The 100,948-nt window shown below is 32.2% G+C and overlaps 2 protein-coding genes and 1 long non-coding RNA gene across 4 annotated transcripts; all 3 read right to left on the bottom strand.

Annotated features, from left to right (window-relative positions):
• Positions 1 to 7,221: 7,221 nt before the first annotated feature.
• LOC124543301 lies at positions 7,222 to 40,850 on the bottom strand. The gene is made up of 8 exons (XM_047121482.1): positions 40,746 to 40,850; positions 39,508 to 39,633; positions 32,149 to 32,472; positions 30,454 to 30,573; positions 15,143 to 15,337; positions 13,002 to 13,145; positions 10,882 to 11,010; positions 7,222 to 7,413 (listed from the first exon to the last, which is right to left on the bottom strand). The coding sequence occupies exons 1-8, from the start codon at positions 40,821 to 40,823 to the stop codon at positions 7,261 to 7,263; spliced, it is 1,269 nt and encodes a 422-aa protein (XP_046977438.1). The 5' UTR covers positions 40,824 to 40,850; the 3' UTR covers positions 7,222 to 7,260.
• An 8,372-nt stretch (positions 40,851 to 49,222) lies between these two features.
• Positions 49,223 to 57,919, bottom strand: LOC124543302. Its single transcript, XR_006967442.1, has 4 exons — positions 57,792 to 57,919; positions 56,799 to 56,885; positions 53,096 to 53,216; positions 49,223 to 49,389 (listed from the first exon to the last, which is right to left on the bottom strand). It is a non-coding gene; the product is annotated as an uncharacterized LOC124543302 (long non-coding RNA).
• A 6,406-nt stretch (positions 57,920 to 64,325) lies between these two features.
• Positions 64,326 to 94,732, bottom strand: LOC124543073 (probable cytochrome P450 305a1). Of its 2 annotated transcripts, none has more exons than XM_047121105.1 (8): positions 94,535 to 94,732; positions 85,413 to 85,667; positions 84,222 to 84,440; positions 75,361 to 75,542; positions 74,330 to 74,426; positions 69,162 to 69,339; positions 65,588 to 65,847; positions 64,326 to 64,522 (listed from the first exon to the last, which is right to left on the bottom strand). In XM_047121105.1, the coding sequence occupies exons 1-8, from the start codon at positions 94,620 to 94,622 to the stop codon at positions 64,344 to 64,346; spliced, it is 1,458 nt and encodes a 485-aa protein (XP_046977061.1). In that variant the 5' UTR covers positions 94,623 to 94,732; the 3' UTR covers positions 64,326 to 64,343. The 2 variants fall into 2 exon arrangements, with proteins under 2 accessions (XP_046977061.1, XP_046977062.1); XM_047121106.1 differs by lacking the exon at positions 94,535 to 94,732 and adding an exon at positions 93,672 to 93,819.
• Positions 94,733 to 100,948: the final 6,216 nt, after the last annotated feature.

The following is a 100,948-nucleotide window of genomic DNA, read 5'->3' as shown; positions in this document are numbered from 1 at the left end:
TTTCGTTAGTCTTTGATTTGAAAATTTGATGTTAATTATATAAATATCACGGAATATTGAAGGGAATAGATAGTCTTAACAATTTCATTTAAAAGAAGTTACTGTTCATAAGATGTGTCCCACTGCTAAACAAGGCTGATCACCTCAAAATGATGAAGGTTTAAGGCTTAACATCCAACGGTACTCTACCTAGGATCAGTTGGTACATCTGGCAGAATTTCATCCATATAGCCTACATCGTGTTTATACAATCTTTTCCGATACCGGAAAACTGTTAATATAAAGTTTTATTTATATAATATGGATGGGTAAACACTTTTTTATGGAATAGCTTGGCGGACGAGCATATGGGCCACCTGATGGTAAGTGGCCCCTATCACCCAGAGACAATGGCGCTGTAAGAAACTATTTCTTACATCGTCAATGCGCCACCAACCTTGGGAACTAAGTCGCTATGTCCCTTGTGCCTGTAGTCACACTGGCTCACTAACCCTTCAAACCGGAACAAGACAATACTGTTGTTTAGTGGTAGAATATCTGATGAGTGGGTGTTACCTACCCAGGCGGGCTTGCACAAAACCCTACCACCAAGTTAAAAACCTTATGGTAAATGGTCATCAACTTTATAGAAGTTAGTCCTGTACGTAATATTACCTATTATTTATATATAATCACATGCAACCTTTATGTTATGTGCCTGTATCTACATTGGGTTACTCATCCTTCAAACCAGAATACAACGATAATCATTATTGTTATTTGGCACAACCAATATATGAGTTGATGCTATCTGCATGGGTTTGCACAAAGCCCTGCCACTAAGTAAACTTGCATTAGGGATTTAATTAGCAGCACCAACAAAATAAAAGTCAATTCTGGTTCTGTTTGATTGAGTGACCCAGTTTAATTACGTAGCAGTTCCTCGTGTATAGTAACAGTTTAAGTTAAATGCGAAAGTATGTCTAAGTTTTTGATATAAGCAAAATTTCTATACAAGAAAAAACATGCCGCAATGACGTATGTGTTCCAAAACGACTTCAACTTTATTAAGTTGTATACTATTTGGGCATACATAAAAAGGACTAAACTTGCCCATGGACAAACATCAGAAACAATAACTCTTCACATTAACAGTTTCTTCAATGTTCAATGACGGATTCAAATGGGCTTATCAGCTCACCAGAATCCCCCAACCATAATGTCTTTGTTACCATCTGAAGCCTTATTATCGCTTTAATTCCGCCTTGATCAACATTCGGGAGCCCCTCGAAGTAATGACGTCACGCTGGCCAACAACACTGATTCGTAGCCATTTTTACAATCCTAAAGGCCATAAGAGATAATATCAATCAAACTATTTTATTTATGTTCTGTTATAGCTTGAATTTACAAAAATTGTGTACAAAAATTCTGCCGATGTGATGAATGATAAAAAATACACGAAGATTAATAAACGCCTTCATAACATTAGGGTTCCGTACCAAAAAAACGGGACTCTATTACTAAGACTCCGTCTGTCTACTACTATACTACCGAGTAATGTGTGGGTGAAAGCTGAAAACAGAATACAAAATGTAAGGGGACCCATTCAACAAACGTATTTTTTTTTATGTTGATACAGAACCCCTCGTACTCGAGTCCGACTCGCACTTGACCGGCTGTATTAATGACTTAATGTAGGATATCCATATTATTTACAATAAACTTTTTATCACTGATAACAATGTAAGTCGGAATATTCAGCACGAAATGCAATAAAGCATCCCAAAGAAATGTTGAATATTACGGTTCCCATTAAGTTATTTAAATGAAGATTTTATCGTGGATGTATTTGAAATATTTATATTTGTCGCTAGAATTAATTTTTCATACAGTGGAAATTTAATAATCGAGTATTCATACGTAGTCTATGTCTTGATATAGCTTTAATTACACACTTACAAATACTTGTTTCGACCTACATTTCTAAAAATACTTTCGTAGCTATAGGTTACGTGCACGCTATTAAAATTCAATTTCTGATTATATAACATTATACACGCAAACTACTCAATATACATTGCGCGGTTATATACTCAAGCTGTGTACAGTCAAACCCAAAAACTAAATAGCAATCAATACATACAACAACAATAACAACAGCCTGTAAATTCCCACTGCTGAGCTAAAGGCCTCCTCTCCCTTTGAGGAGAAGGTTTGGAACATATTCCACCACGCTGTTCCAATGCGGGTTCCAATGGTGGAATACACATGTGGCAGAATTTCTAAGAAATTTGTCACATGCAGGTTTCCTCACGACACATTGAAATAAAACTAGTTTTAACGGATTTTAATCGCATACATTAATTATTCATACGTCACCGCTGAGCACGAGATGAATTATAAAGACAAATTGAGCACATGAATCAGCGGTGCTTGCCTGGGTTTGAACCCGCAATTATAGGTTAAGATGCACACGTTCTAACCACTGGGCCATCTCGACTTCAATCAATACATACCAGATACCAATGAAACCAAAACAATAATATTTTGTTTCGCCGTTTTCCCTCACGAAGGATAATTGGGTCTGAGCTAGTGTAATTACTGGCAAAAGTATAACAACAAAGGAACTTAGATCCCAAGCATATTATCAATAATGGATTAGGTTAACATTGAATGAATATAAATTATAAACATGTTTTAAGTCCTTCTGAAAATCTATCCCTTCTCAAAGTAGACGAAAGACTTGAACATCACATAGTATATAGTAAGCATATTTATGCGCGTCAACGCAGATGCGATTTTGTTTCCCTCGCTCTCAAATCCCATGGGACTGCAACTCTGATGCTGCTTCGTGTTAAGGTTCCGTCAAAGCCAATCAAAGTCAAAGTCAAATTGGTAACAACCCAGTCATAATGAATTGTGGCGTCAATCAGCAATGTTCAATGATTTAGTCTATAACAACAGCAATTCGTTTGTATTGAATCGAGGTTTGGATGGAGACTGAGCCGGTGTAACCACAGGCACAAGGATAATAATATAGCATCCATCCCCAAGGCTGACTGTCTATTGACAGGATTGACAAGTTGTCAATCTAGGGATGGTAATATTTCTTAAGACACCAATATCAATGGACGACGGATAATAATAGTATGTACGTTTTCAGCGCAGAAAAGTATACATTAGTAAATATTAGAGGCTGCGACAGAAATTTTTTCGTCAGAATAACCCAACATTTTACATCACTTACCTCAGCTTAAAATATGGTTTCAAGGATCTATGTCATTAGAATCTGCTTACTTATACCCTTACTACTAAATAAACAAGGTAACAAATTGTTTTAAATAAATACACGAAATACTATTCATGTCTTGACAATCACAATAAAATAGAAACATTTTGCTAAACACCTTTTTCAATCTGACTGTACTGACTTTTACACTTACCTATATTTTTTTTATATTTGTATAATTTCATTTCAAACCACAACTTTATAAAAAAATATTAACACTCCTGAGAAATTAGAATTTTTTACCGGCATTATAATTTAAATTTTCAGTATCAACAATCCAATTTATATCATGAAGTCAATGTACGGTCCAAAACTAAACACTCACACTGACGGACGATATAAGGTCCCAAATACATGATAATGATCAAGATCGTAACTTAGAAGTAACGAAAGAAGAATATTCAACTCAATGGTACTAAATGCACCAAACATACTCGGTAGCCAATGTGTGATGCAGTTGTGGCACCCATTTTATTTTTTCACTGAGAGATACAATTACCTAACAAAAAAAAACAGGCATACGAACATTCTATTCTTGATTGTTTTATGTTTATTAATACGTGTACATTTATTACTAAACCTCATAAATTTTCCCTATTGAGGAATATAATCTTGTACAATCAATCGTCAAAGATTCATTGACTCTGCTATTACAATTTATATTAATTTCAAGGTCAGAGGTCCACTACTAGCACAGAGTTGCTAATATAAAAATCTATATTCAGTTATAGTGCGAACAAATTGGGTACATGAGTTTCTTGGGTGTAAATAAATAATTACTATTATTTTTATTATTTTCTAGAGGTTTCCGCATAACAGTCGCTCTCGCTTCGCTTGGTCGTGCAAGTATGTTCGTTGCTTTCTTTCTTCCAATTAGTGCCCTCTAGATGCGGGTGCTATTTAATTGTGAATAGAAGGGCTCATATCCGCTCCTCTAATGAAGTGCCCACTTAGAAGTTTTTAAGGGAATTCAGGGAAGCATAGACTTGCGGCTTTATCGAATAATTAGAATGACTACTCTGTAAGATATATCTTAAACACGAGACAGCTCAAGACATAATAGTTTTTGTCAAAAAATGTGTAATGTCAAAAATATTCGCAAGACTGTTCGAATTGTCAATTTCCTAATATTTAGAAGACATCATTATTTTGAAATTGTTGCCATTGCAAAAAACCACATTCTCAACTGAAGAGGCTGCGGTGTCATTTTCACATATTTCGAGTCTCGATGGAGCTTCTTTCCTCACGGAACAAGAGTGTTCTGTCTGATATTTTCGTAAAGATTTACTACCTGTCTTATTACGTACTTAACTAGATATTAAAAGTTTATTAATTACATGTTACCTGCAAATACCATTTACTTACTAATTTGAGATACCTGATTTATTAATATCGAAAATTTGCTTTGAGTTTAAATCCAAAATATCAACCCTTAATTAGATGAGTAGACATCTGAGTTGTAAGGAATTAATATAAACTAAAAAAAAAATGTCTTGAGTCTACGTCAACTCGTAGTTGAATCAGATTTTCAGATGTCTTAATTCCACACATGCGTAGAAGTACCATCTTAAGGTAGGGAGACGAATTACGTGACCGCTTAAAGTGCCAGATTCACAGAAACATCCTAAGTATAATAATTGTCATTCATAAGAATTACTTTATAACGCTTGAAGTTTGATCACAAATTCTATTAAAAGTTTTGTTTTAAACAGTGTAATTCATTTCAGGTACATCGTGAGAACTGTCACAAATATTTTATGCTGTGCAACATCAAATTTCGATTCGATTTTTGAAATCGTGATACTTAAAATATGGCACATAAAGATAGACACATTTGTACTTTTAGCGAGTAACCCTAGCCTTCCAATACGGTGTTATATCATAGGATGTCATAATTAATTATATCAAATTATAACATAAAACGATTATAATTGAAGCTGTTTATTTTACATGAATATGTACTTATGAAATTATCATTTTAATTAGTTGTTTAATAATCTGATGAACTTTAAATAATATTTTTTTATGTGTCATATTTTTTAAGACTGGCAAAAACAAATATATTTAATTTTTGATAAAGAATGACCTAATGTTGTCTTAAATTTTTGCGATTATTACACATTCAAATAAAACTAGTTTTAACGGATTTTAATCGCATACATTAATTATTTTTAACATCCCGACGTTTAGAGCACTTTACAGCGTTCTTGGTCACGGGTAGACATATACGCGAACTAGTCTTATTTCAAAGAATGACCTGTCACGAAAAAATATTTGGACGATTGCGTGGTATTGACAATTAAATATTTTTTGGAGAATTATTATCAGACTTTATTATGTCATCCTGATCAAATGAAATTACCTACCCGAGTAGGCATCGTTGCCTGCGTGGCAAATAATTTAGCATCTATTTTTTTTTTTTAAATAACATAGCGACCACTCTGTGGATGCTTTCGCTGGCGGTTTTTCCGAACCGATACGACTTGGGAACCATCAAGCTTCACCTTTCTTTAAAGTCTGGCAACGCAAGCCACCAATATTGCAGATGTACATTGGCGGTGGCAATCACTTTCTTTAATATAAAAAAAATCTTATACCAAAAACATATACCTAAAGAATTTACTTACTTGTCTTCATAATTTTTGGAACAAAAAGCATGGAACAAAATGCACACATATTCGTAAACACGCATCTGTAGTACCGTTTAGTATCTCCCACATAAGTAGCGTAACAGCAATCGGTACAATCTGCCTCCATGAATTTAACGTGAAGTAAATTTGTATTTAACAATCAGAAACGTTCAATAATCCTTCAATCTAATTTTCATACTAAGTATGAAAAATCTACATTAGAAAAATAATCTGTAATATATTTAATAAGAATAAATTTGATAGCAATACACGAACAAAATTTCAATTGTGAAGTCGCAGCGGATTTCAACGTCGAGCACGAACGCTCTTGCAGTTAACAAAGAGCTCATGCGGCACTGGTAGTAAATCAAAGGAATGCTGTCTTCCTCGATGTCCGCAACGCGTCACAGCCGCGTATTTCGCTTATAAAAATATTATTATTTACTTGTATAAGCTTAAGAAAACTTTGTTCAAAGGTACAAAGAGTGAAATTGGAAAAAGGGCTGTTTTATGATGTGGCAAACAATTGCAGTATTATTTCTGGTGGTATTATTGTAACTGTTTTGCCATTTTCATCTAAAATACTGACAATTTTAAATTAATTCAATATTTACATTTCAGAGTAAATAAATAATTTAAATATCGACGTTCACCTGCCGTCCGATTTTGTAAGAATTCACTTCGAATATCACATATAAAATGCAGACTGAAATTTATACGCCTTTTTGTAACGTGTATCCTAACAATATTATATATAGTAAATGTTGCGTATTAGAAACTAATATTTCACCCTCGTATTCTGTAGTGAGATACGAGTTTCTTATTATAGAATAATTCAACTGTTTTTAATGAGAACGCAAATAACAAAAAACACGTGTTGTCTTATAACGTACCGAGGAGCAGTAAACGATAAATTATTTAGCTTTTGTAATTTCAGTAGTTCGGTATGGCCGAAATAATATTACCGTTTTATAATAATGCTCCAATCTCTCTATCTTTTGTTAGAATGCCACGCTATCGTCCAATTGTTTTCTAATGACAGCTCAATCATATTTAAAATAAGAAATAGTGTTACATGCCAGTATTAAATGCTATGCCATATAAAATAATATTAATTACAGTTTTACCAATGATTGATCAATTAATTACAATAATAATTGTGCTATATTCATAATATGGCATAATAATGTGATATAAATTATTATATAGAATCATATGTCATGACACCGTATTGAAGGCTAAGGTTATTCTCGTAACACTTTGCTTATATTGAATCAACAACTACATTTATATAAACTGGGTGAAAATGAGAATGAAAACAAAATAGTTATATTTTATTTAAACATAAATTCGACATATCTAATTCATATTCATCGCAGATACATCTATGACACTCGACGCTTTTTTAGGCTTCGAGGAATCTTCGTAAATATTTGTAAGCGATGATTCTGCACTAGGCAGACTTGATCTGCTCCTGAATATAAGTGGAAGGTGGTTGCATTCATATTTATCCTGAAATTGTAAAAATATTCCAAATATAATTCCATACAAATATAATATTACAGTTTTTCATTTGAGCGGTATTCAAACAAGCATAGATCAAAAACTTATAGAAAGCTTACTGGACAAGTATTATGTGTACGGCGATAAAGATTGTCGGGCTAAATCATTATTTATCAGGAAGAAAAAATTGATCGGAGGAATCAAGGATCGTTCAACGGGCGTTTCTTTTTAATTTACAGACTAAAAACTTTAATTGTATAGAACTAAGACGGAACAAAAAGACAGCAATTATTGTTGCAAGTTGTGCGGGCAACTTCGTGTGCGTTTAAATTTAACAAAAATTAAACGCTAAAACTCCTTACTACATCAGCTACCAGTGAAACTTCCGTCAAAATAGTAATTGTTCCAGTAATTATCCAAAACAAACATACAAAAATAAAAAAAGTAATTTTACTTTATCTTCCGTGTAATACATACACATGCATTTTGTATAAAAAAGATATTTTAATATTAGAATCAGACACTCCAATTTTAGTATATGTAATAAATATAAATAAAATAAAAATAATTTTGCAACATGATTATAAAAAACGTTAAGCTGACGAGCCAACTAGCATTTAGTATGGAATACAGGCAACGCGGAGGCATTAAATAAGACGATTTAGCTCCCATAAGAACTTAAACGCTGTTACCTTAATACTGATAATGGCTCACTCGACTCGACAATACAATGTATTGCTTGGTTTTAAAATATTTCATAGCCCAGTTGTCATGACAACGGGGTTTCATATTAAATTATGCCATGAAATAATAATGCTATACATATGTGCGCGTGAAAAGTTCTACTTCTTTATTTCCTTTATTCTTCTTCATATTATTTATTATGTTACATGCATGTAAAAAAATATGTGTTATATTTTAATAAAGGTAATTTCTTCTCTTTCATCACTACTATAACTTTAATTTCATAATTAAATTTTTAATATAATTAGAATTATAAAATAAGATAATGTGTGATTTTGAATGAGTCGACTCCCAATTGGTAGTTAAACGAACAATATCATCATGTAGTTTACAGGTCACCCTGTGCGCGCAGCAGAAATAAAACACCTTCACCATTTTCTCACAACTCTCCAAAACAAGAACAACTTCTTGAATAATGTTACGAACATAATTAACTCAAGTATGTATAAACACTAAAGATCCGTCCCGTTATACCTTTTTTTTGGTATATGTTGGCGGACGATCATATGGCCACCTGATTGTAGGTGGTCACCATTACCCATAGACAATGACGCTGTAAGAAATATCAACTATTCCTTAAATAGTCAATGCGCTAACCTTGGGAACTAATATATTATGTCTCTTGTGCCTGTACTTATTACACTGGCTCACTCACCCTTCAAACCGGAACACAACAATACTAAGTACCGTTGTTTGGCGGTAGAATAACTGATGAGTGGGTTGTATCTACCCAGATGGGCTTACACAAAGCCCTACCAGCTAAAATAACACAGCGTATACGCTAATAAATAATTCTTCTAAAATATTTGTCATAAACTTAAATCATAGCCCCAATCACCTTGTTAATTTGTCATATATGTTTTTCAGATAATTACTAATATTTTTATTACCCTCCATTTATTTAGTAAAAGTTATGCTTGGAGTAGTACTTGAATACCCTTACAAGTCGTGATGGAAGAGTACCCTTAAGCTATGTTATATTTTTAATTACTGTATGATATTCTACATAAGAATACAAAACGCTATAGAATTTGACATAACAATCAGTCAATTATAAATCTGACAAAAATATTATAAAAAAAATAATTTGTAATAAAATTTTCTTTCAAAAATATCCTTTGTTTTTATAAAAGCTCCAAGAGATTTCTCTTACAGCGCATTTCATCTACCTACGATACCAAGACCAAGTTAATTATGAGGGCGGAAAGAAACGTCAAAAATTTAATAACAAGCTATACTGTTAACGTTGCTACTTATAATCTCTGGAATAAACTAAAAATTCCGCCAACATTCCACGTATTCGATATTTAAAAAAATGTAATTAATTTTTCATGAAACAGATAAAAAATGTTATAGTCTATACAAATTAATACAACAACAAAAATATATTTAGAACGAACGAATATTGATTTTAAAAATAAGTATCTCGCTGTTAAATATTTGTTATCGTCAATTTATAAATTATTATATGACATGTGCCCTGTTGATCAATTTTGAGGCTATATAGCTCAATAGCTAGTGCAGAATTATATTCGCAAACACTAAGTGATATATAGAATCTTCTATCAATTCCTTATAATTGCCGGGTATGACTAATATACAAACATTGACAAAAAGTGATTTCTTATAACATCAATGCAACTGACCCTGATACCTAAGATGATACGACCCTTATATACAGTGATACATCAACCTTTTAAACTGAAAACCAGCAATACTAAATGTTTCTGTTTGAGGGTAGAATATAATTATAATGATTGGGCTTGCACATACCAATAAAATGAAATCGAGCATATGTAAGCATTTGTTTACCGACCCGCCTATTGCTCTCTCATATCTAACCACTAAACCCGTAAATGAAAGCAAAGCCGAAGTAATAAATACTTCTCAGTCCATGAAGTGAAATAATACCAACCAATGATATTGTATTTCAATAAACGAATGAAGCCACAAAAAGCATTGATTAGAAAAACTGCATAAAAATAAACCATTATTCATTTCTCGCAATTTAATCCAAATGCGAGTAGAAATATCTAAAGGCATCATCTAACCAGTTATTAAATAATCCCCCTAAAGTCGAATCGATAGCTTTTTCATTTTCAGACAACTTGTGCCATCACAGGTTGTGCAATAGTTGAGCATAACACGCAGTTCTTTCATTTGCATTTACTAATGTATTGCTCGGCTATCATCTGTTACTCTGTGTGGTACTAATGAGGAAATACCCTAATGATTTGGATAGTGGCAGGAATCTATTGTCAAGTAATTTGTGTACCGGTCTCTAGTCTTAATCTTATAGAAATAGATACGTTTTCAATTAAAATTTTGTACATCTTTACTTATAACGTTACGTTAGGTTTTTTGTAATTAACTAAGCTGTGTTCTCCGTGATTAACTAAAGGCCGGCCTTATACCTAAAGCTAGAGGCTTAAAATGTATATAATAAAATAAATTTAAAAATATTGAGGCATTATTTAGTAGATTATTGTACCTAATATTGAGGTGATATGGCTTTATATGGATAAAGTTGCTAGGACTAAGCTATCTAAGTTACACTTTAATTGATGTTGTCTGACTTACAGAAATAGTTTTAATTTAAAAAAGAAATAAATTGAGATGCATATCTAAATTTATTTGTTCATATAAAATTAGATGTGCGTCTAAATTTATTTGTTTATTTCTTAGGTATATACTTTATATCTGTGCAAGTTTAACTTGCACATAAATACTCACATCTAAAATCATACAATCGTGTCGACATTGTCTGCTTTGTGTAATCTCATCGAAATTCCTTCTCTTCTTACGATCATCTAAATCGGGAGGTCCATACTTAAAGTTACTTTTAAAAACTCCTACTATATTCTGTAAAAAAAAATGTTTACATCACTTTTTTTTAAATCTATATTATTGTTATAAATGTCATAACCAAACTCTCTTATAACCAAACCGTTGAATTGAATATAATGAAAATTGGTATGAAGCAAACTTGAACTCCAAGAAGGCTATAGGCTACTTTTTTTCTGAGACATGACAACCAACATCCTAAAACGCGAGTGAAGCCGAGGGCGACTACTAATATTATATGTATAAAGCTCGGGCCACTTAATGCAAGTCGGTAAAATAAGATTTCATATCAAAAGAAAATAAGTATTTTTTCGGCTACGAATGCTGAAATTCTTGGAATTCTCTGCTTCAATAATCACTCTATTTATTCATGACTGCCATTTAAATCAGTTGCATAGTTTCAAACACATATCGTGAGCGACTTTGTTTTATACTGTACAAATATAATTTAAAAAATCCTAATAGGTGTGTTCTTGTTGACATCAATAAATTCCTCGATTCAGTAACTTACACTCGTTAACAGAGATGTATAGTACGACACAACTTAGATGTAGCATCGGCAAAATTCGTTAAACCGATCACATCCGAATCAAGTACGCTATCCCAAATTATCAATATTTATTTCTTATGTGAATATGATCTTTACACAAACACAACAACTTGTAATATCGTATGACCTAACATATTCGTCAATTTGACACGTCGATTTACATGCACTTGCTTTCTCGGGTTAAACTGACGCGAGAATCTATAGCGACGAATAGCGCGATAGGGAGCTATTTCTATTGGACGTGTAAATCAGCGGTAATCGATTTTATTAACGTTGTCGATGCTACATCTAAGTTGTGTCGTACTATACCTGCCTATACAGACATCTACTTTAGAGTGTCTCCTACATAGTATTCCGCCAATGTGGCTGAAATTCGGTCGGCAATAATTTCGTTATCTAAGTGGTGACCGATATGCTAATTGCCTTAACATGAGAGCAAATGGGAATCCTAACTAATATAATACATGTGAAAGTGTGTTTGTTTATTGTATTATTTGAATCTTTCTCGTCTTAAATATTAGACTTATTATCTTGCAATTTTCGCAATGTCTTTAAGAGTACAAAAGAGGTATAGGGTACGCAACATGTGTCATCTCTTTCTCACATATGGGTGAAGCCGCGGGTGGAAAAGATACGAAATAATAACTTTGTAACCGTATTTAAAAAATCATGCCTGATCAATGGGATCTCATTTAAATATTTATTTTATTCTGTTTTTTAGTATTGGTTTTTGCAGCGACAACAGGTACATATGTCTATGTATGTCTTCTGCGAGTATTTCAAGTGTCTATGACGGTTTATGAGACACATTAATAGGTACTCAATAGTATTATGGTACTTGTTTAATGGAATATCGAGATATTCAAACAGAATTTAGCTTCAATGAAAATTAGAACTGATACATCTAGCATGATAACCTTGAAATACGTTTATAGTAACGCTGCAGTAATTTCATTTAATACCGAATGAAAGGACGCAAAGTTGGAATATACCTTCAGTATTAATTAATGTATCGTTATTAAATATATTGACTTGGTAGGACTTTCTGAAGGCATTTCCGTGTTCTCTCCTCAAGGGAAAAGGAGATTTTAGCCCAGCAATGGGAAATTTACAGGCTGTTATAGTACGACACAAATTAGATGTATCATCGGTAAAATTCGTAAAACCGATCACAACCGAATTAAGTAAGATATCCCAAATTGTCGATATTAATTACTTATGTGAATATGATCTTTACGCAATCGTAATAACATGTAACATCGTATTACCTAATAGATCCATCAATTTGACACGTCGACTTACATGCACTTGCTTTCTCGGGTTGAAATACCGCGAGAATCTATAGCGACGAATAGCGCGACAGGGAACTGTTTCTATTGGTTATATGCTACATCTAAGTTGCGTCGAACTATACTATTATACTTTATAGTAAGAGATTAAAATGTATCCGTAAACTTACATTTTGCAAGATATACTTAGCTATCACTTTTGCTTGAATAATGACAACTGTAATGAGAGTTAGGAACATCCATAAAAACGCTACAATCTTTTGCGATGCGTCCTTTAACTTATTCATGTCCTTCAGTTTATTGAAAACAGCTGTCTGTAAACAAATGGTTTCATAAACGTTAAAAAATCAAACAAACAAATTTGCAAATTATGATTTACATGACAAATCTGTTCGAAGGACTAGTGTATCGAATTATTAAATTATGAAAACAGTTATATTTTTGATAAATTGTCACGAATGGTTATTTTATATAAGGATTATTTTGATTTCGTATCTCATTATTGGGCTCATGATATTTTAGGCTCTTCACTCATTATTTGGTTCCACAAAAACAATAACAGAAAAATTGTGGTACCTATTATGTGAGTGCTTTAAAGTTAGCGCGGTAATAATAACATTGACAATTTGACACACTCGTCCTCATAATAACTAACTTATAAGGCTGCAAATTTTGTTCCGAGGTTCCATTTAAGCCCCGATTCAGGCCACAAAAAAGGTTTTACTGTCAAAAAGTTCTCCAAAGCAGCCCCAAGTTTGGAATTTAGCAGTGTTACTGTCGCGTTTCATGAAAAACATAATGGAGTCTGAAACCGCTCTGTCGTATAGATTGCCATCTAATTATATAATTAAAATTAACGAATGGAGCGCGCACGTGTTTTTGAGCACACAGTCGAGAACTGTATCATCAATTATGCAGTTGGTTAACCTCCGTTTGGAGTTGCTGCCGTGACCGAAATCGTTCTAGGAATATCAATATCAGGTTTAAGGATATTTTAGATGCAGTAGTTGGCACCGCATTGACCGCGTAAGAAATGGCTTACAGTGTACGTGTCTGAGAGCTGGCAACTATTTAACACCAAGAGTTCCTTTATGGCATAAAATGTTTTAGTGATATAAACATAATAAAGTAAACGATAAAGCTATAAAATTCTAGGATAAAACTCAAATTAGTAGATGTGGGAATAATAAAATAAAACTAGTAGCTGGTAAAAATACAGAATCAAACTTATTTGTAATCTTTTTTAAACACTCATATATTCAATATTTTAAAAGGAACCTCTTAGAGTTCATTTAGTAATAAGAAGTAATAAACACATCACTTAATTAAAAAAAAGTACTTCAACGACATTCAGTTGTGAAATAAAATATAAAAGTAGCTTATTATGCAAGCTAACGCAACCTGAGTTTTCAGTACTCGTATGAAGGCTCCATTCAAACTGTATACAAAACAGTTTCCTACTTTAATTTCCTGTATCAAACTCCTCAGCGTCTATGATGCCCTAGTACTAGTCGGTAGCGCGTATAAAAATACTTCACAAAGAGAGAAAAATATTTACTATCTTACTTGGTCATTATAAGATATATTCACAATAAAATTAAAAATATTAAAAAAATAAATAAACATAATACGAAATTGTTTCATGTGTATATTTCCTTACGTTATTTGTTTTAAGTAATTAAAAGAAAGCCAGTCAAAGAAATTGCGGTAATGAAAGTTCGTAGTTCGCAGTGTAGTTTTATCTTTTTGAATTTTACAAATAAAATTAACCATTGTTTGTAAAATATGAGAACAAAGTTGAATAGCATCATGAAATTATGTTAATTTAGTACACAAATAATTGTATGAATATAACAATAACTAAAGGATTATAGTGTCTGGTTGGTTTTAAAGTGTACCCTGCCTGGATAGTTTTACACACACGTCATATTCAACTGCCTAATATCAGTTATTTCTATTGGAGCATCTAACTTTGGACGGTGAGTGGGCGAGTGTAATTTAACTTGACCAGTATTTCAGAAATTAGAAGTTTATATTTAAATTTTCAATTAAACTCCTATATTATGTTCCGGATTATGTATCCAGAAAAAAATAGGAATATGTTAAGAAATATAATCTGCACTATAAAATAAAAGTAATATTTAAATAAAATATTTGTGATTCTATCTACTTCGACTTTTAAAAACAGTTCGACATTCATCAACTACGAATTCCACTCGTTTACCAAAAAAATTCACACTCCCAGAACTTGGTTCTAGATTTTTCCTGTCTTGGACTTATAGACCAAAAATTATAGACTCGTAAGACTCACCCATATAACAATTGGCAACATCACCCAAATACACTTCCAAAATTGCGTAGGCTTAAAACCAAGCCAGAAGTGTATATCGGTCGAGTATCTTTGAACTCCGTACAGCCACATCACAATAGCCACCTTCATACCACCCAAGTAAAGACTGCATGTGTTCAGCCCGTACATAATGCCCATGATTTTCTGTGTCGTCAACTGCAACGAAAAAATGAACTAAATAAATCATGTCTGTAATCTAATCATCAAATATTTTAATACTTAATTATATGTGTTGTGTATTTGTCGTTAATTAACGGTTTGAAAATTTCCTATAGCTAAGCAAAAGATTTCTTTAGTGAACGAAAAATATTTAGAGCTCATAACTCCATGCTTTATACATAGTTAGATGGTAGATACAGACATCCTGAAATTTCGTCAAACACATACATCATGTTTTTCCATTCTTGCCAAGCACAAAATAAGTTCTCACAACATTTTGAAACCCAACTTTCAAAGTCAAAAATTGTAAAAGCGAGGTGATAAGGTTTTTAATCTATTTTGCAAATATTATTATCACAATTTCATGACACTCTTACATTTCACGATCATATTCGGTGAAGAATTTCGAGTTTCTTCTCAAATAATAGCTCTACAGGCCTCAATAAATCTGTTTTCACTCTTTTTTTTTTATTTTCTTTTGTATAACATGAGCAGTATTTTCCATTGATATCTTATTAATACAATGTTTATTTGCTTCTGTATTTTATTTTGCTCTATTCAATATTATAATGAAAGCATATGTTTTCATTCATAAGCTCGCTTGCTTGAATAGGTCATTAATTCGAAACGATAAATAAAAAGATGCATTCGTTTAATTATAAATAACATTACCATAAATTTATCTCTTCGACCAATTAGTGCATCAGGCAAACGAAAAAATATATTCGCCAGAGGAGTCAATTAACGCTGGCATAGTTTTGCATCGACGAAAATTATGAAAGCGTCTTCTAGTTACAAGGCGAAATTGTGACATAAAATAATTAAGTCAATTAACTGGTGGATTAATTAAATTATTCCACATCAACGCATATTTAAAATTATTGAAGAATATCTCAGGATAAAGTTCGGGTAAAACCACACATCCAATTAATTTGGTAATTCATTTTTACGAATATCTTGAAATAAAAGTACCCGTAATATTCACTTATAAAACTTCAATATGTGTTAATATACTTTTTAGTCCATTTTTATGGCAATAGATGAGTTTATTACAAGAATAGAATAGAACATAATAACTAAATCTATAACAATTACTTGTCAAAAAAAATTATCATTATAATCTACAAAACAATAGTATCGTGGTAAACAAAAAATAAACATATTGCAAAAATAATAGAATATATTTGCGTAATATAAATTTCAAAATACCAAATTATAAAACCAAATATTATAGAGGGTATAAAAATTCTAAAATAGTCCTATCCACATTGATATTAATTGCGAAATATTTATCCAATCACGGAGCAATGAGAAAATTGATCAGCGGCAATATTTCACAGACATAGTCCCGGAAGTGACAGGAATTTTTTGGGAAGAATTATGTCTATTCGCTTGACGAAGAACGCTCCGACGTGATTTTTCCACGAAGACTTTTTATGGATCTGAGAATATCACAGAATACTTACTACTAGTCTCTATCCGGAAACATGTATGTTTTCTCGGTACTCTTCGAGCATTACGTGTAATCCGCCCACTTTCGCTCTAAGTAAAATATAACATAAGAATAATCAAGTTCATTTTGCAGGAATTAACTCCTACATCTTAAAGATAAACTTTTCTTGAGCCATAATTCCTACGACCTTGAGGCGGATGTTTATATAATAAAGAATATGTTTTTACAAACCTTTAAACGTGTAGGTTGTGAAATTTCATAAACATTTTCCTTTTTCTTTAGACATTTTTCGCCCTAGAGTATTTCATGTTTTTATTTTTATTTTGTAAGTAATAATTTTCTGAGATGCCGATGCAGCCTTATAATCTGACTGGTGGGTAGCAAACAACATTAAAGTACTGCGCCTCGTAATAATCTAATACAAGTTTTTATAGTATCTGGCTTCAGAACTATCACGCTATCGCTTTTGCATCTGGTTACAAATTCTACTTAAAAGTAATGCATTTATCAGTGTAAGGTTATAATGATATGTGTCACGTGTATGCAAGAGACGAGATAGGGTATTAAATAGTAAGAAAACCAAGTAAATTTCATTATCCTATCATGTATGACTACATCACGCGTTTTTGTCGTATATATGTGTCGCCGTAAAATTATAAATACCGTCAGATTATAATCTATCTCGCGAGATAAGAAACTACATATAACATACTGCTTAAAATTTAATGCATTATTATTTGTTAGTTTGTATGTAGTATATTGAAGTATATTTTATTTGAATTATAAAATGGAAATTGGTCCTTTACTTTGGTTTCTTATACAAAGCCTAAATAAGAATATGTATTTACATACACTATAAGCGGTTCATTAATTTAACCACAAAAAAGTTATACTTAGTATTATTGTGTTCCGGTTTAGGTATTCATCCAAAAATAAAAAAAAAGTTATTACTTATCTGTATTATAAATGTGAAAGTAGCTCTGTCTGTGTGTCGCTCTTTCACGATCGAACCGCTGAACGGAATTTGATGAATTTTGATGTGAAGCAAACTTGAACCCCCAGGAAAGGACATAGGCCACTTGTTTTGCCTGACACATGATAACCAAGCTCGTAAACGCGAGCGAAGCCGCGTGCGACTACTAGAAATTAATAATCTGACGTTTGGAACAAATCATTGAATTCCTCAAACGTTTTCTACCATCTGTATAATATTTTTGTAACATTATGTGACCCGAGCGCAATTGAACATAAGCTGAAAATAGGAGCGCGGCGAGTGTGTGGCTCATACTTCAGACACGCTTGGATGGATGGCTTGTGGTATTTAGCCTGCTTGAAATATACGAATTCATTTATCATAAAATTGTTTTATACGCGGACAATTTCACGTTTGTTCATCTAAAGTGAATTGTTTGGGATGTAATGACTTCCAATTGCGTGTACAAATATATACTTGATTATTTTAAAATAAAAAGACTGCAATAATTGTGATTATTAATTATCAATACTAATAACTCTGTATGTTTGTCTCTCTGTCATGACCACACCACAGAATCGAATTTGATAAAATTTGGTACGAAGCAAGCCTGAACTTCAAGGTACAGGCTAATAGTTTTGTTATGCCTTAGACCTACCGATAAACCCAAAAAACAGGAACGAAGCCGCAGGCGAATGCTAGTTAGCTAGTAAACTATTTAATTTGAAAGGATAGTGTTACAGTGAGTGTCGTAAGATTACCATTGAATAGGTTTTTTTAATGTTTAATGTTTGTGTAACGTATAATAAAAAAAATAATGTATATGTATATTTTAGGTTTCTATACTTTTCTTCCACGTAAACAACTATGCCATATTTCCGTGCTGGAGTTTTCGTTAGAAAGGAATACAAATTCGTCCCTCCATGTATTAATGTACGGTATGTGTTAAAATAGATCTAATCGCAATCTAAGCGACATATCTTATTGCAGTTGATTGCTAGTTAGAGAATGAGTTATTAATATCCTTACAGATAAAAGTGCGGACGCAGGTATTGAAATAAAAATGAGCCTTATAAAAAGAAAAAGTACTCTTGACTGGGAACGGTAAAGTTTAGCAATTAACGAGATAAAACTCCCGACATCAAACATTGTATTGCATCGCGAAAACATTATTTCATTTTACTTTAAAACTGTTGACATAATATTGTAGAAACGATTGTTAATAAAATTTCAGAACAGAACAGTGTGATTTTCGGTAAGCTGACCAAAACCGAGGAACGCGATGCTTACTTCGGATAATCCGCGATAGCTGATTCATTCACTTCATTCACTCATTCAATGAATTCTTTAATGAAAAAAATGTAAAAACGAAATCGGTATTGATATAAAACAAATATTTTATGTCATTATTTGGTTCTTATGTATTTAATTACGGGTTCACTGTCTGTCTGTCTGGCTATCGCACTTTCACGACCAAACTGCTGAACCGAATTTTAATGAAATTTGGTAAGAGGCAAACTTGACCAACAATAAAAGGACATGGGCTATTTTTTGCACCCTAAAACGCAGTATTTTAGACTGGAAATTTAGAGTTTGAAGAAATTTCTTTCATTCTACGCAGAATTCCAATAATTGCAGAGTATGTACATTACAAATATGACATGCTTAAATAGCGAAGAAGTAAAAGAATTTTGATGAAATTTGGTACGAACAAATGATACATCATTGATTAATGTAGCATTGAAATCCTAAGGAAAAACAAAGACCCATCTAAACACGCTAGCGGAAAGCGTATAACATAGGAGTTCTTGATATTTATCATAAAAACTTAACTTCAATAATTTACCCTCGATTATATTTTTCGACGAAATTGCAATTTATGTGACCTCGGTTCTCATTCTGGAAATTCTGATCTCAACAATGAGCCCCGTGACCAACCGCATAAAAGACCGGAGAGAGTCGATAACGATGAATAGGGAGATTAATCTCAAACCAGGTCGGAATTAGCAGACGCCTTCAAAGTTACTGAAAAGACGATACCGATTCATTTACGTTAAATTGAAAAGTTAATAATGATCAGGAACCGGGCACCGTATGAACTTACTGCACAACAAAAAAATCACGTTAAAACTATTGACTTAATAGAAATCGCCATTGAAGGATTTACGACATGAATAGGATTATGGACTATCTGATTAAAAAGAAAGACTTGCTCTAAATAAATGCGTGCACGAAAAGCGATGGACGATTAAAAGATTAACAAACAATGTTTAGTACAGTACAGTACAGAAACAGCTTGTAAATTTTTCACTAAGGCTAGCGACTCCTCTACTTTTAAGGAGAAGGTTTGTAGCATATTCCACTACGCTGCTCCAATGCATGTTGTTAGATACATATGTGGTAGAATGGTGTTGAAATTAGACACATAAATATTTCTAAGCGATGTTTTTCTTGTGTTTCACTGCCGAGCTAAAAATAAATTGTAAACACAGATTAAGCACATTAAAATTCAGCGGTTCTTGCCTGGGTTTGAACCTGCAATCTATCCCATCTCGGCTCACTCATGTTCACAGTGTTGCATGTTTATTTTAATTGAAAACTTCAGCCAGCTTTGGATAAAACTGAACGCGTCTTACGCCTCCGTATTTCGCCGTTTTCCTTTCAAAAGTATTATTTACACAATTCTTAGAAAAACATCCCATTTTCCATTTTTCCGTCAAAACTCTAAGTATGTTATAAGTTTAACAAATCGAAACATATTCCTAATTTTCACGACTCATTACACAAGAGTATTAAATATCGCCAGCATTACTAATTGTGTGATATACTAACCAAAACTTAATTTAAAGGTTGTTCTAACCTTTGATGTATAAATATATTGGCACTCCTTACATTGCCAACGCATTACCAACCTTGGGACCAAGGATGACATTATACTTGCCTGTAGCTAAATTGACTCAGTCAACCTATAAACCGTATCCGGTGTGTTGGTTATCCAATTAATACATTAATGTTCAGGGTTACAGGATATCTTTGGTTTATAATTACAAATAAATACAATTTGTGTTCATAATTAGATTTTATGCGTGGTTATAAAGGGAACCATAGTGCAAAAATCAATGTTTTTGCTCTGATGGGCCGATATACTTGCGATCAAAATTTGTAGAATAATTCATCCCATTGATTAAAATTGATTAAATATATGACAGCATTCGATGTATGAATGTATTTTCTTCATAGCCATGCATGTAAAAAGTTTTAAGTTAACAAACTTCAAAGGATAGCATCAAGACGAAATTATAATCTAAAAATCTTATCTGTTTTCAACCTTGGACTATACAATCAATATAAATTAATCTCCTTAGCAAAAATTTACTGAATAAGTTCGTTACTTAAATCAGTGTTATTAGAAAAATTAAAAACATAATCCAAATTTTCCTAATCTATACCATTGAATAATCTTGACGAAGACTGTACACTGTTATGAACTGCGTTAAAATAACCAACGATCACGTCAGTACATAAAATAATAAATCATTAAAATCAGACCTTGAAAACTCAAATACAAATACTGTAAAACGTTTGCCGAAATCACGGAGCATTACGTAATAAAATCAACTAACAGACAATGAAAACGAGCCGTACCTGACGAAATTGGCTTAAATTCTGCAACCCCAATACGCTGATAGTAGGAAAGGTAAATACAATTTAAGTCGAGTCGCGCAAACCAACACCACTCGAACCTTTGTTCGAGTTCAATGTGCATAACCAAGTAACCTGTGAACCGTTAATGCGTCTCGCCTTTGATATGCGGCCCGTTTTAAGCCAGCGCATATAATTAATTGAGTTCCAAAATTATAATGAGAAACTATTAAAATATCATCCGTACGCTTCGTACAAGGTTCGTTTCAAGGCCACAGATTACATTTTGCGGTATTATTATATTCAAAATTTCATGCTTTGTGTTTAAATGATGTAAATTTATAATTAATAAAATATTTTGTGAACTAAAGTTAAACGGGCTTAAATAATAGTTGTATTCGCGTTGCACACTATTCAACCAAACTTCTAAAACATATTTACATAATGCTTTAGTGTATTCGGTTAATCGTACGTTTGTATTATGTAGAGTTAATAAACAAGCTTAAGAGTTGAAGCATTTTCTATGTTTAAGTAGATTTTATTTTATTTATTTATTTTTTTTATAAAAATAATGTTCCTAATTTTATCGTGATCTAAGGTTAAGTAAATACACATTACTTGCAGGTATTTACCGAGCACGGATACTTCGGTAAGTACCCTCCTGCCACGAGTGTGGTGCGCCAGTGGACACGGAGTACCACACCCTGTACGAGTGTGCTGCGTGGCCTAGAGGCCCATCCTTGCAGCGACTATTGGCGGAGACCTCTCGCTGCCGAGTGTTATTAACGCCATGCTCGGTAGCGAGATATGCTGGTCAGAGATGCGCTAACCGCGGAGCGGAAGAGGAAGAAGAATGCCGCCGCGAACTCGCTCCGCAGAAGACAACCGGGGAGTAGAAAAAAGTGCTACGCGCACTCTTCTACCCCCACCTCAATAGGCGCCCCAGGGACCAGAGGGGACTCTGTACCCTGGGAATCCCCCTTAGGTGTTGGAGACCCGTAATGCATGCGTAAGCGATCCCGTAGCGACCGCCGATAGACGGAGAGGGTACCGCTGGTTTTTTAGTGGTAAACCCGGCATGCTTGGGCGCTCGGCTTCCAGGGCTTCAGGTAGTCCATACTTTCCATCACGTAGGGGATGCGCGTAAAACGTTTTTCAAGCGACATAAAAAAGAGATACACATTTCTTAAAAAATACACATTGATAGGGTGTTACTACGTATTTTACTTCCACGATTATATGCACTTATGAAAATAACCAACCAAAACCAATTTTTTTTTTATTCAAAAGCGCATGAAGTCACATGCATATAGTTATTCTATAAATACAACAGCAAAAGCATCAAAAAGAGAAGTACAAAAAGAACGATAAAGCACATAAAAACTTAATAGTGCTTGCCGAGATTAAAAAAGAAACTACGACTACCAAAAAACAGACTACTGAACTACTGAGGCGATACGCCATTTTAATTATCATCATAAATAAAACGAAGCACTTGTTTACATTGAACAAATATCAAAATCCGAATAAATATAACGTAACGTTATATCGATACAATAAAGTGTACTCCGAATATTCGCAGCGTTATTTAAACAACGTTTGCACGATTCATCGCTGAGCGTAACATTGAACTTAGCGAGCTGTATTTCGTAGTAAAATTGAATAATATTGCTAGCCTTGACTGATTATTGCGTAAATATATTTACAGTATTCCAATAATTACAAACGTAAAATTTATATTTACAATCGACGAATTGAAATGCATATACATTCCGAGTGTTTGTTTATCAATATTAAATTAAAGATTTATATGTTTTAATTAACTACATTTACTTGTGAATTATTTATGAAACATATATACAATAAATTATATATGTCTATCTGTTTATGTAACTAGCGAACCGCCCCGGCTTCGCACGGGTGCAGTACTGATATACTAACAATCATAACTAAAACTAATATACTACAGAATTTGTTTATTTACGACATCACATTACAAACTTCTAAAACTATAAGTGTTTCTTTTCTATATTATAAATGTATTATATAAAAAAAACTTTTCTCTCGAATCATTCTATCTATCTAAAAAAACGCATCAAAATCCGTTGAGTAGTTTTAAAGATTTAAGCATACATTGGAATATAAGGACAGAGAAAGCGACTTTTTTTATGGAATAGGTTGGTGGACTTACACATGGGCCATCTGATGGTAAGTTGTCACCATCACCCATAGGCAATGACGCTGTAAGAAATATTAACTATTCCTTACTATTCATTCCTTAGTTACACTGGCTCACTCACCCTTCAAACCGGAATACAACAATACTATGTACTGTTGTTTAGCGGTAGAATATCTGATGACTGGGTGGTACCTACCCAGGCGGGCTTGAACAAAGCCCTACCACCAAGTATATGTTTTATACTATGTCGTCATATCACTTCATAATGATATCACTTTTTGACACGTCACGAACAAATTCTACATCGAGTTTCGATTTCGTACAAAGAAACGCGCCAAGGATACGTTGTCTCTGGATTCCTGGGGACATATGCTTTTGTATAACGGTAAAAGATTTTAAGAGCTGAGATAGCCCAGTGGTTAGAACGCGTGCATCTTAACCGATGATTGTGGTTTCAAACCCAGGAAAGCACTACTATATATATGTGCTTAATTTGTGTTATAATTCATCTCGAGCTCGGCGGTGAAGGAAAACATCGTGAGGAAACCTGCATGTGTCTAATTTCATCGAAATTGTGCATTCCACCAACCCGCATTGGAACAGCATGGTGGAATATGTTCTAAACCCTCTCCTTAATGGAAGTGGAGGCCTTTATCCCTGCAGTAGGAAATTTACAGGCTGTTACTTTTTAAAAGATTTGACATACCGCTACCGTCTCGCAAAGGGCGGCTTTTGAGGCAAAAGCCGTGTCGAAAAATGTTGTATTCGAAAAACGATGGAATTATCGCATATTTATATAAAAGCAGATTACTGTACAGTTATTATATTTAAGCTCATTTTCGTTTAAAATATAAAATCCAATTCCAATATTTTAACCGATTATAGAGTTATTAATTCCTTTTGAAGTGAAGACTTACTTCACTGTACAGTATAAAACAAAGTCGGTTCCCGCTATCTGTCTGTCCTTGCGTAGGCTGAGATTTTTAAAAGAACGCAAGGAGTATATTTTTAGGAGATATCTCTTGTAGTTTTAGAGGTTTCTAATGTTATCTCGCTTACAAACACATATTTTTTTCGCTTACATTGCATATTCTGGCCGAACTCAATGAAATAGAACAAAATAATGTATAACAGTATTGTACACCTCAAAAATGTCCATAATTTTTTTTCGACCGGCATGCCTATCTCTTAGGGATAATCCAGATTAACCATTTTTTATTCCATACTTTTATGAGAAACTAGAGACCCGCCCGGCTTCGCCCGATTACAATGCATCAGCATTTCATGCATTGACCACAATATTGTAAGACATTCTTCAGTGTATTTAGTATCAACTAATCTAAGTCAATATTGTGCATGTATTATACATAAATTCCTCTTGAATCAATCTACCTATTAAAAAATCGCTAAAAATCCGTTGCGTAATTTTAAAGAAGCATACGTAAGGACAGACAGCGGTAAGTGACTTTGTTTTATAGTGTGTAATGATAATGACTGAATAACGAAGTGATTTTAATCAATAAATCATTAATCCTCATCCGACTAAGTACCTTAAATACATTGTACAATGCATTTAATACAGACCAAAATGCCTTTACAGCGCGTAATTTAAATGAATATTTTCGAAAATATTACAGATTTACTGGTGGTAGGGCTTTGTGCAAGCCCGTCTGGGTAGGTACCACCCACTCATCAGTTATTCTACCGCCAAATAACAGTACTTAGTATTGTTGTGTTCCGGTTTGAAGGGTGAGTAAGCCAGTGTAACTACAGGCACAAGGGACATAACACCTTAGTTCCCAAGGTTGGTGGCACATTGACGATGTAAGGAATAGTTAATATTTCTTACAGCGTCATTGTCTATGGGTGATGGTGCCCACTTACCATCAGCCAATCTGCTCGTCCGTCAACCTATACCATAAAAAAAAAACATTTAAAATGCTGGAACTTAGCGGTTTGTATTGTCTAATGACAATAAAAAAAAAACATGTAATAAAATTAGTAGTGTTTGTTTGTAATATTAAAATAGCCTTTTTTTCTCAATTCATATGTATATGTATACATGATACAAATACCAAAATAGCGTTCTTTACTATTTTTGTCTGTCTGTCTGTTTATTTGTTCCAGTTAATCTCTGGAACTGTTGGACCGAATTTGACGGGACTTTCACTGACAGATAACTGATATAATAAGGAGTAACATAGGCTACAATAATATTTTTTTTATTTTTGTTAAATTCAAACGCGTACGAGGTCGCGGGCACGACTAGTTCTATATAAAGTCATTCAGTATTAAATTAATTATCAGCATTGCACGAGGGCGAAGTCAAGGTCGCTACTAATAAATTGATTAATACTTATTTTCCCGATAAACGATTAGATTGAAAAATTCCGGTGCACTTCCATCTCCGTTGCGAAACGGTAGTCAATTTAAATTTATTTCAACACGATTCAAAAGTGTTTTTATAAGCTGACTTGAATTAAAGAATGTTTTAATTTTGATATTGCACGGATATCAATGAGATAACGACTTATCACGACGCTACATGAGATATTCTTATTTTATTATTTTATGCTATTGGTTGGTGGACGAACATATGGGCCACCCGATGGTAAGTGATTATCAGCGCCTATGTCTATAGGCTCTGATAATATAATGGCGCTGTGAGAAACATTAACCATTTCTTTCAACGACAATGCGCCACCAACCTTGGGAACTAAGATGGTACCTTTTTCCCTTATGCCTGTAGTTCTCATTCACCCTTCAAACCGGAATACAACAATACTACTACTGTTGTTTAGCGGTAGAATGTCTGACGCGTCGGTTATACCTACCCAGACTAGCTTGCACAAAGCCCTACCACCAGAAGCTTAGCAAAAGTATTAATAAAATATAATTTGTCTTTGTCGTTCTAATAAATAGTACTAATACATATTCTATAATTTATCTTTAAAGAAGATTATATTCGCAACAAAACGACCTTAGGGTAAAAAAATCCCAAAGAAAACAAAACACATACGAAAGCTATGACATATGTAAACATGTGTCCCGATGAATATGTTAGTAGCCTACGTTTTATATTCAAGGTAGCGTTGCTCTTCATGTGGGATTCGATCTTAGCTTACGTTCCCGGCCGATGAATTTTTCGAGAGAACGCTGAATTGTTTATCACCAACTTGAGTTGTTCGAAGGTAAAGTATTCCAAGTAATTTGCTATCGGCGCTGTTGGATTCTCGGCGAGTTCATTTTTTAATGTTATGTCGTGTTTATATAACGTCCTAATAATTATGTGTTCCTATAATTTAGCTACCTTTTAAAGTATATTTAAGATGTATGACACTTATAACAATGAATGCAATGTCTAACTTGTTTTGGTCATTGATCTCTGCATTGATGGTTTGAAGTAATTATGGTCGAATGAAAATCTAACCATATCACATAGCCAATGTATAATAAATATTAATAATTCTTCGAATAGTCTGCCGACTTAGGAAACTGAGATATCGCGTTCCCCATGCCATTAGTATGTAACTCATCATGGCTCATTCGCCCTTCAAAGTAGCAAACAACAATGCTAAGTATTACTTTTTGACGGTAGTATGTACAATAATTTGGATGTATCTACCCCGCTATGGCTATGCTCCAAGTCTACCACCACACCAATTATAGACATCTTGTTGAAATTTTACGCAATCGTTTTTTAACTTAGATTTGTATTTTTTGAACTATACATATGTATATAAGACACTCTTAGTACAAGGCTTGAATAACGTTCCAATAAAATTGACTAATTGAGTCAGATGGCAGAAAAGAAAAATCCTTGAATTACGCGTATAAAATTTTCTCACTACTTGAGACTAGCATTTTCCGAACGAAAACTATTTATTCCCTCAAGGAAGATCATTTACGACCTTCAGTGGCAGGTGGGCTACCTCGACTTTATACTTATTTAAAACTACGAAACTTTTTCAATTTATTATTCGAGATGTAGTTTTAGTAGCTGAAGGATTTCCGGCTCCGATTTTAATTGACTCGTTGTACTTTCGAATTATCCATTACGCAGTATAGGCAACAAAAATCAAAATCAAAATCAACTTTATTCAAGTAGGCTTTTACAAGCACTTTTGAATCGTCATTTTACAATTAAGTGAAGCTACCACCGGTTCGGAAAGTACATTCTACCGAGAAGAACCGGCAAGAAACTCAGTAGTTACTCTTTTCCAACATTATTAAGTCATGTTAGTTAATACAATTATTTAAATTACTATATCCTGCTTGGAAGTCATCAGGTATTAACTCCACGTTTTTTTATCATCTATAAAATATTTTATCGAATAATATATAACAACTGCGTAGAAGTCAAAATTAAGAAATTCATTTATAATAATTGTAATTAAATTACTGCAGACATACATATATTGTATGTTGTTATCGTGTTCTAGAGTGGAGACCGCGTCTCGGCAAATGTAACGGACGTCTTCAGGCACGGTGGAGTGACGATTTACGCAAGACAAGCACGAGCTGGATGTAAATAGCCGAAGAAAGACCAAAGTGGCGTGCATTTGGAGAAGCCTATCTGATGATATATCTCCTATTTTAAAGAGAATGATCTTCATTCGTGGCAGAATAAACATATTTAAGTTAGATAAGGATAAAGACATGTACTGCTTAGAGGCCCCGACACTGTTAATCCAGCCCTGTTGCGCTGGGACGATAAGGTTATTTTATAACTATCTCTCTGTATAATTCGGTCAGCTCACACTTTAATTACAAGCGATTTGATACGTTTAAATACTCATAACATTATAATAAAATGAAACACTAAATCGAATTCGAATAAAATGTTATTAGGTATTTATTACGCTGAATGCCATTACATGTCGGACGAACTTTGGATGCTGTAATCGATATTATTGTTTTGAAAATGTATTCGATGTGGATAAAATGCGAACAATTTCATCAGTACCGTACACACACACACACACAACATTCTTGCTTCAAAACCAACAGATATAACCCGGATAATGTAAGTTGTGAATACATTTAAAAATCGAATAAATTTTAAAAACTTATATATCTTCTAGTATGCTTTTAGAAGCACTTGTTCATTTCACAGAATTAAATTAAATGTAACATTTACATTGAAAATTGAATAAAGTATTTTATATATGTAGTTTTATACGAATATATCACGTAGTAGCAGGGCTTTTTTCCCATATTTATAGGTATCAATAAAGTAAACAGTAACAAAGCAGTAATATGTTTCGTTAGAACTGTGAGCGAACCAGTGTAACTAGAGCCACAAGGGACGTTGCATCTTAGTCACAAAGTTCGATGACGCATCGAAGTTGTAAGAAAAGGTTATTCTTACGGCGCAATAGTCTATATACTAGTCCATCTATCGATAGTATTAAAATAGCAGAACTATTGTTAATAACAACAACAACAGCATGTAAATTTCCCACAGCTCCTCCTCTCCCTTTGAGGAGAAGGTTTGGAACATATTCCACCATGCTGTTCTCATGCGGGAATAGACAAGTGCAGATTACCTCATGATTTTTTCCTTCACCGCCAAGCACGAGATGAATAATAAACACAAATTAAGCCATGGATATTCAATGGTGCTTGACAGGGTTTGATCACGCAATCATCGGTTAAGATGCACGCGTTCTAACCACTGGACATTCGGCCACTGAATTGTAAATACATCGCTTGAAATGCGACTTAAAGCGCTTTTCAATGAACAGTATATATTTTGTAAAGCGTGATGCACGCTCATGCAAGTGTCAGTCAAGTCCATCGGTTGTAAATTATAAATGATTGCTAGACTTGTATCGACATTAGACACTCGTTTCAAATGAATGTCAGCAAGCTATACTTTACTTTTAATTTTTCATTCAAAATATAATACATTAATAAATTAATAATTGTATATACTGATTTTGAACTTAGAACGCGTGAAATGTTAACTAATAATTAGTTTATAATATCATTAGATATTTCTAAAATCTCTCAGCGAAATTAACAGCAGTATCAATTGATATCACAATAACTTGCTGATATCTAAAAAAATGCAAAAGTATACATGTATTTAACAAATTGCCAAAAGATCTGGAGCGATTAAACGGCATTTCTTATTTAGTAGAATATTATGGACCATCAATGATGTGTACTATATATAACATCAACTTAATTACCAACCCAAAATACAATTATCAACCATTTATATTTATGAAATTTGTTACATTACTAATAATAGAGTTCCAGAATGATTGCGTAAGAATTCTAAAAAAACAACTCGCAATATTTACGTCACGGTGACGTAGTTTCGACGTTATTCATCGAAAGTTATTTCTAAATAAAGTAGTGGGTTTAATTAACTGCACCCAATGAAGCTCTTGTTGCTTCATTTCAGCTTCGCCGACATTTCCGTCGCTCAAAATCAATATTACTTTAAGCTTAGTATTTAAATCAACTCGCTGTATTTGTTTATTTAAAACATAATTTTTCAATTATAAATAATTATAGTACGACACCACTTAGATGTAGCATCCGGCAAATTCAATAAAGCCGATTATAAATAATAGCACTCTATCGCGCCAATCGGCGCTATTCGTCGCTATAAATTCTCGCATCAGTTCAACCCGAGAAAGCGAGTGCATGTAAATCAACGTGTCAAATTGACGAATATATTAGGTCTTATGATATTACAAGCTATTACGTTTACGTAAAGATCATACTCACCTAAGAAATGAATATTAATAATTTGGGATAGCGTACTTAATTCGGATGTGATCGGTTTTACGAATTTTGCCGATGCTACATCTAAGTTATATCTTATAAATGTATACAATATCTTTACTTACGAGGGTCACAGCGATTGATAGATTGAAACCCAAAAAACATAACAAGCCGACTATGTAAATATTCTTCACCGCACGGTACTCGCTGTGCAAGAGCCTCGCAATAACTGTTGTGAACATTGCCTGTAAATAAAGGAAATCATATATGTACATATATATTTAAATACGTTATAGCATAACATATAAGTGAACATAGTAAGAACCAAAAAGTAATAAAAATGAAAAAATAGTCAACCTTTTCAGTATCAGTCAAATTAAAACCCAAAACGGCTGAATTGAACTTAATTAATATTGAGAATTTGTTTTAAATTTATGACTATATTTTGCGGAGATACACTGGGTATTATAAGTCTCAATTTTATTATATTAAAACAACTTAAGCCTTAATTTTTAAAATGATTAGATTCAATCTAAGTCTACGTAATAATTAATATAATTTAATCAGGTAACAAAATTTTCATCCCTTCCCAAACTATTAAAATAATACTTTACAATCCGATAACATATTTTATAATTAAAAATATATATATCTATAAATTTCAGAACCAATTAAAAATAATAAATGATTAAAAATATAAGTTTTGTAGAATTAATCCATGATCGTATAGTCCACCAGGATGGAAAGTATTTCGTCACAGTAGCATGCGCAAGCGATCCCGTGGCGTCCGCCGAAAGACGGAGGGGGTACCGCTGGTTTTTTAGTGGGTAAACCCGGTGTGCTTGGGCGCACTCGGCGTCCAGGGCTCCGGAGAGTCCCTCCCCCCCCACTTTCCATCACGTGGAAAAAAGCGAGTTCCAGCGATAAGCGAAAAGTTCCAGCGAGAAAAAATAAAAAAAGAGGATGGAAAATATTTGGATGGAAGCACAACTGTCATTTAAATTCAAATGAAACCTCGTCGAAATTTAAAAAATATACTGTGTGTGTTAATTTTAACATAGAACCTATAATATAGTTTAACATTTCCTTCGTGAATTCGTTTAAAAAAACATTGTATGGTGTATATGACGAAAGTCGATATTGACCGATAACTGACATTATTATTTTGAAGTTGAATTTTATTATATTGAATTTAATTTAATGACGGAGTTCTAAAAAAGTAAGTAAAAATCGTAAATCTTCTCTCGTTGGAAAACTATTTGGAATTATATCCCGCACGCTTCTCTGCTGTTGGCGGATGTTATAGAACTTATTCCGTAACATCTAGTTACACGATGTATTCCTTCGCCGTCAAAGTTACCAATTGTTACCAAAACTTATATAATTTCGAAACGTAATAAATTCCTGCGAAGATTTTTTTTTCAACAGCTAAAGTAGCAATTAATTTTCTGAGCAGCTTTAGGGTGAGTCTATCATACTAGCTCGAAATACTTTTTTAAATTTACTTGAGCAAAAAGTATGTATTTTTTTGCCACATAAAATTTAATGATATTTTAGTCCATTATTTTTAATGACTTGTATCAGGATAGCATCAAAAAAAATTATTCAAAAATATCGTTATCTATATCAAAAAATATTTTAAATTTGAAAAAGTTCCAAAATATAAAAAAATACGTAATAAAAGGATCATAATCGTTTCATTACACAATACACGTTTCACAAAAAAAAAAAGTTTCCCAAGATGGCGACTTACATCGAATAGTAATAAACGAACAGAATTTACAATTTAAAATTCGAACAGTATTTATCATGCAACTTACCAAACAAGCAACTAATGCAGCAGTCAGATACGAATATATATAAAGCACAAATATTTTATGAGCGTCCATGAATTCCGTACTCAGCGGCAATATTGCAAATAGTAGATAGTGAGGGGACTCGGTTATTTTCACATCGACGCAATTCGTTAGCATCAAATAAAGCACTCGAATTATTAGAGATCGAGCGAATGAAGTTACTATGAAGACGACCGCGAATATGAGTACGGCGTTGTCAACCATCGTGTATGGGGACATCATCCCAAAATCATAGACGCCTATTAATCCAACACCAAAAGGATCCGTCACCAGGTTGAAAGCGTTGTGCTGAAACAAGACATAATGAAATAAATTAATATAATAAAAATACATGTATAGTTACATATTATGAGCACATTTATCGAAAAAAAACCGGGCCTGTGCGAATCGGAATCGCGAACTGAGGGTTCCGTACCACGTATATTAAAAATGCGTATATTAAAATTAAAAGAAAAATTGAAGTTTTGATAGATAGATAGACAGACAGACGTACAACGAAGTGATAAGGGTTATTTTTTCCTTTCGAGGCACCTACCCTAAGTAACAAAAGAAACAAATTCTAGTAACCGTAAATAATAATTGATTAACTATTACATACATAGTTCTAAACAATATTTTAAAGTTTTTAACACACCGTACTGGCGTGCAAAATTTTGTTATTTTTCTTTCCTTCAAATATGTTTAATTTTCGCGTTTTCAAGCGGCTTTTTTATTTTCGTGCTTATGATTTTAGCTCGTTTAATTTAGTTAAAAGCTCAGCTTATAGAAGCGCTCTCGTATTGAACGCTTATTCAACGTAATACCATACTATAATAAATTAGTACGAATAGCGTATCAACTTTTCCGTTGCGATTCAAAATACCCACAAAATATTCTCAAAGCCCTATGTAAATATAGGCATAAAATAAAATGTCAATTACACTCAATAGGCCTTCTTAATATAAGGCTTGACTTAAAAAATAAATCATTACAGATGCTCACATGACTACCAACCGACAAAGTTTGAACGAGTAAATACTAAAAATCTAAACATGACAGTCCCGGCAGGGTAAACCGAGCTATCGTACCGCAAACGACAACATCGAGAGGACACCCACACTCTCGATGCTCAGTGAAGCGGCCGAACGTACGCAATTTTAGCATCTATTTTTACGATGGAAATACGCTCAAACAGATTGCCGTACAGTACGACACAACTTAGATGTAGCTTCGACATAATTTGTAAAACCGATCACATCCGTATTAAGTACGCTATCCCAAATTATCAATATTTATTTCTTATATGAATATGATCTTTACAAAAATGTAATAACTTGTAATATTATACGACCTAATATATTCGTCAATTTGACACGTTGATTTACATGATGCTTTCTCGGATTGCACTGACGCGAGAATCTATAGCGACGCATGGCGTCGAAAGGCGCGATAGTGAGTTATTTCTATAAGTTGCATAAATCGGTAGTAATCGGTTTTATTTAATTTATCTATGCTACATCTAAGTTGTGTCGTACTATACACTTATTACATTAAATAACCTTCTATTGCTATAATACAACTAGACTAGCAGTTCAAGCGTAATCTATCTATCCCGTTGATGTGAATAACTCATCAATCAAGAAGCACTTTCGATATTTCTAAAAATATATCTAAAACTATTTTCCTTGGTTCGAGTATTAAATACGTATAAGGAAACTGCGACGTACCACGTCGAGTTATAAATATACTCTAAAGCGAGCGAGGTGACAAATGCTTTTTCAATTAATCATACTTGTATTCGAACTAACATTGGCTCCCAAGATCAATATTGGTTCAACAGTCAACTCCTCTAATACGTATATAATGAGAATTTAACAGCGTTATAGAGGAACAGTTTAAGCTATTTTTTGTTGTAATAAAAATCTACACAGATCTACGACTAAAAATCCAAATATAGAAGAAGAAGAGAAGAGAAATAGGTAATATCTCCTGAGTGACTGATTCATCATCGCCGAGCGTCAAATATTAAAGTTAGGGTCATTAAATTTAGTGAGGAAGATGGTTTTATTGTGTATACATCCACTAAGGAAGGAATTTTGGAAATTTTGTTCCAAAGGGGGTGAAATAAGGGTTGTATGATTGTATGGGAATCCGTTACTTTTTTGGGTAAGAAACATGAAATTTTATTTTTGGGATATTGGTTAAAAATGAGTAGATACGTATTTAAGCTTTTCTAGTTAGTCTGCCCTTAAGGTAGTGAAAAAAAACATATGTGGTCACAAAGGGATCTTAAGCTAACGTAAATATATTCAACTTCCACGCGGGCAATGACGCGGACCACAGGTAGCAAATTATAAATGAATAAATTGGTAGATGGCATATTTTGTTGGAAATATTAAATGCCTATTTTTTGAGGTAAACAGATGCGCAAAATGATATTCGTTTATGAATATCAGCACTTTCCAATATATAAAACTCTTTTAGCCGCCAATCATAGAATCACATTACTGTTACACTAGCATCTTAATCATTATTAAACTGGATACAGCAATGTTAAATAAGAGATAAGTGCGATAAAGTTCCAAGACGAGTCTCGACCAACCCAACTACCGGTGTACGAAAAATACTTTATATTAACGTCTTTAAAATCGATGAATATGGAGACAGCATGCGAAAATTGACGCTTTAGATTACGTAAAAATGGTTTCCAACGTGTACGTGTAAAGGGCAAGAGTATTGGAAAATTTTCAAACCTTAATCTCCACCCGATAGTGCACTCTCGGTGTTTGCTCTAGTGAAAGCTTTGAGAAGCAAAATGTTGGTCAAATATTTTGTGAATATCGTCTCAAGTGCATCGTCATTTATAAAGTACACAAACTACCAAGAAGAGACTTTGTCTTCAAGATAACTTCTTAATCCTCCAATTAAACATCGACGTCAATTCGCCTTTAGCTACTTGGCTTACTTGAGCTATTGATAATATAACGAGGTGAAAATTAAAATATATGCATATAATACTAATACGCTGAACTCCATTTGATGACATTAGTATATAGCAACTTTGATCCATCAAAGGTGATACATACAGATTAAAAAAATTGAGCAAAGCAGCAGACGACAACTAGTACATTATAGTGTACCGAGAAGACCTGGTCAAAAAGGTACGACTTCTAACCGTAATCATTGTTTTTGGTGTTATACCCAGTATGTATCCGACTTCGTCATGGTAGCATGCGTAAGCGACCCCGTGGCGTCCTGCCGAAAGACGGAGAGGGTACCGCTGGCTTTTTAGTGGGTAAAACCGGTGTGCTTGTTCGCACTCGGCGTCTAGGGCTCCGTGGAGTACCATCAAACTCCATCACGTGGGAGAAGCGCGTAATGCGTTTTTCCAGCGAGAAAAAAAAAGAAGTATGTACATCACCGACATCCTATCAGAATCTTCTTAAGCAATAGACTTTTTGGTAACATGAGTTGCCTAACTACCTGACATAATTTTCACTCCAATCTTTAATTTAAAATTTGAAAAACACTGTAACAATATTCTTTTAACCATGATCAAAATTATAATCACTAATTTCCATTTTTCTAATATAATAACTGGCAGATTTCAATACATACATTCATCCCAAATTACATCCTTTCAGATAAGTTCAAAAGCTGGTAAATATCAATACAAACCCATCCTGAATTTCAGAGAACTTCATACAGACGTATCTTCAAAAGCAGAAGACAAAACGCTGATACCTAAATATTATCATTTATATATTAGTTTTGAAATGTAAGTCTTAATACCAAAATGCCATCCTTGTAAAGCCAGAAATGCGAGTGCAATTCTATTTACATTCATTTTCAGTGCAATATTCAAATTGAATTCACATTAAAGGATCAAATGTAGAATACGATGAAGCTTCGATCTCGCCCACGCGATTTATTTCTAAGAGCACATCTAGTTTATAGTGAAGTTTAGGAAATCCTTTTTAATTAATTAGAAGCGAAATGCTTCACAGCAACGAGACTTCATTCAATTAACGGATCTTCAAACCACACTACAGTTATTAAAGGGACTTTATAAACAAGACCGTCGTTACCATTTAGTATTTCGAAGACCATTTCGACATACAAATGTACAAGAAATTATAAAGTTTTCACTAAATATTATAACCTATTCATAAATATTATTTTGACTTATATTAAATTATATTGTATAAAGAGACATACAAATGAGGCATTAGATGGAAGATCGCCTTCGTACAAAGACGTTTACAGAACCCAGATGGAAATGAAAACCACTAACACACTATCAATTGGCATTCGTGGGAGCTTTTTGTTAGTGAAATATTTTATTCGTGGAATTGTCCACTAAGGCAAAAGCACAAGACATCCTAGTTATACATATGTGCACTGTGCGGATTGTTTGCTAATCCTATTTTCTCATTTACACAAAAAACATGGTAATATAAGTTTAATGTTTAAACAAAGACTCAAAACTTTAAACAATGAATAAGTAAAATAAGTTATAACTACACTGCAAATGATCACTGAATTTGTTATCGAATATTTTGTACAAACTTCACAGACGATATTTAAGCCATTGATTTTTTTATTGTCATTTTTACAAGAGCAATATATAAATACATTTTGAACATATCTTGTTCCAATACTTCGTGGAAATAATCCATTGAATATGGAAACGTTGCGTGAGTTCGTTTTTGGGCGACCAAAGTTGAGAGAAAGGTACCTACTTTAAATTATATGTCAGCTTAAATCAAAAATATTGATCTCTTAGTGTTCAAAGATCCAGTAAGGAAATCATCAAGGAGTAAAATATTTAAGTTGTGTGCTAGTATATCAAGTTATACTGTATTGTGGATTGCATATTTTGGAAATGTGTTCTACAATGCTCACAATATAATTTGATATCTTAAATATTTCCAGTGTGGAGCTAACTCAGTTTAATTAAATCAATATTTCAATACTTAAGATCAACTTAGGGTATGTTTGCTGTACAAATACAATCATAAAAAGACATATGTACGCTATAAATTATTTTTTTAAATAATGAAATTTAAAACAATTAGACACTAGCTTATACGATTTGTAGATGTCAATTGAAATTCCTCCTTGACACTTTCATTTCACAACTTCAATTCTTATGAATTGAAGTGTGTGACACATTTGGTTCCAAGCACCATCATACTCTAAAGTATCCTGAACATTACAGGGCAATGTAATTGGGCAAAAACAGCATCGTAGGTACACAACAGGATATAGCCGATGTTTGACAAAATCTACTTGAAACTGCTCTGATTGCAGAGACTCGATTTTCTTTCTTTACATCTTGTCAAAACCGTTGGACTCCATCATCTTTGGACTCATCGATTTCATATCCCTGTTTTTTGATCCAACAACTCTTCAAGACAAAGATAGTTATCGTCAGCAATATAGTTTATAAGCTTTCTGAGACATGGAACAGTAAACTACCACAAAGGAGGAGAATCTTCAGGATAGTCCTTATGAGTTAGCCACCATACAAACAGTGTCAAAAAGGCGGTGATAATAATACAAATGACTATTATACAAAACTAGATTCCAAGTACAAAAGACAAAGGACCTGCGCTTTGATCTTTAAAATTCTCCAGACTACAGTATCCATTCCATTATCGTTATTATGATGTTGCATCACTTCTTTGGGATTATTAATGTCAATGTTACCGCACATTGTAGATTTGATATTGGACAACACATTTCATACGTACAACAATTATAATGTAATGGACAATACGAACCGAGCATTACTTTTTGATTAAAAAAAAAATGTCATGTATTTTGTAAAAAGCTTGTAATAGCACTTATTTTTGTCATTCTTAATAAACTTGTTATTGAAACTCGACCATCATATTACGAAAATAATATAAAATTATAAAGCTACATATACTGTATAAGACTTTCTAAATAAATAATTTTATCGAAATAAATTTCTTAAAGTGTATACAAAATAATATTTACATAAATATTTCTATTGCATATTGCACCTTTACGACGCCGACGCTTTTCGTTAGAATCAATTTTCTAAATCATTTGACTTACTATGGATGAGAATATTTATTTATACTATATACGGTAAATATATATTTACTATCAATATATCTCTGTCTGTAGTTAGCAGATTAACCGATACACACTGGTAAGTATACTACGAAAACCGTGGTACTTTTAATAAGGGTCCTTACACCCAGTTACAACGAAGTCACTTTTGCTATAATTGAAATAACAGGCATAATAAAATAAATTAATTAAATGTGACAACAATAATTAAATTATAAAAAGTAAATTTTTTATTATTATTTATGGTATAGGTTGTCGGATGAGCACACGGGCCACCTAATGGTAAGTGGTCACCATTACCCATAGACAATGACGCTGTAATAAATATTAACTATTCCTCAAATCGTCAATGTACCACCAACCTTGGGAACTAAGATGTTATGTCCCTTGTGCCTGTAGTTACACTGGCTCACTCACCCTTCAAACCGGAACACAACATAACTGAGTACTGTTGTTTGGCGGTAGAATAACTGATGAGTGGGTGGTACCTACCCAGACGGGCTTGCACAAAGCCCTACCACCAAGTATATATACCTTGTGAATCAAGACGTAACTAAAAATAAGCTTAAACAAAACCGTGTATAAGAGAAAGAGAAAAGAGGAGGAAAGTTCGCTTGCAGGAGAAATAATGGGTCTTGCTTACGAAACCATTCCTACCAATGCAGTCTAATTTAAGCCACGTATTAAGACTTACAGGAAATAAGAAAAGTGTGTTATCAGACATTACAAATAATTGTTACATTTAACAATTGGCCACTTGGATGACACCACTATCTAGACGTATTTTAATTCGTGATGTCGTTTCCTGTCATTAGTTTAATGTGGCATTTATGTATTCAATCAGGTTTTTCCAAATATTTCTATTATAATCGGATAACTATATTTAAAATGAACGCAACAGATAATTTGCAAAACTGGGTATCAAACTGCTTTCTATTGAAGGTATCTTTATCTTTACATTGTCATATAAAACAAAGTCCCTTACCGCTGTCTGTCCCTATGTATGCTTAGACCTTAAGTATTACGCAAACGGATTTTGATGCGTTTTTATTTTAATAGATAGAAAGATTCAAGAGGAAGGTTTTTGTATATAATACATGGACAGTTAAATAAAACACTGATAAATTTAGAAGTTTCTAATCTGACGTTGTAAATAAACAAATTCTGTAGTATATTTAGTATCAGCATTGTACCCTATCGTAGGGCTGAACGCTAGTAAAAAAAAATAAACATACTTACACGAAATACATCTTGTATATCCATTAAATCATAGAAAGCCTTAGACGTGTACTGCGTCGAAAATAATAAAAAAACTAATATGAAAGCTGTAGAACACGTTCCCCACAGGAAGGAGAATTTAAAAATCTGAAATAGAAATATATTACACAAACATCTTGTTTACTTTGTTGACAGTGAACGAATATACAGTTCAGTCGTATACAAATTCAATAAGAACTTTTGATAGGGAATCGATCCTATAAATAGATTAAATAATAATTGATTTCATTGATAATAAACTCGCTGCAATAACTTATTTCTTTGTGAAGCTTCACTTACAATATAAATATGAAATGAAAATCATTTTCATATTTATATTCAGAAACCTTGAACATTTACTGTCACAAAATTTAACGTTCAATATGTTTTTAATTCATAGTTATACTTATTTATACTTTAATCTATATTAATGTTATAAATGTGAAAGTAACTCTGTTTGTCTGTCACTCTTCCACGACCAAACCGCTGAACCGATTTTGATGAAATTTGTTATGAAGCAAACTCCAAGAAAGGTCATTCGCTTAGCGAAGAGTGGGCGACTAGTAGTTTATTATAATTCTTGGGAAAGGTCTGTAGTGACGGATGTTGCCGATGTAATTAAAGGTTCATGGAACAAAATGTATATATATGGTAGGTAGGTATTGAAATGGTCAGGTCGATGGGCAAATAAAAGTACAACTATAAGTTTATAATTTTTTTATAAGAGTTAAGCTTTCTTTCCCAGTTCTTGAAAGTTCTAGAGCAATTTTAAACAGTACTAAATTATAACTATAAATATTAACTCTTTAAAATTATAGATATATTGTGTACTTTGTAATAGTGCTACAAATATATAAGTACCGTTAAATAATTTTCAATTCACTATACATTACAATATCAGTATCGAAAATATTTATATTACTAATAATAAAATAAAGAAACGCGACTTTATATTTATGGAACATATCATTACATAGTATAAAACAAAGTCTCTCTTTATCTCCCTGTATCCATTTGTATGCTTAGATCATTAAAAATACACACCGGATTTTGATGCGGTTTTTTTAATAGATAGAGTGATTCAAGAAGGAGTTTTTATAAATAGCACATGGACAAATTCGAAAAGAAACACTAATTATTTTCGCAGTTTCTACTGTGATGTCATATAATTTTACCCGTGCGAAGCCGGGGCGGCTCTCTAGTATATTAATAGAACTAACCATTAGCAGTGCATTGTCGGTGACCGTCGCGATGAAAAAGTTACCAATCCAAACGATAGCGATCACGAAGAGACGCATCGACAAGCTGTTCTTATCGATGTTTGAAAATAACTTCCTGAAAATATTTATTGAATTTTATTCACACAAAAGAGAGCTGAGATGACCCAGTGGTTAGAACGCGTGCACCTTAACCGATGATTTCGGGTTCAATCCCAGGCAGGCACTACTATATATATGTACTTAATTTGTGTTTATAATTCATCTCGTGCTCAGCGGTGAAGGAAAACATCGTGAGGAAACCTGCAGGGGTATAATTTCATAGAAATTCTGCCACATGTGTATTCCACCGCATAGGAGCAGCGTGGTGGAATATGTTCCAAAACCTCTCTTTGATCGAAGAGGAGCCCTTAGCCCAGCAGTGAGATATTTACAGGCTGTTATTTAACTTTACTTTGCTTTATTCACACAAAAATCTATTTCAATAAACATTTATGCCAAATACTTCTTACAAATAGTAAATACATATTGCTGATGTAATAATATTTAACTTTTCCTGTTGGTAGGGCTTTGGATAAACCCGTCTGAATGAACCACCCACACATTATATATTCTAACGCCAAACAGCGTCACCTAGTATTGTTGAATTCCAGTTTGAAGAGTGAGTGAGCCAGTATAACAAGAGCCTCAAGGGACATAACATATTGTTATGTAAACACGGTACAAAAATATCATTTTTTACAATTTTTATGACTGTCTGATTGTCTGATTCTTCCGGCTAATCTCTGGAACGGCTGGACCGACCTTGACGGAACTGTCACTGGCAAATAGTTTATATAATATACAGTAATTTAGGCTACTTTTAAAAAAAAATATGTTCAAAAAATATTTATAATAAAGTAAAAAAATCGAACTGGTCCGAAGCTTCAGTATTGTGGTGAACTATCCCTTATGTATTTGTTCATATAATTCAAATGAAGAACCGAATGTGAAACCGCAAATGAATCATACAAATACAAAAAAATCAATACATCGATATCATAAATATGAGTAATACACGAAATATTACAAAAACGTAGCGTCAAAGTTCTTTTCATCCAGTAGGTACACGATGCGCCTGTTGAATTTTATTGAATAGCATCTCAATATCAATATTGGCGCTTAAAATAAGCTCTGGGTTGACGTCAAAGCGACGATTATGGCGAAAACAGGAAGATAGTAATATTTTTTAAAGATCTATTTAGATGAAACACGCGCCGCTGTGAAGACGCCAACATAACACAAACCTTGGCCGAGTACAAGAATGGTATATATCGCCGTAGATAATTTTCTCGACTAAATGAGTATATGTTTCTAATATAATATAGTTTTATATTGAATAAAGATTTTTTTAGCTTAGTCTTGGGTGTAAAGTCGAGAGTTTCGTCACCAAGATCTATTTTCGGGTGCTCAGTATGAGCGATAATCTGCTTTACTGATTAAGAACGACGTACTGCGTCGCAACGTTTTGATTTTCAGATTCAAAAGGTACTAAGAGTTAAAGACTTGAAAAAGGAGTGAATTTGAAAGCTGACGAAGGTTTTCTTACTCTGAATTTGTCACGAATACGGCTATGGTGATATGTTTATTCGTTGATAATATTAGGATCAATTTTACATGAAAAAAAAATTAACGTCATGTAAAACTCAAAGATTCATCTGATGAAAAGCATCTACGCTCATATCTCTCTATCACACCAAGGAGTTTGCAAATAGCTCTTTTCTTGAGGGAGCCAAACCGCCATATATATCTAAGTAGTAGTCTAAGTATAGTCGATTACATTATCCACACCGCCTCAATCAAACTTAATGAGAAGTGGCTAGGCTTTAGATAACAATAGGCGCTAAAATACTAATGACAATAGATCTATATATGTATATTAAGTTCAGTGTAACAAAGGAACATAACTACGTGCGATGATAATATTTGTAACATCACATCAGAGAAGAATCGAACACCACAGTGTAAAAAAACACTCATATCATAATTATTATTTGTGTCATCTTTATAGTCTGGGACCAGTTATGTTATCGTTTATTTAGTCTTATTGGGAAGCTGGCTTCTTAGGCTGGTTTAAGATCACTGTATCGAATCGTCATTATAAGGTTGTAGCCCAGAATTTCTTTGAGAGTTACTGTTTTTCTTCTATGTTAGTCCTCACTAGATACACCCTTTACTCTTTTAGTCTGATAATCCGATGACTGTTAATTCCACACGACCGAAAACACTAAATACTCAGAACAGAGGAGCTTACTTGCTTTAAACGTGCTGGGGAGTTTTTTCTGAAAAAAACCTTTTTACCTAAGCCAAAAACCTTTCCCACATCATTTTGATTCACAGACGTAATCAACGTTCTACAGTATTTCAATAATGATAAAGCTTATTATTTTAAAGACAATAGCGTTATAAAATACCATTATAGAAAACTGTAATATGATATGGATCGTGTCTTGTTTCATCAATTTCTTAGTAATGTAGTTTGATTTAAATATCGAATATCAAAATTCAGTTGAAGCGGATTGTAGTGCTTGCAGCGCTTTTATATTTAGTTTTATACAGAATACTTTATAATATAATACTTTAACAATGTGGAGAAAATTTAAACATATAAATAAGCGGATGAGGGCTTTTATTTTGTATTTATAGTCCCAGTATGAGCTGTGATTAAATATTATATTTAGCCGACATGATCGAGGTGATTATTTCCAAAAATAATCTAAACGATTTTTTTTAAATAAATAAAAATGCACACGATATAAGTGTGCGCTAAGCGTAGAGGAGGCTAAGCTCACATGAAACGTTAATTTCACCTATGAAATCTACATATATCGAAGGTATCACTGATAAAACATCAAACAATCAAATTGTTCGAATCGATGTATATGTGAAATTTAATAGAAAAATGTGTGAAAACTTTTCTTCAAATATACTCAACTAATGTTGATGGTTGTGCAGAAGATTTCAAACCAAGGCTGGGAATTTCCACCAATGGGTGCTGAAGGGTTACCGAAAACACATAAACCGAAGCTTGACATCGGCGACGAATTCAGCAACAACGTTCGTATCAAGCAACGTAAAAAAGAAATCTGCACCCAGAATCAAGACACAAAAACGGACTCCTAATCCTTACCAATTTGCGAACCAGAAGTGCCACACTTGTTGGTAGCTCAAGAAGCGAGACAGTGAGGACCAATATAAAAAAAAGATAAGATCTTGACGTTCCTTTAAGCTGCATTACAAATACTGCTAAATACTTTAAAAGAAAAAAACAAATCTAATAAATATCCTACTCAATTATACATGGAGTGCCTTATCAACTTCTATCGTAAAAAAAAAAACTAAACAGAAAACAACACAACATAGTGTATCTAATTTAAAAAGCTATGTGAAGTGTGGACGAGTAATAATCGGATTAGCAATTTGACCGTGAATCGAAATTTCCTCTTAGTTCGTCGTAGTAAATTCTCTTTAGACGCAAATACGATAGAGTTAAAATCCAGGGAATAGCAGACGTAGCTAAATACATAAACAGATATATCACAATAAGTGCATTAACCTTCACGTCACGGCTGCTATCGGCTTCCAAATGTACAACGACTAATAAATACCATCTAGATAATAGTGTTGGTGTTTGAGCCAACGCAACCAACATTGGCTTGAATTTGCCAAAGTCTATATCAACTCAAGGCATCGAGTGTATGCAATATGAAGACCATGGAAGAATAGTATATTTTTTAAATAAATTCAAATCAAAATATACTTTATTCAAGTAGGCTTTTACAAGCACGTAATACAATGAAACGTCCTTTAACAATTATATTAAGTGAAGCTACCACCGGTTCAGAAAGTAGACTCTACCGGTTAAGAAGGTAGATTCTACTCTTGTTAAATCAACATTTAACAAAACAGTCATGTTCGTTAATTACAATTATATATGCATGTAATACATCCGTCCTGGAAGTCAAGTCCGTATAATCTTGTATTTAATACTATGCCTATTTGTATAAACAATTGGTCACACGTAAACAATATTTAGCTTATTAACAGTTTTTATTTAATTATTTCGGAAATGGCTAAGGTAGCATAAAACTTTTACAAGAAACAATTTCATAGAATAAGTGACGTATGTTCATCACCGCGGCCAATAGACTCTATAAGAAAAAAACAACCTTAACATCGCCAATGCCTCGCCAACCTTGGGTATTATAATATAGAGTCCCTTATGCGTGTAGAATAACTCATTCACCGAAAAAAAAACCCGAAATTGAATAAGACTAAGTATAGTAATTTGGCAGTAGAATATGTGCGGCGAGCTGTTACCTTTTTCTTGCTGGAAAAACTCTTTACGCGCTTCACCCAAGTGATAAAAATTGGGGGGGTGTGACTACCCGGTTTCCTGGACGCCGAGTGCGCCCAGGTCACCCACTAAAACATCAGCTGTACCCTCCCCGTCTTTCGGCGGGCGCCACGGGATCGCTTGCGCATGCTACCGTGACGCCCTGACGGTCGGCCTACATGCAGGCCTTCAACACCTTCCAATTTTAAAATATCAAATAAAGAAAATATAAAACGATATCGTAATAAAGAAAAAAAAAACTTACATATAATTTAGATGCGCGGATGTTATTTTGATGTCCACCATAACATTTTCACGGCAGTGCAGTAACACGTCTTGGGAGGACATACAGGTGACGTTCGTCTGGATTTTCTGACACCTCGACCACGTCGGAGTCCTATTCATACTGACCAAAAAAAATCTTAAGGAATCCGCTAAATCAGTTGCGTGCTGTAACAAAATTAGTAATATCAATAACTGTTACGATACGTACAAAAATTCGTATAAAGTTATTTTTAAGAATGAGTATTCTCTTTCATATTTCTTTTGTCTATTGAATTATAGCAAAACCTGATCGAAGATCGCTTAAGATCATTGTAGATACGAACACTAAGAAGTATATATAATTTTATGGTGTTAATCTACGTAATGCCGATTCCGATCATTGACGGTATATTTTTTATACCTTTAATTTCACTGTATTCTTTTAATGTATAAAAAATCAACATACAATACAATAGAAGCCTTTGGCTTGGACGACTACATATTAAATATTATATATATATATATATATATATATATATATATATATATATAATAAAATTAGAGTGTCTGCTTGTAATATTAAAATAACCGCTATCAATATGTATTTATACACGGTACGTATACCAAAATGTCATTTTTTTAACTGTTGACTGTCTGTCTTCTTGGTCCGGCTAATCTCTGGAACGGCTGGACCTATTTGGACAGGACTTTCAATGGCAGATAGCTGATATAATAAGAAGTAACTAAGGCTACAACAATAACATTAGTTAGCTAGTTGGTAAAAAACTTTCGAGTGTATAATATCTATAATGAAAAACGATCTAGTCAACACAAATGAGCATTCGAATTCGCAAATAGACTTAATTTCCTATCCATTTATGCCAGAATGTACCACATTAATGAGAAATGCTCTTATCACAGTTTCCATTGAACACACTGCCTTTAATTTATCTCGTTCCGTAAAACCTTTATATGAACAACGAACTATATAACTGACCGTGAACGCTGCTCGTGTAAAACATACAGTTACACGTGAAATATTTTGAAGGTTAGCATTAGTAGTGTAACCATACTTAATGACTTTAATGGGACGGTTTGATTTCATATTATGATTCATTTTGAAAGATTTTTGTTGAATTATTTCCTTACATTATCGTTACGTAGTATAAAACAAAATCGCTTATCGCTGTCTCTCTGTTTATGCTTAGATTTTTGGAAATGACACAACTGATATTGATAAGGTTTTTTAAATAGATAGAGTGATTCAGGATTTCACATATCAGGAGTTCATATGTATATGTCGGAGATGTCAATAATACGGAAGGTGATTTGACGAGTCGCAAGCGTTATCAGTTTTGCGTAACGCTTCGACGAGGTCTAGATGGGTCGGTGTGAGTCGGCGACACACCACTTCAGTGCCAGCCACCGTACAGACAACTCGTCTAGAAACTGTCTTACGACTCGTCGTTATAATTGGGATTTAAAAGAGTTTAAAAGATTACGGAACTTTTATTAATTAACAGTTCCCGCATATAACAACCGTCCACACATAGTATCTGATGGTGAGAACAACCATGATCTTCAAAAAATTCCGTGATAGATATATATCTATCTCTTAGAGATAACCCACAATAACTATTTTTTAATATATACCTTGTACCAGAAATAATAGCTTATTTTCGAAGTGATTTCAAGAAATACGCCATCAGTCCTTATCAATAATGTACATTGTGTGTTTCATTTTTATTTTATTTTTTATTTTATGGAATAGGTTGGCGGACGAGCATATGGGCCACCTGCTGGTAAGTGGTCACCATCACCCATAGACAATGACGCTGCAAGAAATATTAACTATTCCTTACATCGTCAATGCGCCACCGACCTTGGGAACTAAGATGCTACGTCCCTTGTGCCTGTAGTAGTGTAACTACAGGCTCACTGACCCTTCAAACCGGAACACAATAATACCGCGTACTGTTGTTTAGCGGTAGAATATCTGATGAGTGGGTGGTACCTACCCAGGCGGGTTTGCACAAAGCCCTACCAACAAGTAGATCAAATAAAAATTAATATTTTGGAAGATATGACAGATTTTAAATGTATCCTTATTTACATTGTATATAATGACATTATGTAGTATATTTTATGATTATTGCACGTGCTAAACTAGTGCAGTCGCTAAATAATATATAAACAAATATAGAAATAGTATTTATGATATTTAGTAAGAAAATCCGTTTATCATAATAGTGTTAACGGCAACCTTGCTCGAGCCAGACCGCACGACCGAGGCAATTTAAGCGACCGTAACAACCCAATGATGTTTATTAAATATATCTGCGAATCGAAAGCGCGAAGCAACGTTAAGGGACTACATAAAGGCATTTTCGGATAGAGATTTCGAATGAATTCGTCAGTGCACGCCTGTCCATTACGATTGTATAGAGTCCGTGTGACCTTCAAATCAAACCGCCAATTCTTACGGAATTCAACGAATCGATTGTGCCAATGTGAAAAATTCAAAAGAATAGAATTCGATTTTCAAAAAAAAAACGTACTGGAAAATATGAACTAAAAGCCTTTGAATAAAAAACCCGTAGAATTCAAAACAATATTCGATATGAAAATAAAAAAAATGCAGCCGCAGTTTTTTTTCCGTTTTCCAATTAAATGCTATTTCTATTTTACTAGAAATATATTTCATGAGACGTAACTTTTTTTTACTACAACGGCGGTTGTTGTCAACTTGATGTTTATAAAACATTTGTCAATTTTTAAAATTACACTTCGGAATGCCTCTGTTTTAATTGAGCAATGTTTTAAAGTGATATAACAGATCGACAATAACGTATAGTACGACACAACTTAGATGTAGCATCGGCAAAATTCGTAAAACCGATCACATCCGAATTCAGAGCGCTATCCCAAATTACCAATATTAATTTATTATGTGAATATAAGCTTTACACATACGTAATAACTTGTAATGTCATATGGCCTAATATATTCGTCGATTTAACACGTCGATTTACATGCACTCACTTTCTGGGGTTGAACTGACGCGAGAATCTTTAGCACTATTAGGCTATTTCGATTGGTCGTATAATCGGTTTTATTGAATTTGCCGATGCTAAATCTAAGTTGTGTCGTACTATACATTGTTCTACTTCTCGTAGTGTCACTGTCAATTAGTTTACAAAATATATATTGTATGTGACGATCAAATTTGCTTCTCACAGAAAAACTTCACTGAACTTTGTATCAAGCAAGTTAGAACGCTCGAGAACTTTCTTCAACGACAATTACAAATTTCTTGTCGACATAATTAGACATAATTAGTTCGAATAATATAATAAAATTTCATCATTAATATTAAACACGCTGTATAAAAATATTACTTTTAATTAGTATTCATAAGGAAGCTTGATGATATGAAAAATTTACGGTTTTTCAATATGATAAATGAAATAAATGATACTTCAATAATGTTCAAAATATCTTCAAATAAAAATTAATATTTTTATTAAATTAATTTTACTTCAGATAATAAAATTAAATAATTTTTAAATTCAGTTAAATATTAAATATCCGACATTCCATATAAATTTTTATAGCGAAAAACTCTTATTTTAATATATTTAAAATGTAACATATATTTTAAACTGTTAGTTTACTATACTGGAATTCCAAAGACGGGTTCAATAATATAACAATATAATTTTAGCAAAACAAAACACCTTTATAAGTTCGAATATTTAAATTGGTAAATTGTATGACATCTGTCAAATTAAATATAGATAATTAAAAATACAAATTAGAAAAAAGATTTACTCACCAATAAAGTCCAAAACGCTGTCTGCAAGAGTATTCCAAACGACACGCCTTTCATTAGTGGATTTAAATTTTTATTCGTATCCAACCTCCTTGTGTATTGTTTTATGAAAAAATCCATAAACATGTAGCTAACTCCTATAAATATTGCATATATAATATATTCGAACAAGTGAACTGAAAAAAAAATTATAATTTAGTTTTATAAAATTTTATATAAAAATAATTTAGGTCTATTTATAACTAGCTGTGTCCCGCGACCTTGTACGCGTTTGAATTTAATAAAAAAAAATTACAGCCTAAGTCACTCCTCATTATATCATGTTATCTGCCAAATGCCAGTGAATGTCCCGTCAAAATCGGTCCAGCCGTTCCAGAGATTAGCCAGAACAAACAGACAGACAGACAAAAATTGTAAAAAAAAATATTTTGGTATATGTACCGTGTATACATACATATGCATTGAGTAAAAATGGGCTATTTTAATATTACAAAGAAACACTCCAATTTTATCATATGCATATATCTCAATTATGGTTTAATTAGTTTTTACTGTTTTTAAAAATGTTGCATTACTGTCATACCAACTGTATTTTCCATATCAATAAATACAATAGAATTTGCAAAACCAATAAAATCAATATTCATAAGCTCAGATATTCGAGAAATCCGTAGGAAGCCTCTTATTTTCTATTGAATAAACTGAAGATAAAATATTAAGAAAAGCTTCGTATAAGAAAATATAATAAGCCCTGTTCAAAACATGATGTCTTTCTTTAAATTCAAAATGAAAAACGCAAGAAAATACTTCAGACATAACTAGAGAAAGAAGTATATCTTTGTGACAGTTTAAAACAAGAATTACGTTTAAACTGACAATGGAGAATATTCAAAACATTAACCAAATATTTGAGGACATCATGCATATCATATTATATTAATTTAATAATTGTATTAACTTAAAAATTAACTAACATGACTGTATTTTTTTAAATGTTGAAAAAGAGTAACTACTGAGTTTCTTGCCGGTTCTTCTCGGTAGAATCTACTTTCCAAACCGGTGGTAGCTTTACTTAATTGTTAAATGACGATTCAAAAGTGCTTGTAAAAGCCCACTTGAATAAAGTATACTTTGATTTTGATTATCAAAATGTCTAACTGCTATATAGTCATGTACTGCACATACGACCTTATACAATATAGACCTATAGATGACTTTGCCCATAGACAATAAAAATAACAATCTGAAACCACTACTTTCATCAGCCAACAGTTATGTAATCATTAATGCATAAAATAATTATTAAATTTTTTTATAAAAAAGCGAATTGACTCATGAGATTTCTGAAAGTACATAATTTATTTATTTATTTATTTATTTAATAAGTACACTAACAATATACATATTAATTGATGGCTTACACAACATCCAAAAAAAGAAAAACAACTTCTGATATGTACATCGATTACAAGTGTACACATATCATCACCACCAATGAATAAAAGCTTTTAAAGAATTAGGCATTGATATTATTTAAGCATACATCGTCAATGCACTTCGAACCTTTGGTATCTAAATACATCCTTTATGTCGGTAATTTACTAATCACCCTTCAAACTAGAACACAACAATACCGAATATTTATGTTTAACGGTAGATGTAATGAGTGACTAATCAGCAATCTTTAATAAAGCTAAAACTCCATTGTATTGCGATTAATATTGTATGCGCGCTCGGGCTCAAGAGACAGCAATAGCTGAATGTAATCGACTTCGAAGTATATATCGCCCAGACTTGTCTACCTTAGAAGTAACGAAACCTCAAAGAAGAAACAAAAGCGATAGAGATAGAAAATGGGTTCTAAGCAAAGTCGTAGCTGAAGTCCAAGAAAATAAGAGGTCACCTAAAAAATAAGAAAGAAATACGCTTACAAAAATAAATGAGATCCCACCAAAAACTTTAAATGTAAAAAAATGCCAAGTCTCTCGATGCAGTCTTTCCATCGTAAACATTTTGAGCTTTGTCCAAAGCCTTATCACCATAAATGTAATTGTTTGATTAGCTGAGGGTAGTACCGTATCAGTCTAATACAAATATAATACTAATCCTATTTTCTTATGGCATTTTTAATGAGCATAAAGTAAAATTATTGCAAAAGACTTATCTTTATTATTTATTCTCGGTATTTTACTTGTTCAATAGAATATAAAAGTATGGAAGCCAGCGTTTCAATCTCGAGATTTAATATTATCATCAATAAATTCATTAGTTTTAAAATGTCTTCTTTGAGCACAAATTGTTTTTTTTATTTACCATTAAACAAGGTTAAACGGATCCTTTCATAAAAGCGTCCATAAAAGAATTACCGACTTTATGGAGTCGAGTCACAGCGGTAACAAGTTTATGTTTGTTCCAAGCGCCCAGTGTGTGTCAATGTTTTCAGTGAAATCTTTGTTATTTCTCTATTCGCATACACAATGACACACACAATAAACAATGAAACTTGAAATATCCCTAGATGGAATACAAAATACGTGAAAATTATTTGCAATACTATAAAGTATTGGCAAATCTTTAAATTCTGTTCCAAAATTGTAGATGTTTTCGGATTGTTCCTAATTAATATTCCAATCGCTTAAAAAAGAAACATATTTACTTTAAATTTATGAATTAATTTTGAATTGATTAAGTTTGAAAGTGACACCGATAGCCGAGAAGTTATGTTATGAAAATAAAGAAAATATATGGAAGGCGGCTATTATGGTATGGAAATGTAATGCGGAGGAATGAGGAACATATTTTGAGGAAGGCCTTGATCATGGATGTGGATGAATATAGAGATAGGGGACGACCAAAAACAGTGAATGGATTATGTGAAAGACGATATGGTTAGAAAGAATGTTACTTGTGATATGACGTCTGAAAGAGAAGTATGGAAGGAGAAGACATGCTGCGCCGACCCCAAATAAAATTGGAATAAGGGCAGGATGATGATGATTTAATTTAAATTGAAATATATAGTACTACATATTAGTAGCTAGTAGTTTTATTTTGAAAATCTATAAGTAAATGCTTATTTTATTGCACATATGGCTATTGTTTCTATATTGAACAAAAAGCATTTCAATTCGAATTTTTTTACTTTTAAAATTAAAGTAAAGCAGTTCACTCAATAGTTGATTCTATAATGCAAGAACACTTTCAGAACAACGTTTCGTAATGACATTTATAAATAAATACAATGAGTATCGAGCCTAGAAATCAATCCTTGCGTAATAAATACATACATTTTACTGTACGACTGAAGAGTATTATTCTCGTCTAAAAAAGACAGTTACATTTTTTGTGAACTACATATGTATATGTATATCAACAAATCTTACATACAAAGTTTGGCATGTCTGTAGGTATTAGTTTAAAGTTTAGACAAAGTTATCTGAGACAGTACTTTCTTATCAAATTGTTCATAATGAATTATCATAAAAAAAGAAACAAACAAAAGTCGGAAATCAATCTGATTACATATTTTTATATAAATACAGAATAACAAACTCAAAATCTCGCTAACTCTATTTTACAATATTTGAATGAGAAAAAATATGATAAGGTCCTTAAAATTAAATTATCATAAAAATTCATCTCGTTGCAAAAATTCTATTGTTTTTATCATTTGTGGCAGCTAACTGCACTAGCTCACTCACCCTTCAAACCGGAACTACCAGAAACGAAATAACAAAAAAGTATTGTTGTTTGGCAACAGAACATCTGATGACTAGTGGGTTGAATAAAGTCCTACTAAGTGAATGATGAAAATCTGCCTCATGTGTGATCAAACATTCTAGTCACTTCTACTAAAAAATACTTCTAGAGTATTATTATTACCATGGACAGCAAGGACTTTAGAAAACATGTCGAAACTGAAACTCGTCGTTGAGAACGCATGCGCAACGTATATAAACTTCTTAATGCTCTGCCATCTGAAGTGACTTCGTACATAGAAATCCTGAAAACACAAAAAAAATCAACTTATAATCTATATTAATAAGGTCTCATATCGATCGAAACCTATCCCCAAAAATTATATAATTTGGTATCGATATTTTGTAGTACAACACTCGTATCAAGATTTATTATAAACACATTATTTAGACCTCATACTGTAATGCGTAGAACACTTGAAAGGCATTGCTTATAACACAATGTAGAATTAAAGGCTTCATTTTAAACAATACAGTACCTTACGGAAAATTTAATTGATTGAAAATTGATTTCAAGTATTATTTATTGTAAGTGATATATTCGCTTAAATTTATCACAGATAATATGTTTTATTAACAGATATATTAATATTATTAATAATAAATTATTAATATCGATATTGAAAATCTCTGCGAAGACTATAATACATTATTATTTTACCCGTACATTGCTACTTATCCCAATCGGCTTTACGGCTCTCGTATAAAATTTCCCCTTATTTAATTTTAACCAAAGTGATGATCCCCCATTAGTGCACTTACAGTAAAGTATTATTTTAACAGAAACATATTCATACATTTATTTTGTACGATAGTATTAAATCAAGGTGAATTGAAATATTAACAAATATTTATACTTCTTAAATTAAACACTATTTTAACTGCGATTGTACTACAACGGAAAGGCATAAATGAGAATAGAGTACGCGTCATCTAAGTTAGCTGATTAAGAATTATAGAGATGATGAGTTTCTTTCGCCGGTTCTTCTCAGATCAGTATATTTCTTTCCAATCTGGTAGGGTCTAATTTGACAGTCATTTAGGAAGTTATGCTTCTTGTAATATTGTATTAAGGAATTTATTTTGATTTGATACGAGAGCGTACGTGAAGATTTAACTAGAGTATTAATATTTTGCAGTACCAATTAGTTGCTTGTGCTCTTTCTTATGGAACCTACTTTTAAGCTGGTCAACTTAAATAGCATGTATTGTAATGTTAAATTTTGTTTTTGATCAGCGGCGGATTTACCAATAGACTAAGTAGGCTGGAGCCTAGGGCGGCAGATTTAGAGGGGCGGCAAATTTAGCCCAATATTTTTTTTTTATCTTACAGCAATAATTATAATTACATGTTAAACACATAACTTCCGTAATCCGTATACTCGTCACTACATAGCGAGTTGCAAAAATTATCTAATAACTATAATAACGAGAAAAAGCCGATGTAATGAGGACGATAGAACACAGATCATAAAGGTACAATTTCAGAATAAATGTAATTAATATGATTGGGAACTAAACTAACGTATTGAATTACAAAAAGACAGTAGGGGCGGCAAAAATTGAATAGCCTACTAGCTACTAGTAGCAAATTTATAAAACTGCCACTGGTTTTGTTGTTTAGTGATTTTATTTGGTCAAACTCAGCAACTACCATGCAAGCTAATATGCAAATAATTGTATACAACGTATATCATCATATGCGATATAAATTTCCTTGGTCAGCCGACATTTGTAAACATGGGAGATTATTGGAATAAACAATCAATCCGATACAAGTATGTAACAGTGTAAGCACGGCGTTCGTCAGTCATGTTACGTTATAAGAGTATTGCGTGTTGGCTTTTTGCGAGCACGTTTCAGCAGCCGCCCACTGCCGCCGCAACAATGCAGTGTATTTCTGTTTTCACATGAAACAATTCTACGCGAACTAACAAGTGAACAATGCCACTAGAATTATTAATTTAAACGTATTGTTTCGTAACGAATATTCAATCAAAAATACTATTCGAAAAACATTTATTGATAAAAGAATATTATACGAGTATTTTGTGTAAATAAATTCATATTTTCATATGTAACGAAATTTTGAAATAAAATAGCGGTGGTTTATTTAATCGGTATGGCGTAACGATACACTTTTACTAGGATTTGGGGCATTTTCTTTACATAGGTAGGTGGACTAGCAATTCTACACCAACACGGCCATCAGGTGGGTGGTAAGCGGTCTTCACTGGCCGTGGACAGAGATTCCTTACATCATAAATTATCAAAAATAATCATAGAATAGAGATATTACATCCCTTATGATAATCACATTGGTTCACGCAGCTTTCAAACCGAAACATAGCATAGCTACAATACTAAGCAATGCTGATCAGTAGAATGCTAGAATGCTGTGTGGGATGTACCTATGCAGGCGAAATTTTACCTACAAAGCGAAATCAGAAAATAAAAAAAATCACAAACACATCAACTGGATCCACAAACGTTTGGTGAATTCGCAAATAACTCAGATATTCAAAAATATTCAATTCAGAAAACAATAAACGGAATCGAAATGCTGTGAGAAAATAAAGAATGGACTGACAATGCCAACTGTTTCCTTATTATATTTAACTCATTTGTAAATAAAAACTGACTGAAGCACGTATTTTTAGAGTAGACAGGAGGTTTAGTCTTTGGAGAGACTGGACTGGAGTTGAATAAGAAGTAACTTTCGCTACAACAATAACTCTTTTGTTCCATTACAACGCGCTGGAAGTCGTAGGCGCACCTAGTATATAAAAGAAAACCAAACAGGTCCTCGCATTGGCTAATTAATAAAAATACCCAAAACCCACAACGCCTAGTGGAGAACCGCCATGATACGATTAAAAAAATATAAATATAAATGAAATTCATATTTTTACGGTATTCGTCGACGAAACAATACAAAACGTCATTGATAAGAACTGTTCAAATATAATAGCTGTCGATTAAAATGCAGGTAAAGAATAAAATTAAATAAATATATTGTGTTTTTTTTTAGCTAAATCCAATAAATCTATATGACATGTAGGTATAATAGGCTAAGATTGCGATTATAGGACCAGTCCTTTGTCCTTCACTAGGAATTAGAAATATAGGATTATTTTTCTTTTATTTAAACACTAGCGGACATAAGTAATTTTTTTATACTTTTACCACATTTATAGATTTTTGTTGCTTTATTCCGACATGTTTAACAATTGTCGTTAAATCTCTTATATACCTTTCGCATGAATCACGCTGTCTATTAGGGAAAACCGCATGAAAATTCGTTCACTAGTTTTGGAGTTTCTCGTGAATACACAGACAGATATACGGGGGCACTTTGTTTTACAATATGTAGTGATTAAGTAATGACTCTGTCCGATTGCACGAGCAACGATCTCACTGTAGATTTCGTTGAAGACATATTTATCATCAAGTTTTCATAGTACCTTGAAAGGACAGGAAACGTGGATTGCCCAGACCGAATGGTCCCAAAATTACTATAACATATATTTATTTACTATTTCAATAAACCATCTCTCTAAATTTCTTTAAATGTCAGCTAATTATGCAAACATGAAGCTTATTTATAAATTGTTCGTCAAAACAAATCAATATGTTATATGACTATCATTCGGGTGCCTTATTATGTGTTGAACTCTAGAATTTATTTCGCTACGTGAGTTTCGAAATCGACTTCGTATATGTACAATATTTTCGATATTCAACTGCATGTCATAATATTTGTAATTAACAATACCTACATTGTTTTGCATTTAAATCAAATTTAGTTTCAAAAATATTATACTCACATTTCTGTCAGTGGATGATGAGGATGAGTAGCTTGTCGTTAAATCAATACATTTATGTCTCATTTTAATAAATAAATCCGATCAAAGCTAAAACAAAGTTATACAAAATTAAATAAGTGTTCTCATCGAGAAGCAAATAAGTTGTTGCAGACTAAGTTACTTCTTCTGCTGGTGAAAGTCTTATCAAAACGGTCCAGCCGTTCCAGAGATTAGCCCAAACAAAAAGACAGACAGATAAAAAATTGAAAAAAATATTATATGGAATATGTACCGTGTATACATACAGAGCTGAGATGGCCCAGTAGTTAGAACGCGTGCATCTTAACCTATGATTGCGGGTTCAAACCCAGGCAAGCACCGCTGATTCATGTGCTTAATTTGTCTTTATAATTCATCTCGTGCTCAGCGGCGAAGGAAAACATCGTGAGGAAACCTGCATGTGACAAATTTCATAGAAATTCTGCCACATGTGTATTCCATCAACCCGCATTGGAACAGCGTGGTGGAATATGTTCCAAACCTTCTCCTCAAAGGGAGAGGAGGTCTTTAGCCCAGTAGTGGGAATTTACAGGCTGTTGTTGTTGCTGTTGTTGTATACATACAGATGCATTTAGTAAAAAGCGGTTATTTTAATATTACAAATTATACTACTACTACTACTACTTTTTATGCGTCAATGACGACAAAAGTACCAAACATTGGCTATTAAGTATCTGTTGATCCTTTTTTTATATAATCTCAAGTGAAGCCCGAGAATAGTAGTTAGTAATATTAAATCCATTTCCACCACACGAACGTTTCCGATACTTACATGACATGTGCAGATGACAATATTAAAAATGTAAACATTTATTTGAAAGAACTCAGAGGTTGACTGTGACCCTCGAAACGGCGAGAAGCGTGTCACGAGAGTTTTTCAATACATACAGTTGCGTAGTGTTATATATTATGTAATAAAATTAAAATACAAATGTAGGTCAAGAGCATACGAACGATATTGGTGTTTGAAATTCTCTAATAAAGAGCACACTCGGTCTGTCCGCTGCATTCGGTCTCCAGAGTGCCCCAAAACTTCTCCATCCCGAATATTTTTCTTCTAATATTCCACTGGATTTTTTTTTTAATTTATTTCCACGATTTGTATTGGCTTTGATTGACGAAACTTTTGATTGGTTCTGGAACTATTGGAAATTATTTGCAAATTGGATGAAATTATTTTAAAAACGGCGAGGTGAAATTTCTTTTTATTTACGAACCTAATTTGGTTCTCAAGTAAAATATATAAATTTATTTACGTTATGATTTAAAATACTTTTAATGTTTTTGGTTAAATCTTTGGTTTGATTATTACTATCAATTGTCACGAAATGTCATTCGGTTTTTTTTAGCACAAGGCAAGGATCCGAATTGAAAAAAAAATATAGTACAACCTTTTTGCTTTAAAGAAATAACGAAGACGATAAGAAATAAATAGCAATATTTAATCTGTTTATTGATGAAGGTAAAACGTTAATCCGTTAAGCTATCAACTGTTTAAAGTTTTCTTTTTTTATTATTCATTTAATAAAATAGGTGTAATATTCTTTTCTGTGAATTCTTTATAAAAAATTATCTATTTGAATTTTCCGTAGACATTGGGAATTTGATTGTCGAAAAATTGTATTTGCTTCTAAAATGTTACTGTGTAATATTCAAAACATTTTTTTTTTTTAAAAAACATCATTAAGTTTTGCAAAATTTTACATACGACGACGAAACTGCTATCTAAATGTGTTTCTCAGAACTAAAAGGTCTAAAACTGTATTTTCAACCTACAAGCGCTTACTCAAACAACAACTTTGAACAACCATAATGAGTCTTTCTCCTCATGGTGTGATGTTCAGGCAGGGGTTCCTCAAGGTGGCGTCTTATCTCCTTTACTCTTTTCAATTTTTATTAATTCTATCACTTCAAGCATTTCTTCTCTCTACCATATGTATGCAGACGATATCCAGATTTATCGACATGCATCACTTCAAGATCTTCCTGCAGCGATTGATGCTATTAATGACGATCTTGTTTCAATCTCTGAGTGGAGCAAGCGATACGGACTTAACATCAATCCAAGTAAATCGCAGGCAATCATAATTGGTAGTCCAGGCATGATCTCTAGGGTAGATTTATTAAATTTACCATCTGTGGAATACAGAGGTACTACAATAGCCTACTACTCTAACGTTAGAGATCTCGGTGTGTATTTAGACCAGACGCTATCATGGTCAGTACAAATAAAAGAGGTCAGTAGGAAAATATTCGCTGCGTTGAGCTCATTGCGGCGACTCCAATCTGTACTTCCAATTCCTACCAAAATTATGCTAGCAAACTCTCTCCTTTTATCAATTCTAGATTACGCAGATGCAAGCTATCCTGATCTCACCGAGGACCAACTGAATAAACTTGAGCGACTTCAAAATATTGCTATTCGATTCATATTTTGCCTACGAAAATATGACCATGTCTCCGAATATCGTTCAAAACTCAAGTGGCTTCCTATACGTCTTCGCCGGAACTTACATATTCTTTCTCTTCTGTACTGTGCGCTATTTAACTATAGTTTTCCTACATATTTAAAAGATAAATTTGAATTTCTTGGTGATCCTTTGTCTTTAAGATCTAAGCGGTACCTAACACTTAAAATGCCTGTACACAAAACTAAATTTCTAAACAAATCGTTTACTGTACAGGCCATAAGGTTATGGAATGCCCTTCCAGTAAACATTAAAAAGGCTCCATCTATTTCAGTTTTTAAAAGAGCCGTTAAAAAATATTACCTAAATAATAATTCAGACGACTTTAATTAATTATTTTATATAACATTTATTATGTAATTTTATGTATTTTTATATCATTTTATTATCTTAAGTATGTATTAGTGTATGATAGAGATATATATTATTTATATATAATATATATGTATATATATTTATATATATATATAAGAAGTATAAGTATTAGTGTGTAACTATTTGTATGTAAGTTTATGACTGCACCGCCTACGCCGATGGTTTTGGATTCTCCCTTTGATTGGGTTGTCTGGAAGAGATGGCTAAAAAGCCATAAGTCCGCCCATTGTACAACACTTTTAATGTACTTCTTTTGTGTTATTTTTTTTTTTAATCCTTTTTTTTTGTATTTTATTAATTTTATGTTACTTTCTTTTTTGTTTCTGTTTGTGGTGTGCAATAAAGAATTATAAAAAAAAAAAAAAAACTTTGTTATATTTGTTTATTTGCCTAATGCTGCTTTTATCGTTAATTTTACAAATCTTGATAATATTAGCGACATACTGACTTACAAATATTGAGCGAGATTTCGGTCGATTTAACTCTACTAAATAAGAATTGTAACAATAAACACATTTTCCCGGTTTTAATGAAAATTATTTTTAATTATAAAAATAACCTATTAATAAAACCTATTAATAGACAAAGACTCGAAGAAACATATTGTGAATTATGAAATGAACTTGAGATCATTGATTTATACTATAGATGCAGAGACAAATGATAAATTCAATTTATGCATTATAACAACGACCACTTGAGTGTCAATGCTACCCGATTCGAAATTATTGCGTTTTTTAAATATTTTAGGCACACATAGGCACATAGGCACTTGTTTTATTAGTTCCACGTGTAATATATATTTAGTCTCTGCGTCTGTGTCCTGAAGCGTAACTAGGAAAAATGTAGTTACCTTTATATTAACTTTTACGAAATGAGGAAAAATAATGGACCGAGTCTTCAAGCTATGCTGAGACTAGTGCCTGTAGAACAAAATCATTACACTTAGAAGACAACTACTATAGCTATGTAAGTATAAATGCCATATAAGTGGTAACCCATCGGGTTGCAATTCCTACTACCAAGAAGTTAAAAAACAGTTTTTCAATGCCTTTCTATCCTGTCCCTTTTTTGGTATACTCTACATACTAAATGAACGTATTTTTATTTATCATTCATGTGATAAAATCATACTATTTTATAATTATTATTAAATAACATAACAGTTAATTATACATTCTAAAAATAATACATTTCTATTAATAAAAGTCATACTATTTCTTAGAGTTATATTTTAAATACAATATAAAATTATTTTTTTAAAGTATTTGACGTATCTATAAAAGCAGGCAAAATACTTAAAAGGTCTTTTCTCGTCGACTTCCGTCGATAGCAAAACACTTGCTCCTGCATCTCAAGTTCAATGGCAGAGTTCAATTGCATGAGGGTTGCCAATTAAATTGAAAATATGAATTTATAGCTCTGTTCATAAATATGTAAGGTAAAAAAAATCTACCTTATAAATATTCGAATAAAAAGCATGTTACGTAAATTGACTTGAATTAAAAAATCAAATGAATATCTACTAATAAAGAAATTGGATTTCGAAATGTTGCTTGCATGCAGGCTTAAAACTGGCAACTTTAATGTAATGTTTAAATAAAATATCAGTTATGTTTTTGAGTCGAAAAAATATTTTAAAGGTTCAGTTTAATAATTTATTTTATCGCATTTTACTTTGATTTTATATTATATATTTATTTATTATATATGATAATTATATTTAATTTAGATTAATTTCAGATTAATGATTGCGTTCGTAAACGCCAATTACATGCTTCCAAATCATGTATGATAGTTGTATTATAACTCGATAAACACGATTACATTCCATTTTACACAAGTGTGCGCACATAATCGCACACATGTACGTCATGTAAATATTTTAAAAATAGAATGTGTATTGAATATATCCTATTGAATATCAATTATCCAAATATAACATATTGCGAAATAGAATGGAATGTCCGGTTCATAACAAATCCGCTTCGATAACCCTGATCTCACTGACAGGCTGCGAGTAGCGCCTCCATATTGTACGTTACAGTTTCTATTTATTTCACAAGGAATGCATTTCGATTCACGAAACCGTAAACTAACCGCATCGACAGCCCTATCCTCGGCAAATAGTATACGAGAATCCGCTTTGATCATTCAGAGAGTAAATTCTTTATGATGTACGTATGTACATGTCTCACTGGTATTATAAATGCGCACCCGTTCATCGAGTGTTCCCATTTTGTTATACCTTTGAACTGTATCACTTGAAGTACAACGCCGAACGGATATTAGACATAACAATAATTATAAACGGAAAACATTTCATGCTAACAAATATGAATAACTCAAGCCTGCAATAAAATAAATCTAAAATTATAAAAAAAAAATGCTTAAAATGAAATAAGAATGAAAAAATATATATCTTTAAATTTGTTGAAAATTATGAGTTTATGAATTCAAAAATATAAATGACATCCGCACCCCCACTCAGCATGATGTCAGTTGTAAAGCAAGACCAGACATCTTTGAACTTTAGCTAATCTGACACGAATGATAAAAAGTAATTATATATTCATTATTTATTCCTTGCAATAAAATATTCAAATTAAAGTAACGTAAAAGTACAGCCTGTAAATGTCCGTTATTTTCCGTTTGAGGAGAAGGGAGATTAGGACCACGGTGTTTCAAAGCGTGGATGGAATACCAAGTTATATTTGAGACAGATTTTCAATAAAAACCATGTAGGTGCCCTAACGATGTTTCACTTCAACGCCGAGCACAAGATGACTCAAATTAAGCACGTGATAAATTTGAGTGCTTATCTGTATGTTTGAATCACTCCTTCAGTTAATATGCAGTTATAAAGTCCAAAAAAAATCCTTCGTTTATTAATAAGATTAACCAGTTAAAGAAACTCGACAGTTTTTGTAGTCTTATTTTGCAAATTCTCATAATCGTTTCATTCCCGAGGTGTGATATCATCTATTAATTCACCAATTGTAAATAGCATCGTCTAAATTTCCTTTTTGCATTTCATCAAAACATTCCTTTAAAATATTGAAATCCTTTAAAGGAATATAAATATTAAAATACTTTCATACCGAAGCATAAAATCACGAAACAATTTTTTACCCGTTAAAAGTCATTCATTTAGAAATATACAAACGCGTTCAAGTACAAAAGATAGCATTGGTAAATAAAAAATAAAACCCTCGCCACCAACCCTGATTCTCTGACGGAATGTCTTAGAACAAAAATGTTTAGAAATGCCATCGGTTTTATCTACCTGTTCGGTAGGTCTGTGTCCGTGTTTAAGAACAACTGTCTGATTGATCGACTAACATAAAGCCAGAGACTGCACATAGAGTTTATTGTGACACTTAAAAAAGTAAATGTTCAAGAATGTGTAAGTTTATAATTTATTATTTGAATATAGAAAAATAATGTCCGTCTGGCTATGCTTTTTTCTTTGAAATATTTAGTTGTAAACATTAAGGCCTTTGCTGGTCCCTTGTATTTTTTGCGTAAAAATCTTATTTGCATATTTACCACTATACACATTGACATTAAGACGGACATATGGTGAGGAAAGCCTTGAGTATGGATGTAGATGGATATATAGTTATAGGACGACCAAAGAAGCGATGGATGGTTTGTGTGAAAGACGATATGGTTTGAAAGAATGTTACTTGTGAGATGACGTCTGACAGAGAAGTATGGAAGTAGAAGATATGCTGCGCCGACCCCATACAAAATTGGGATAAGGGCAGGAGGATGATGATGGACACTTAGACATTAAGACCTTTTTCCATTAACAAATATTTATTTGTTCGTTTGCTGAGGAACAATAATGTGATGTAAAATTAAATCAAGTTTCATTAAAACCTCCATACATGGCACTTCCGCAAATGCAGCTGATGTAAGTTAAAACATTGTTCTACGATGTAAAACGAATTTTGCTTTCCAATCACGCTCTGAATCAACTGAGTCTGACAACAATCTTTGTCAACCTTAGTTGCATTTAGTTTTTTAATGGAGAAAATGTAATCCAACTTTTCAAAGGTTTTAATTTTAGGTGCATGTAGGTAGAAATCAAGATAATCAAGTTCACGGGATTAAAACACGTGCAGTAGACTATGAACGGCGGAGCTCAGAGTTAAGTGACAACCACTTTAATTGAAACTATATAAAATCGTCGTCAGGCAATATAATTACACGCTACAAGAAAATATAGATAGTAAACAGCGTGGGTAATATTTGTATCGCCTCGGTTGGAAATGAAATTCAAATACGTTGGCCTTGCTTATATATATTAACTATCCTTAGTTTAGCTTATCACCTCTACCTCGGATGGATACCTTATGTATGCGTATATTACACTTGCTCAATCACACTTCAAAAGTTTGAAGGGCTTACCAAAATTCGAGGATACTTAGTGTTGCTATTTGGCTTTCACAAACCCCTACCACCAACACATTACCCCAAAAACCATTTACTGGATTGTAAGCCCACCCATAGCAGGACAAGTAATCTTTAATTTTAATATCGAATATTGGTAAAAAAAGTTCAATTTACAAAACGAAAATTATTTTATAAAAAGAAATAAGACAATACTATTTATATTTTAAAACAATTTATTCATCTAACAGTTAAACAACGACAATCATTCCCTTAATATAAATTCAGCCGTGAAGGGTCTGGCGCTGGAGATGAGGCCGATAATCGGATCTTCTGAAGGTAGAACGCCGTTACTGCACTCAATCCTGTACTTTTGCATAATTCCAACAAACACTATGAATATAAAGGACTTCGCTAGAGAGTCCCCGGGACATCGCCTGCGACCTGCGAAGTATCATACACATATATTTTAAAATACATATACATATATTTAAAATTATGAAAAATAAAATATAAAAATGAAAGCATGTATTTCGATCGTATAGTGTATTGACTATGTACAGTCAGAGTAAGAAAACCTCCATCAGTTTTCAAATTCATTCCTTTATCAAGCCGTAAGCTTATATTTCATTCTCATTGGGTGAAGCAGATTATCGTTCATACTGAGTACACGAAAATACATCTTAACGTGACGAACCTTCTCTTACTCGGACTGTACAGGTATTTCTTTGATATGTGTGCATGTGTTGTGTTTTGGTATACGTGTTTGTGCCTCGTATCGTTTACATTTTTATTATTTAGCCTAACTTACTACGTTCACTACTACTTAACATAACATTAAAATCGTTTCAAAATGAAAACTAACTTACTTTTCCTCTAATAATGTAGGAAATAAAATTTGTAATACCAATTGTAAGGAAATACGAAACCTATACCTGTCTAATAATGTATACAAATAAATCCCTGTATTTGTCATCGCACTACAAATTAATCAATAATACTTTTCAATATCATTGCTTAAATATAAATTACGATTATAATAATATTAATAATAATTTATTAACACCCAAGAAATAATGTACATAATTTTGTTTTTAGCTTAATAACCAAATCTAGGTATATTACATTGTCATCTTTTGTAGTAGACCTCTGACTCTAAAACTAATATAAATTGTGATATTAGAGTCAGCGATTCCTCAACAATTAATTGCGCACTAGATTTTTAGAAACGGAATGATTTTAAAATAATCCAAAAATATAAAATAAAAAAAGTATAACACCTCGCCTCATTGCCTCCACTGGTGACAGGAGGGCTGGTTCGTTTTTTGCCCAGAGGATCGGAATTACGATTCAACGGGGAAATGCTGCTAGCATTCTTGCCACCATTCCACAAGGTCAAGATTTATACAGTAACTAGTTTTAGTTCATATTTGTATATATATTTAAGCACTTAATGGTGTTAATTCTTATGTTAATAAATTATTAAAGCATTCAAGGAATACAACTTACCGATTCCGAATGGATACATATGTTCAATATCCTTTAAACGTCCCGTTTCGTCTATAAATCTCTCAGGCATAAACTTATTCGGCTCTTGCCAAATATCTCGATCGAAATGCACGTCTCCGACCGATATTAGTATCGTCGTATCTTTCGGTATAAGAAAACCGTCCATATTTACATCTTCGAGTGCTCTCCTCGGTCCCGCTATTGGCACTATTGTAAAATATCTCTGAATTTCAGATAGAAATGCCATTGTGTATACTAGCCTAAAATGAATAAAATTTTTAGTTATTAAGACTTATGTTGGTATATCAATATCAATATCAATGTTACTTATACGGTCTCATTGGTATTCGTGATATATATGTAGTTCCTCAAAAAAACTTTTTTTATACTATGGGTGTAGGACGAACATTTGGGCCAACTTATGGTAAGTGGTGTACAATGGCTCTGTAAGAAACATTAACCATTCCTTTCATCGCCAATGCGCCACCAACCTTTGGAACTAAGATTTTATGTCCCTTGTGCCTAGTTAGTTGTAGTGCTATCTAACGTAAAAAGATTTGACCAAATCTTAATAATAAATATTGCGATCAGTGCGTTAGCAAGACTGATAGCACCAACCAAGAAAGAGTAATATTAGTAGTAAGATTTATTTAATAGAATCGCAGGTGAGTCAGTGATAATCTGCCACTAACCACAGTGCCTACTTATTAAGAAAAGAAATTAATGATTTAAAATTAAACTCCTAACAACAAACCGATTTCGTACAAAATATTCCATTTACTAAAAAAGGAATTAATAGTTTTTAGAATTGATAATTTCTAGAAATCAAATCAAATTTAGTTCGGAAAAGTTATTCCTTATTTCAAGTATATCTAAAATTAAGTGTCCTTTGTTCATTTGAGTTATTTTTAAAATTCGTTATATATTTGGAACTCGTGGAAGGTCATTACTATTCATTGTTGTTTATTGTTATGTGCGTTTTGTTTCTACATATTTAAAGAACGTTCTCGATTGTAAATAATAGGGGTATAAAATAGCCAATTCCGCGACGGTGTAGTCAGTTTACTTTCAAAAGCGACAGTGAATATCCGAAGGAAGGTACGAGAGGGGTACGACACAACTTAGATGTTGTATCGGCAAAGTTCGTAAAACCGATCACATCCGAATTAAGTACGCTATCACAAATTATCAATATTTATTTCTTATGTGAATATGACCTTTGCACAAACGTAATAACTTGTAATATCATATGACCCAATATAATCGTCAATTTGACACGTCGATTTACATGCACTTGCTGTGTCGTGTTAAACTGACGCGAGAATCTATAGCGACGAATAGCGTCGAATGGCGCGATATGGAGCTATTTCTATTATTTGTTCAAATCGGCAGTAATCAGTTTTATTGAATTTGCCGATGCTACATCTAAGTAGTGTCGTACTATACGTTTCTAAGTAATCGCACTATTTAATAATTAAACGTTAGTAATTAACGAACAAAACCGATACAAAAAACTATACAACATTCTTTATACTGAGAAAACATAAATAGTAATAAAAGTATTCAATGAAAAACACTTTTATGAAACGGTTAATTTATTAATGGACGTTTCTATTAGGTTAATTAAAGTTCAATAAAGATTTATTAAACATGTGGTTTTCGATAGCGTATAAGAATACGTTTAAATAAAAATATTCCATTCAATTGTGTGGAATCCTTTTGATGTTCGCCCGTATATTTTAATTAGGAAATACGTTTTACACACTAAGCTTATTTCCGATTTCATTTTCCGTTGATAAATTGAATCGTGTTGACCGTAGTTATTGGGTATTAAATGGGTAATCATTTTTATTGTTACTGTAAACTTGTTAAGTAATGCTATGGCTTTCGAATGGTAATTACTTTAAATAGTGTTATACATTTTAAAACACCTTTTTTCTTCAATTAGTAAACGAATGCTTGTTAGTCTAACTTTAGGTCATAAAAAATGTTGGGTTAGACTGACAAGAATGTCTTAGTTTCAGACTCTAATCTTTACTGATGTAAACACTCTCGTGCCGAAATCGCACATATATCCATCCGTATGCCGTTCGTTAGTTAGTCAACAACGTCCATAGATATTAGCGCTATAAAATATAGTAACCATCCTTGACACAGCAAATTATTGACAATGCACCACAAGCTTTTGACCAAAATGCGCCCATATAAAATCAAATCAAAATATACTTTATTCAGGTAGTCATTTAACAAACTATATTAAGTGAACCTACTTATACCAAGTAGTTACTAACTAAATATACAGTAACTTAGATATTCTACCGCTAAACAACAGTACGCAGTGTTGTTGTGTTCCGGTTTGAAGGGTGAGTGAGCCAGTGTAACTACAGGCACAAGGGACAGCATTCTTGTTCCCATGGTTGGTGGCGCATTGACGATGTAAGAAATATTTTTTACAACGTCATTGTCTATGGGTGATGGTGACCACTTACCATCAGGTGGCCCATATGCTCGTCCGCAAACCTATTCCATAAAAAAAACTTATATATGGAGAGTCATAGCGATATATCGAAAATTCCAGAATTCAAACATTCGAAAACGCAGCAGAAAATTTTACATTAGCAGGATTCATCGCAAAAAAAGGTACTCACACATTTGTACGTGTCAAAAAAAATTAGTTAAAATTTAGTACTAAAGAGTATAACAGAACATTCTTAATTGAGATTACGTACTTATAGGTACATAGATTCAACACATGCCTACTACTTGCCTTCTAAACCGGAACATAGTTAAACAAATTATTGGTGTTTAGCCGTAAATAACTAATAGGTGGGTGGATCGTACGCAGTCAGGCTTGCAGAGCCGTCTCACCCATGAATAGCAATGAAATAAATTATTGCAATGATTATCGTTACCTTTATTTATTCTAAAAAGTTATTTAATATTTTATAATATTCTCTTATTTTATGATATTTCAATTGAATATTGATTTCTTATTTATTATTTTGATAAAGTATGTTTGTTTTTTTTTAATTATGCTTTATACAGTAACTACTAATAATTGTGGCAAAATTGTAAGTACCGTATTTTAATCGACCTCGAGCAATTGTAAACTATCGAAAGATTGTGAACATTTATTCATCTAAATATAAAAGCTATCGATAGTTCATAATATTTCGGTTAGGTTAAATATTTTATAATTTAAATGAAATTTACTTCGATAGATTATAATCTACCAATAGTTCCTTATATTGTAAACAGTGTGTTACGGTTAGCAATCTTTCGGCAAATCACAATCTCGCGAGGTAGATTATAATCTAACGGTATTTACAATTTTTCGGTGACATATATAAACTAACGTAAGTTAATATTGAAGTACAGACTCAAAATCAAATAACTTTATTTAATGTAGACGCATTACACCAGTTCGGAAAAAGAAACACTCTGAACATAACTTTGTCATTAATAATTCTTTTTACGGACCTATTTGGGTGTATGCAGAAATACCCATAAAACATCATGATCAAAACGGTTTCGAAAACCAATGAGGATTAACATGCATGCCTTGAAAGCTTACCTGTTACTGTCAGCCCATGAAGGCATATTGTCGCCGAGTATATTAACTATTTCATTATATATCTTCTCTTGTATATTCTTCTCCCTCAGAACTTTGAGAATAGCAAATTCTAGGACGTTGCTCGTCGTTTGCGAACCAGCTATCAGGATATCCAGGCAAATAACCTTGAGCTGCTCCTCTTGAAATGGAAAAAGAAAGATAATTAAAAAGTGCGCTTGATCTCGAATGAAAAAAAAATCTCTTTTGCAAATTTACATTTTTATAACCTTCGTCTCAGCGAAGACTTGGAATTATTAAGAACTACTAAAACGACGTCTCAACTTGATACTTGAATATAAAATAGGAAGTTTGTCTTTTGTTTTTTTAATGTTAAAAGGGCGAAATATTAGCAAACGTTCTAGAATCTGGAGACACACGTGTCGCGTTTTATGAAATCTTTTAACATTATCTTTATTAGTTTCAAAAGGTAGCGTTTTGTTAAATATTTGCTACGTATTTTAATAAAAAGACATTTTATATATTCTTAAAATATTACATATCAGATAATAAATTACATTAGGTTCTTTCAAAGAATTATCTCGTCCGAACTCAAAACATATTTAAGTATTATGACAATATTTACGAAAAATCGAACAAAATTCGAAATTTTAGAAAAATAATCGGAAACTTCCATCTTGATTCCCATCTACAATTATTCCAAGCACAAATACAGTAAGCACAAATGACGCGATATCATTTGTTGATATATTGAACTAGCTGTTACCCGTGGATTTGTTCGCGTGAAATATTGCTGTAAATAACTTAAGAGACTAATTTCAAATATTACGTTAATTTAATACCTCTTTGTAATTTAAATTATTATTTAAATAATATAAATTTAAAAGATTTAATCTTATGCTTTGTAAATTGGTGACGGCAGTGACGACGGTTTGACGGCGCGAAACCACAAATTTAAGAAAAATACGTGTCCAGAAATGATTATTTAATAATAATAATAATAATTTAAAACTGATTGATTGTTAAATTAATAATTTTTAGTGAATTTAGAAATGTTAAATTAGTCTAAAACATTTTAGTGTTTGTAAACAGCTGTTATGTTGAGTGAATAAGTCTACCCACCTATTTTTGTTATAAAAGATCAAGCGCCCGCCGGTATCGACAGGCTTGGTCGAGCCGTCGGAGCGATCGGACCGCCTCATATTGGAATAAATCAGAGAAGATTATTTCCGGAGTATAATTTCATACCACCGATAATGGTTAAAGATCGAAACCCTGACACTCGTGTTTTTTTAAAAACGGGCTCGGACATGCTTCTCCATTATATATATTACACTATTTCTCATCTCTCCGTCCATCATCAAGTGATAACTGTAGCCCGTATGACTTTCCGATTTAGTTCCGTAACTATTAGTCTGATGCTGTTGCATAAAGAGGTCTTAAATTACTCAGTAGCATTATTGGCACGACAATCTTCTAACTTAAAAATGACGGATCTCAAGACTAACCTATATACAAAATTTCGACTTCTATTTCAACCCTTAGGGGTAGAATATCCAAAAGCTTAAACAAATATCTACTCATTCTAACCGACAACAACTGAAGAAGAAGTTGAGAAGGTTTGGAACATATTAGAACACGCTGTTTCAATCCGGGTTGGTGAAATACACATGTGGTAGAATTTCTATGAAATGAAATACATGCAGGCTTTCTCACGATGTTTTCCTTGACCGCTGAGCTCGAGATAAATTGTAAACACAAATTAAGCTCATGAATATTCAGTGGTGCTTGCCTGGGTTTGAACCCGCAATCATCGGCACTTGTTCTAATTACAGGGCCATCTCGGCTCTTTTTATTTCTAACCAGTTTCCCAAAAATATAGGTTTATGTCTCTAACTTCAAAGATGAAGGACTTTAAGATGAATATATACGAAAGCTTTATTTCACGATGATACGCATCTAGGTACTCATTTTTAATCAGTCCATAAATAAAGTTTCATAGTTCTGACTTAAAAAATGGCCAAATTTCAGACTGACACACATATATATATATATATATATACGAAAGGGCAAGCCCTATTTCACCCTTTAGGGCTGGAATATCCAGAAAGACTGAAATAGGTATCCCAAAACTAAAATTTCATGTGTGTGGGACATGTACACTTAACAAAATGACGCACGACCATACAAACTTTCAACCCTTATTTCACCCCTTTAGGTATAAAATACCCAAAAATACTGCAATAGGTATCGAATTAATTTAAATCAATTGCCCAAAAATAACATTTCATATTTATAACACAAAATTTGTCGGAGATACCGACAGAGAGACCATACAAACGTTTTTTTTAGGGATACAAAAGATTGTTTGTTTATCTTCATTCCTTCATCGACTTAAATATCCATCAGAAATTATATCACCTATCTAATCCAATACAAAAATATACCATATAATACCTATAACAACAACAACAACAGCCTGTAAATTCCCACTGCTGGGCTAAAGGCCTCCTCTCCCTTTGAGGAGAAGGTTTTGGAACATATTCCACCACGCTGTTCCAATGAAATGAAATTTGTCACATGCAGGTTTCCTCACGATGTTTTCCTTCACCACTGAGCAAGAGATGAATTATAAAGACAAATTAAGCACATGAATCAGTGCTTAATACCTATAAATCAACATCAAATGAAGAAGCAGGATTGAATTATATTTATGAAAAACAAACAGAAAATTTACATATTTTTTTCTCATCTACATAACCTCATAGAACAATACCTCATTTACTAATATTGTAATAACTGATTTATAAAAAAAATCTGCGAATGTGTCCTACATATTTAAGTATATTTCAATATCAGCCCTCGTGTTTTAATTTAAATCCGAACACGAATCTATATCCAGCGGATAAATCTTCACCCAATGTAACGAATTGAAATCACGCCATATTGATTACCTGTAGCCGCCATCCCACGTGACATTCTCGTTACGTGACATTAACTGCCGGTATATCTTTCACAAGTTTGAAGCTTATTAAACAATGACGCTTCATTACGGCTGGATATACATGACGTGACAAAATTTTAACAAACGTTTATTCCCGAACGCGAAATGAATTTATTTCCCGGATTTGAACTCGAGATATTCGGTTTGGATACACGTATTATATCTGCAGGAGTATATCACGTGCTACATTTTAGCACTGTAATCCTCTTACGTGCTCAGAACGCTTTGCAATAGATCGGCACGGGCACTTCTAGGAATACATTTTAATAGATAAATATAGGACTAAATTCAGTAGGATTAATACAAAAATAGATATGTATTTAAAGACACGTACTTCTTTATTTGAACAGTAACAAATTTTAAACCTATTTATTTTTAATTCAGAATTTGATTGCGATAATATTTCAATATTTACTAATTTCAATAAATATTAAAATACTAAATGATAACTCGGCTCCGCTCAGGTAATAAATAAATCTAAATAAATATAAATAATATTAAGTACCGTACTTCCACGCGAATTTATTATTTGGAACACACTTTCAGAACGCACCCGTAAACGTCAAACATGGCCGCCCATTGAACTTCATGTCATTGAAATTCACGGATTTAATATCGAAATATGTCGAAAATACGAATGTTGCCACTAAAAAAAATATTTTTAACGACCCACACGAAATTATTAATATAGAAAATATGAAAAATAAAACAGCGCCTGTGTTTATATACCGAGCAAATGATTCTATGAAACAAATAGATTCCAACGAAAAAAAATATATACAGTTAGTAGAAAGCAATTAATCAAAAGTGCATATTAAAATGTTGACATCAGTTATCTAGTGACGCAATTGCTATAGAATTTATCATCGTCAAAGCGAGGAGAATATAATAGCTAATTGAGATATATATTAAATGCATTTCACAGAGTACTTTGTCATTCCACTTCAATATTGCCTCGTTTTAATATTCCTCATTCCTTTAATGTTGTAAACTTCAACAGACTCAAGTCTTAAGTTTTCCGCGCATTTAACTTAAGCCTGTACGAATGATGATTAAAATTAAAATACACTTCAATCAAAGTTACCTAGAGTATATAAAACTAATTTATTAACGGTCTAATTAAAAATAACTTCTATAGATAAGTAATAGGTATTATTATCGAATGACCAAAATACTTGTGACATATGCCACGCTAAACAATAAAATAGAATATTTATATAATAATTATTATATTCAATATTATAAAAAATATATAATAATAATATTCTTTACGCTTGCACCAAATGCTTACTTGAATGCTAAAGCTATCGCTGAATGTAGATTCTACCGAAACGAAACGGTAAAAAACGGTATTTACTATATTTTATACTTATATACGTGTAATAATTATAAACAACTAGCGGCTCGTCCCGGCTTCACATGGGGACATAAGCTTTTTTTTATGTTTTTTTGTTTTTGCATTTTCTTTAACATTTGTCGTTCTATATCAACTTATTGACACAAAACTTAAATAAATTATATATACCTAAACCTTGTATGTATCCCTCTGTCTATTAGTGAAAACCGCATGAAAATCCGCTCAGTAGTTTTGAAGTTACAGACAGACAGACTTAAAATATGTAGTGTTTGATAAATACTAGAGCGCTACAATTAATGAAACAATAACAAAATATACAATGTTATATTAATAATAATAATCTATAGTTAATTTTAGGTATTTGTATATGTTTGTAATTTGTTGAACTATTCGAGTTTATCGTAAATTAACAAATGATAATCCAAATAGCCTTTCAGTGTTCATTGCATCGGAAATATTAATTAATTACATTTTAATAAATTACATTTCAATAAATTTTCGAATTTATTGCATCAAGCTTTATAAATGTAATAGAATAGAATCTGAGGTCATCTTTATCGTCATACGGAGGAACTTATAAAAATAATTAAAAAAAAAATTACATTTTTATTTTGAGTTCCGATTATTTTAACTGATTACAAAATCAATAATCAAAGATACTTCATATGATTCTAGAATATTCCAAAATCATAAAAGGGAATTAAAATTTACTTTTATATTTCATTCATGTCGTCGTCAGAGACATCAGTTTCAAAAGGTCGAAATCATTCAAAGCAAAACAAACACATATAACATTTCTAATTTACTCACCTGTAAACGTGTCGTTCCTGTCTTTCATTTCTTCCAAAAACGAATATATGAAATCACTACCTTTTGTCAATTTTCTTTTATGATTCAATATACTATCCTGAAACGTATAAAATTCATTAGAGTTACGACAATTTATCATAAGCCCAGTTAGTAATGCTACTAACATTACGATTGCATTTAGTGCTTGTATATTTTTAATATTGGATACGTTTTACGCAAATTAATAAGTGATAATCCTTTTAGCCTGTAATTGTTCATTGCATTGGAAATTTTAATTAATATTCGTTTTAATGCATTTTCGAATTCATCGAATAAGATTTTTCGTTTCAAATAATACATTAGTGTATAATCCACTGGGACATCCTTTCTATCTATTTTTAAATAGTACGTCGAGTGTCTGATGAATGCAATGGATTATTCAGAGATTACTCTTGAGGAAATGACTTGTTCGAATTCTTTTCGAGTATTTTGCTTTTATGCATTTTCTTTGACGTGTCAACTTGTGTATTTTATCCCGCCGCACATTTGTGATTTCATGGAAGTTATGATTTTAGATGTGTATTCATTTGTTTATATTTAACCCCCAAGGTGATTAATTAATGACAAAAGTAATAAATCTCGCACGTTAGGATCAGTATACGATATCAAAATCACATGGCATATACCAATTGCAAAATGCTTAGAAAAATTACAAAAAACTTGCTACGTTAAAAACCTTTTTCGTAGTTCGATTCAAATTTCTATAATTATGAAAGATTACTTCTAATGTCTCTAAAAAAGTTGGAAAATATTAATCGACTATCACAAAAATCATATTTTGACCGATTTCAAATTACTTTATTAGAGGTACACCAGATTAAAATGATTTCGTTTTAAAACGCACCAACAGCAAACAAAATCAAAAAATATCACAAAGAATATCGAGATCAAACGAAATCATCCGAGGAATCCCGAATGAATATATAAAAGCACTACTAGCCAATCACTTTCAAATCATCGATAATAAAAAAAACATTTTTATAAAATATTACCTCTATTATGTCAGATATTTGCTGATTCATTTTTTTTATAAGCGTGTAACCACTTATTTCGGGTAACAAGAACCTTATCCAAGGCCACTGGTTCAACCATCCGCCGGCCATTGAGAACGCTTTCGAACGTGCATTTAATAAATCCAAAAGAAAATTCAGTCGCTCCTCTCTTATTTGCTCACCTGCAACGAACGTTTCCTTTATTATTATAACGGCTCGCTTTCCGTACGCTAAAGAGAATTTAAATGCCAATAAAGGTATTAATTCTATTTCATTTGTATTCGGATTCTTTTTTTTGTCACTTTCTATACAATGTTAGTTTAATACTATATACTAAATAATATATATACTAAATAAATAAATATTGGACAACATCACATACATTACTCTGCTAGATCACTTGTGTAATGAAAAATCAGAAGTAACGACGGTACCACAAACACCCAGAACCAAGACAGAAAGACAACATAGAAAACTTTTTTTTCATCGACTCTTCCGGGCATCGAACCCGGGACCTCAGAGTGGCGTAACCATGAAAACCGGTGTACACACTATTCGATCACGGAGGTCGTCATAGTAAGACTTTTGTTTTACGTACAATAAGAACTTCTTTCGCGGGACGATACTGTGATATGAGTATAAGTTATTTTCAATGGAAATATTTCTTTGAAAACTTTTTAATAATATTGCCTTCCGCCATGACAGTTCTCGCGTACAGAAATTCACTTACATTCGATTGCAAATCCGTAAGCTTCAGCTACCAGCTTGGTAATCATTTCTAATGTACGTTTAAATATATTTTTATATAATAAAGGGCGAGTGTTTTGTAACCAAAATTATAATAGTAAAAGGAAAAACTCTTTAAAAAATAGACATCGTCCTGTAATATATCGACATGAGAGTAAAAAAAAGAAAGGTTTTAAGTACTCTTGCATCTGGTAAGGAAAATGGTAGATTTAATGATGTTCGCTATTTTGTTTTTAACTTAAAGCGCAACTGACAAACACTCGCTTTCCTTTATAATTTCAGGTTAGGCTATCAGGCGCTTTATTCGTCTTGGAACGTCACGGTAGTATACGCGTACGATTCCGTGACATACCGTGAAAGACGAAGTAGAAAAAAAGCATATTATTCGATACAAGTTTTTATAGATGATAAAAAAGCGTGGAGTTAATACCTGTTGACTTTCAAGCAGGATATAGTAATTTAAATAATATGACTTTATAACATGACTTTGTATGTTTTAAATGTTCAAAAAGAGTAACTACTGAGTTTCTTGCCGGTTCTTCTCAGTAGAATCTATTTTCCGAACCGGTGGTAGCTTCACTTAATTGTAAAATGACGATTCAAAAGTGCTTGTAAAAGCCTACTAGAAAAAAGTTTATTTTGATTTTTGAAAAAATGAGAAAACGCGTATTCATACATACTTTTATGATAATATACTGTTATTAATTACTTACAGATTCAAAACTAAAACCAAATTTACGTTTTGTAATTGAACAAACACGCCTGATATTCCTTTGTTGTCATATAATGATGTTTTATATACAAGCGCAATACTAACAAACGCGGAATATCAAATGTATGCATATATGTAATCCAATTGGCATTATTTCTTGTTTTTATTTACCAACGCCCTCTCAATGTAAATTTTCTACTTTGATAATTAAAAACGAACCAAAAGCACGTCCGATAAAAAATAAATTATTAAGCTGCATCCACACTGGTGCAATTTCTTTTAAATGAAAGTCAGTTCAACAAACGTACCGCCTAATTACATGCGGTTGTTTCAGTTTTTAGATAGTGGAATTGGGTCCTTTGGAACGAAATATTGGGTCCTTTCAACGTCAATGCACCACCAGCTAAAGGAAACATAATTCATTCAATAGCGCCTTTTTTATCTCACTGGTTCCCCTATATTTTGGGGTTTGTAGATCAGGTTGTCCATGACAACTAGTGTTGGAACTAGTACATTGGACTCTGTCTCTCAGGCGAGCGTTACGGGATCGTTTCGCATGCTACTGTGATAAGTGCAACTTGTGCCTGAAACTTTACTGCAATACAAATAATTGTTGAATTTCAATAGGGCAGTGTAACTAGCACAAGGAACATAACATCTTAGTTCCCAAAGTCAATGGCACAATGACTAGTATCACGTCTGGTGTATTCGTAATATCTATTAGCGTTAGTGGAATCTTACTATGATGTGGCAAATTTGCCCATTGGCCTACTGAATAAATTAAAATCGAAATACTTCCATATCCAAGGTCAATGTTAACAAGTCAAGGGCACAGCAGCTCATATTAACTATAAACAAAGTTACAGCAGCGTCGTGTTTCAACCGTGTTGCCTCGCGGTTTACATACTCGGATAAATTCATAGAAATTGTTTAATTAAAACAATATTATATTGCACTACGTCAGTCTCTCATAATTAATATAATAACGGTAAATGACGTATTCTGCTGGCATTCAAACTGAATCCATTTTAAACTGTCTGTGCAAAAGCCCTTTTGAATATATAGTCTTAAATTACCTGCTTTCTCGGTGTGCAGTAGGAATCCATTTTAAAACGTCTGAGTAAATTTCTGGAGGTTACGTCATTCTCGACAAGGGATCAACGAAATGTCAATTAAATTTTTTGTTGCTCGGTTGGTTTTAGAGTTCATACTTCGTATAAGAAGAAAACGAAAATGTGAAGAATCGTCGAAAGACATTATGTGAAGTTTTAAGTAGACATAAGTAAAATACAGCTTAACATATGTTAAAAGGGTAACGGAAATAGTAATACCAGTGTTTATCGTCCACTAAAATTCTGCCACATGTGCATTCCACATGCACATGTGGCAGAATTTTAGTTTTAGAATTTGGAACAACAATGTGGAACAGCGTTGTGGAATATGTTCCAAACCCTCTCCTTAATGGAAGAGGAGGCCTTATCCCTGCAGTGGGAAATTTACAGGCTGTTACTACTTTACTTTTATACGCTAAGAATTTTTTAATCGACAAAAAATATAATAGCGACATTTACGTGGTGCCATGTCCGAATTACTTAGTACACTGATCCAATGTTTACTTTATTCCCTAATTAAGCCATATTTATCCTCAAGATTTGTTTATAAAAAAAACGCATAACCGAAGTTCACTTGAAATAAATCACGGCCATTCATACCAACTCGTGCTTAACGATTACCTACCCTATGAAACGAGTCACCGCTATTTTCAATAAAAATGCAGGAAGCCACTTAAACCCGCTGAACGATGGTTGAAGATCAAGTTCAATCGTTTATTCATGATCAAACGAGCATAAAAATTTAAATTTAATTAAAACTACTACGTTTTAAATGGCAAGTCTTTAATTAAACTCGTATGAATCTTTTTATCTAGCCAATGACAGATCTCATGCCAGAAGAGGGATGAAATGAAAAGATTTGTCAGATTCAAAGGAAATTGGAAATAGATGTTTTTAATTTAATTAGTTATGTCTTCTCATATTTCGAACTTTATAATCGTTTATTTAGGTAATATGTATCCTGGTGTATTGGATTACACGTGTTGAAAACCTGCCTCCAGATTGCTAAATTAGCAGACGCAATGATGTTATTAGTTCAGGTCATTTATAATCATGGACGGTATTGTTAATAATTAATTAGTTAAAACATATTCTACCTAATTGTGCCACCACCAAGTTTAATCATTTGATAGATATAGGCGCCTGTTATCCAGTATTAATTCGCTGTTACGAATAATTTCCGAGAAACCGTCTCTACAGCTATTGGTTTATTAAATGTAAATGATTCATGCATTTTCTTATGTACTATTATAATATACTTTACATATAGGATATTTATACTTTTATATGGTGACATACTTATATTTATCAATATTATAATTATTTAAAATGTTTAATGTTAAACCAATACTTTTCACTTCTTAATCTTTTTGTTTCCAATATATTTTTGAGTTTGGTATGTATACTTTAGGTTGCCTTTGCTTGTAATATGAGAATCGCAAAGTCTTTGAAAATAATCTTTGACCTCTTTTGAAGTTCACAGGTTGACACCGACTCCAAATATAACAATAATTATAACTACATGATATAATCGTTAATCGACTTTTAAGTAGTCTAATATTTTTCATTTCATTTAACTTAGGAATACTCTAGAAAATATGTTGAATACGCAATTATTTTTATTACTTTTTCGTGCATATTCATTTGTTTTAAAATAGTGTTTTGTTTGAAGTCGGTTTTTCTTTTTGTTAAAATTTTATTTATTTTTTGATTTTAAGTGAAGCTGATGTTGACTAACTAATTTTTTTTTAATATGGATAGATTAAGCGTTCCGTTTATATGAGTCAGAAACTACTTCGAGGACAATTTCAAAGGAAACTTGCGAATAAAGCAAAAATAGACTTTCGAAAATGCGGATTTAATACGTCACGCGGCGTAAACTACAAGGATCCCTCGAAAGAGCTGTAATCGAACTCAGCAAAAAACTTTGAAAAAGACCAACTATATTTCGTACATCACATACACAAAATTTGATTAGATAGTAAGAAATTCTGCCCCATATCGCACCCTAACTGCGAGCCGTATAGGAGTTCCATCACTACATAGTATAAAACAAAGTCGCTTTTTCTGTCCCTATATCTTTAAATCTACGCAACGGATTTTGATGCGGTTTTTTTTAAAAGACAGTGTGATTCAAGGGGAAGGTTTGTGTATATAATACATGAACAATATAGTAAAGAAACACTGATAATTTTAGAAGTTTGCGATGTGATGTCGTAAATAAACAAATTCTGTAGTATATTTAGTATCAGTATTGCACCCGTGCGAAGCCGGGCTGGGTAGCTAGTTGATTATAATATTCGACTATGATAATTACATTAACATTACCGCATTACGGAAGGTGACTCAAATATCCAAATAACATAAAAATAAAAGATTCGACCGAGTATCGCTAACGTGCTCCTCAGAATTGTTCCGTTCCCTTCCATTCCGTTACTTTGCCATGGATCCTGTGCTCAAAACCTTTCCAAACTTATACCAAATTATCCTTGAAGTATATATTTTATAATAAAAAAAGAATTATCAAAATTGGTCAACGTGATTTGCAGTTATTCACCTATTTGTCGCGCATATACATAATGCAAATTTAAGACTTATGTCGTTTTCACATGGATACCATCATCGGAAAAAAAAATAAAAAAAATGGGACCCCACGGGAAGCACTACCTTTCAAACAAAAAAAAAATTATCAAAATCGGTCCACCCAGTGAAAAGTTATGAGGTAACAAACATAAAAAAAAAAAAAAAAAAAAAAAAAAAAAATACAGACGAATTGATAACCTCCTTCTTTTGGAAGTCGGTTGAAAAGTCAATCATGAACATCGGATTTTGTTTTATTTGCGTCTGTTAGCAAGTGAAGCATCGAACCGATATAATCGGAATATTTCATACCCATAAAATATTTATCGATTGGTTCTTCATTTCATAAACCAACTTTATTGTGCGTCTTAATTAATCATATTTTATTATGTATCTAAGAGATATCGAAATCTCCGAAACTTTTCTGAAGTGCTCACTAAAAATTTATTTTTTTTTCAAATTTCAAAATTAAGAAAAAGAATGAGAATGTTAGCTTTGTATAAATTTTAACCGAATGAAGTCGGGTGGGCGCGTAAAGTACGTATATTTAATTAATTTTGTGTCAAAAAATTGCTTATATAAAACCACTCTGGTTGACTATAGTTCAGTTATTAATAAATCTTATAATTATAAACTATATATATTTATATAAATCATCCCAGTCGTAAAAATCTATTAATCAATAATAAGTAATAATAGGATCGACTATATAGTATTATTATCATGTATACATTAGTGGTAGATTTACTAAATTAGGTAGCACTAATTGCTGTACGTGGGAGGAATTTCACCGTAAATCCGATAATCCCAACACTCATCGTTTCGACTATAACATCAAAACATTTGCACCTCGACACAAGCGAGCAATTTCTTAATGAACCTGCATTTCGAAACACTATATAGACAGCTTATTAGTACATCCCACGCATTTCGATTCACTTAATTAATGTATTATGCGGTGTTTGTGATATACTTATGAATCGTGACTTTGTTCGAGATTAATAAATTAAACTGTTTTATTATTATTACTCGCAGTACTTCTCACCATACTACTCAACGTACTACTGTTTATGCTACTTCGCGTGCTACTTTGTGTGCTACTTTTAGCAAGTAAGCGAGCATTTTATCATATTATGTGTTAATAATTACGCAGTACTGTTTGTTTTTTTAACACAATAATCTTTCTCTTAAAATAACAAGTTGATGTAACAATATGTAATTTGTACCATTTAAAGAAATTATTGTAAAAGTTTAAAGTGTGTCGCGTCACTAAAATATAACTTTGAATTCGTATTCACTCATACATACAGTCACGAATAAATAAATAAAATAAAAATATATATAAAAAGATACAACTTAAAATTTATGAAAATATTTTTCATGTTTTTTTCGTTTCCAGAAATACTCTGAATATCGAAGCACCAAAATACCGCATCGTAAATCGGTTATCGAAATTTCATGACTAAAATACGGATCGAGTTCTTACAGAATAAATCGACTGGACCTGTATCTATCATTCAATTAAATTCAATAGTCAAATCGAGAATTCGGTATCGATTATGAACTGACAAAGCGTTCAAAACCGACGACTATGTACGTCCCAAATGGATTACAGGAAACATGACATTTGATGAAGATGGAACAACTAACACAAGATTGTATTAATAAAATTTCTTCTCCACAGACTCTTCGTGCCCTTGTATTTCTGCGTTCCCTTCGAAATACGGCTTGGAAATTTTTTACCCGAGTTTCCGTCCGAAGCGTCACCCACGTGTGTGTTGTTATGGACAGTTGTTAGGTATAGATTTAGGTTATTTTTACGACGTAGGAAGGCGGATGGGCAAATCGGCCACCCGAGAATATAGTCTAAAAGTGGCATAGAAATTGACCAATTTTATGAAATATTAACCATTCCTTACATCGCAAATGTTCCACCAACGTTGGAAGCCAAGATGTTGCTCTTGATTATACTCTCACTCACGCTTCAAACCGAAATATATAAAAAATTCTAAGTATCAAAGCGTTACTGTTTGGCGGTAGCTAGTTCTCTGTTATCAAGTGGTGAAGGCCTATCAACCACAATTCCGCATTTATAACATATTTATGTCGAAATGAACTATACAAATACTTGTGTTGAGCAATTAATAAATAAAACGGAGAAGGATCTAAGTAATTAAAAAAAAAATGTAGTCTACAGACATCTACGGATGAAATCGAATCGATTATTCAAATACTTAGACCAATACGTTCAGTAGTTTTGGTTGACGTACAAAAGGAAAATCTTTGTACACAGAGAACTCGGTTCAGTTAAGTCAAACAAGAAAAACAAGTTCAGTTTAAAAATTATTTCATCTGATAATTCGTAACAGATAATATACGTAAAGTCCACAAATTACTAGCTTCACGTAGATCAGTAGTTGATTAACGACAAATCTTTTATTTCATCAGCTTGTTCCTCCCATGAATCTCTAATTGATTCGCATATATTTAAAACGACTTTAATCACAGCGTTATATATATGTGGATGGAAATGATTAACTGCCCACGCGAACGCAAGTGCATTTGGTTTTATAATTGATTATTTCATATTTTATGAATAAGCCTTTTCAACGGAAGCCTAATTATTATATTTTAATATTTTTGGTGATATTTTTAAATGTATACGCGAAAAGATACACTGATTTGTTCATTTGTTGGAATTGTCCTAAAATACGTGTAATATTACAAAATCTTTATTCAAGTAGGCTTACAGTGCTGAATTAAATTTAAAGCTACCACCACCGGTTCCGAAAATAGATTCTACCGAGAAGAACTGGCAATTAAATCAACAGTTACTCTTTTCCACCATTTCAATTACAGTAAAAAGCAATTTATTTTTTATATATCGTACCTAGAATAAATAATAATTGTACGGTTTTTCATATTTACTAACAGTAATAAATTAATGAATAAATTTATTAAAATTCGTAAATCAAGATAGTGGGAAATACAATTAATAATAATATATTATTATTATGGTAACACTTACTGATATGTACATACACACTCACACAAACTCACGCACACATACAGAATTAGACTATTTTTTACAGGTCACGCCACGGCAACTTCAGAAGCATATTTCTGTAGTATTATTAAAAATTCTCGCCCACGGGGTAATATAATATCGATAAATATATGAATTTCATACATAATCAGTTAAATTATTCATGTATTTATAATGACGGATTTTATTAAATGTTAAATATAAATAATATTTCGTAGCATTTTTATGAAAATTGTGGCAAATTGGTGGTTAGGTAACCACCTGCAATAGGTGGTAGGCAAGCGCGTCTGGGTAGCTAACAAGGCGGACAACAATAATTACCTCCGATGGGGGAGTGAGCCAGTAATATAACAGGAACAGGGAATAGGGAACATAATAAGTATCGAAATTTCAAAGGATGTTTATGCATACCAAAGTACTTCCAATTAAAAATAATATCGAGCGTTCAATAGAAATCATTACCTCTAGGTAAAGGACAGTCATATACCATTTATTACTTGCACTACTATTCTAGCTAAAATTAGTGTTTGTTCTAAATATAAATCCGAATGTAGTCACGTCCGACTGAACATCCCGCTGAAGTCGAGGGAGATGCGATGTAGTTATAATTCATATTCAATTTTATTCAACCATTATACCCAAATTAACTTAATCAAATACTCACCGGCCGTGAATTTCCATAGAATATTTATAACAGACATTGCAAGCATGTTTTTCGGATTGAAAGGTTTATTGTTTTGATTGCTTATGTGGTTTAGGATTTTCTGCATCTCGTTTTGTATGTGCGCCTCCATCGCTGTCTTACCGAAACCAACGTTCTTCAAATGTTTGACCGTGAACTGTCTATGTTCCCTCCATAGCGCGCCATCGGCAAACGTAATACCTGCATTTGAATTTACTTTGATTACTGTATACTACAAACCAACAACATTACAGTATGGTGACAGTTAACAAAGTAAAAATGTTCATGTAAATAGATAGTTCGAAACTTGTCAGCCAATAGAAAAGATGGCTTTTGCGTCTGCTGGAACTCTTGGAATCGTCCAATCGTTGACACTAATCAGTTAAATTAGCAAAGAGGCCAAAACTACTTTTTTGTTTTATAAAAAGTAAAATAACGGAATAATTGACATGAAAGAACTTATTCATGAGATTATGTTTTCCTGGTCAATCAACCAACCAACTAATTAACAGTCATTACATAAGCTGACGTAAGATTATATTATTCCTTCGAATCGAAATGGTTTTGAGGTTTGTTCTGCCACGCTGCTCCAATGCGCGTTAGTACATTTACTTGGTAGTAGGGCTTTGTGCAAGTCTGGTAGGTAACATTCACTACTCATATATTCTACTGCCAAATAACAATGCTTAGTATCATTGTATTCCGGCTTACATATTCCGGAGATAACACCTAAGCTCCCAAGGTTAAAGGCGCATTGGTGAAGGATTAATAGTTCATAGAAATCAAATGTGAACTATGAAAAAATATTTCCCCAGGACACCATCAGATACATCCACATTTCTTCACCGTTTATTTAAAATGTATTTTGATAATAATATCTGTCAACAAGATAACCTTCAGATCCCAATTAGTGGATATTTATTAACAATCGCTAATTATATTTATTATGGTTAACTCCATGGTAAATTCCAATAAAGATAATGTAAAGAGCACACAGTGACTCACTTCACAGCCTTTTTAATGACGCGATAATAACTTTTATCAAGTCGAAATAAATTTCGATTGTCGAGTTTCAGTTATCGAATTACAACAGCAGAAAACAAAATTTATTACGAGCAACGAATAAAGACTTGAACATTAACACTTATGATTCCATTCCATTAAAATCCTTACCCATTCTCTTGCCGAGACAACGGAGCTTAATAAAAAAAGTATCGGGTCGTCCTTCGAACTCTTTCTCCGTGAAAACTCTCCGAACGTTATTTTCTCCAAAGACGACAACGATCGGTTCCGATCCGAGCTTTATGCCGAGAACTTTCGTTGAATATTCTTTCGCTATTTCTGATAAGCCCTTCCACTGAGATCCGTGCTTTCTGACCATATTTTGAACGAGCGCGCTGCATCCGAATATTGGATACCATTTTGGACCTGCGAAAAATAAATTATATGATTTGAATATGTCTTTCTATTTTGTATAAATACTTAAGTCATGTCAAAATGTGTATTCAACAGACTCACTTGCACATTTGTCATTAAAAATCTACCACCGTCTCGAAAGAAATACCTCATATATATGAAGTATCGAATGTATATATTTGGAACTTAATGAAATAATTTTAAGTCAACATCGTGTCGGTAACGTTTTTTAAAAGAAACTTAATACGTTGGCCATGTAATAACCTATCTGTTTTATTCTAAACAAAAAGAATTGAAAACATTCCATTTGAAAATTTATAGTTGTTCGATTTCCACAGTGAAATACGAAACGCGGAGAACTATTCCATATTAAACTGGCCCGGAGTTCCGACGTGGTTTACCCTCTCTTTGTGTCGCCCGCATTTATTAGCAGACAATTTTCCAGCACAAATAAACTATTTTTTCTCATCGATACAATGTAACAACATTGTTGGTTTTAATCATTAACTGAATTGACTCAAGCAAGTCAATGTATTCGTCAATTGAATTTTAAAAAAATTGCCTTATATTGAACTAAGAGATATTTTCTGAATTATTATAAAGCATAAAATCAGATAATCCAAGAGCAACCACGTAAATAATTCTAATGTGGGTTGCATGCAATCAGAGTCTCTTTCAATTGAAACGAGATTGATACTTGTTTTTGATAATTAGTTTACTGGGGTATGAAATGAAACATTCATATTTCATTCACATCGTACGTGTCACAGAATGTTATGCATTTTAATTTATGGGTTTCCTACAAGCAAGTCTTAATAATTTAGTTCCTCTTAAAGTATATAAATAAAAACAAAAACGTTTTAATGCTAAAATGTCTAAGCGGGGGAACTAACTTTAATTATCAGCTACTACATATGTTAGAATCTAAGACGGGCATACGCCTGCCTGCCTGTGTGTCACTTGCTAATAAAAATCCAGTCTTTTTATTCCTGTTGTCAATGCTTTGACAGTTTGACATTGGTATCAATTATAAGTAACCGTTTAAAATACATTGGTCGCGCCTGACGTCAAATATAGAGCGTTAAGGGTCAAAGCTGAAAATATAAAATTTAGCCAACGTTTCAAAAAAATCATCTTGTTAATTCCACTCGTTATTCAAAAATAGCTGACTTTTTTCGTAGAAAATCTTAACTACAAGTGAAGGGAAACGCAAGCATTTTTTTGCAAGAGATAATGATTTGTACTGAAATTTTAAATCGTACTTAATGTTATTTGGCATTAAAGTTTTAACGGAATTACAGATTTATTTAAAATATAAATTATGAAGACTCGTGTAAAACAGATACGTTACACGTGGGAGTTCAATATCAATATGCATTTCTAGCATCATATTTGCTTTTGACGTACCCTCACAATTATAACAGTATTCAAAGCTGAAACGAATGGAGGCAATCAAAGCGCTTAACAAATAGACAGAAGTGGTATTATTTTAAATTTTCCATATTAGTTAGTTTGATTGGATATTGTTTAGTAAAGTTTTATGATAACTTCAACTACAATTGCGTTTAAAAGCAGAAATGTTTTCTGGAAGACTCGTTTTCATCATTGCGTTTTGTTCCATTGTTTTGGCCCATAGAACTAATTAGATGAAGTATCGAGAGCTCTAGTAAATGAAATCTTTCAATAAAATCGTTATTATTATATGTTTTCTTTTTTAATCTTACTTTTGTTAAGTTATTGAGATTTTTTATTGAACCCCAAGTATTGTACTGATAAATGATTTCAATTAGTTTTTTTTTTAATTTCTAGAGTTTAGAAAAATGTTTGTTATACGTTAATTGTTTTATGAAATAACCATTATGGTATATTCTACAGAAAATAGGTATCATGTGATTTTTGCATTCACGAAACCTACAAGGCCGATCGTATGGAAGTTTTATATTAATTGTAATTTCATGACGAGAATGGCTTTAAATTATTCCTAAACCTACCGTATACTTTTTAATTAATGTGAATGTGAATAAATAAATTTTCAGTCTAGAATGTTCGAGAGAATTACTGTAACAACTTTGTAAAACATGTGTATCTTCAAAATATTCACAGAAAAGGCAACGACATTTTTTATTGAATAAGTCACTCTAACCGATAATTGCTGGTTTTAGCCCAACCAATCACAAATGAATTTCCTTGTGCTCAATTTTTTTTTAAATATCTCATCTTCAGCGGTAAAAGAAAACTTTGTGAGGAAGTCTGCATGTGTCTAATTACTGATAAAGTTACATCATGTTTGCGAGATATTATATTGACATTGCACATGCAGAACGCTTTTGTTTTGACTGTTTTGTTGAGGATCTAGAAATACTGCAAAAAATATTAGCGTAGCGTGTTTGTCTTCCGACCCAGTTTCTTTGTCAGATCAGGTATACTTTAATCAAGTAGACTGTTGTTACTTTACAATAATGATTTTAATTTAAATTTACTACCAATTTCAATGTTGATTCTATCTAACCTAAAGAGCCTTAAAACTATTTCGTTTTGTATTTTACAATTTACTTAGAAATAAAGTGGAACTAATGAGATAAGACCAACAAAAACAATGGCCATCGATATAACATTCACATGTACAAAGAACAAACACAAACTAATTAATTACTCCTGTTACTTGACTGCATATTGTCAGTGACTCTTTTGTGGGACAACGTTATGGTTTTACAATAGGATTCTAGGTAACTTGCAGGTAGAAAAATATAAAAAAGATATATAAATGAACGTTTATTACACGATTAGGGTGACTTGGACACTTTTTATATTTTATTCTCCATTCAAATGAAGCCATTTTACTAGCTTATATTTCCTGGACAAAATCAATAAAACGGATCATAAATTATTCGGAAATCCGTTTAGTGCGATCTTGCATTCTTACTATCAATCCTCGTAGTCAAGATTTATTCAGCATTCATTTTAATTCATATTTTTACTGACTATTGTTAAGCATCTTGAATTTCATTATTTTATTTTATTCAGGTACATATAACATGCTAGCTAGTGTGTTTTGCCCTTCTAGATTTCCGTACATGTACTGATTGAACTGTTGTTGTCTACTTAAGAAAATTGCTCCGATCCAAGATGTTATTCCAATCGTTAAATCGCAGTTGTTACAGAAATCACTCGGAAAATAAACCTATTGACTTATTTACGTAAAGAGAAAAAGGAATATCAAAATAATACTGCATATTATATGTAATTGCATTGTATGGATTTTCATGTATGTCTTTATATTAACATACGTGTGTATATATTTGAAATACATATGCACATATAAAAGTATTCATATTTTAAGTCACTTTTTCCTAATAACATATATTAAATTTTTTTGGAAATATGTAGTTATTAAGCGATGTAATTTCACCTTATTTTGCAAACATGCACTTAATTTAAGAAAATTACCTTATTGCCTTTAAAAATATAATAAAACAATATAAATTTCTTACTAAATATATACTGCACGAAGTTTACATGTCTGTTTAAGAGTTATTACATTTTTTGATTATAAATCACTGTACGTTCTCCTTACATACTTATCATAATAATTCGAAAATGTTGATGTTTTTTTTATTCATTTTACTTTACTTTACAACGCAATCTTCGTCGAAAACATTATGTTTCAAGAATGAGACGTTTTGTAAACATTTTATGGGGACAAATTTGCCGATCAGTTACATAATAAGATAATCAACCTAATAGCAGTATTGCCTTTAAAAAAATCAAACAAAGACTTTATAAAAGTCAAATCATAAGGTAAAATTTTAATGGGCAATGTGGCCATAAATAAAGAGTCTACATATATATAATCAAAAAGAAAAATTCCACAAGTCCATTTTACATCTATACCAAAACAGTCCATGAGGTGTATTCAATTCTTTAAATTTGGATTTATTGAAGGGAGCATGCACTGTGATAAAGAGGTAAATGTACTTTGTAAAATAAGTTCAAGTTCATATAAATATTTTCATTCGCCTTCCGTGCAACCGAACAAACTTTTGATCTTAGAAGACCGTCAACTCTCCGCGATGGTATGAATTTCAAATATTATTTTATAAAAGCTGTAGTATACCGTTAGAAAGCTACAAGCTTGTATGGAATAACTTTATTTAAAGGAAATGTGGGAAGGTTTATTGATGTAAAGTATTTACGTCAATATAACCATTTATAATAGTATGTTTATTTCATAATGATGAATGGAATTTCACAAGGTAGATATTGAGTGCGGATAGCTTTAGGGCAACAGGTGTAAAGTATTAGATGACATTATAGCAAAGATATTTATCCTACTGGATTAGTTTCAGCTTTCTAAAATTTCTAACAAGACGTAAAAATATACATTTATAGGCGCGTTCAATTACATCAAATTATATTAATTATATTTTCCAGGTAACTATTATATTAAAGTGTATCTAGCTTCTTTTTCCCATATTTAAACGCACAATAATTACGAATTTAAAAAGCGGCACAAATATTTGCCTCTTATTTCTGCACCTGGATGAATGAACTGATAGTACAAAAACGTATAAAACCCAGTCTTATTGCCTCCACTGGCGACAAGAGGGCTGGTACATTTTTCATCCAGGGAATTGGAATTGCGATTTAACTCGGAAATTTGCTTGCATTCTTGCCACCATTCCGCGCGGTCATGATCTGCGGTATTTTTAATTTTGATTTGTGTATACATCTTCGAGTCTTTGCATCACAAATAAACTACATACATAATAAAATTATTTCATAACTCAATGGAATATTTTTCGGGAAATACATTACGAAAAATTTACCAGTACAGATACAACCGAGACAGGATCTTTTTTTATGTAAATGATAGTTTTTAATCCATCATAAGTGATATAATTATATAAACGAAATGGCCTCGCGTCTATAACAATTGATTTTTAAAAAAGTAAACTAATGGTAAGTTTTCATGTGTTTAATTTATAAAGTAAAGTAAATTAACAACAAGTAAATTATCTCCCATTAAGGAGAGGGTTTTGGAACACATTCCACCACGCTGTTCCAATGCGGGTTGGTAGAATGCATATGTGGCAGAATTTCGATGAAATTAGACACATGCAGGTTTCCTCACGAAATTTTCCTTCGCCGCCGAGCACGAGATGAATTATAAACACAAATTAAGCACATATATATATAGTGGTGCTTGCCTGATTTTGAACCCGAAATCATCGGTTAAGATGCACGCTTTCTAACCACTGGGCCATATCGGCTCTCATCAATTTATGCTTTCAATGAATTAAAAGCATAAATTGATGAAATGAATCTCATGCTCAGGGATAAAGGCATAAAGTAAGTTGAGGAAAGAAACGTGTTGTATAGAATCCTACATGTGTATACAATACAAATTAGTTGAGGGTTACATACATATACTATATGTCATATATACCTTTTTAATGTTATCTAACATCATATATACTTAGATTTTATACTTTTATTAACATATATATTAAATATAATATTAAATCTAATATACCTAATACAGAAATAATATTTTTAATTTTTTACTATTAATATTTTGTCATGTCAAAATAATAATCCTAACGTCTAATTCTTTTTTAACATTTATATAAAATATTATTTTGATTTGAGACAAAAAAAAACATTTCAAAATGTACATACATCAAAAGGAAAATGAGTATGAGTTTACTATAAGAAGTGTTATATTTAAATGTTATCAAATGTATTTAAAGTGTATATGTATGCATGTACCTACCTCAGGGGAATTTTATAAGAAATTACTGACTATTAACTGGTGAAATGTCAACACCCAACACTGTATTTTTGACTTAACTTTGATATTCAGTTTATAAGTATAATAGTCAAAATCATTATCACATTTGGAAATATATATATTCTTTGAAGCTTCTTTAAAAAATGAAGGACTATAAGATATCAATATAAAATCGAAATGTACACTATTCATCATAAATAGGCCCTTTCAACTAATAATTCTACAATTAAAAAAAAAAACAAAAAGAAATAACATAAGTAGAGTAAAATTAGAACATAACTTTTATTTAGTATCATTCATCTTTAATACTGTGTAGTTGTGCAGTCATTCATATTTCCAGAATTGACATTATTATAGACAGATCCTTAATATTGTAAAATATTAAACTATCAATTAAACATGTTAATTGACAAATTTATATTATATATATAACATTAACATTATATTTAACACAATCAAAAGTATCTTATTTTACAACCAAATATACTTCAATTCAATACTTTTATAAAATCTATTCAGCAATTATTGTATTATATTGCAAGTATGTATCATGTTGTAAGGTACAGAGTTCTCCAACATAATAATATATAGAGAGAGAGGAAGGGAACAACCAATGAAACAAAGTATGTCACTTGTAAGATGACAAATAAGTATGGAAGCATGCTGCACTGACCCCAAATAAAATTGAAATAAGGGCAGGAGAATGATGATATAAATAATTATATTCAGACATGAGTGATATAAGTAGTACAAAAAGTAAAGTAAAGTAAAGTAACAGCCTGTACATTTCCCACTGCTGAGATAAGGCCTCCTCTTCCATTAAGGAGAGGGTTTGGAACATATTCCACCACGCTGTTCCAATGCGGGTTGGTGGAATACACATGTGGCAGAATTTATATGAAATTTGTCACATGCAGGTTTCCTCACGATGTTTTCCTTCACCACTGAGTACGAGATGAATTATAAAGACAAATTAAGCACGTGAATCAGCGGTGCTTGCCTGGATTTGAACCCGCAATCATCGGTTAAGATGCACGCGTTCTAACCACTGGACCATCTCGACTCAAGTAGTACATTACATAGACCTGATAATGTCTTACTAAGTAGTTCATAGTAAGACATTATCAGGTCTATGTAATGTCTGAAGTATGTATGAAAATGTACATTCGCTTTTTTTGTCTCACACACAAAGATTTTTTAAGAAGTTATTACTTGACTCGATTTTGACAACTGATTTAAGTCACTTCTATTTGTAGTTTGATGGCCAATGATACAAGCTGATATTATATGTCGATAAACATTATATATATAGTCCTATATTAATGAGCAATGCTAATAACCAATGGATTTAGAAGTTATTTATTAGACAGATATTTTTACAGCAGAGCAAACTGATACAAATCATTGCATGATGATAAAGGGTTATTCAACCTCCAGGCAAACTTTTAAAAACTTTTTTTGAATGTTTCAATTCACATAGGATTATTAATTAACATTTGAGTTGTTTAATTATCCTCAAATTTTGATAATATGTTTTATTGCTTCTGATATTGAATTCATAATGTGTAATGAATGCCAATTAATACCAACCGGATGTCCCAAAAACCTCTTTTTATTCTCTTTTTTAATTGATTTTTAAACTCAAGATTATAATTACACTTATTATGGTTTTAATTAAGTAGTTAATTATGATTAAAATAACTATAATATTTAACAATTCAAAACAATTGATAATGAAATTGAAGATGCTTTAACATCAATTTAAGTACGCCTGAGAGTATTTCTAATATGGAATTTACCATATTAGAAATACTCTCAAGCGTACTTAAATTGATGTTAAGGCATCTTCATATTGCTGTTGAATTTTAAGTGTTTTTTTTTTAATATTTATAATGACGGAAACTTGAATAAGAATACTTTCTGGAGTAAATTTTACGCTTACTAAGTTTTTTATTTTTTTTTTAAATAGGTGTAAATTTTAGTTGATGATCTGCAAGAATTCGTCTATGATATTAACTTTTCGTTGAAAATTATAACTTGCGTATTTTAACCTATTGTCACGATATAAAGTTATTAAAAAGAAGTTTAAATAATATTATTAATATTAGTTTATACTTCTGATTTTATTAGTTTACCTTATCTGTAATCCTTTATATATTAATTATTAATATAAAACAAAAAGAACTGGAAGCATAAAGTTTCTTATTTTAAAAAGAGTTCGTTACCTGCGGCCTGCGCATTGACAGCAGACTAAGACAAAACGTAACACAGCCCTACAATAATTCATAAATTCATATGTATTTACAGCCTCATAGCTTAGAAATATTAACTTTAAGTATTTTTAATTATAAACCTAAATAATAAAACAAATACTTTTTTGACATTTTCGTAATAATAGTGTTGCCATTCTCTACTACTCCACATTAAAAAAAAAGCAATAGTTTAGTAACAGACTTTCAGCGTTTAACTGTCGTTAATTTGCGCAAATAAAGTATCCAATCATTTTAACAAAACTTAATTAACCACTACTAAAACTAATTATTATGACACAATTATCATAATATAATGTTACCATGCTTTCTGATGTATTTCTCCATATTTAATTTGGATGCGCGTCATGTTGTATCAACTAGATTACTCGTCTCATTAACAATAACGTAAATACAATCATATTCTTATTGAACTGTCTACATGCACAATTTATTTTTAACTTAAATGCATTTTTTGAGAGATTCGCTAGCAACACTTAAAGTTATCAAAATATATCCGCAAAATTTTGGATTTTTTTTTAAATAGATAAATTTTAATAAATTAATACTTTTAACATATATATTTTTTATTTGAATAACCATTTTTACAAGTATGGATCAAAATCGTCTTAAATATGTATAAGTAATAACACTAATCGGTTGAAAAAAAAATCATAGATACAATAAGTATCGCTTGGCAGTCTTAAACAACATAATATATCTGACATCGTTAGACAATTTAAAAATAAACATAAGTCTTGAACGTTCAGTATTCGTTCAGCGCATGCTAGAAATAGTCAGGTCGCTAAAACAATTGAAAAATAGTATATGAAATGTACCTGGAGGGAAGTTCTTCGGTTTTGTGATGGAGTTAAGGATGTACCCAGTGATAACTAAAACAATCAACGCGCAAGTAATGGCACACATATTAATAGTCGTTTGTGAACACGCGCACAGCACTGACGACGTTCAAAGCAAGACTGTTAATGGTGTACATCAAGCACATTCTTTTTATATTTCATAACATTACGTAAAACCATAGTGTCAACTTCGATACTAATTTCACTTGACTTGTCAGTGACACGTTTCATTGATATCCCCGATATAGTTTCTTATGAACGAAAACAAAAAACAGTGCCAAATTAATCTATACATAAATATTATAAAATGACATCAAAAGCAGTACCTGTATAATTTTTTTTATTAAAAAGTTCAAAGAAATGGAGATCAAAAAAACATACATATATATTTTTAAATAATAAAAAAAAACTTTCCAATTTGAAACTTGGGCAATAATCAATTCAAAGTAAGATAATTTAAACAAAAACTCCTGACGATAAGTTATCTCGTTCGATGTACAGGATACTATACTTGTCCAAAAAAATTAAACCCGTCCGTGAACAATTATCGAAGCTTTATCTTTTATTTTTTAACTATAAATGCACGAGATAAATTAATTTGTAATATTTTACTTTTGCGAAATTAATACCCAAATAATTAAATAAAGTGTGTATTGCATAAATATTTTTCGGAACTATTTAAACACGACAAAAAATTACTGTAATTTGCATATAAATTAGAGGCGAGGCGATACGACATAGGTAGGTGATATTTTAATTAAGAGATGGCTAGTTCTATCCTTCAAACTTTTACTAATTGAACGAAATAATAAATCATTTAAAATTATATCAGAAATTGCTAGTTTTAAATTCTAAATGATCCAAAAACTTATTACAAAACAAATATGAACGTAAAAGATTTTTATTGCATGGCTGCATAATATTGAGTAGTGCAATGATGCATTCATATACTCCACTTTTTTAATTGACCATAAATTACTGTACCTACTTCTTACCTTTCAGGAACTCATAATATAACACTACTTCTGTCATCGGAGCCTCGTATCAAATTTATTATGTAATATTAAAAGTGCATAGCAACTGTACTTAAAATATATTATTACTATAAATGCGACGGTAACTGAACCGAAAATTGGCTATAAAGCAACCTTGAACTCGGAAGAAACACATAGATTTTTTTGTAACACACGTCTGACGAACGAGTTTCGAGTAACGCCGCAAGCGACAACTAGTTTTATAATAAAACAAATGGCTTCCTTGTGAAAAAAATGCACCTCATGCCAAAATGCCAACAAAATCTCATCAAGCTTTTTACTACAATAATGTATGCGAGTTCGACCCAGCTTACAAAATGTGATCATTTACTAATTAAACTCTGGTAGATGATATGGTATATCATTGCGTGTGGTTAGCCATGATTGATAAAGATCAAGGTATTCTTTCAGTTATATCTAATTCAATACCGTATAATAAGATAATATAATAAAAATATTTTTCATTACACTCGAACGATATAAGTCCATAAGAATATGAAATGTACTCAAGCACATTTATCGCATAAGCAGTAAGCACATATGCGCATCAAGTATAAGCAGTGAATCTTATATTTATCAAAGATGAATTAAACGTAAGTAAAGCTACAACCGATTCTGAACGCTGACTTTAACGAGATATAATTGTATATCAGGTGTTACCTCATTCTTAATTAGATTTTATAAATCTGCAAATACCATAAATATTTAACGAATATAAAAGAAAAACTCCTGTTCTATTTGTAAAGAAATAATAATATACGTAATACATACGTGTCAGAGTTTTATTGCTAATAAAATATCGCCAATTGATAGAACTTGCCTATTTTAAACCATTGCTTGGCAACAACGCTACCTATATAAGTATTTTCCTTTCGTTGATTTGGCTCAGTGTTCGGATATGAACTGATCGAATTGTAATTGCCGAGATCTAAAACTATACTAATGTAAATATAAACCAAAGTAATTATATATACACACCTACGTTATTAGTAGTATTATGTAATTAAATCACTGTCGTCGTCATCATACTAGCAACAACCGTCATAGTCTAGTCGACAGTCGTCTCTTGGCAATTGCGAAAAATTAAGACTGTAATTGAGACATTTTTTTGTCACATAACGACCGAGGTATCTTCTTTCAGTCGTAGACTTCATACCTATATTAGTTTGAAGGTAGGTTTGAAGATTGGATGAATTTGATCATATAATGTTTAAAAGTAGCTTGGATACTCATTTCTGTTATGGATGACAAAATGAAGTCGGATGAAATATTACCAAGCTTAGCAATATCCCTTCCAAATCCCAAGTTAAGTTATCCATACAATTTACAAGTTATTAGTACAAAATAGAATTATTTAGAAGGAATATAATAAAATCTTCTAGATGGTCTGGAATTCTAGATCCTACAGCATTTAGTTTTTATACAACTAAATATGTACTTGCAATACACTTTATATTTGAGTTTTATTTCTTCTGAAACCTATATCTGAAATACTGTTACCGTAGTTTTATGAAATACCAAAATCTTAAGGCATTTAAAATAAAATAACACATTTGATAAGCCGTTTTTCGACATCTATTGAGAAAGATTCGTATCTGTAATCGATAATTATAGTTTATCGATTTTTTCCAAAAGAATATTTTAATGGCATTATAATAGTGGAATACGTAATTTGAAAAATAGTTTGTAAAATGCATACATAAATATTATCCACATTTATAATCATTATTGGGGTCTGATGAACGGCATGTGTTAACTTCCGTGACAGCTACGGGCATGTGAGTAGCTGATCTTGTGTAATTATTTTATTACAATAAATACTGTGCTATTTTAACAAATATTGATACACCCTAAAATGTTACAGAACATTTATGTATCTTAACTTCTCATTCACTTGTTATGTTTTGAGAAATTATGAATGATCGACTCCAAAGAAACTTGAAGCGGGAGTTAATAAATTAATGAGTGACAATTTATTGATGCCGTACATCTTTTGTATTTAGTTTATAATCTCATTTATGTTTGTGTTCATTACAATAAAAAAGATGAACTTTTATCATTTAACACGATTCAATAGATTAACTTTGAAAAGTTGATGAATCTCTAAAATGCTCCATCTGTGTAATGTCCACGTCAAAATTATGACCAATAATGAATTCATCATAATATCACACCTGTATGATTAAATAAGTTTGAAACGCTTAACATATAAATAGATGCTTGTAGATAATTATCTTCTGTGAAATAAGCTATCTCTGAAATTATCTTTCTCCTCGAGATTCATAATATAATAACTGCGCATGTAGAGATGTCTTGTTAAAATTTTAACTTCTTTAAGTATCTCATCTCGTTGGAAATTTAGTTTTATAGAAATTGTATACAGAGTATAAATCATTCAATATAGATTAAGTTGATATGTAGATTATTGACTACGAATCTAGTTTCCGTCCACAGCTTCACACGCCCTTGGTTTTTGAGGGGGAAGAATTAGCGTTAGGTAAATTCAAACAACGAACTAATCCTTCGACCAAAAATACAGACTTTCGGATTTGCTACTTAAAAAGCGTCTACCAATTTATTTTATAAAGTTCCTTTAAGCGCGATTGCTTTATCTATTTTTCAACGATTAAACTAGTTAGGAAATCAGGAATTTAAATTTGTTTTATTTTTAGGTTAGGATTTTATAGATTTTAATTTGTGAAGCTTTGTTCGTTAAAAAACTTTATAAACGTATGCTTCAAATGACCTGTGATATATTATAGGAGTCATACGACGTGTTAATTGAAACTCAGTGCTGACAGTCGATATTTGGAATTGAAATAAATTGATCGATCTCGGCTCGAGACCGACAGTACATTCGAATATAAGCCTTCAGTGTTGATAAATAGGAATCAATTTAGAATAGGTTTTCTTAAACAAACTAATTGTTGTCAATAGATATTGTAACAGTTAAACTTTGTCTCTCGTATTATCGAAATACTTCATCATGTAGATTGTAGAGGATCAGAGCTCTAATTGTTGAAATTCCGATCAACAGAATATCGTTGGTTTGTGTCGATTAGTTTTTCTCTGATCTATCTTTCGAACTTTCTGACTTTAAATACTTCCAAAATTGTTAAGGTATGTAAAATTAGTTAAGAGTGTAGAATATAGTTCCGAAAGAAACACTATAAATTGCGAGTCAATATTATAACATCTCAAATTTTTTTTTAAACTGCCTCTTTACTTATACAAAGGCTGGGTATTGTTACTTATATTGGAAGCTATTGGAAGTATAATTTAAGCCTATTCGAAAGATGGTTAAGTTTTAGGTGATAAGTAAATTAATCAAACTTACGCAAATCACAATCATCCGACTCCTTTACATCTTATAAGCGATCTGTGCCTAAAGCAAAACAGTGAAATGGTATGATAATTTATTGTGTTTATGTAATTCTAATAAATTGGTATAAATATTTATCTAGTGTCTATAACTGTACTGAACTAGGACGAAATCAGAATCAATGTACGATGAATAAGTAATGATAGGTGAATCGTCGCTAGCGGATTGGCAACAAAAGGTGTTTCAATGGTAGCAATCTTGGGTCAAATTTTGTTTAGTTGTTATGTTATTGTTAACCCTTTGGGGCTAATTCTACAAAAATAATAATATCGATTATGATATGTTCTCGTTGATATTCCAATATAATTTCAACTTCCTCACAAAAATCTGAACAGCAACGATTACTTGTCGATTCGATTGCGTTACTGACAATTTATTCGTTAAATTGGCGCCCATAAGTAATTAAAGATATCATATACACGCTTACAATAATTGTATATTTTTAAATATATTTTAATGAGCGCTGAGATGGCTCAGTGGTTAGAACGCGTGTATCTTAACCGATGATTTCGGGTTCAAATCCAAGCAAGCACCACTATATATATATGCTTAATTTGTGTATATAATTCATCTCGTGCTCGGCGGAGAAGATTGCGTGTTCAATTCCAGGCAAGCACCGCTGATTCAAGTGCTTAATTTGTCTTTATAATTCATCTTGTGCTCGGCGGAGAAGGAAAACATCGTGAGGAAACCTACATGTGTCTAATTTTATTGAAATTCTGCCACATGTGCATTCCACCAATCCGCATTGGAAAGGCGTGGTGGAATATAACAATAATATACAAACCTGAAAACGTTTAGAAGAATCGATAAAATCAAATATTTAACGCACAATATTCCGTAAAGTTTCCATTTAAAACGATAAGTTCGAGTAAGTTTATAGCTTAAAATTCAAATTGCAAACTAACCTGTTCCTTGATAATGCATAATTTATCTAATGCATGCAGATCGATAAATATTCGTGAAGATATTCGTGTATGCAATTGTAATACTGTAAACATTTTTATTAAAGTCAAATGTATTTTTAAATAATTTGTTAAAGTGCGCTAGTACAGCCCCGATGTAATGAAACACTCTTTCATAAGACTCTGTAGTCTGAATTTCAATGAATTGTATAACATTGAATTTTGAGAAATAAATATTCCGTATTCAAATATAGAACATAAATAAAACTGTAAAATAGTATGTTATGAGTGATAATATAACAGAAAGTACAAATGTATCCCGTATCAAATTTCTCTTTGTATGTCAGCAAAATGAACGAATTTTATAATATCAGGTATAACTTTATCTCAATATAAACAACCCACGCGATTGCACTAACAAAGTGTATATTTTATTTAAATGATGATGCCGTACGTACGCTTAAGCTACGACCTATCGTGAATATCAAAGGGTAAAGGTTGTGATATAACAAGCATCAGATCAAATCCACAAGAAACTGCGCTGGCGGATAATTTAAAAATAACGCCATCCTTGCTCTTGAAACACTTTCTCCGGCTGAGTTTATATCCAAACTGAAACAAAACGAGTTAATAATATAACAAGTCACATATAATTGTTAGAATAACATCCCGAAACGCCAAAACCTCCGATTGATTTTTGTATTTGGATTTAGAATTTTGGCAAAGAGCTAGTCGCATACAAAGCCGCGCGTTGCACGGCGTTAAACTACAATTTAAAAATGGAAGGTAATTTTGCCATCTAATTTGTATATTTTTCTATCTCTTCTTTATGAAAATCATCTCACGCACACCATAATTATGACAGCCTATGTATAAAGGTGTCCAAAAAAAATGTTATTTTTTTTGGTCACGACTACACAGTCGAGTAATAGTAAGTATATACACGAGTGAGTGACAACTTGCCCGCATAATAATTACATTTATCTGTATTTATATTAATTGTGGAGAATACAAACTATAATGAAAATAATTAAGTCAGAAAAGTACCGAGTCTCATAAACTATCAATAATT

Source organism: Vanessa cardui, chromosome Z (assembly GCF_905220365.1).
Source record: "Vanessa cardui chromosome Z, ilVanCard2.1, whole genome shotgun sequence".
Lineage (NCBI taxonomy): Eukaryota > Metazoa > Arthropoda > Insecta > Lepidoptera > Nymphalidae > Vanessa > Vanessa cardui.
The sequence above is the reverse complement of the archived record's forward strand: the minus strand, read 5'-3'. Positions and strand labels throughout refer to the sequence as shown.

Bases quoted from the DNA above. Each gene is read 5' to 3' on its own strand.
- LOC124543301 (XM_047121482.1), bottom strand. From the start codon at position 40,823: ATGCGTCTCTTCGTGATCGCTATCGTTTGGATTGGTAACTTTTTCATC. The intron at 11,011-13,001 runs GTAAGTTTACGG...TTTTTTTTACAG, and splicing joins CTAAGTATATCTTGCAAAAT to AATATAGTAGGAGTTTTTAA. The intron at 7,414-10,881 runs GTGAGTATTTAT...TTACAATTTCAG, and splicing joins ACGATTGTATGATTTTAGAT to GATAAATATGAATGCAACCA.
- LOC124543073 (XM_047121105.1), bottom strand. From the start codon at position 94,622: ATGTGTGCCATTACTTGCGCGTTGATTGTTTTAGTTATCACTGGGTAC. The intron at 85,668-94,534 runs GTACATTTCATA...TATTTTTCGCAG, and splicing joins ACCGAAGAACTTCCCTCCAG to GTCCAAAATGGTATCCAATA. The intron at 65,848-69,161 runs GTAAGCTTTCAA...TATTCATTTTAG, and splicing joins TCATGGGCTGACAGTAACAG to GCTAGTATACACAATGGCAT.